Source organism: Urocitellus parryii, chromosome 10 (assembly GCF_045843805.1).
Source record: "Urocitellus parryii isolate mUroPar1 chromosome 10, mUroPar1.hap1, whole genome shotgun sequence".
In the NCBI taxonomy this organism is placed as follows: domain Eukaryota; kingdom Metazoa; phylum Chordata; class Mammalia; order Rodentia; family Sciuridae; genus Urocitellus; species Urocitellus parryii.
In genome coordinates this window covers 50,409,100-50,553,278 of record NC_135540.1, presented here as the reverse complement: position 1 = coordinate 50,553,278, position 144,179 = coordinate 50,409,100, and the positions used below count along the sequence as shown (strand labels likewise).

Below are 144,179 nucleotides of genomic sequence, written 5' to 3'. Positions count from 1 at the left end.
AACAATTTACGTTCCACAGCTGAATCATTGCATTTAGAGCAAACAGATTTATTCTTTAGAAGCAGTTGCATTAATTGGGAAAGTCATGTTTTTTCCTTCATACTTAATGGTCATATGAGAAGACGCAACTATACTTATTAAAGGAATACAAAAGCAAACCAGCCCATTCCCAGAAACATACTGAGCTCCTCCAGAGGATGGACGCCTTGTGCCATCCACCTCAGTAGGACCTTGCCTTTGCCTGAGTCAGGGGAGGGGCGCAGCCCATAACCAAGGAAGACAACCTGAATCCCCTGTGACTAAACTGAGGAGCCCAGCCACAATCCCCTCCTGAAGTAAAAGCACAGTCAGCAAACCTAATTCTGGGTTTAATTTTGTTTAATGGAAACAAAATCAATATCTTGACAAGACAATTGTACTCTCATGCACATTGCTGCTGTACAATAAATTGCCATTGACTAAGTGGCTTATAAAAGGTAGAAATTCATTTCTCACAGTTCTTAAGGCTGGAGTCCAAGATTAGAATTCCCTCATGGTGGAATTCTAGTGTTGGCTCTTTTGGCGTTCAAAATGCCAACTTCTCATTTTATCCTAATATGGTAAAGAGCCGAGAGAAGGCAAACTCTCTTCAGATTCATCTAAGAATTTCTCCTTTCATACGTGTCCCTAATGCCTAGTGGTTAATAAGGTAAATCAAAGAGCCTAAGATATGTGCAAATAACCCAAGATGAGTTGGAGGACAGGCTTTGTTTTTACATCAAACACTGAGCACTAACACTTGAACACACAAAATAAAGTTTTCAAGATAAATTATCAATTAACTCCAGTATCATCCAAATAATTACAATAGCTTGGTTGAAAAAAAGAAGTAGTATAATCAGGAAGCAAAGAAAATAACATTTATTCAATATCTGCTCTATGGCAAGAACATTTCAATAATTGTCTAAGATCCAATCCAGAGTTGTTGTTGTTTGTCTATTTATTTTGGTACCAGGAATTGAACCTAGGGGCACTTAACCACTGAGCCACATCAAAGCCCTTTTAATTCTTTATTTTGAGACATGGCCTCACTGAGTTGCTGAGGGCCTCGCTAAGTTGCTAAGGCTGGCTCTGAACTTATAATCTTCCTGCCTCACCCCCTACCACAAGCCAATGAGATCATAGGAATGAGCCACAAACCCAGTTTCAAGAGTTTTATAAATTATAAAAAATTTTAATTTACAGAGGTTAATTTGCTCAAGGTCATAGAGCTAATAAATGGTAGGGTAAAAATTAAACCCAACTGTTTCTGACTCCAAAACCCATTTTCTTTCCATTTTATCATATTTAAATATTATGCAACCCAGAGTTAAAAGAGATTATTTTTAAATTAAATTTTAATTATAAAATACTTCAAGTATACAAAAACAGAAAATAATTAAATGCACAATTGTAGGCTACAATCTATAGTGAACATTAAAATTGAATCCATGTCTTTACAAATAGATTTGAAGCTACCCACTATACTCATGTGTCTCCCTCTTTTTCCAAAAAAAAACCATGAAACCAAACTTGGTTTATAAACTTTCATCAAGGTGTTTTACTTCTAATGTTTAACATATAAGAATTATTTTCTGCTGATAGTACCAGAGATCTGAAATAATACTGGCTTGCTGAAAGAAAAAAAAACACTGCTTAATATCTGAAAATACAAAGTAACTGCATATTTGAATTTACTGCTTTCTTAAGTAATAGAAAACTATACTGATAATACACAATCTTTCTGAGCAGATCAGGGACTTGATCTTATACAGGTTTCTTTGGTAATGTGAAACTCAGGCATGGATGAATTCCCAAAACTCAGAGACTGAATTATATTTATGCCAACTCTAGAAGGATAATTACTCAGGTAAGAGTGGTGTATGTTGGTTGACATCCAGAGGAGTATTGTCAAGTGAATAAATGAATTTAGGAAGATGAAGTCCATTGCTGATTGGCTAATTTCTAGGAAGCAGATATTTTCACTGATTGATAGGTTGACTTAATAATTATTGTATTTTCACTGAGGCAGGTTTTCATTGACTGAAAGCCAGTGGAATTGATAGAATTAGTAGGTTTAAGATCATTTCCAATGGCTACTAGTTACCAGGGCTACAGATGTTATCAGGAATATGGGAACATCATTTTATTCTCATGTTTGAACTTTGGTTTAGTTTTTCTCACCTATTAAGGCATTTCATGATAGGGCAACCCAGAGCTTATATGGAGGCTGAATATTGCCATCTATCTTTCTGCCCTGCATATATTTAGTTGTTCTAAGAATTACAAAACTGACTGTTGAAACTCTGGTGATCACATCTTCACTTCAGAAAGAAAAAGGAGCAGAAGAAAGGGCAAAAGGACTTGTGTCTCCTGGATGGGTCAACTTCCTTTAAATAGTGTTCTCTCCAGCTTCATGTCAGAACTTGCACCTCTACCTTACTGGCCACCCTGTCTTCAAGGGATGTAGAACAGGGTGGTACTCCAAAGGTTACATTAGCTGGGTCTATCAGCAAGGAAGAATGGGAGAGTGAGTACTGAGACTAGGAACCTCTGCTACACTGTGTCGTTATAGTGAATCAATGTAATGTTTTTGTATATCTTAAGTTCTGGCTTATATCCTTATGTATCATGAGCGTCCTTTTCTTGGTTTGCCTTTTTAGTCATTACAAATATTTGAAACCAATACATGTTAATATGCTTATTTACTCATGAAGCAAATGTTTGTTAAGTGCCAGCTTGGTTATTTTAGTCAGTTTTTTTCACTGCTACAACTAAAAAAATCTGACCAGAACAATTTTAGGGGAGGAAAAGTTTATTTGAAGGCTCACGGTTTCAGAGGTCTCAGTCCACAGAAGTCCAGCACCGTTCCTCAGGGCTCCAGGTGAGGCTAAACATCACGGTGGGGAGGGAGAGTATGGCGGAGGGAAGTGGCTCACAGGATGATCAGGAAGCAGAGAGAGAGGTCTCCACTTGCCAGATACATGTCCCCAATGCCTGACCTCTTCCAGTCACCACTCATTTAATCCCATCAGGAGATTAAATCACTGATTGGGTTCAGGCTCTCACAACCCAGTCATTTCTTCTCTGAACTTTCTTGCATTCTCTCACACGTGAGGAGGGGGACACCTCACATCCAAACCATAACGTTGGTACAGGCACTATTCTAGTTACTAAAAACAATACAATGTCTCTGTCCCCATGAGACTCATATTTTACTAAAGGGGATGGATAGAAAATCAATAATTTTAGTTAATAATGACCAGCATTTTTTTGATGCTCTTTTACTATGTGTCCTGAATTATTCTGAGAGATTTTCATAAATTGAAATCCGCACAGTAACCCTTCAACCACTTGTTTTATTTTTGTCTCCATTTTATACATGAAGAAGCAATCATAGATTAAGTAAATTGACCAAGATCATACAATTAGAAAATGATGGAGCCAGATTTTTTACTCAGGTGGTGTGATTTCAGCATCTTTGTTCTTAAGCACTGCTATATGGTGTCTTAGTCTGTTCAAGCTGCTGTAAGAGTTGAGTAACTTATAAACACCAAAAATTTATTTCTTACAGTTCAGAAGACTGGCAAGACTAAAACCAAGGCATCCGAAGATCTGGTGTTTGGTGACAGTGCCTTTTCACTTGGTCCTCATGTGGTGGAAGGGGGAAAGCAATACCTCTAAGGCCTCTTGATGAGACACTAATCCCATGCCTCTTTTATAATGACCTAATCACCTCCCAAAGTGCCCACCTCCTATTACCATTACTTTGGGAATTTCAATATGTGAGCTTGGAAGGACACAAACATACAATATTTATAATAGAATAAGTGAATAAGTAATAAGTAATGATGGAAGAGGGAGGGATATTTTGTACAAGGTGTTCAGTCATGGTCTGCCTGAGAGGTTATATTTGAGAAAGGATGTGCATGAATTGAGAGTGTGAACCATGTAAATATCAAGGAGAATAGTGTTTGAGGAAGAAAGAATACCAAATGTGGTGGTTCACAGGAAATATTTGAGATACAGGAAAATAGAATAGAAGGGAAGTGAGGAAGAAAATGGTAGAACAAAATATGAGTGTGCCTGTGTGCTAGCTTGTGCCATGTATGAATGTGTGATTGTGAGTTAGAGAAAGATTTTAAGAAATTGACACATGATATTGTGAATGCTAACAAGTTGAAAATCTGCAGGGTAGTTCAGCAGGTTGGAGACCCAAAAAAGAATGAATGTTGATCTTTAGCTCAAAGGCAATCCTCCAGCAAAATTCTTCTTTCTTAGGGAAGTCAGTCTTTGTTCTTGAAGGCCTTCAACCACTTGAATGACGCCCCACTCACATTATTTACTCAATATCTACTAATTTGAATGTTAATCTCATCTAAAAATACCTTCACAGCAGCATCCAAACCAGTACTGGGCCAAATACCTGAGTACCATGGTCTAATCAAATTGACACAAGGAATTAGCCAGCACAAGTAGTAAGCAAGGGCCAGATTTACATACAACATTATAAAAATAGATCAGAATGTATTAATTTATCTCCCTGCTAATGAATTTTTTCAGTTATTTCACAATTTTTTTGATGATGACAAATTATATAATGAGCATCCATGTCTACATGTTTGTGGAAATTGAATTCTTGAATCATAAGGAATATGCATCTTCAACTTAGTTATTACCCTCTAAATTTGTCATGTCGATTTATACTCCTATTCAATACATTTCACATTTTTTAACATTCACTCATAAAAAATTCATGGATATCCTCGGTTTCAATTCTCAGTTCTCTGATTACTAATGAAAATAATTTTTATATGTTTATCAGACATTTCATTTTGCTTATGTTCACTTTGCCCATTTTTAAAATTAATTTTGTACAAAGGCATCCCATAGTTTATAGGCATAAAGTCAAGATCTGAAAGAGCAGCAAGGTCTATTAATAGTTATCTTGTCACAAACCAAAGAAAATTATTTTTTTCAATGTCATATAGAAAAAAAATTTCCTCAGCCACTATGTAAAAATATCTTCATGAGTCCATGCAATCATTTTTTTTTAAAGAGAGAGTGAGAGAGGAGAGAGAGAGAGAGAATTTTTTAATATTTATTTTTTAGTTCTCGGCGGACACAACATCTTTGTTGGTATGTGGTGCTGAGGATCGAACCCGGGCCGCACACATGCCAGGCGAGTGCGCTACCGCTTGAGCCACATCCCCAGCCCCCCATGCAATCATTTTATACAAACAGACCTATAAAACCTAGGCAACTCATCCTAGCCAGCATTCATATTGACATCTGTGATAAACTACCTTATTTAATATGACTTCAAACACAGGACTCAAGTCAAAACTGATTATGACCTGAATTTTGAATATCTGAAATTTAGGAGAATTACATTAAGCAAAATATTATTTATTGTACAGGCAGTACCCCACTTCTAATGGTTTGATTTATCATGTTGCAAAAATAATACACGTTTAGTAGAAATTGTACTTCAAATTTTTGAATTTTGATCTTCTCCCAGGCTGGCAATAAGCAGTATGGTACTCTCAGTATGCTAGGCAGCTGCAGCCAGTCACAGTTCCCAGGCAGCCATGTGATCATGAGGTAAACAATCATACTGCACAGTGTACTGTGTGGCTAAGCTATTATGTTTGGTAGGTTACCTGTATTTAATGCATTTTTATTGATAATATTTTCAATTTACAATAGTGAAATTTCATTTAATCTCAGTCATAGGACTGCTACAATTTGTGCCACTTAGGTAAGGATAATATAAACACAAATGCTCCTTGACTAACAGTGGGATTAAGTTCCAAATGTTTAAAAGTGTGAAATGAATTTAATAGGAGTATAAATTGACATGATGAATTTAGAGAGCAATATGGTAATAACTAAGTTGAAGATTCATATTCCTTATAATTCAGGAATTTGATTTCCACAAACATGTAGATAAGGATGCTCATTGTATCATTTCTCATCATCAAAAAAGTGAAACAGATACTAGAATACTAATAATCTTATATTGGAGAACATCACATCTATAGACAAAGGAACTTCCTAAATTTATTTGTAGGTTAAATAGAGTTATCCACTCAGTCAAAAGTAATATTGAGCCACTTCAGGCCTCCCCTAACTTGAAGACTACCCAGTAAAAGATCTGACATGAAATCTTAGAGTGGTTTTGATTTGCATTTCTCTAATTTCTAGCAATGATGAACACTTTTTCATATATTTTTGATTAATTGTATATCATTTTCTCTAAGATTTCATCTCACTCCAATCAGAATGGCAGCTATTATGAAGACAAACAGCAATCAGTGTTGGAGAGGATGTGGGGAAAATGGTACACTGTAGGGCATGGTGTAACATGTAGGGCATGTTGCATCAGAAAAGAGGAAACCTAACTTGCTGGCTGCTTCCTGCTTCCCAGTCCTGGGGCCACACGTGGCTAAGATAGCGCCTGGCGATCAGCCAGAAAGTGTTGCTGTGGGTTGTGACGAAAAATCCAACCACCTCTAGGATAGGCTCAGAACACTTCCATCCTCGTGGACAGCTCATGTCTCCCATTACTGCCTGTAGGATGGGTGTGTACGTGAACTCTCCCCACCCTGCTGACCTTTATCCTGATTGGCTCCTGTACATTATTTTAGCTGTGTGTGTTTTATCAATAAACGAGATCCTGCTTTGACTAGTCTCCCTGACACGTCTGATTGTCCTCTGGCGAGGGAGGGCGGCCCTCTCCTTTCTTGGCTCGTCCTGGTCGGGGCATGCTCTCCCCATCTCTCCCACAGGTCAGGAGGGAACGAGGGCTTAAAAACCCTGACAGTACACTCGTACACTTCTGGTGGGACTGCAAATTGGTGCAGCCAATATGGAAAGCAGTATGGAGATTCTTTGGAAAATTGGGAATAGAACCCCCATTTGACCCAGCTATTCCTCTCCTTGTTCTACACCCAAAGGACTTAAAAACAGCATACTACAGAAACACAGCCACATCAATGTTTATAGCAGCATAATTCACAATAGCTAAACTGTGGAACCAACCTAGATGCCCTTCAATAGATGGATGAATGGATTAAAAATGTGGTGTGTATATATACACAATGAAATATTACTCAGCAATAAAAGAGAATAAAATCATGGCATTTGCAGGTAAATGGATGGAGTTAGAGAAGATAATGCTAAGTGAAGTTAGCCAATCCCAAAAAAACCAAATGCCAAATGTTTCTCTGATACAAGGAGGCTGATTCATAATGGATAGGGAGAGGGAGCATAGGAAGAATAGATGAACTCTAGATAGGGCAGAAGGGTTGGAGGGAAAGGGAGGGGGCAGGGTGTTAGAAATGATGGTGGAATGTAATGATCATTATTATCTAAAGTACATGTATGAAGACATGAATTGGTGTGAATATACTTTGTATACAATCAAAGATATGAAAAATTGTGCTCTATATGTGTAATAAGAATGGTAATGCATTCTGCTGTCATGTATAAATAAAAAAATAAATTAATAAATAAAAAAGAAAAAATTCAATTAAAAAAAAAAGATCTGACATGAAGAAACTAAATAGAACACATGCTTCTTACAGGTAGATGACTCCCAAGATAAAGTGAGAGGAAAGGACTGAGATTCACACACAGAGATTTTTACCTACCCTCACCAATTACATAAGTCACTACCTCGCCTCCCTAAGAAACTGAATGAGGAATGGAGAAGTGTCAGATTATTACTCTACAAGATGTCCTATGGGGAATAATTTTGAATTAGAGTTCCAATCTCATAGTATCTTTCTCCCCCAACTGGGAAATAACTTTCGTTGGGATTCCACCAACTACATAATGGGATCCTCTTCCTTTGCAATTCAGTCTTTCCTAAGCGATTCCATCAATGCTTCCTTTTCCATAGACTAGAAGTGACCACGGCCAACCTTGGAGATGGTGTCAGTGAATTTAAGATAAATCATCTCCAGAACCCATCATGTGTTCTGTACCAGCAAGTTAACTGCAGGGTATGAACACTTACTTCTTGGTTTCCATCACACAAACTTTCAGAATGGCAAAATCATTGGTCACTTCACCACAGTGAACAAAGGCAACTAGTGTCTGCCCTTTCAGATAGATCATAATCTGTTCACAATCAGTTTGCTATCCTTAATAATCTTGTAAATCTTCTTGTTGATTCAGTACATGAGGATGGCCCTTCTTCCCATTCCATTCCATAGAGGAGGTCACATGGGCAGATTGCTGTGCTTCAATACAGGAAACCTTATTCAGCCCTCAGCAAACCTTACAAAGAATCATCTTGGTGCTCCAATGACTAGTGAACCCTTTTTGGCCTTTGTCCTTGGTCATCCCAATGGCATTGATCATTTATCTCGCCCAAACAGTTGGTTCATGCTCTCTCTGGCCCAGTCCAATTTCTTAGCCATAGTGCTTCCATCTACCTGGATCTCCACCAAGTTGGCCACCGTCTGGTGCAGAGGAAGCAGGAACTTTCTGGGTGTAGGCAATAATGTGAATGACCTAACATTCCTTCTTCATGCTTTCCTTCTCTAGCTGCTTCTTTCCAATGCCATCCTGCCATTCTTGCCATGTTTGTGAAAGTCTTCTTCTTATATCAATACCAGTTCTTATAGAAGCATATTTCGTAGCCAATACTGATATGTTCAGAAAAGGTGGTCCAGAGGCTTCAGGAGGTTTCTCCATAGCCAATAATGCCTACAACCTCTCCGGGCAGTATCTCTACAAAGATCACAGCTCCCATAACTTCATTCTTATTCACCTTGAATCCTGTCCTATCAACTCCTTGCACAATATGGTTCTTGCCAGGCTTATATTCCTGAAAGATGGATGTTAGATGGATGGACTTGGACGAGCCATCTGTGTGGAAGCTCTTCATCTTTGCATCATGTCTGCTATCATGCATCTAAAGCAAGAAGCCCAGGAATCCATGTCTGGGAGCAGAGAACTTCCTAGGAGACATTTCACTGTCAAAACCCAAGGGTAGAAATTCAACCTAATATTATCTTGATATGATGTCTTTTAAATTCAAATAATCAAGGTTTTAAAAATATAATTGATTTTTAATTCTTGAAGTCCTCTTGGGGCCAAAGGACAAAGCCATGTGGCTGTGGGTGGAAGCGGAGTTATTACTGAAGGGTATGGATTTTTTTCCCCAGATATGCCAGGAAAAGACAGATCCTAAGACTCAAGCTAATCCTAAACTAGGGTGGAAAAGATGTGTATTAGTGTATTAGAAACATGTGTGTGTGCGTGCATGGAGAGAGGGGGCGGGAGAGAGAAGAGATTTATTTTGGGAATCATCACATTATTATGAAGGATGAGAAGTCCCATGATATGGAACAGCTGGAGAACAGAGAACAGAAAAGCCAGTGATGGGATTAAGGCCAGGTCTAAATGCCTGAGAACCAGAGGAGCTGACTGGGTAACTCCCAGTCTAAGACCCCAGTGATCTGAGAACAAGGGACAAGAAGATGTTGGTAGAACTAAGAATCAGGGGGTCTGATGTCTGAGGGAAGGAGAAATAAACTCAACAAGATGTTAGAAAATTCACTCTTCCTCCACCTTTTTGGTCTACTCAGACTCTCGGTGTATTAAATGATGCCCACCTGCATTGGTGAGGGCAAATCACTACTCAGTCTACTGATTTAAATGCTATCTTTCCTAGAAACACTCTCTCTGGCATACCCAGAAATAATGCTTTAGCAACAATCTAGGAATCCCTTAGCCCAATTGGGCTGACATATAAAATTAACCATCATCCAGTTGTTAAAGAAAATTAAAAGAAAGGCCAGTTCTGTGAATTTGAGTAATAAAAAGGACAACAGCCTCCTTACCACACCCATCCAGGACAGAGTGGTGGTGGTGGCAGTATGGGCTCTCCCAGAGAATCACTGCACTCAGCCTTTCAGGAGGGCCAGAAGCCGCAGGGATGGTGGTAAGGCAACATGACCAAGATACAGTAGCAAATGATCCCTCTAAGAGAGACTAGGAAAAGCTAAGGACACCAACTTCCTAAGATAGCAGGAAGTATTCAAAGTCACTGGCATTAAACGGCCACTTGCCATGGTGAAGATTGGGCAAATTGTTACATCCCTATTGTAAATTCACCACATTATGTTACAGTTGCCTCTACTTGTGGCTTTTGTCTCCTCCTTCACTGCCCTGTTCATCATTGCACACTCAGTGCTTGTCACAGAACAAACACTCAGTAAACATTGATTGACTGACTACATAAAACTATGTACTTGTGATGCTTCTTAAATGCTTCTTAATTTGTCCCTTATAGAGAGGATGCTTCTCTTCCAATTTCTCCTTTATAAAAAGCTCAAAGAACAATGCAGGTTCAACATCATCCAATGCTCAGCTTTTTCAGTATTCATCCTTCTACCCATCCCCTCCCCCAACAATTCCCATCAAAGCTAAGTGGCTGCAAACTTGGTATAAGTCAGCCATAGCGTAATTTCTCCTGATAATAACAATAACAGTAATAATAACAGTCCTCATAGTATTCTTTAATTTCTATATCAGCCTTGTTGATATGAATGGCACTTGTAGTGTCAAGTCATTTAACAATTGTAATGGTTAATTCTGGGTATCAACATGGCTGGATGAGGTATAACTAAAGAATTGGTGAAGCACACTTCTAGGGGTTTCTGCAAGGATATGTCTAGAGAAGATTGGAGTGTAGGTCAGCTCAGCAAACAGTAAGAAGTCCAGCCCATTTGATTAGCTAGGCGCCCAATGGACAGAGAAGCAGAAAATGCGGAAAACTCGGATAGACAGATAGACAGATATATAGTTTATCTCTTTCTCACTTGCTTGCTCTTCCTCTCAATCTCTCTCACACTCTTTGGCCTTTGAACTCTGGAACTTATACAAATGGCCCTCCAGGGGTTCTCCATAACGGGGGGCTACCCCATTAGCTTCCCTGGTTCTGAGACTTATGGCTTCTTGAACTGAACCACACTGTAAGTTTACAGATATGACTTTCAGCCTCTGTGATTGTGTGAGATATATATATATATACACACACACACACACATATATACAAATATATGCAAATATATGCATATATACAATTACATGATTATATGAATGAATTATATGAATATATACATATATGTACATACATATAATTGCATGATTATATGAATATACTTACATATATGTGTGTATATTTGTGTGTATATGTTTTTTGTGTGTATATATACACATATTATTCTATTGGTTCTATTTCTCTGGAGAGCCTTGACTAATATAACTCCCTCACATATATTCATCTAGTCCAACAATTTAATCCTGTGTTATTTACTGATGTAACCCAAAGAATACAAAATAAGAGCATTGTGTATGAAATGAAACAAGGACTTTCAACCAATAGTTTACATTTATTTTATATATAATGGTATAGATACACCTTTATGCTTAGCATTCTAAGCAGAGAGAGAGAAAGAGAGAGAGAGAAGAAGAAGAACAGGAGGAGGAGGAGGAGGAGGAAGTCCTTTGGGGGTTTTGAGGTTTTACCTACAGCAGAGAAAGAGAAAAAAATATATATATATATACATATATATATATGAATCGAAACTTATTGCTAGGCACCAAGCAACTGTTGACATGCACAGTGATGATAATACTTGAGAAGAGATCCCTTCCATCAGGAAGAGGATGAAAAACAAACACCCCACATGCAAACAAACATAAATTCCTTAGATTTACCTATATATCCTTCCCTGTACATATACTTACACGCAACTAACAAACAATTTGGATCAAAATATGTACATACATACATATAAATGGCTGATGAAAATAGAAATTTTGAAAGATTTTCTTACAAAAACAACAGTAACAACAAAAGTAAGATAAATAGTTAATAATTCCAGAGGTTACTTGAGTATGACTTCCAAAAGAATAACCATTTACTGTCAATTTCTAAGGGTAAATTTTTTTAAAATCTCTCCTTTTAGATGAAAAGTCCCTAGGATCATAACATTTTGGCAATTTCCTTCTTTCTCTAACAGTCCAATTGATTTATCTTGAACATGTAATTCTGTGTATCTCTAGTTCAAGTGGATAGTTTTTATTTTTCATTCTGTGAAGCAATTAATTACGGACACGTTTTATACACAAAGTGTATTATATCTGTGCTTTCTCCCTACTAGTAAACGTGGCATGTTTTATAAATAGTCTCTCCTAACACCTTTCTCAGACATCAGTCCTCCTCTGAACCCAATCTATGTCGTCACTGCGTTACTTATTCCTTCCCTCTTTTAAGCAACATGTGTTAAGAAATAATAGGTGAGGAACATGATGGCAGGTATTGAAGAAAGGTTAGAGACTTACCAATCTCTTCTAACTCCACCTCAGGCTTAAGCTCTTTTTTCATTTTCAAAGTGCCTAAGAAGGGGTGTTTTTGTATTTGTTTGAAATTGTCCTACCACTTCACCCAGTGGCCCCTCAAACTCTGCCCACAGGAAATAATGGTATAGACTGTGATAATCTTATTGAAACAAGCTACACAAACTCTTTCACATGATCAGGGTGTAAATTAGGTCACATTTCTTTTGTTTTACAACTCAACTTAGAACCTAATCATGCCCACCTCTCTGTATGACTCTCTGAGCTGGGGAGTATCTCAGTCCCCAATTCAAATGCAACTATCCTTTCAGGTACCAACTGCCTATCTGTGCTGCACTAGAAGTAGTTCAGGTATGTGGCCCGAGAATGCCCAGAGCACTGTTCCCTTTCTATCGCCAAGCTCTCAATCCTAGGAGTCAAGCAATTTCTCTTTTTTAGACTTTCTAGATAATAGTTTTCTGCCTGATACCTTGCCCTCTAAAAAAGCTATTCTCCATGATTCCAGAGAAGATGCTTTTATAGTGCACACTTCTCAAATACTTCCAAGTATCATTTTAAGATGGTATAATTTAGGTTATGGTGGAAAAGTCCAAGAGGAAACCACCAGAACTGCCTCTAAGAAAATAGTAAATTGACAGCAATACTGCATTCCTGGAGGAATTGCATAAATAAATGCCATTACACAGAATTTTAAAGATGAAAGGTAGTGAGTTCCTCTATTATGTGACCTATGTAGAACACAGATGGATCTTACAGAATTACAAATTATAAGATTAATCAGGTAGTAACTCCAATTGTAGCTGCTGTGCCAGTTGTGGTTTCAATGCTTGAGAAAACTAATGAATATGTGCCCTGTGATCCGGTATATGGCTACTGATCTGCAAAGATATTTTTCTTGACACCTACTAGTAAGCATCACCAGAAGCAGTTTGCTTTCACAAATGCAATGTCCTATCTCAGGGATATACAAATTCTCCAGCCTTGTATGATAATTCAGTTCACCGGGATCTTGATTGCCTTCATTTTCCACAGGACATCACACTGGTCCATTACTTTTCATGACATTATGCTAATTGGACCTGATGGGCAAGAAGTAGCAACTACTCAAGACTAAGAGGTAAGACATTTACACATCAAAGGATGGGAAATAAATCTGACTAAAATTCATGGAACTTGAACCTTGGTGAAATTTCTAGTAGTTCCAGTGTTATGGGACATATTGAAATAGCCCTTTCTAAAGTGAAGGACAAGCTATTGCATCTAGCAATTCCTACCAGCAAAAAAAGAGACAGAATGCCTGTGGGCCCCTTTGCATTTTGGAAGCAAATTTTTGGCAGCAGAGATCACATGTGAGACCCTAATAAGGCACCATTCCACCAGCTACTGGTAGCAGATTGACTACCCTAATTTACATTAGACCACTTCCATCATCAAAGGACAATGTGTTGCTTTTATTAGAATTGACAATCTAAATATGAGCTTGCCTTCCGTACTTACAATGTTTCTGCCAAAACTACCATTCACTAACTTACAGAATGTCTTATCCACCATCATGATATTCTACAGAACATTGCTTCTGATCAAGGAACTCACTTCCCAGCAGAGGAAGTGGGGCAATAAGCCTAAGCTCATGAAATTCATTGATCTTTTTATGCTCCACCACTATCCTAAAGCAGCTTGTATGACAGTACGGTGGGATATTTTTTCAAAGCTTAAGTTGCAGTGCCAGCTAGGTGGCAATAATTGTCAGGCCTGTGGCAAGATCCTCCAGAACATACTCTGAATTAATATTAAACAGATGGCACTGTTTATTCCATAGCCAGAACTCACAGGTCCAAGAACCAAGAGGTGGCAAGGGAAGTGGCACCATTATCACCCCTGGTAGCCCACCAGAAACATGTTTGCTTTCAGCTCTATGATCTTATGCTCTGCTGGCCTAGAGGTCCTAGTCCCAAAGGGAAAAATTCTTCCATCAGGAGACACAATAATGATTCCACTGAATTGCAAGTTAAGAGTACCACCTGGCAACCTGCACTCCTCATACCTTTGAATCAACAAGCAAAGAATGAAGTTGCTATCTTGGCTGGGATGGATTGATGCTGATGGTTAACGAAAAAACTGGACTCCTCCATAGTGGAAGTAATGAAGAATGTCTGGAATACAGGATATCTCTTAGGGTATCTTTTAGTATTACCATGCCCTGTGATTGAGATCAATGGAAAAACTATAACAACTCATGACTACTTCAAGAAAGAAAGTTTGGGTCATGGTAATGGGGATACAATCCTGACTGGTTGAGGAAAAGGGGAGAATGGGTAGTGGTAAAAAAAAAATAGTTACATATACCAGATACAACCATATGACCAGTTGCAGAAATAAAAACTCTTAACTGAGGACTGGAGTTGTAGCTCAGTGGTAGAGAGCTTACCTTGCATGTGTTGAGGCACTGGGTTTGATCCTCAGCACCACATAAATATAAATAAACAAAACAACGGTATTATGTCCACCTACAACTAAAAGAAATATTTTTTTAAAACTCTTCACTGTCACAAATATTGTTATGAATGTGTGTGAGAGGGGGCGTGTGGGTATGGGTGTTAGCCAGGTCTTTATGGCCATGACCAAAATATCTGACAAGAACAATTTAGAGGAGTGTCACCCACGACCTGCATGGGCAGTGGAATTTGGGGTTCCTCTGTATGAAGCGGGCTGGCTGTGAAATAAAGCTAAGAAAAGAAAGTGGTGAAAAAAACACATGAAATAGAAAGTAATTTTAGAAAGTAAGGGCTGGCGGCTCTTCAACCTTAGGGGTAGACTTCCACACTGGAAAAAAGAGCAAGAGAGCCCTCATTTGCTTTATTATATATAGGGGAAAGTTCAAAGGTACTCCATAGAATGTTCTTCTGTCAAATAAGGTAGGAGGTGGGCTCTCCAGGCCCAGTGGGTCACGCCCAATTCCAGAGCTATGGCAGCCTTCCTAGCTGAGTGAAGAATGAAGTCACATGCATTGTGTAATCCACTCAATGGATTGTGGGAGGGGTGACAAAATAATGTTCAATGCCTTGTCTCAAGGCCAAGTGAAGAGGCTAAATAGCTCAGGAGTGATTTCCCACAGAGGAGGAAAAGTTTATTTTGGGCTCTTAGGTTCAGAAGTCTCAATCCATCATTGGCCAACTCCCTTGTTCTGTGCCTGAGGTGAGACAGAACATCATGGTGAAAGGATGCGGCAGAGGAAAGCTGTTTAGCTCATTGAAAGGAAAGTGAGAAAGCAAGAGACAGGCGAGCAAGAAATGAAGGACAGAGACCAGGTAGAGATCCACACAAAAGTTTGTCTAAGTTGACAAATAAAGGCCATCTCTCTATAGAGAGGAGAGAGGCCTTGAAATGTGAGGGTGTTGAGCTTTTGTGGGGTAGGGGTTTGGAGTTGTAGCTGTGGTGTTGTGGGATAGGCTGGGGGTGCTTGGGTCAGAGCTAGGCGGGTGGGAATAGCATGGGATTGGCTTAGGTTGATGGCACCATGGGGCTTTCCAGAGTCGAGAGGTTACATCCTTCAGGGATTGGCTTAGGGTTATGGTACCATGAATTAGGTCACTAATGGAGGTGGGTGGAGTTCAGGTAAGAGGAAGTACATGAAAGTGAAACTTATAAGATGGCGGTTAACATTTAAGATGGCTGCTCAGATGTTAAATCAATACCCTATACTCATGGCAGCCAGCAAAGGGAAAGGGACTAAGTAAATCTTTCTAGTACATGCTCCCAGTAACCTACTTCTTCCAACTAGGTCCCACTTCACAGTAGTCCATTCAGTTATCACAGACAAACTAGCAGGTTCCCACAAGGGGCAACGAGAGATTAGAAACATAAAGACTCACTTATGCAGATTTTTGAAGATAACAGCTGGGATTGGGTAGAGTGCTGGATGGAGAAGCAGGTCTAAAGAATTACACCAGCAATTTTTATTATATATTGTTGAACCACGACCCAAAGAAAAATACCACCAACTCCAACTTAAACCAAATTAAAGCAAGCTTATATTGTGTACAAAATATGACAACAAGAAAGTCATTCCCAAAGACCATCCAATAGATTTCCCCCCACATATCATTTGTCTAAATAAAAGTTTCTTAATCCCAGCACTATGAGCATTTTGGACTTAATACATTTTATCGTCTAGAGCCATTCTGTACACTGGATAATATCTGTAATGAGCAAGCAAGAAATATTAAAAATAGTTATATTAAAATATTAAAGTTATATTAATACTTTAATAAGGTATTCAATGAGATATTAAAATAAATTAATACTACAATTACACTTAACAGTGTTTTCATAGCAATATTGAAGCAGGTAGAGAGAACATAAGTTTATAAATGTATTTGCAAATTTCTTGACTAACATATACCATAAGCCAGATATAATATTGAAAATTTAAAATATTTCATAGAAACTGTATTTGAGCAAACTACTTGGTATATTGCAAATTAAATAGAATTCAGATTGGATACAATATAAATTTCTAAACCAAATAGTTTTTCCATGTAGATAACTGTAACAAGTCATTTTCTATCAGTAATAGAAAAACAAAAATCAAAGACATTCTTATTGTATATAAGATCTTACCTGTGTGAATGATGAACAAAGGTAAACAAGTTTTCTGTCTAAAATGACATAACATACCTAAGTATAAAAATAAATATTAAACTTTTAATATTATTTCTGGACTTATGCTTTTATGATTTTATTATTTCTGGTAGTATGTTTATAAAACATTTAGTGAATCAATAATAGTAATAATGTGCTAATCTATCATGCTTGCAGCCATAAATAAATTAGATGAGAGATTATGTAGAGTCTCTAAATCTGTCTGATCAGCTATCTTGAAAGTCAATAGTAATATTTATTACAGGTAGCTAAAGAGTTTACAAAAGAAGAATAAGGGGATCCTGAAACCGAGAATGAAAAAACTATAAGTAGCATAATCTCTGTACTAAATTTAAAGTTTAGAGAAATAAAAACAAACCACATAAAAGAAAATGATAGGAATAGATTAAGTCTCAACAAAAGGCAAAACTGATAAAATTCTAGAAAAACCAAGTATCGCCATCTAACCAAGCTGCGAACTAGCTGGGTTCACAAAATTTGATTACTTCAATAACTTAGGAAAACGGTGAAGAAAGCACACAAGCACACAAAAGTACCTTTTCAAAATCTGGGACGGCTCTGCAACCTTAGGGGTTCGTTTGAAAGAGAGAGAGCATGTCTCAGATCCTAGTTTTATTGGGGGAGACTGTTCAAAAGAACATTCCATCCATATAAGGCAGAGGGGTAATGTTATAATGGGCAGCCCACTCCTATTGGGTAATGCCCACTCCCAAAGCTTTTTTCCTCTGCTGAGCAGAGATAGGGATCCACCTGCTTCCAGGTCAGGGAAGCCAGTCTCCAAATTTCCATAACTCAAAGCTAGGGGGCGCTCAGCTCCTATGTGGCAGCTCCCGATGCCCAAGTGTTCCTTCTAACTATATAATATGTTCAAATATTCTTCAATATAAAAGTAAAATTTTCATTGAAAAACTAGTTCATGCTTACCTTTTATATATTATGTCATAATTATTACAGTTAAGACCATGTTTCTAGATTCATCTAGAATATGTTCTTTAAGTATCAATTCAAAATTGATGAAGTAGAAACAGAAAACTAGTATAACCAATATATAAATAAAATGCTAGCACTTGAACAAAAATTTTATTATAAGATAACAATAAAAAGAAAGAGCTTAAACTAAGATAAGAAATGATAAGGGCCAAATAATAATATAAATAAATTTGTAGACTTAAAGAACTACTTCACATAAGCATAAGCAAATTATTTTAAAATGAGTGAAATGGGAATTTTCTAGTAATTACAACTTAACACAAAAAAAGAAGAAATGTGAGACTCTAAACAGACCAATTTTTATCAAAGAAATAGAAAAATTAAATAAAAGAACTACTCAATAAAGAACACCAAACCAAAATATCTCTGGGGAGATTTTTTTATTAAATATTTTTGATCATACAACTTCCATTCTATTCAAGTTGTTTCAGAACATACACAAAGGGGGAAAAATAAATATGAATTCAATTTAAAGACGTAGGGGAAATGTTGATACCTAAATTTACAAAGTTTATACTACAAATTAATTTCACTTATGATTATCAATGTAAACATTCTAATTAATCTACTAGAAAATAGTATCCAGTTGCACATGAAAAGGAAAACACAGGATGACCAATTAAGTTTTATCCCAGGAATGTAAAAATACTTCCTTCAATATTACGAAGTCTATTAATAGCTTGAGGGAGAGGGAAAAAAATCATATGATTTTCTCCAGAGGTGCAGAAAAAGCATTCAGAAGTTCTGCATTTAAAAAAAAAAAAAAAGAGAGAGAGAAAGAGTTCATAAAACAAGACTCAATGGATGCTTCCTTAATATGATCTTATCCTAAATGGGGGAACATTAAATGAACTGTTGTACATTAAACGTAAGGTCATTTGCCTGTTATTACTATTATTATTTAATGTTTCAAAGAAATTAGATGCATTAGATTAGATATGCATTCCAAAAAACATCCACCAGCTATAATGAGGAGAACTAATTGCAGGCAGACATAGAATTTTAAAGGCCAAAAGGGGACTTAGAAAACTTGGAATAATCCAGGTATAAAAAGGCAAGTGAGTAAACTATGGTAGCCATATTGGTCTTGAAAATGAAGGTTGGGTCCTCATTCCCCTGGTGTTAAAAGGAGCCAGGGACTCAAAAGGAGTGGAGGTGTCTTGCATTTTTATAGACCCCCATCTCCTTTTTTCTCTGCTGACCTGCCCAAAAGGCAAGAAAGGGTGGCCCCAGGGGTTAAGGGCTTATGTTGGAAAGTGAAATCCTTCCCTTCCCCTGGAGTTATTAGCAACCAGTTGATGGGGAAGTGCCATCTACCCATTTCCCTTTCTTTGATAATCAGCTACCTGTCCTTTGCCCCATCTCAATAATTATATAGAAATGGAGGGTCACAAGTTTTAAATTTTTATGGGATATAACTCAATAAGACTTAATTGTATGAGAAGAGTTATGGAAAATAATAATCCTACAAAATAACCTCCAAAGGAAAGCATAGAGATGATGCAGCTTGGGAGGAGGGAGGAAAAACTAGCCAAGCATCAACCTTCCAGGAAACCCTTTCCTTATAACAATGGGCCCTGAAGGAAGGAGGTGAATACTGAAACTCTGGGAGACAATCAATTACAGAAAAAAGATATACCTACCCCTCAAAATCTGGATTCCTATCTCTGCAAAGTAATGATGAGCTTCAACCCTTTACAGCTGCCCTCCTGGGTTAAAAGTTTTAACCTACATAACTAGCCCCTGACTATCGAACAAGTTCCACAAGTTCCAATGATGAAACCACCCTAATTATACCCTATAAACCAAAATCCCCTCTGTAACTGATGGCCATTTTCACATCCAGAAAATGAACCCCAAGCAGCCGGAGTCCGCAAAGAACAATAAACAACTTCCCTGAATCTATTGAGGTCTGTACCCGTCCTTTTGAGCTTACAGTATGTAAAATAAAAGAGACAATCCAAGATTTCTGACTGCAATTATTGGCATATCATAGGGTTAGTTAATAAGATAGAAAAGACAAGAGGATGTTTGTATGAGAAAATGGCTTTAATTTTTGAAAACATGAGTTAGATGAAATAGTGAAAATCAAAGACAAACTCTACATTACATAGTTGGATTCATGGGTTCCAGACAAATTCTAAAACAAAAAGTCTGGATTTTTTTTTTTTCACCTTTCTGTTTAGCCCTCATGACAATGTCATGAGATCAGTATTATCGTCCTAACTTAATCGATCAAAAAACTATAAGCCAGGGCTGGGGATATAGCTCAGTTGGTAGAGTGCTTGCCCCACATGCATAAGGCCCTGGATTCAATTCTCAGCATAAAAAAAAATTTATAAACCAATCAGTAAATTATGAACAAAGTGAAAATTAAGGCTTGTAAAGCTATCTCAGGTTCTCAGGGAGAAGTTTGACCAAAAGAATGTAAACTCCTTCACAGATGGAAACAACCGGAGAAAGAAAATATAATTTAAAAATCATCATAGATTCAAGGGCTGATATGTCAATAGCAATATCACCAAAACAGTCCCATGTATACAAAACCTGTTTTCCAAGTACTTTTGCATGTATCATTTCATTTAATATTAACAAAAACTTCAGGAATTTTCATTTTCCACCTCACAGCATTAAAGAAGTTTAATTGCATAGTAATAAATTACTGTTTTAGTCAGCTTTCTTATTGCTGTGACCAAAAGACCTGAGCAGAACCATTTTAGAGGAGGAAAAATTTATTTGGGGTTTACAGTTCCAGAAGTCTCAGTACATAGATGGCTGACTCCATACCTCAAGGCTCAAGGCGAGGCAGAACATTCATGGCAGAATGGTGTGGCAGAAGAAAGCAACTGGGGGTATGGCTTCAGGAAGCAGACAAAAAGCTCTGCTCAACAAAGACAAAACACATACCCCAAAAGGGTACTCCCAGGGACCCATATCCTCCAGTTACACCTTACCTTCCTACAGTTACCATCCAGTTAGTCCTATCTGAGGATTCATGCGCTGATTAGGTTGAGATTTTCATTTCGCCTCTAAACTTTTTTGCATTGTCTTACACAGGAGCTTTTGGGGGACACCTCACATCAAATCATAAGTCATACAGCTGATAAATTTTAGAACCACAATGCCAGCATTTTGCTTTTCAATACTGGGAATTGAACCCAGGAGTATTTTACCATTGAGATACATCCCCAGCCCTTTTATTTATTTATTTATTTATTTTTTTATTTTTTTATTTTTTTTTTTTGAGACAGGGTCTTACTGGATTTCTCAGGCTGGACTTGAACTTGAGATATTCCTGCCTTAGCCTCCTAAGTAGCCCAGATTACAGGTATGTGATACTTTGCTCAGTTTCCAGCACTGATTTTTGAAATCCATTTTGGTGTTCATTTCAAACTAAAATATGTTCCCACTTCACAACAGTATTTGGGGTAAGCATTGTTAAAATATTTTAAAATCAACTCAAATTTTGACACAAGGAACTGAATGATTCCCATTAGTTATATCATAGAGATACTACAGAACAATAATTATTTTCAAGACTCTGATAAAGAAGACATAGTTCTGAAGTGGATTGGGCAAAATATACAATCCATACTGAGTGCCAACTTGTTTCTGCTGATTTAACTGTAATAAACATAGTCAACATAGTCACAATGTAGTAGAATTTAACTTGAACAACCTTGAAACCCTACTTTGGAAACTTAAAGGGTTTGGGGGCACAGGTGGTGCTTCTCCTTCTGCCTCTATTGAAGATCATGATTTCTGGAAATGAAAACTCAGTAGCGGCTGCATAGATTCATTAAAAAAAAAATGTGATTTACTGATTCATAAGCACTACTGTGCCAGTCTAGTGGAGAGCAGTTATAGAGAGAAAAAAGGGAAATAATGATGCCATTACAGAGTCCCACATACTAGACAGGAATGACACTCCCCTAATCCAGGGGACAAATTCAGCACAAAGGCAAGAGGTAGACGTGATGGAGAGAATCAATTATCAAAGTTCTAACAGAAGTCAAATCCTGCTTTTCAAAATATCAACTCTGCTTCATATAAATTATAGTCTCTGTTCCTTTTTATTTTTGTTGGTTGGTTGGATATTTTGTCACATTTCCCCTTTCCACTAATACCTTCATGAACAAAATTGAAGAAATATGTTTAACTAGTATTTTAACATGCTATTGTGGGCTAGTCTTCAAGGTAGGCATGATAAATTTTTAGACAGAAAATGACTTCATTTTAAAATAAATTGGTCAAACTACAGATTTAAGGTGTATTGAGAAGGAAAAGGAGATAAATATATTATGATTTTTAAATTTTAAACACAAACTTCACAGAAGTGACATTAAAATAGCTCTAGAAAGCCTTATGCCCAGAATTTGTTGAAATTATGGAAAAATCAACAAACAATTGGGAGATTTTATCTAACTTCAGAGAAGCAATAAATAAGGAGTATCCACTTATTTCCCTGCTAGAGATAGATAATGAAATGTTAATGGATTGTAAGGGAAAAGCAGAATGATTCATTAAGCAATTTTATTTTCATTTTCACCAAGAAGTACAATCTTTATGAATGTTACCCCTAAAGCGTGCCTGAAATGCTCGATAACAACTTCAAATTCCAAACAATTCTGGAAGACATATATTGCACTTGTATGACGGGTTGATCTGGTCACTTTTAATTTATACATTCCCTCTCCCTCTTTTTTCCCCTTGCAATTTTTTCAACAAACAAGATGACTATTTCTATGCAGTTTTCCCACACATTCTGGATTTTGCTGATTATATGCCTGTGGTGTTAGCATATTATTCTTTCTCCTCTAGGTCTGTAAATGGGTAGTTAGATATAGAGGCTTCACTAGATCCATATTTTTGCAATACTTTTTTTGTTTTATACACCTACTCACTTATGCTAGTTGGTTTTGTGTATTTCTATTTGGAAATATATAATGTCTGATTATGTCTTTCTCAGGGAATTTAGATGTTGTTGGTCTAATCCTTCCATTGAAATGTTTTTAGCAGCTAGCTATATTCTTGTATTAGGAATTTAAATTGATGATTATTAATTCTATGATTCCTTATTTATTAGCTAGAATAATCAAATAAAGAAAAGTATCTCCTTATCATCTATATAACTACCCTAAGGGACTTCTCAAATACTTAATACTTTCTCTTTATTTACCAAGATTCAGACTAAAGTGAACTGGTTCTGTAACATTCTCCAAAGATAATCAATGAGATTTTTTTAAGATTAAGTATCATTATGATGACATAAAGAAGTTTAACATACTTGGTCCAGTTCAGTTCTTTTTCTTTTTTGAAAAATGTTTCTTAATATATTAATATATATATTAATTGTAGTTGGACATAATCTTTATTTTATTTATTTACTTTTATGTGGTGCTGAAGATCAAACCCAGCTCCTCTCATGTGCCAGGCAAGTGCTCTACTTCTGAGCCACAGCCCCTCAGTTATTTTTCTTTGTCTGGTGGAGGCTCTTTAATTTAGCATTTGTGTCCAGAACCATAGTAGTATAAGAGAAGTCCTCTTCATGCTCTGAATATAGACTTTACTGCTCTGCCACTGCAGCTTAATTTTAAAACTGACTTTGTTGTTGTTGTTCCTTTCTCTTTTCCCTCTCACTCTCTTTAATCATGGAAAAAGCAAAATTAATCCTCTTTCCATCCTAGGGCCAGATATCTGTTCTTGAGCGCATGCACCACAGGAATGAAGGGCTCAGGCTTCAGGACTGGCCACAAGACCTAAGAAATGGCTCTCTCAAGACTACAAGTGAATATGACCCCTGACAGGGCACAGCTGGAATATAGCTTTTGAATCATCTCTTTTTGAAAGCCTTCTGTTCCCCCTAATAGAATCATAGCCTCTGAGACAGGACTCCCCTGTGTTTCTCCTTTACTAGCAAAGAAATGAAACTTCTTTTTCCTTTTTTCAAAATCTTGTCTTCATTATTGGATTGGCATCTGGGATAAGGATAGAGATTTCTATAGCAGTAGCACCTGGTATATCTATCTCTCTCTCTCTCTCTCTCTCTCTCTCTCTCTCTCTCTCTTTCCTAGTATGAAAAGATCTTGCAAGTTCTTTTATGCATTTTGTGCCCCAGACCTGGAAACACTTATTTATGCAAAGAAGCTGTAATTTCTTTTCATGGGAAAAAAAATTAGAGGCCATAGGTTGAGCATTATCTCAGGGCTTTTTCAGCAGAAAGAGCTAGGAATATTATGAGTTATTAATATTTCCAACCCAAATTTAGAATGAGTTGTTTTCACTTAATTTTTTGTTGTTGTTTTATACATCTACTTACTTATGTTAGAAATATTGGTTCCTAACAGCATTAAAGTAATTACTTACTTGCTTTTGTTTCTGAACAACAATATCAGTGTTATTACTAAAAACACCAATTCCCTTTAAAAGATTAATATTTCTTTGCAATTCTTTTCTCCTTAGGCAATATTCAGTAGGATTGTATAACCAAATCATTATTAAAGTAAATTGAAATACCTATTCTCTATGTGGCTAACCCAACTTAATTAGTTTCATTTTGTTTGCAATTTTTAGTAACTGTTTTTAAATTGAGGGGATTAATGTATTATGGAATAGGTAAAAACATTTACTTGGTTTCAAGATCAATCTACAAAAAAAAAAAGAAAGAAAGAAAGAAAAGAAAAGAAAAATACATGTCAAGAAGTCCAGCTTTTCCATTTCTTCCCCTCAACTCTGAAACCCTACCACTCTCTACATAGTTTTCAAATGAGGACAACAGTGCCCCCTTGGGACTATTTGGCAATACCTGGCAGTTACCACATGTGCTACTAGCAACTGAAGGTAAAGGCCAGGGATGCTGCTCACTATACTACAATGCACAAGACAAATCTACAACAAAAATGTATCCAATCCAAATATCAATTGTGCAACTGCTGAAAAAGTTCTGCTCTATAAACAACCCTTTTCCATTTGGTTTTAGGTCAACCTTTCATTTTTCTAATGCAAATTTTAAAAATTACTTCCTTAGATAAAAAGTAAGCATAATATACATAATTTTCTCCTTGACTGTTTTACTTAATAATCTAATCTGGAGCACATTTAAAAGCACTCTAAAGATATATTGATTAATTCTCTTCACTGCAGCACAGTACCTCATTCTGAAAATGTATATTTATAGAATGTATATTTACAGAAATGTTTATTCAGCTATTTCTTATATTGACTTTGGGGAGTCTTTTCCTACAGAAAATAGTTCTACAATAAAAAGCTTTGTGTATACATCCTTTAGTACTTTTACAATGAGTATATAAATCCCTCTATAGAGCTCAGAACTTTCTGCATTTCCACCCATCAACAGGGTGTATTGTCAATCTGTTTAATTGCTGCCACTCTGATGGTAGGGAAAATGGATGTATGCATAATTTTAATTTGTATTTCTCTTATCTGTGAGATCAAACAACTTTTTGTTTTATTAGGAGCAGTTAGCATTTCATTGTTATTTTGACCAGTTAAGTTCTGGCTACTTTACTGTAAATGTAATAACTGGCATTTTTCTACTGTGTTTGTACCTTAGAGATATTAATCTTTTGTGCTACAGTTTCAATACTTTTCCCAGTTTATATTTTTATTTTAATTTTTGTATGGTTTTTATTAAAAATTATCTTGTGAAAATTTATCATTTTTTTATTTCTTCTAGATCTTTAAATCTTTGCCAGGAAATGACTCTGACAAATTGAGAATTATGACATCATCTTTTAACCTTGAAATCTCTGTTGCACTTGGAATAATATCTATGAGGACTGGCACCCCAATTGTTTCTCCTTTTTAAGGATTTTCCTAGCTATTCTTGCTTGGTGTTCTTCCAAATTAAAATCTTAACCATCTGCAATAGCTCAAGAAAAAAAATGAGCATGTTATTTGGATAACTTTAAACCTATAATTAACTTAGGGAAGGTTATCATCTTTATGGTATTCAGTCTTGCTAGCTAAGAATATGGTACAACTTTCGATTTGTTCAAGTGTAATTTTGTGTACCTTGAGGTGACTCAGTTTTTGTGGCATAGGTTTTGAACATTTCTTATCAAGTTAATCCCTACTGTTCTATTTCAATTCATTTTTTTCTAAAATAAATTGAATTTTATGTCTTTTAATAGGTATTGTGTGTAAATGTGAATTCTAATGATTTTGGCCTTGATTATATAATTTATCATCTTACTAAATTTCTGATGAATTTGAGATTGACTGGCATCCACTTATAATGACTGAAAAAAATTCAGAGAAACACCACTTTATTCGGTTTGGGGGTTTCTGTTCGGGGCTTAGGTTGATGTGGCCTAAAGAAACACACAGATTATCATGAATCAGAAGAACGAAACAATTGTCATTAAGAAGGAATTAAATCCCAACCAGAAAAGGAGATAGCAAAATATCACCTGAGGGAGGCAATTTTCTGCCATGATGGAAACTCTGTCTTGATAGATTTAAGTCAATGACATGTATTCGTTAAGATTCATGAAGTTATGCACTTAACATTTTGAATGTCGTTGTATATAAATTTTACCTCAATAACCAGTAAAGAAAAAAAAAGTGCTAGGCAATTTTCTTTCTTGTATTTTATTCTGAATAAATAAGCATGCAATATTATTTATTTTAAGTAAATTTCCACTGAAATCCATCAAATCAATATATATATATATATATATATATATATATATATATATAGGCAGTTAAAATTTTGCACCCTCTCCTCAGAGGCCCCCATTTAACTCCGGTGCCAAAATTCCTGTTTATGTGATAGTATTCTCTCTCTCCCCATGTCCCCCTTCTCTCTCAGACAAAAATCTACACAGTACAGAGATTCTTAGAGGAAAAACATCCAACGATCATAGCTAATATCAAGTTCTTTTTTTTTTCTCCAACACAATAAATGGGAACAGAGTTTACAAAGAATTTCTTAAAATTCTTACTTCTCCATTAATTTCCAATACAAATGAAGGAGCTTTTAGTCAACTTCTGGGAAAGATTTTCAAAAAATCTTTTTCTCCTAATCCTGGATTACATTACCTTTCTCTTTTACCAAATTTCTTTTCCCACTTCAGTAATCCCTGTTGGAGTATTAGAGAAAAGAAAACCTGTGAGAGAGTTAGAAGCCACCAAAGGGTACAGAGAAAGCTAAGAGCAACATTATTTTTAGTGGCAGGCCTGAGGGATAATAAATACCCTACAAAGAGTCTAAGACTATTTTTACACATCCCAATAGTGACCATGTTGAGAAACACTGATTTACATCATTATTATGTTCATGGCATACTTTGAATACTGGATTTTTTCTGTACATTCAAAGAAATGCAATTGTAGCCACATGTAACTACAGAATTCCCTTGGATGACCTTCAGCACTATTTTGCTATTTGAGTAGAAGTGTTTACTGCCTTGACTTCTGTCCAATAAATTTACCAGGCCAAATTCTTACCTCTTCCAGTAAATTTAAATATTTCCTTGGTACCAACTTGGTGATATATGCCACTGTTTCAATCGTTTTACCTCTAAATTTCATTGACTCAAGCTTTTGGGGGACACTTCATATTAAATCATAACACTTGCCCTCTGATTCCTTTCCCTGATGGGGAACATCCATCTACCCCATGGCTCTGGGAAGCAGCATAGAGAGGATGGCATTAGGAAGTATCTGTACTGACACTTGCTCTATGGTTCCCTTAATCCAAGTAATGCTTCCACTTGCTATTTGCTTATGTCCCAAGGCCAACTGCTGCCTCAGCCACTGGCCTCCTGTGTTTCAATTTCTCCTCACACCAGGAGGATCTTTGGGAGCAGCTCCACTCAAAGAGGACGGATCTAACTCTCTTTTGGTGGTTCTATATCTATATCTAATGCAAGAACTAATGCACGGTTTGGGAGTTGGTAATTTATTTTTATAAGTGAAGTTTTCTTTTTGTTGAAATGCTACATGCACATAGAATATAAATCAAGTAGTGTTAAAAAGCTTAAAATAAAAACAGCCACCCCCACGCCTTATCTCCTATCCACTCCTACACTTCAGAGTTAGCCAAGTCTCTTAGCTCTGTATTGTGGGCAGTTAACTATTGTTAAATAAACAACACATTCATAATTTCCTATGGTATTGAGTTATTATTGTTTTTTTTTCTCCTTCATAAAAAAAAGCAAATGTTGGCAGTAAGATAAAGAAATGAGGCTTTTTTTTTTTTAGGGATTCCTTGAGATTTGCTTTCACTTTTAGTTTATTCTCCAATAGTTTCTCTCTCACACACACACACAAAAAAAAATCAAATTACACACTTGCTTAGAAGTAACTGGAAAAAAAAAAATAGAACAGTTCACCCAAATGAAAGCTTAATGTTTGGTTGTAGGGAATTTTAGTAGGTTTTCAAATAAACCAGTACCATTACTTTACTGTCGACCTAACAAATTTATGCTTTTTTCACAATATTTGCCAAAATATTGACAAAATAATTTTCAAAAACCAAATAATTTACACTTAAAACGTTTAGCAAAACAAAAGTAACAATAAAGTTAAACCAGGGTGTTTTACTGATGAGTAGATCTTACACTTCACCAAATTTAGTTAAATGTTTTGTTATAAAAATTTAGTGTATGTTCTTCTACGTTAAATGTGAAGTAGCTAAAAGCTAAACACATGGAGATGACAAACAAAATAGTCATTCTTACTGTTACCGCTGTTGACCGGTGAGGAGTCCTTGCTTCCCCAATGTTGAAGAATAACACCAGAGAAGCACACCGAGGCAAGGTCAGAGTAGAAATTAGAAGTTTATTAAAGGACAGCAGAAAAGACTTCTCCTGGAGGAAGAAGGGGACCCAAGAGGTGGAATCTGTGGAAGTGCCATTGTTTCCCCTTTTTATAGTTCTTTCAGTGATGGAATGTAAGTGGGAAGGCCGGAGGGGTGGGACACAGGTGGGCCAAAGAAATAATCTGGGCAGGAAGGACTTCTGAGTCAGCATCTTCAAGTTTGCTGGGGGCTGTTCATTAACACTTCTTTGGGATAGGCTACCTTCATGTTTGCTGGGGGCTGTTCATTAACACTTCTTTGGGATGGGCTCTGGCCTTGGGCTTTTTCCTGAACTTCATTAACATTCCATGAGTTGTCCTTCGTTTCTGGAATTCATTCTCAACATGGCCTCCATTTTAGATCTTACTCGATATTAGACCCGATTTACCTAACTACACTGACTACCTAACTTTAAATCTGGCTTCATTACCCAACCATAAAAAAAAAAAAAAAAATGTAAAGTAAATGTCCTAATTGTCAATTTGTTCTGCTAATTGCAAATACAAAGCCCTTCATGGGTCCTAAAATAAAATTATATGGTTTTCAATAATACTGGCACACATTTTTAGAGACTTCACATTACCCACATGCTTGGGACTTTAAAAAAATTACATATTAAGATGAATGAAAGGAAGTTTAATAGAGTAAAGGAAGGATAAGGGAAGGGCAGAAGGAAAAAGGGGGAGGGAATGGGGGATCATGAACTGAAATCAATATCCATTCATGTATGAGATTCTTGGGATGAACCCAACTATCATATATACCCATAAATCTCTAGAAAATGAGAATAAATAGATGAGAAAAATTTTTAATTACATATTAGAGTCCCTTCTGGTTACAGTAAATGACCATTTTGAGGAAGGCGGTTACTTCATGGGCATTTTCATCCACTTTTCCAGTATAGAAAAACTTCATTGGGGAACAATAATCAAGAAAAAAACAAGAGTCACTTATTTACAAGTATTCCATTTGTTATATTTCTTGTTAGGTCTTCAAGATGTTGAAGGCATTTTAACTGATGTTTCAGAAGTATATACATCAAATATTTTGATAATTTAACAAAATAAGATATAAGGAAAATGGAGTGCTACATTATGGCATCTGCATAATCCTGATTGAACAAGTTATCCAGAATCTCTTTGAGCCAGGAACTAAGTATTTGAGATGTACCTTTGAACAAAACAGATAAAAATATTTTTTCAAAGACCTCATTACTTATAAGAAAAACATGCACTGCTCAGAGTCATAAGTATTCTACTACATGTGGTGCCTCAGAAACTCAGAGGATAAAAAACCAGAGGCTTCTTGGAAAATGTGAACAGATTCTGGGGAAAAGATAGGAGCTATTACAAAAAATGAGGAAGCAATATATACATATATATACATACACGCACATATGTATATATGTGCGTGTATGTATATATGTGTGAAGAAAACCTTAAATAGCCGGTTGTTGATTGTTTATTTGTAGGTTTTGAGCAAGAACAGAAGTTAAAAATAACTTGCAATTTTTTTTATCTTAGGTAGCTGTATTGTTGAACCATAATTGAAAATTAGATCTAGAACTGATATAACAAAATTTTAAAATGAGACAAGTTTTAATTTTTTTGAGAAAACTGGGATGTTTTCATAATGGCCAGTAAAAAGTTAGACATATGTGCCTAAAATTTAGTGACATTTTGGATTAGAGATACAGATTTGGGAATTATCAACCTGAAAATGTTAACTAAAATTGCAAGGGAAAAGGGGGACAAAGAATAAAGAACGGAAGATTTTGAATGAAGTCATCAGGAACCTTTATGTGAAAGGTAAGGCTGACGTGAAGAGCTTACCAAGGAGACTAAAGAAGTGAGCAGAAAATAAGGAAACAGGGAAGATGCGCAACTAGAATGTAAGGAAGCAGAACTCACTGCCCAATACAGTATCTACTAGTCCCATGTGATGACTATTGAGGAAAGGAGTAATTATAAGTTATTGGGACAACTTGGGTAAAAGAAACTACTATTTTAGTGGTAAACTTTATCAATGTAAATATAAGGAAATAGCAAATTTTACAAAATCTAAAAAATAAAGAGTTTGGGGAAATTATAGAATTGTTCTGTATGTTGCTTATGATGTAGTTCCATGCATTTGTCAAGCCTCATAAAAACTTTATACCCAAAAAGTTGAATTTTATTATGGGGTCTACTGGACTAATTTGGTTGTTGAATCCATGCAGCAGTGACCAGGTCAGCTCACTAGGCTGCACTCAGTGGCAGCAGAGCTAGACTGGAAGGTCCAAGAGACTTCACTTATGCATTGGCATGTTGATGCTTCTCCACATGGCCTTTCCCTGTGATTATGCCAGACTTGTGACGTTAGCCCAATAGAATGCAGTGGGAATGACTCCAAGCCATCTCTGGGCCTAAACTTAAAAAAATCTGGAAGCTTTCATTGCAATGTGGGGAGACAGACATCATGTACAAGTCCATCCTCAGACTCCTGGCTGTGAGGAAGAACACCAAATTAAAGGGGTGAGAAGTAGAATGCATCTTTCTAGGGGAGGAGTGATGGATATACAACAGGGAGGGAAGGACAACATCAAGGCCTAACACTCAAACAAAGCCAGGAGAAAATGCCCAAAGTAATGAAAAAAAATATCTATTTTTCCCCACAATTTACTCATGGTGGCCCCCATAATGGAAATTCAATCAACATGGTAGGATGCTAAGTCAAGCAATAAATATCTGAAACTTGATTCGAAAATAAAGAAGTGAAGAAGGTAACTAGATACTGCTTTGTTGACCAAGAAGGAAATGGGATAGATGGAGGGTGACACAAGAGCAAGGAAAATTATGGAAGAGACCTGAGATATTTATAATATGAAAGGAGAGAGCCATTAAAGAGAGTTTTTAAAAATCATAGTAAATTTCCAAGGAATCTCCATACTGCTTTCCAAATTGGCTGCACCAATTTGCAGTTCCACCAGCAATGTATGAGTGTACCTTTTTAAATGTAAGAAATAAAATAAAAAAAAAGTTTTTAAAAAATGTAATATAACGTTTTTTAAAACCTCAAAGTAGAGAAAGATTTCCTAAATGGAAGAAAGTACAGAAACCAAAAAGAAATTACACATGTAAAAAATTTAAACTATAAATTTTTGACCAGATGTAAATATTTGCTAAATAATAACCCATAATACTTGAAGAATTCCAACACATCAGTAGGGAAAGATAAAAAATTCAGATGAAATAAATGAGTGAAGGATCAATCCAAATAGACAATTCAAAAGTAAGATATAGTGCTAAAAACATGCAATGGAGAAAGGATAGCATCTTCAATAAATGGTGCTGGGAGAACTGGAAATCCATATGCAACAAAAGGAAATTGAATCCCTTTCTCTCACCATGCACAAAAGTCAACTCAAAATGGATCAAGGAGCTAGGAATCAGACCAGAGACTCTGCATCTAATAGAAGATAAAGTTGGTCCTAATCTTCATCACGTGGGGGCAGGCCCCAAATTTCTTAATAAGACACCTATAGCACAAGAGTTAAAACCAAGAATCAACAAATGGGATGAATTCAAACTAAAAGTTTTTTCTCAGCAAGAGAAATAATATGTGAGGTGAATAGGGAGCCTACATCGTGGGAATAAATTTTTACCCCTCAAACATCAGATAGAGCTCTAATCTCTAGAGTATACAAAGAACTCAAAAAGTTAAACAACAAAAAAGAAAATAACCCAATCAACAAATGGGCCAAGGACTTGAACAGAAACTTCTCAGAAGAGGATATACAATCAATCAACAAATACATGAAAAAATGCTCACCATCTCTAGCAATCAGAGAAATGCAAATTAAAACTACTCTAAGATATCATCTCACTCCAATAAGAATGGCAGCCATTATGAAGTCAAACAACAATAAGTGCTGGTGAGGATGGGGGGGAAGGTACACTCATACATTGCTGGTGGGACTGCAAATTGGTGCAGCCAATTTGGAAAGCAGTATGGAGATTCCTTGGAAAGCTGGGAATGGAACCACCATTTGACCCATCTATTCCCCTTCTCGGACTATACCCAAAAGAACTAAAAAGAGCATACTACAGGGACACAGCCACATCAATGTTTTTAGCAGCACAATTCCCAATAGCTAGAATGTGGAACCAACCTAGATGCCCTTCAATAGATGAATGGATTAAAAAATGTGGCATTTATACACAATGGAATATTACTCAGCACTAAAATATAATAAGATCATGGCATTTGCAGGCAAATGGATGGCATTAGAGCAGATTATGCTAAGTGAAGTTAGCCAATCCCTAAAAAACAAATGCCGAATGTCTTCTCTGATATAAAGGGGGTGACTCAAAATGGGATAGGGAGGAAGAGCATGAGAAGAAGACTACCACTAAATAGGGAAGAGAGGTGGGAGGGAAAAAGAGGGAGAAGGGGAGTTGCACGGAAGATGGAAGGAGAACCTCATTGTTATACAGAATACATATGATATTGTAATGAGAAAAAGAAAAAAAAGTGTGTCACATTAGATTGGATAGAGAGAAAGGATGGGAGAGGAGGGGAGGAGAGGGGGGATAGGAAGGGCAGCAGAATAGAATAGACATTATGATAGATGTATGTACATTCCATGTATTATTATATGTCAAAATACATTCTGCTGTCATGTATCACTAAAAAAAATAAAAATAAATCATATGGTGAAAAAAAATAAGATATAAATACTACTAGTAAGGAATTAAGGGATGATCAAGCCTTCTAGTATTCAGGGATCTGCAAATAAAAGCAATAATAAAATCTCTTTTTTCTATAAAATTGGAAAAAAAATAGAAATATTGTATTGATAATATCCAATGATGTTAAAGAAATGGGAAAGTTTATATTCACTCTTCGTTGCAGCATGATAGGTACACATTATTGGGGAAGTAATTCAAACAAGGATATCATTTGAGTCAACATTTCAATTCTAGCAATCTAGTCCATGAAAATAAAATCATGAGGATATAAACATATATGAAGATGGATTTTTGTATTAGAAGAAATGCTGAAAATTGGAAACAATCCAAACACCCCAAAAAGAATGATTAAACTACAGGAATAATTGAATATTATGCAGTCAATAAAAAAGGCAGATCTACATACTTATGCAGTCAATAAAAAAAGTCAGATCTACATACTTATTCCCTAGTATAAAAGCAAATTTTTTCAGGGCTGGGGTTGTGGCTCAGCGGCAGAGCACTTGTCTAGACGTGCTAAGCACTGGGTTCGATCCTCAGCACTACATAAAAACAAATGAATAAATAAAATAAAGGTATTGTGTCCAACTACAACTAAAAAAATTAATATTTTTAAAAAATAAAATGCAAATTTTAGATCAACAAATCTAAAATGATTCTCTTCTTAACAATATAAAATTAAGTGGTAATCATACAGATTACTTACATTTATTAAAGAGTCAGAAAAATGTAACATTAAACACTTTAGGAAAGATATCATTTGTTGAAGAAACATACATAGGCAATTTTAGATTTTTTTTTTAATAGGCTGGGGATGTAGTCAGTGCATAGTGCTTGTCTAGTGTTATGGTCTGGATAAGTGGTATTCTCTCAAAAACTCCTGAGTTAACACAGTTCAGAGGAGAAATAATTGGATTGTGAGAGCTGTAACTTAACTAGTCCACCCTAATTTGAAAGAACTAACTGGGTGGTAACTATAGGTGGATGAGTTATTTGGGGACATGCCCTGGAAGGGTGCACTCCTCCACACACACCTGCTTCCTGGCTGTCAAGAACTGAGTAGCTTCCCTCTGCCACAATGTTCTGCCTCACCTCGGGCCTAGAGTGACAAACTCAGCCATGGACTAAACCTCTGAAACCATGAGCCAAAAATAAACTTTTCCTCCCCTAAGTTATTCTTGTCAGGAATTTTGGTCACAGCAACAAAAGCTAACACGCCAGCATGCCAAGGCTCTGGGTTCAATCCCAAACACCAGCAATATATACACCAAAAAAAGTGTCACCTAGATAATTCTTTCAGAATACTAAAATTATAGATTGCTATTTTTGCTGTTTTCTAGGGTTTTTTTTTTTGGGGGGGTGGAGGGGTGCAGGGAATTGAATTCAGAGATACTTAACCACTGAGCCGCATCCTCAGCCCTTTTTTTATATTTTATTTACAGAAAGGGTCTCCCTGAGTTGCTTAGGATCTCACTAAGTTGCTGAGGCTGGCTTTGAACTCACGATCCTCCTGCCTCAGCTTCCCGAGCCACTGGGATTACAGGCATGCACCGCCACACTCAGGTCTAGCTTGATCCTTTTTTATTTATTAATTTTTTATTTATATATGACAGCAGAATGCATTCCAATTCTTAATTACACATATAGAGCACAATTTTTTATATCTCTGGTTGTATACAAGGTATATTCACACCAATTTGTATCTTTATCCATGTACTTTGGATAATGATGTCCATCACATTCCACCATCACTTCTAACCTCACACCACCTCCTTTTCCCTCCCATCCCTCTGCCCTGTCTAGAGTTCATGGGTGAAACAGATGAACTCTAGCTTGTTCTTAAACGGAGTGAACAACTAGTGGAACAAGGTATTGGAGGAGAAGGGAGAGAAAGGAAGCAAAGACAAAAAAAAAAAAAAATGGAAGGACTCACCTCAGACATGACAGACACCTCCCTCTCTGGGAGTACAGGAAAAGCAAGAGGGGTCGGTGTGGAGACAGATCAGCTGGAGTGCAAGAGGTAGGGTGGGAAAACAGGGATTTGAGACATTCTGCCTGAAGGCCTTGGTTTCTCAATAAAGGTAGATATGACCTGAGATTGAGAAGAGCGCTCAAGATGTGGAATAGCAAATGCAGGAAAGAAGGAAGGATCATCAAGATGGACAGAGGAGGAAAAGGATACCTGTGCAGTTTTTATTATGCAGGCTTTCAAATGACATCCTCACTGCAAGACAAGATGGCAAGGTAGTAGTTTTGATTTCTAGCCAGAAACAGAAGAATGGATTTTGGTAGACTGCTATCAGTCTCTGCCATTTTACGACTGAGATTTTCTCTGTAACATGGATCAACTTTCCCATTCCCTCACACATCCATACTCAATTTCATACTCATCCATGTTCAATTTGAACATACTTCCTTTTAATTATTTAATTATTTTAATTGAATATATGTGTATGTGTGCTTATGTGTGTGTGTATATATATATGTATATGCATTGAGGAATGAGTAAAACAAGTTAATTAGCATACATATTACTTCACATACTTTTTGTAGTAAAAAATGCTTAAAAATCTACTGTCAATTCAAGTTGCTTTTTTCTAATGAAGACTTCATAGATTTATTGAAACTGAAATGAACCTTAGAAACCCTATCATCCAATTCCTTCATTTTAAGGATGACAAAACAGTGACTCACAGAGATAAAAGATTTTCTGGTATCGCATAGCTTATAAATGGTGGAGTTGGACTGACCCAGGTCAGAGCAGCTTTCATGATGCCACACAAATCCTCTTTAACCATGATTAAGAGGGAAGAGCTCCTATGCCTGTGATCATTATCTTCAAATTAAAAATAAGAATTGTACTTTGGATATTGAGCATTGTATCTATTAAACAAAAATCATTCCTATCAAAGGTGATCGAATTATATATATATATAGCAATTAATTTTATATATTATATATAAAATAGGCAAGGACAGATAAGTAATGGATATATATATTTTTAACATAAGGGCTTCTCCGGATGCAAAATTTGCACCACATTGAGATCTTCAAAGCACTATCCATGATTATGCCTTTCATTTTTGGAAGGATTACAGTGCCCTCTGCAGTTCCAGCATAAATAACAGGAGAAATAATTAAAACATCAATTAACATGCCTCAGAAATTCACTTTCCCCTCTTGAACTGATGAATATTTAGATAAAGATCACACTTTGAGCCATGTGAACCACAAATCCATAGCAGGTACCTGTTTATGTAAAAATTATAGAAAAAAATATATGTGCATATATCTACAGATTAGTTTGATGAGAACACATTAGGAGATAGCATAGTAACCTATAGGAAGGCAAACTGGTACCTTATGAGTCAAATGTGGCAAGATTTTTCACTGTGAATCTTCCTGTACTATTTGAATTTTTTACCATATGCATATATTAATTTTTTAGATACAAAAATGTTAATCAAAATTTTAAATTACTTATTAAAGAAATTATAGGCTTCTAAATTTTAAGTCTTTCTTTCTAGAAGTTCCATAACTTAAGACAAGTACAATTATAAACTTATAATTCAAATTAAATTAAAACATAACTTCTATTATTACATGCAGCCCAGCATTTTCCCACTTTAGTCGTGAAAAAGGAGTAGTTCATACAAGCTCAAGCTGGACAACAAAAACAAATCCTGAATAAATAGACTCTATTTTATGTACTTTTTAAATCTATTAACTCAAGTTTTTAACTTGAGAGAAACTAATCTTCATGTCTAGATATTAATAATAATGAAAAATATACAATGTAAGGTAAATCTATTTCCCAACTCAGTCCATCTCCACCAAAATATTCCATATTTTTTTCCAAAAATTACATTATAAGTATTTATAGAGTGACTGAATAAGCAATTTTTTTTAAATTGAGCATTTATAGCAAGCATCTTTCTGGGTGCAGGGGATAAGGAGTAAATAAAAACTACTTCAGTAACTTTGTGGAGTTGAAATTGTAGTGGGAGGAGACAGGTGTTATAAACACAAATTACTTTTCACATATTATTTCTGATAGTTATAAACAATATTTGAAAAGGGAGTTGCTATTTTACAGAAAGAGAGCAAGCTCTGAAAAGATGACAGATACCAGATCACAGGGAAGGAGGAAAACATGGATATCTGGGGTAAGAGTCTGCAGCCAAAAGAACGCCAGCACAAAGGACAAGAAAGCAGCCTGTCCAGGAGTCAAGAAGCTGCCAGGGGCCAGTGTAGCTAGAGCAGAGAGAGCAAAGGGGAGGGTGGTAGGACATAAAGCCGGGGGGAAACCAGGGACAAGGTTGGGGACTAAGGGTGTAGCTCAATGGTAGACAGGATGTTTAACATACAGGAGGCCCTGTGGTTGATCCCCAGCACCAGGAGGAAAGAAGAGAGGAGAGGACAAGAGGTGAGGGGAAGGGAACTAAGTGGAGTAACTTAGGAACTAAGGAAGGGAATTTAGTGGAGGGAAAAGGAGTAGAGGAGGCAGGGATCTTGAGAACCAAAAGAAAGACTTTGGGTTTTTTTTTGTGAGAGAAATTGGGTATGGGATGTGGAGGGGTGACACTGGGGATCTTGACAGAGGAGTGACCTGACTTATATTTTAAAGGATCCAATTGTTATGCTAAGAATAAACTGACAACAGGATGGGAAAGTACAGTAAGAAACCATGTATTTTAGACCAGGTAGATAGCAGACATGGAGATAAATGGCCATATTGTGGAGTATTCTCCAGGTAACCTCAAAAGAATTTTCCAATATGCTAAATATAGACTTTGAGAGAAAAGCAGAAGGTGAAGAGCACGGCAACATAGTTTGCAGCCTGGGTAACTAGAAGGATGAAATTGCCATCAGCTGAGAGTAACAACTGCTGATTGAGCAGGTGGTAAGGGGAAGATCATGAATTTGGTATTAGATACTTAAGTTTCAATGTCTATTACATATCCAAAATGGATAGGTGAAAAATAAGGTATATGTTTACTGAACAGACTTGTTTATTTGAGCAGGTGAAAATGATGTTGGAGGACATAAAGGAGCAACCAGGAAAGGACAGGATCTCTACACACATGATGAGACTATCAGAATGGAGAACAGACAGTTCATCCATTCACAACCAAAAGGACAGGTATGTGAGCACAGATGCAAATAGGCAGGTAGACGAATGCAAGTAGACAGGTTGACAGAACCTACAGCAATGTCTCCTCCAGAAGTTCCTATTTTCATAGTGAAATAAATCAATGAGTCCCTTTTACTGTTTTGCTTGAAATCCTCCAAAGGCTTCCCCTCACTATAAGAATAGAGTTCAAATATTTTATCACAGCCCACAGGACCCACAGGACCTACCCCCACCTCCTCTCTCCATTGCCACAAATACTTAAGCCATAAGGGCCTTCCTTCTGTGTCTCAGAAACACAATGGTTTGACAAGACTTGGATTCTCTAATTTAATTGTCCCTGTATCTGGTAAGCTCTGTCCCTTGCCATCCCAAGTCTGGCTAATTCTTTCCATATATGTCTCATTTCAAAGGTACTCTCCCTAAATCTTTCTTGAACATCCCATCTAAAATGACCCTTCCTTCTCTCAGTTATTTTACTTATACACTTATTCTGTGTTATCTGCATCTTCCTATAAGAGTGTTTTCTCCCTCCCTCTCCTCTTCCTGTCTGTCAGTATGCCTGTATATTTTTTCTCAGTATTCATCCCCACATGATATAGGTGTGTGTGTGTGTGTGTGTGTGTGTATGCACACATATATATGTGTGTAGGGTGTGTGTTTGTGTGTTTGTGTGTGTGTATGTGTGTGTGTGTGTAGACACAGAGATAAGGAAGGAAAGAGAGAGAGTGATAGATGCATTTTTTGTGCATTATTCATTTCCTCTAAAAGAATAGCTGCTCCATGACAACAGGTGCTTTATCTATTCTATTCACTCTTATGCCTCCTATTTGCCACACAGTAGTAGCTCAATGAACATTTCTTTTTTAAATTTTTATTTTTTAATATATTTTCATTTGTTCTAATTAGTTATACATGACAGTGGAATGCATTTTGACACATCATACATAAATGGAGCATAACTTCTCATTCATCTGGTTGTACATGACATAGAGTGACATAGGTTGTGTAATCATGTATGCACATAGGGTAATAATGTCTGGTTCATTCTACTATTATTCCTATCCCCGTATCCCCTCCCCTCTTTTCATTCCTCTCCTTTCACTCCCCTCTACCTAGTCCAAAATACCTCTATTTCTCCCTCCCTTATTGTGAATTAGCATCCGCATATCAGAGAAAATATTCAGCCTTTGGTTCTTTGGGATTGGCTTATTTCACTTCGAATAATAGTTCCATCCATTTACTGGCAAATGCCATAATTCCATTCTTCTTCAAGATTGAGATATATTCCATTGCGTATACATACCACATTTTCTTTATCCTCAATGAATATTTCTTGATGAACAAAATTGATAGGTCAAATGAAAATGGAGATGTAAAACATATATAAGCCTGGCATATAGTAAATGTCCAATAAATGTTGCCTGCTATTATGATGACCACAAAGACAGCCATGGAAACAGTCACAAGCACAGCTGAGAAAGGCTAATGCTTCCTCTCTGCTTGTGAATCAATCCCTTTTATCTCATCAGAGACTTTTATTAACTACATATTCCTTCTTCCTCTTCATAGACTCCTTCCCTTCCACAATACATGTGCTGCTGATTGAGCAGGTTGTGAGGGGAATATTATAGGTATTTGCCCATAATTTAAAAAAAAAAAACAACTTAAAACATATTTCTTTAACTTTGTGTTATATGTTAGTCAACTTTCCATTACTGTAACAAATATCTGAGATAAATCAACTTACAAAGAGGAAAGGCTTATTTTGGCTCACAGTTTTGGAGGTCTCAGTCCATAATAAGTTGGCCCATTGCTTTGGACCAGTGGCAGTACATGATGGTGGGAGTGAGTGGCAAAGGAAGCTCTCACTTCATAGTGGCAGGGAAGCAAAAGAGGTGGCGTGGAGGAGATGGGGGTGAGGGGATGAGGTCCCAAAGAAGGCATGCTTCCAGAGCATGCCCCCAGCCACCTAACTTTCTCCCAATAGGACCCACATCTTAAACCCATATCTACCACCTCCCAATGGTACCAAACTGGTGACCTTTAATACACAGGCCTTTGGGGGACATTTATCCCAATTCTAGGGTTTTGATTTTTGGCAGTACTGGGGATTCAACCCAGGGTACTTTATCACTGAACAACATCCCCAGCAATTTCAATGTTGAAATTAATAGGCTTTTGTATGTATATATCTAGATATAAATTCTTAATATAATTGCTGTCATAAAGAGTATTTGAATCTTCAGTTTTTACTAATATTGCCAAATGACTTCCCAAAATACTTCTATTGAAGTAGAGTTTTCAACTCTATAATGAACAATTATTAGTAACTGTAGGTCATGTTTTTAGTGAGGGAAAGTGTGGATAATTCTTGATGTTCCCTAAATCAATCAAGAAAAAGACTGAAACTTCTTCTAAAAAAAACCATGTTGGTACTTTTCTGTAACATATATTTAAAACAAAGGAAAATCAAGCACTTTGGGGGCAGGGCAGGTAATTAAAGCACTTTCTCTCTTCAGTTAATTTAAGTTTCAGCACCTATGGCTGGGGTTGTGGCTCAGTGGTAGAGTGCTTGCCTTGCACATGTGAGGCACTGCGTTTGATCCTCAGCATCACATAAAAATATATAAAGATATTGTGTCTATGTGTAGCTAAAAAAATATATTTTTTTAAAGAATTAGTTTCAACACATTACTAAATAAGTTCTTCCAGCCTTCAGTCATTCTTCTCCCTAAGCTCAGCAATTCACAGCCAATGAAAACGAAAGTTAAAGAAAAAGAAAAAAAACTAAAAGCAGAAATTCTACGGAGCACAAATGACTACTTCTGAATGGGACAGTGAATTTCAACCCTTGTCCTCTGAGGTATCTTTTAAAAGTAAGTGTGGTGGGAGGGCTGTTTTTTATTCTCGTTTTTTAAGATCGTGAATTCTCTTCTGTTAGGGAAAAACTACGTATCTTTGCCTAGTTTCTTCTACAGACTGCAAACTCTTTTTAAGAGAGGTATTTGTACCCCAAATACCTCTTTTAGAAAATAACAGCCTTTTCACCTATTACCAAGCAACAGCTTCCCAGACCCCGCCTCCAAGGTCCGCTCCTCTCTGCAACCAGACCTTTAAAGTCCCCCTCCACTAGAAAGCGGTGGGCGCGCCTCTCTCCTCCCCCCTGGCGCCGCGCTGCAAATGGAACAGTCCACGACGTCATGAGGCCGCGGCTCAATCAGATGCGGCGTTTGGGAATTTTTAAACTTAAAGGCGGGGCGGCCCTAGAGTCCAGGGTGTCGGCGCTGCGGTTCCCAGTTTCCTCACCATTTTCCTGGGACCTAGGCTGGCAGGATGGCAGAGGAAGGTGCTGTGGCAGTCTGCGTGCGAGTCCGGCCGCTCAGCAGCAGGTAGGTGGACGCGACCGTGGTCTGGTCGCCAGTGCGGCCTGGGGCGCGGCCCGGGTCGGAGGGTAGAGACCTTCCTTGGCTTTTCCTGGAGTTGCTACCTTCTGGCCCCGCTGCTTAGTAACTCCGCGGTTTGCCCGCTTTGTGCCGCTGTTCTCCCGTCTGTAAAGTGACCGGGAAGGATCAGAGAGCTAGAAGATACTTCCTGGCTGCGGGATTCGCTTAAATCTTTTTTTTTTTTTTTATTGGTCGTTCATAACATTACATAGTTCTTAATACATCATATTACACGGTTTGATTCAAGTGGATTATGAACTCCCGCTTTTACCCCGTATACAAATTGCTGTATCACATCAGTTACCCTTCCATTGATTGACATATTGCCTTTCTAGTGTCTGATGTATTCTGCTGTCTGTCCTATTGTCTACTATCCCACCTCCCCTCCCCTCCCCTTTTCTCTCTCTACCCCTTCTACTGTAAATCATGTCTTCCATTTGTATTCTCTTGACTTACCCCTCCTTACCTCTTATATGACATTTTGTATAACCCTGAGGATCGCCTTCCTTCACCCGTGCCCTGCACTTCCTTTCTGGCATCGGTGCCTCTCTGATCTCCTCACCCTGGAGAAGTCGTGTCATAGTTACTTGTTTTACACTTAACTAGCTGTCTGAACTCTCTGAGAGCAAGGACTTGCATTGCATTTAGTAGATGCTCAAGACCTTATCCATCCATTCATTCCACAAATTTTACTAATGATTTTTGTATTCACAAGTTCAAACACATAATAGCATCCTTGTCCTGTGGATCTTTCCTCCTAGTGTGAGGAAACAATACAGTAAACAGTGTTAAGTGGTGATATAGGAGTAGTAAATGCTATCAAAAGAAAAATCAAAAAGAGAAATTAAGATTGGTTTTTCTAGCCTCTGGCCTTCAACTCAAAATGCTATGCTAACACTTTTTCTATTTGAAAAATTGTTATTAAGCACTACGGTCTGTTTAACAAATGAGATTGTCAAGATTTTAAATTTTCTATTTTTAAGAAGCTCATTCTCTAACTGGGTGTAAAATAACTACATGAAGAAGCCATTACAATACATTATGATTGCCCAGTGGAGAATGTTTGCCAGAGGAGTCATTAGCCTATCAGAGATGACAGTTTGGGTGAGGCAGGCTGGTGGCTGTAAAGTTCTGACACTTCATGAATGGAAGAATATGTAAGTAACTTAATGGAAGGGAAGGACAATGGTAATCCAGGTATGGAGAGGTAAGCTAACATCATTTTAGGAACAGCTTCAGATTAGTTGATTTGTTTGACACTTAAGGTGTATGCAGGAATTTAGAGGAAAATGAGGTTGAAGAGAGAAGTGACATGGTCCATGTGTCCTGTACCATGCTAAGTATTTCATAAGTTTCTAGAAGGTTTTTAAGGTTTGAATCAATAGGACATAATCAGAGTTGTATTATTTTCTTCCAAATTTGAATGTCTTTACTTTTATATGTCTACTCACTGGATAGAGACAGTTTGGGTAGTATGCACACCTTTATCTAATTGGCAATTAAAATGACAACAAGACACACCTGACTCCAATGGAATTTATTGTTTTATGTTTATATGTCAGTCCTAATTATACTTAAGTCTTTCTGTTTGGGAAATATTAATTTCAAATTCGAAAAATCATAATGCTGTGAAAAAAACTGATCTTGGAGATCAGTTAATACAATTCTCTAATTTTACAGATGAGAAATTGAGGTTCATAGAAGATAAATGGCTCCTTGAAAACCACCCTAGTACCAGCTAAGACTTGAACTCTCATTTCCAAAGCCTCCTGCTTTTTCTCCTGACCAATCATACCTATATGTTTGGGTTCTAGTACCATGCTGTTTTTGTTACTATAGCTCTGTAGTATAATTTGAAGTCAAGTATTATGATGCCTCCTGCTTCACTTCTCTCACCACGAATTGCTTTAGCTATTTCAGGCCTCTTATTTTTCCAAATGAATTTCATGACTCCTTTTTCTGTTTCTATGAAGAAGGTCATTGAATCTGTGTAGCACTTTTAGTAGTATGGCCATTTTGACTATTTCTGCCTACCAAGAACATGGGAGGTCTTTCCATCTTTTAAGGTCTTCTTCAATCAATTTCTTTCTTTAGTGTTTGATAGTTTTCATTGTAGAGGTCCTTCACCTATTTTGTTAGGTTGATTTCCAAGTATTCTTTTTTTTTTGAGGCTATTGTGAATAGGATAGTTTTCCTAATTTCTTTTCTTTCTTTCTTTTTTTTTTTAAGGAAGGATGACAAGCAGAGCTGTATTTTGAATCTATCCTTTCAGCTGCCAGTACTGGGTGGGAAGTTGGAATTGAAGGGCTTCACAAGGAAACTCCCATAAGAGGACTGGTGTGGGAGGCCATCCTCGAAAGTGATTTGAGTTACCTCCCTGGCTCGGTAAAAAGGCTCTAACACAGTTATGTCTAAGCGCCTCTTACCCAGCCAAGGAGGTAACTCAAATCACTTTCGAGGATGGCCTCCCACAGACTGGAGATCACTAAACCCCTATTTAGAGAGTTGAACTCTGAAACTTCCAACATGGACTTTTCATCTTTTCCTTATATATGTGATAAAAGTTATAACCATCTTTTGTTGTTGTTTTTGGTTCTGGGAATTGAACCCAGGGACACTACCATTTTTTTATTTTGAGACAGGGTTTTGCCAAGTTGCTAAGGTTGGCCTCAAGCTTGTGATCCTCCTACCTTAGCCTCCTGAGTCTTTGGTGTTATAGGCATACAGTATCACACTTGGCTAGTTGTTACCATCTTTTAAAATGTTCTTTAGAACATGAAATCTTTTAAGTTATCCTTCCTATAACATGACTTCTATGATCAGTTATATTATACTAAAATGTAGTGTTTTTATTCTTTTAGAGAAGAAGAACTTGGAGAAGCTACACAAGTTTACTGGAAAACTGACAATAATGCTATTTATCAAGTTGATGGGAGTAAATCCTTCAATTTCGGTAAGCTTATAACAGCATCAAAAGTTAGCCTGGGCTGGGGTTGTGGCTCAGTTGCAGAGCTCTTGCCTCGCACATGTGAGGCACTGGGTTCGATCCTCAGCATCACATAAAAATACATAAACAAAATGAAGATATTGTGTCCATCTATAACTTAAAAAAAAAAAAAAGTTAGCCTGTTAAGCCTGTTATCCTTTTACTATTAAGAGTACTAAAGGCATATCAGTAACACTAGATTTGTCATTAAAGATTTGTAAACTGCTTCACTGGAACCAAAAAAATTATTTGTCCATCATGGATGAAAAGAAAGATAATAAATTGATGTTGAAAGCAGTTATAATTTTAGTACCTTATAGCTGAAACTAATGTTTTTCTCCTTTTGTTTATTTATTTATAGCATAAAACTCCATAAAACCAAAGTATATTGTACAGTATCAAGTCATCATTAAGATCTTTCAATTTAGTATACTCTTTTTGCAATTATTTTCAAACTCTTAATGAAGAACATGTTTCTTCTTTATCTGCTAAAATATATCAGGGACTCATCTCTGCTTTTGTGGACCTTATCTAAAGGCATTAAATTCATGATGAGATAAGCTTTGTGGGAATTTTTAGTGGAGGATCTAATTTAGTCCAATAATCCAAAAATGGTTCTGCTACAATGAAACACGAAGGCTAGCTATGCCAAAAGGACTTTGAGGCCTTAAAGATAACTAAATTGATTTCTTCATTGACTGAACATATATAATGTCCCAGCCATTGTTCTGAGCAGTTCATGTTAATATACTTGTTTAATCTTCCTGACAAATCTATGCAGTAGGTACTGTTGCTTTCCCATTTTAATGAGGGACCAAAATAGAGGGCTAGAGTCACACAATCAGCAAGTGGAAGAATTGGTCTCCAATCTGTTCTATTCATGCTAACAGAACTGCTTCCAAATCTGGACAGAAACAGGTCTGCTCAATAATCTTAAGAATGAATAAAAGTGTTGGTGTTAAACCACAAAACCAATAAGTAATGTTTTACAGCAGAGAAGTATAGAAGATGAAATGATTGTTGGTATTAGCATAATTTTTTAAAAAAATTTTGTAGTTATAGATAGACAACATGCCTTTATTATATTTGTTTATTTTTATGTAGTGCTGAGGATTGAACCCAGTGCCTCACACATGCTAGGCAAGTACTCTGCCTTGAGATAGGAAAGTTCCATGAGATAGAAAAAAAGCATAGCACAGGGTTCACTTTTATCCCTGGGTTACTACAATTTTACTACTGCTTTCTTTCAAATATCCACAACCACAGCCCCTTAGCATAACTTTTTTAGAAGGTAAAAACAGTCTGTTCCAGGCATTGTAAATCCAAATTAAGGGATACCCAAGCATTCGGACTCCTGTACTATAGGGGTTTAGTGGCTACGTATGATCATCAAAGATTTGGACTCCTCCATCTGCCTGAGGCATTAAAATTTGAGTCATCTACCAGTTCTCCTCATTCTGAAATCATGTCACCTGAGCAGCCTTCAGTTGGCACTTGGATTTCTCATATACTTCTGCCTGCAGGGCAGATATGTGGTCATGATAGAGCAGCATGATCACTGAATTTCTCACGGCAAATCAGTATGTTTCCCTCCCAATTTACACATCTATTTCCTGTGAGCCACCATTAAAACAAAGATCCATTTTTGTGTGTGTCCTAGCAAAAGCAAAGAAATCAAACCTTAGGAGGGCAAACTCATCAGTGCAAAAGCTACCCTTAATTCTAAGCACAGTAATGGTTCATATCTCCTAGGTATTAACCATATACTTACAATAATTCAATAACAATGATAATTTGTGCCCATTTTACACATTGGGGCACAGAGACAGTAACTCCCTTGGTCAGTGTCACACAGCTTTGATTCCAGAGCTCCATATGCACCACTATGCCTTACTGCCATTTGAAAACACAAAGGTTAGGTGACTTTTGTTTTTTCTGTATGGGTTCCAACACATTATCTTTGTGTATTTTCAGAAGACAAAAAGGTTGAAGAAAATACTTTCTTAAATATCTTGTCATCCTAGTCCCTGACAATTTTATTTCTTTGAGTGATTACTAATTCAGAGTGAGAACACAGTTGATTTGTTTGACATCTATGTTTTTCTTGTTTTCTTAGATCGAGTCTTTCATAGTAGTGAAACTACTAAGAATGTCTATGAGGAAATAGCAGTACCTATCATTGATTCTGCTATACAAGGCTACAATGGTTTGTATTCCTTTGATGCTATAGAAACATTTTAGTCTTGAGCATCTACTCAACAAGCATTGACAGTTTCACTCACTGTAGATTTATTTTTAATCCTTGCATGTGTGTATTTTGTTTTATAGGCACTATATTTGCCTATGGGCAGACTGCTTCAGGAAAAACACATACTATGATGGGTTCAGAAGATTGTTTGGGAGTTATACCCAGGGCAATTCATGACATTTTCCAAAAAATTAAGAAGGTAATAACTTAGCTAACTTCCTAGTAAAAATAGTAATAATTGGATAGCAGTCTTAGAGTTTTCTTTTATAATTATAAAAGGAGGCAAATTTACATTTATCTCTTGAGTTCCATGAGATAGAAAAAAAGGCATAGCACAGTTCACTTTTATCCCCATAGGTTACTACAATAAAGAGTAGATGTTGGTTTAAAAAAAAAAAAAAAAAAAAGAGAAGCAGAAGGTCAGAATACACAACTAGTTACAAGTTGGGTTTGAGTTATTGTTTTCATTAAAATAAGAGCATCTCTTGTTAGGGTTTTACTTTGAGTATGGAGAGTTGGATTGGGTGGTCTCCTCTTATTCATGATGGCACACTTTTCATTATTTCTAAAACAATGCTTTTGTATTTTTATGTTTGTTATGAACACAGAACCAGGGGTTTTATTTGTTTTACAAAGATTATTACCCTCCTTACCTCTTTAATAATAATGGTAAGCGTTCAGTATTAGATTTTCATAAATGGATGCTTTCTGATGCTTTCATACATTTTTTTTCCTCCTAGTTTCCTGAGAGAGAATTTCTCTTACGGGTGTCTTACATGGAGATATACAATGAAATCATCACAGATTTACTCTGTAACACTCAAAAAATGAAACCTTTAATAATTCGGGAAGACATCAATGTGAGTATTCGAGTTAGCTGGCTTTAAAACATATTCACTTATTGGAATTGCTCTGCATATTTTTTAAAAGTATTTCCTTTTTTTTTGTTTTCTTTCTATGGTTTTTTGTTTGTTGTTTTCAAGTGTTTATAGAGAGATCCATTTTTTCAGCAATCTGTGTAGTTTTAAAGTACTGATAGATTAAGTGCCTAAAAATAGCAAGATGGTAGGCTTTGATGTACACAGTGACTTGTGATTATTCATCAAGTTGTTTGCTATTTTTTTTTTTTACAGAATAATCAATCCATTTTTTTAACTTCCTCAAGTTCTGAAATAGTTTATACCATCTTTTTGAAAAGCAAACTTATAAATGACTTTTTTTCTAATCTTTCCATAATTACTGGTTTCAGAGGAATGTGTATGTTGCTGATCTCACAGAAGAAGTGGTTTATACCTCAGAAATGGCTTTGCAGTGGATCACAAAGGGAGAAAGTAAGACTGCTGTATTTCTTTAAAATGCTTACAAAAAATTCAATAATCCCATTTTTAATTGTTAAGCTAAAATAAAATAGGCTTCAAATCGCACTTAGGCTAAAATAAAATCAGTGTTTTTCTTGAACTTTAACATGTATGTAGCTGAAATATAACTCATTTTTACAGAGAACAGACATTATGGAATAACAAAAATGAATCAAAGAAGTAGTCGTTCTCACACTATTTTCAGGATGGTATGTAATTATTTCCCCAATATTTTATCTTTCAAAGTAAGAATACACTAATTTTCTACAAGTTGCCTTTTCTGTCTAGATTTTGGAAAGCAGAGAGAAAGGTGAACCTTCTAATTGTGAAGGATCTATCAAGGTGTCCCATTTGGTGAGTACTAATGAATCATAATAATGTACCATAGGAGCCAAAACAAAGTGTCATTAGCTGTTGGATGTTTGGTTTTATGAGAACTGTTAACTAAATAGGAAAATATATATATATATATATATATATATATATATATATATATATATAAATTGGCAGTTTAACTAGTCTTGTCACAAATATCAGATTACTAGCAGAAATATTGTAGGAAGAATTTAGAGAATATTTCTTTCTAATTTATCATGGCTCCCATCTCCTAACATTTAGATGTAAGGCTTACAGGAGTTGAAGTTTTTTCTAACCACCAAAGAAGTAAGATTGTTTTTTATGCATATCTAAGAGTTTAAGTAATCTTGGAATTTGGAGATTTTTTTTTCTTTAATTAAAACTCAGACTTGTGTGATCAACAACAACAACAAAAACTAGCTAGAATGGGTAAAACAAATTACATTATTCAGGTCTTTTTTTATTTTTTTAGAAACAATAAAAATATATGCTTTATATTATAAATGGTGGTTTGTGTTTGTTTGTTTTGGGGTTTTTTGCTGGGTGCTGCAGATCCAACCCAGGACATTGTGTGTGCTAGGCAAATGCTCTACCACTGAGCTTCACACCCAGGCCATAAACAAGGTTGTAGACTATAAATCCCTTGAAGAGAAGAGTGATGTCATGTTCATCTTTGTAGCCCCAACATATTGCATATTTATTGCAATAAATATTTACTGAACTTTAGCATTATGCAAACTTTCCCTTTTCTCCACATAAGTACATCATTACCTTCTTGCTACACTATACCATAGCTGTCTCTTGCTCCTTCCCTATCCTTTTTCATTATTGATCTGTTCTCCATCAAATTCTTTTTTCTTTTTTCCTGTGTGTGTGTGTGTGTGTGTGTGTGTGTGTGTGTGTGTAATCGGTTGTTTTTAGTTATACATGACAGTAGGATTCATTTTAACAATTATAAAAGCATGGAATATAATTTGTTCTAATTTAGTCTCCAGTGTTTCCCCTTTTTCTTCCCTCCTCCCTCTGCCTGTTTCCTTCCCTCTACTCCTTTTGCTATTTACTCATCGTTTTGTTGTTTAATTAGTATCTTACAGATGTATGTGATGGTAAGATTTACTGTGATATATTCACTTATGTACATAGGAAAGTTATGTAATATTCATTCTACTGTCTTTCCCTAGCCCATCTCTCCTCCCTTCCCTCTTTCCCCTTTGTTTATTCCACTGATCTTCCTTCTCTTCTTTTTTTTTTTTAATCCCCTCCTTTGTTTTGGATTAGCTACCACATATCAAAGAAAGCATTCTACCTTTGGCTTTTGGGGACTTACTTATTTCACTTGGCATGATAGTCTCCAGTTCAATCCATTTGCTGGCAAATGCCATAGTCATTCTTTTTTCTTTTCTTTTCTTTTCTTTTTTTTTGGCTGAGTAATACTCTGTTGTTTATATAATACTATATTTTCTTTATCCATTCATCTGTTGAAGGACATGTTGGTTGGCTCCATAGCTTGCCTATTGTGAATTGTGCTGCTAAAAACATTGAGGTGGCTACATCACTGTAGTATGCCGATTTTTAAATCCTTTGAATATATACTGAGGAGTGGGATAGCTTAGTTATATGGTTCCATTCCTAGTTTTTGGGGGGAATGTCCATACTGCTTTCCAGAGGGCTTGCAGTAATTTGCAATCCCACCAACATATATGAGTATACCTTTTTCCCACATCCTCACCAGCATTTACTATTGTTTGTATAATAGTATGATTGCAAATAGTATGATTGTATAATAGTATTGATGATTGCAATTCTGACTGGAGTAAGAGAAAATCTCAGTACACCATTAATTTTCATTTCTAATTGCTAGAGATATTGAATATTTTTTCATATATTTGTTAACCATTTGTACTTCGAGAAGTATCTGTTTCGTTTCTTTTCCCATTTATTGATTGGGTTATTGGGGGAGTGTCTTTGTTTTTTGGTTTGGTTTTGTTGGTGGTGGTGGTGGTGATATTTTTGGTGTTAAGTTTTTTGTGTTCTTTGTGTAGATATCAGTGCCCTAACCTAGGTATAAGTGACAAAGATTTTTTTTTCCCATTCTGTAGGTTCTCTTTACACTCTTAATTGTTTCCTTTTCTGTGAAGAAGCTTTTTAATTTGATGCCATCCCACTTACTTATTTTTAATTTTACTACTTCTTGGGCTTTTAGAGTCTTATTAAGGAAGTCAGTTCCTCAGCCAACATGTTGAAATGTTGGACCTACATTTTCTTCTTTTTTTTTTTTTTTCCTACATTTTCTTCTAACAGTTGCAGGGGTTCTGGTCTAACTCCTAGATCTTTGATCCACTTTGAATGAAGTTTTGTGTGGGATGAGAGATAGAGGTTAAGTTTCATTCTACTACATATGGATTTCCAGTTTTCCCAGCACAGTTTGTTAAAAAGGCTATCTTTGGTTTTGACACCTTTGTCTTCTATGAGATAACTGTGTTTATTGGGTATATCTTTGTGTCTTCTATTCCGTTGGTCTGCATGCCTGTTTTGGTGCCAATACCATGGTATTTTTGTTACTGTAGCTCTGTAGTATAATTTGTGATGTGGTATTGTGATACCTCCAGCTTCACTTTTCTAAGGATTGCTTTGCAAGGCCTAAATTCTTCAGCTTGATATGGGATGTGATTTAAGATTACCTTATTTGGTTAGAACAATGAATACTAACATACTTGTTTGGGCTGTTTTTAGTTTATTTTAAACAAAATTACTAGACTATAAGACTCAAGAACTTGTTACATGTTATTATTTGGTGTTCTGATAATAATTTAAAAGTAAAGACTTTGCCATATTAAAAAAAAAAGACTACCTTATTCGATTTGAAAACTATAGAGAAAAAATTAATCAACAGTATATTTATTTTCAGATTTCATGAAAGCAAATTCTTACTATTCCATTCAAACTTTATTTTAGTGTAAAAAGTGTATCTCTTATTTTAGTAGACTTTAATGTTGTTTGCATGTAACAACAACAAAAACAAACTAACCTCTTCCAACACTAGTGATTTTTTTTTTTCTTTTAAATACGCTTGATGTATTCAGTGCTCTATTTGGTGATTATCCTCACCTTCCTCAATGCTCAATCTGTGGTCCTTGGACATTATCTGGGACATCCCTTTGGCCTACCCACTTCCTGTAAGAATCTTCTTGGGAAGAATTCTTCTTGAAGAATCATCTTCTGGCTCTTTGGAGGTGACTCTTTCCTAATTGTTTCCTGGCCTTGTGGGGATGATAATATTTAGGTTCTCTCAGCTCTACTCCTCCATTCCCTTCTGTGTCTTCTTTTCTCCTGCCCTTCTAAAAAAACTCAGGAGTGTTCTGTGGCTTTTCTTACTTCAGATTCTTACACTCAGATATTCTTTCACCATTTCTGTATTGAAGATTGCTAAATATTTATTTTTATCTACAGTCTCTGAGATTGCTGGAATTATGCATGCTACTGTTTTCTCAAACTGCAGTATATATAAAATTAATTTCTTACAGCAGTAGTGACTATTCTGCTTTTTCCAGGAAAGCTTTGTCAATTTTAACTCTTTAATTCAATTAATCTTTGTTGGTATTTCTCTTTGTCCTGTTGTCTCATTTCTTATTTTGGTACATTCCTGTGGTATATTCATTTAGATCCTCGTTTCTCTTGAATTACTACATTGATCTCCTGAAACCTGGCCTTCATGACTCTGGTCTTCCTTTCTCCAGTCTATTATACAAATTTGAAATTTATCTAAGCACTGCTTTTGTTATGTCACTTCTTGGACAAGAAATGTACTTCCTCTGCTCCACATGATTTCCTCTCCTAGATGGGGCCTCTTGGAAGCTTTGGATAGGTGTCTTTGGTTAGGAGTACTTGTTCCCACTGTCATGACTTCACTCATGCTGCTTCACTCCTTAACCACTTTGCCTTTGATTATGAATCTGGATCATCTGTAGTGGACACTATGTAAGGACCATTAGACTTCTGATTATTTTAGAGAAGAAAGTATCTGAGATATAACTACAAAACTATAATTACTTTCCTACACCCTGAAAATCTCCACAGAGAAATAACTTAAAGCTCTTTCTTTTAATGTATTCTGAATATATAGAGAGAGTTTCTCATGCTCTGGGCACAATGCTGGGTTCTGAGATTAAAAGAATAAATGATACGTTCCTCTGTTACTTAATACACAGATAATTTCTACTGCTGCCTCTCCAGACCAAGCTGCCATCATCTCACCTGGATTCTGCACTAGTCTCCTACCTTGGCTGCCTGCTACCGCTCCTGTCCCTCTCTAATCCATTCTCTACTCAAGGGCACAGTTGATGCTTTAGAAAGTTGAATCTGATTGTATTAGTACTCCCCGGTATAAAACCCTCCAGTGGCTTCCCGTTGCATTTAGGAAACCTGGAATTCTTAGTCTTGCTTAAAAAACCCTGCATAATGTGTTCATTCCTTCTCTTACCCTGTCTTTTTCCTGCTTAAGTTCACCACTCTGCCCTTTCTACATTTTTTAACACACCAAGGGCACTCTGATTTGTGACCTGGTATGCTGGCTTACCTTCTGTCTAGACTGCCATTTCCCTTAATCTTTTCATAACTGCCTTTCTTAGCCTGATGACTGGCCTTCCCCTACCACCCCATCCAGAAGATGTGTTCTGCTCCTCCCTCTGCTCTCTTCCAGCTCTATTTGAATTATCCACTACATTTATCACAATATATTTCTCACATGTCTTTTTCTCTCTTAACAACCTCCTCCTCTTCTGTAGAATACAAGCTCTGTGAGAGCAGAGACCTCATTTGTCTGGTTCTCTGCTATTTCCCCAGCAACTAATGCACTGCCTAGAACATGATAGATATTCACTTTTTTTTTCCCCCACTATTATTTGTAAAATGAAAGAGGTCCATGCTTTTGAAGATGCTACAGGGTAGTCAAGGACTCAAATGACTAGTTCTACAGGAGTTAAACTATAAGAGTAAGTCATATCTAATAAAGTGTTCTGGGTACATAGTGGAAGTAACGTTTCAAAAAAAATTCAAAGTGTGGGGTAGGAAGAGTAAAGTTGGCACAGCTACACTAAGGAGGTAACATTTATCCTGGTTCTTGAATAAAGAGTAATAAGGGCACATTAGAATGTTAGAACCTACTGCTGCCACAAGTGCTGGGTTGCAAAGAATCATGTTCACCTTGGTAAAGTTTTGGACTATATAGGAAACAACCTACTGTGATCTGCAGCATGACAGAGTATATGTCATAAAGAAAGAAAAACGACACATAGAGACTACTTTGACTCAAGATGATATATTATCTCAAGAAGAAACACAAAAATTTAGATGGGACATTCAGATATGCCATGTATTAAAAATGTTCTTTCAATAGTTTGGACTTTATTATTTCTAATTATCCCTCCTGAAGGTTTATTTTCATTTGTCCTACAGAATTTGGTCGATCTTGCAGGCAGTGAAAGAGCTGCTCAAACAGGAGCTGAAGGTAATGAGAACTAGTAAAGTAAATTAGTCTTAGTGCCTTCTTTTATGGGATAAAAATGCTTCTAAGCATTTTTTTAAAACTGATAATAGTAATTTTCTGCTAAAAGTCCCTAACACAAAAATCGGCATCTATATATGACTAATTATTTTCTTTGAACTATTGTAGCATCTATTAAAAAGCTAAAGTTATGTAATTAATAGATTAGTATATCTGGGAAGCCCATGAGAATTCCACAAAAACTATTTAAATTTCTACAGTTAGTAAGGATATTAAGAAAGATAGCTGAGCCTAGTGGCACATGCCCATAATCCCAGTAGCTCAGGAAACTGAAGCAGGAGGCTTAAAAGTTCAAAGCCAACCTCAGCAACTTAGCAAGGCTCTAAACTTAGCAAGACTCTGTCTCAAAAAAAAAAAAAAAAAAGTACTGGGAGCTTAGCTTGGCAAAAAGGACTCCTGGGTTCAATCTCTAGTACAGAAAAGAAAAAAAGGAAGGTAGTAGGAAGTGTCTTTCCAGTACTAATATTCTGATTCTAGGATACATGGTAAGTATATACAGATTCTTTCATTACACCTTTGCCCTTTCAAAATTTATGTAGACTAATCTCCATTAGAACATGAGACGTGACCATGATTAGCATTGAAAAGAAAAGGATGCTTTTCTACTATGTGAAAAATGAAACTGCATATCATCCCTATGTATCTATCCTGGGAGAATCTTAACATTACAGCTAAATTTTAACTCTATAGGATCTAGTCTCTCATGGCAAAACTGGCTATTTTTTCCAGTTCTCCTTATATGTGTAATAAAACAAATGAAAATCCAAAGAAAGGTAGTGTGGTACAAATTTAATATATAGAAATTAATAACTCTTACAAACAAAACCAATTAGAATTTTATGTGGACAAAGGTTATTTACATTAATAATGTAAAAGATGTGGTACATCTTTTACATAGTGAAACTTGATATCTCAACTAGGAAACTCAACAGATTGCACAAAATCAATGTAAAGAAATCTTTAAATCAGACCTGAATTATGGAGAACTTTGTGAAAATGAAAAAGCATAATTAGATGAGAAGATTTGAAATCACAAAGATGCCAAGTTTCTCTGTGTTAATTTCTGGATTTAACACAATCCTAATAAAAACATCAAGAATGCATTTTTGTGTTGTTTAAATTAGGTATGGTTATTTTAAAGTGTGTATGGAATTTGTGACCTCCTGACTCATCCTCCCAAAGCAGTCTCTCTGATTCTTAGTAATGTTTTTCCTATTGCTGATACCTATTCTGAATCACTTAATTGGTGGAAGGAATAGGAAGAGAATGCCTACCAAAATTATAATACGGTGGGCTCAGGTCCAAACCAAAACGCACATCTTAGCAACTGATTCTTTGATGTCTAATTTCTCTTGTCATTTACTAATAAATAACTTAGTTACCTAGGTTGGGGGGGGCAGTTTTGATTTGTTTTTGTTTTTGTTTTTTTTTTAATCATAAATTTAGGTGTACGACTCAAGGAAGGCTGTAATATAAATCGAAGCTTATTTATTTTGGGACAAGTAATCAAGAAACTTAGTGATGGACAAATTGGGTAAGTTTATCCCATTACACACCTACACTTACTCAGGCCTCTCATTAGGTTGAAAATTATAACACTTCAGTAACACTGGAGTTTATTTACTTCCACATATTCAAAAGCTTTTGGGATTCTGTGAGCATAGCTTCTTATACATATAACTGATCTACTAAAAATACTTTTTATTGTAAGTATTTTTTATACAACTGCAGCACAGCTTTTCATTTCTCTGGTTGTACGTGATGTAGCTAGTGTCACACCATATGTGCAGTCAATACATGTACCTAGGGTAATAATGTCCATCTCATTTCACTATCTTTCCTGCCCCCCATTCCCCTTCTCTCCTCTCCCTTCCCTTTGCCCAATTAAAGTTCCTCTGTTTTGCCCATGCCCCCTCCCTCATTATAGATCAGTATCCACTTATCAGAGAGAACATTCTGCCTTTGGTTTTTGGGCATTGGCTCGCTTTGCTTAGCATGATATTCTCCGGCTCCATTTATTCACCTGCAAATGCCATAATTTCATTCTCTTTTAATGCTGAGTAATATTCCATTGTATGTATATATACCACAGTTTCTTTATCCATTCATCTATTGAAGGGCATCTATGTTGGGTCCACAGTTTAGCTTTTGTGAATTGAGCTGCTACAAACATTGATATGGCTGTGTTGCTGCATTTCTGTAGTATACTGATTTTAATAAAGAATTAATTTTTAAAACTAAATGTTCTGTATTAAAAGACAACCACTTTTATAATAAAAAATTTCTCAATCTTTTTCTTCCCAAACTCATTTCTTGTTAAGTGGTTTCATAAATTATCGAGATAGCAAATTAACACGAATTCTTCAGAATTCTTTGGGAGGAAATGCAAAAACACGTATTATCTGCACAATTACTCCAGTATCTTTTGATGAAACTCTTTCTACTCTTCAGGTGAGTTTGATTTTTTTTTATCTTAATATGGGGAAAGGTCAACTTTAAGAAGAAAAATTTACCTACTAAAATTTGGTATACTTTTTAAAATTGACGTAACACACTTGTTATGATAAAATTAATGTGTTATCCACTAAATACCATTCCTTAGTTTAACTTTCAAAACTTCAATCTTTTATATTCCACTTCCATAATTTTAGCCATAAATGTTATTTTGACTGAAATTGACTTGATATTTTCTTCAAATAACTTACTTTTTGTACTTAATTTGTGATAAAAGCAAATTTTATCAATCCTATGAATGGAAAACTAAGATTACTCACCACAAGTAGAAAGTAACCAAAACTATACACACACACACACACACACACACACACACACGCACGTATATATATGTATTTGCGTATGTGTATGTGTGTATAGGACAATATAAGTCTTGAATTCTATCTGTTGCCCACCTTGGTTTTGTGCTAAAGGCCAACATTTTCTGTTAAAAATGAAGGAAAGGAAAATGAAAAACATCAATGGAATAGCTTTCTCAATGAAGAATTCAGTATTATTTACTGGTCACCTTCATGTTCCCACTTAAAGTTACTTCTAGTACTCAAGCCATTGCTTTAAATAGCTATTGAGCACTGGATTAAGGTCCTGCCAGTAGAACAAAGAGAAAACATTCCTGACTTTACAGAATTTATGAGCAGATTAAAGATTTGTCTTCTGACATGATTGCCTTGGATTAGTATTTAAGTGGCTAATAGAGTTTAAAGAAAGGGGGGATAGTTTGGGCTCGAAGAGGAGCTTCAAAGTATAGGAAGCATTTGGGAGGGGTGGATGGTTTTGTAGGTTCTCTATTGCATCTGTCTTCAAGATGTTTTTCTAACTCTTCTGAAACTATTGGCCAGAGTAAGTCACAGAGCATGGTTAAAAGAACAATATAGAATGCTCCCTGTATTCAAAAATATTAAGCCAACTGGGAAAACTTTGCTTTGGTTTGTCTTCCAAGAAACTTGATTATAGGAAACCTAAATGTTGTTATGACTTCTTTTAGTATTAAAACATATTTTACTTCATTTTTTCCCAGTTTGCCAGCACTGCTAAATACATGAAGAATACTCCTTATGTTAATGAGGTATCAAGTGATGAAGCTCTCCTAAAGAGATATAGAAAGGAAATAGTGGATCTTAAAAAACAGTTAGAGGAGGTATGTATAAATCATTTATTTCAGTATATAGGGACCAATTTAGAATAATGGAGATCTGCCCCTCAAAATTCTAAATTCATGAATATCTGAGCTGCTACAGCTTAATTTTAAAATAAATAGTTTTAACTAAGAAGATATCAACTCATAAAAATTTAACTTTGTTTACTATAAATTGAAAGATTTGGTTTCTTGAAATTATTTTGAATTTTGTTTTTCATTTCCAAAGTTCAAGACTTAAGACTTTTTTTCAAATAAGCCAAGTAGAAATACTTTCTTAAAATGTTTTACAAGTACGTATTAATTCAGTTTAACAAGAAAGACCATGTATAGTTACTTAAAACCATCTTTTGTATTTTCACATTCTGCTGAATTCCTCTTCTAACCCTTAAGTAGTAGCCTAATAATATAGTATAATCAACCTATCATTGTAACTGGTTTATTTTAATCTTGGTCTCATAATTTGTAAGTCTTTAATTTTGGTGATCTCTGAAAAAATTGCCTAAGATATCAAATAATAGTCTTATAAGATGAAAGAGGAAATGTCTGTGTTTGCTATTGGTATACAGATTTCAGCTTCTTTGACTTTTCTGCCTGTTGTTTAGATATTCGTAGCAATTAATAGAACTGTTTTAACAGTATTCTTATCTTTTACATAGTATATAGAATAGAGACCTGAGAAGAAATGTGTAATTTGCTATATTACAAGTTTGAGAAATTATTGATTATAGTAACTGCACATTAGAGTTCTGCACTTAGGGTATATTTTATTTCAATACAATTAAATTCTCTGAGATCATATGCATATTTCATATTCTTTTTTTAAGCTACTTTCAAATTTTTAAAATCTAGCTACATCTATTATTAACATAACCCATTATTACATTCTGTAGGTCAGTATAAAGACTCGGGCCCAGGAAATGGAAAAAGACCAATTGGCCCAACTTTTGGATGAAAAAGATTTACTTCAAAAAGTACAGGATGAAAAAATTCAAAACTTAACACGAATGCTGGTGACTTCTTCTTCTCTTACAATGCAACAGGAATTAAAGGTAATAAAATAAAAGATTACAGCTTAAATATGGTAGAAAATAGGCACTTTTATATATTTATGATACAGTTAGGCGCTTCTTATTCTTTTATACAATATATTCAAGAAACCCAGACATTTTGTGTGTTTGCTTATACATCAACACTGCCTAAGAAGTTCATTAAAAATACCCTATCCCTAATTTCCACATGTAGCGCTTCTTATTCAAGAAGTCTAACATATAATTAAAGAATCTATTTGTAATATTGCAGATGATTAGGAACCACTGGTCACTAGGGGGATGTTTTTGTTTAAAGAAATAGAATTATTAATCTTAGAAACATTGATCTAGAATATAAATCAATGTGGTGATCAAGATTCTAGCTCGTTTGTGTTTTTTGTTGACATTTTAGGGTATAATATTATGAATAGAAGGAAGGACCCTGAATCTGGACTGGCTGAATTTGAATCCCAGATCCATCAATTCCTGACTCTTGGACATTGGGCAATTTCTTGAATCCCCTTCACTGTAATTTTTTTATTTGTGAAATAGCTGGATACATACCTCATGGGGTGTTGTGAGAATTAAGTAAGATAATACATAGAATGTGCCTAATACAATCCTTTCTACACAGCAAATTTAGTAAATATAAGCTATTAATAAATTATTATTAATAGGCACTATGTACAAGTCATCATACTAAATATAGAGGGGACATTCAAGAACTATTGGTTGACTGAGTGTGAATAGAAAGTGGCCCAATGGCACAGGGAAGAGACCTATATATGCAAAAGCCTGGGGCTATGAAAATACATGATGCATTCTTTGGACTTAAAATGTTCTAGTGGTCAGTCCATGTTAAACCATCATGTGATATTTGAATGTGACTTTATGTTAAGGAGATAATAAGAGACTGTGTGTGATGTCAGAATTGCAGAAAAAGCATGACTGCTATGCATATCGGAATAGTTGGGCCTCTATAAGAAATGTGGCTCTGGAGAGGGAGCAAATTGGATAAATTGGAGAGCTGTTTATGGGGTAAACTTAGTGATTGATTGGATGTCAGGAGCAGAGAAACGGAGAAAGAGGTATCCAGAGTGATGTGAAAGTCTTGCTTAGCCTCCTGGGAAGCTAGTAGCAGAATTTGTTAAGTAACAATGAAAAACAGTAGAAGTGCTTGGAATATCTTTTGAGATGTCAGGCAGGTGAAAACGCAAATATATGGAAACAGTGTGGAAGATGGGCAATGTAATCAGTTTGGGCACATGCTACTACAGATCTAAATTAAAATTATGGGAAGAGATGAGTTTGTTCTTTAAGCAAGTTGAGAATGAAAAGCTTAGAATGACAAGGAAAAAACCCCAAGAAACATTTTAGGTAAAGGTAGAAAAAGAAGACTCCATAAAGGGGCCCAGGTTCAGCTCTAGGGTGAAGAAGGATGAATGTGGTAGCTGGGAAGAGAATATTTCAGGGAAGTTGTGATCAGTGGTGTCATGTTTTGCCAAGGAGTTAAGTAAGGTTAAAATAGACAAAAACTATTTGCATTGAGGAACAAGGAGCACATTTGCAAAAACAAATTTAGTTATATGGTGAGGATGAAAGCTGCCTAACAGTGAGTTGAGATAGACCAAAGGGATGGACTCTTGAATATAATAGAAGGAGCTAGCCCTGGATAGGAGACCAATTTATTAGATTTCAACAAACACAAGGGAAAGGATAGATATCAGTGCAAGTTGTACTTTTGTAAGTTTAGTTTTATATTTTCTTTGTGAAACAGATTCAGTTTTTCTGGTGTGATGGCAGTTGTAGATAGAGTCACAAGTTTACAGATATACCAAGCATTCAAAATAATCTGGCCCTTATTGAGAATGGAAAAGAAACCTGACAAGGGAGAGAAAAGTCCTGCCAGGCAGCATAAAGGATCTGATTCATGTCTGTCTGTGTGACTCAGCGGTGCTCAAGAGGCTAATACAGGCTCAGAAGGCAGTATAATTCATCTGAACGTGCGTTGTGTGGAGTAGGTGTGAAGGACAGAGATTTCTGAGGATATTAACCTCCAATGTCAAACATAATTGAAGTGATGACCTATGGACTCAAAGATGATGATATGAGAATCAAAGAGGGAGCTGTCAGGAAGACAGTGGTATAACAAAGACAAAGAAAAAGTCCCTATTAAGCTAACCAGTCAAAATGGGATTGAATAAATGAGGTAGAAGTATAGCAACTATGGCGAGAGTGGCAGATCTAGGTTTATGAGTTCAGATAATGACAAGATTCAAGTGTGGCTTAGTGAGCCAATGGAATTAAGCTGAGGGTCATTGGAAATGAGGCTTTATATATGACTCGGCTTTTGCAATGTGGGCTATGGAAAAAGTTACCCATTTTAAGTAGAACGGGTAGTATACAGTGAGACAGAAGTAAGCAGTGTATCCTGGGGAAGAGAGTTACTCTTCAGAGGCTACATAGTGCAGTGGTTACCTAGATAGGCTCTAAAGTTACAGATATGGGCTCAGCTACCAATTGATTGTACAGCCTTACAACTTCCCCAAATTTGGGGGTGACTATAAAAAGGATGCAATAAAAGATCCACTCATAGGATCATTGAGAGAATTGAATGTGATGAGATGGTACTTATACCTAGGAAGAGACAAGGAAGAATGTTGGCTGTGAAACCTGGAAAACATACGAGGCAGGCAGAGCAAAAGATCTAAAATCAGCACACTACAGCAGCACAGCCACCTCGATGTTTTTAGCAGCACAATTCACAGTAGCCAAGTTATAGAATCAACCCAGATGCCCATCAATAAATGAATGGATTAAGAATATATGCAAACATACACACACGTATATACTCACAGTGGAGTTCTACTTAGCCATAAAAAAGAATGAAATTATGGCATTTGCCAGTAAATGGATAGAAATGGAGAATATCATGCTAAGTGAAGTAAATCAAACTCAGAAACTCTAAGGTTAAATGTTTTCTCTTACATGCAAAAGCTAGAGTAAAATAAAGGAAAGGGTGGAGGGAAGCATAGGATAACATAAAGATCATATTATGTGCATATATAAATATACAACAGGGAACTTCACCTTTATGCCTAGGTAGAAAGAACCAATCAAATATAAATAAATACATGAGCAAAAGGAAATCTAGTAGGGGAAGGAGAATAGGAGAGGGGAGGGAGGATCTGGGTGAGAGTCATGACATGAAATTGAGTTCCATGAATGTATGAGTTTGTCAGGATGAAAACAACTACTATGTTTAACTATAAAAAGAGGCAGGCAGAGGAAGAGAATGCAGAAAACAGTGGTAAGGACTACAGGGTGGGTAGCATAAGAAACCGGAGATGGAGGTCCCTGAAGGATTGAGAAAGAGGACAAAGTAAGAGCAGAGGTAAGTAACCAGTCAAGAGGTTTAAAAAAAAAAAAAAAAAAAAAAAAGTAAAAGCAAACAGGCTTGAGTATTTGTGAAGTTGAGAGCAGAAAGCCAGTGGAAATGACAAATGCCCAGATAACAGAAGGAGTATAATCCCAAAGAAAAAGAATATAAAAGTCAGCAGTAGTTTTATTCACTTTGTAATGGATTGAAACACTGATTTGAAAATTTTGAGTATATTTTCTTACTTTAGAATGTGCTCAGACAAGTAAAATATTAAACTAAACCTAAAAATTCTACCAAATCAATAATTTTTAAAAATAAGAGCTAGTTCCCTTGTTTTATGATGTCTGAACATAGATCTGTGTAAAGTAATTTTGATTTTTTTCCTTTAGGCTAAAAGAAAACGAAGAGTTACTTGGTGCTTTGGCAAAATTAACAAAATGAAGGACTCAAACTATGTAAATGAATTTAATATGCCAGCAAATGTAACAACAAGAAGACACAAGACTGATGGCGCTGTGTTAGGAGAAATTGATGAGTGTGAGTGCCTGTTTTGCCTACATTTATAACTCTGTGTGATAAACACATTGAAGTAAAAATGTATGTATTTTAGATATGAATGCAATGGAAATTATTATAAGAATTTGTGATTTTGAAAAAGTAAACATGAAACTCTTCTAAAATTCTTAAGAATTTTGTAGTTGAATCATGAGTCAGGTTGTTTTGTTTTTTTCCTTCTAATTGCTCAATTAAATTTGTACAGTATTCATAACATCTGCCTTAAACTTGCCAATTTTCAAAGGGCAGCACTTACATAGGAATCTTTCAAAATTGTATCTCTGGTAATATAATCTATTTTTTAGGGGCATTTATAAATCTACTTACAGTGATCAGATCTCATATTTAGAATCTGTCTTTTTTACCTGTATTGTATTAAGGATCCTACATTTTGTCACCAATTCTAACGAGCTATTTTAATTCACAAAACAATATAAATATCACATCTGTTTTTAATGTTATCTTGGCATTCATACTCTAAGGACATATTAGCTAATATGAACTTATTACCTTTGGTCAGTGTTTTGTTGTTGTTTTTGTTTGTAATCTTTAATTTGACTATTAGGGAATGTTATGTATAAGTTCATAGAAAAATTTTTCCTTTTCCCCAAATTTTAGCTCTCTATTTAGAGTCTGATGTCTTCAGTAATACTCTTGATTCATTAACTGAGATAGAATGGAATTCAGCAACAAAGCTACTAAGCCAGGTAACCTAATATATTTTACAGAATATGATCTTTTTACTCTTTTTAAATTTGTTTGTTATTGGACTTTGTTGTTGTAGCACATTATCAGTTCTGACTTAATACCAAAGATAGTTTAGGCTCTAACAAAGATTTCCCTCACTTTTATATTTTGGTTGATAATGATGAGACATCTAGGGGAAGTCTAAAAATTTTATGAAGCTGGTACGTGCTCAGAGGTAGACATTGCTTCTAGTTCTTTACCAGCAAATCTTAGTATCTATAATGTTTTTAGAATTTCTGTTTTGATTTGGAAAACTGCATGGGGGTAAAAGACTAACTAGAAGTTAAGTGGCTTAGGCAAAGGGAAATGAAGGAAAGGGAGGAAGGACAGGAATAGGAAAGACAGTGGAATGAATCAGAAATAACTTTCCTAAGAACATATACAAATATGACACAGGGAATCTTCACATCATGTACAACCACAAGACTGGGATCTTAATTAGAATAAGATATATTTCATGTTTGTCTAAATATGTCAAAATATACTGATATGAATAAATAAAAAGAATAAATTTTTTAAAAAATTTGAAGTGTCAAAATTCTCAGACATTCAATAAAACAATACAACAGAGTAGGATAGTTTTGCTAGATAATACAGAAAAATAAAAGTACAAGTTTTTCCTCCTTATCCATTGGATGGGTTCTAGTACCTCCACTGATACCAAAGCCCATAGATGCTGAAATCTGTTAGAGGAAAAGGCCTTAATAATTTCATATAACCTATGCCTATCTTCCCATATAGTTTAAAATCATCTCTATATTACTTGTAATCGCTAATACAATATAAATGCTGTGTAAGTAGTTGTTATGCTGTATTTAGGGAATAATGATAAGGAAAGAAGTCTACATTTTAAGTATTGAGACAACCATTGTAGGCCTAACTATATTTTCAGTCTGAGGCTAATTGAATCTTTGAATGAGGAATTCATAGTTACAGAAGGCCAATACTGTATAGTTTTATTAAAACTAAGCAGTAAAGAATACTGTAGTGAATAAGTCAATAAGTTTAGATTCCAAGCTACTTTCTAGATTGTCCATGTTCAAAGACATATAGTTGTATAATGTATTAAAATTTCATTTTAATTTTGGAATACAATTATGGTGCCAATAATTATTGTTATCATTAGTTTATGTCTATAAAGTATTATAGGCAAAGTGCCTTTGTGTCCTTGAGACTTAACCTAGGAGTTAGTTTTTAAAGGAAAGAAAAAAAAATGCCTTAGTTTTCTGTTGTTGTTTTAAACTCATACTTTTATCTCTTTCTCATAATAGTATGGAAAGGAAAAATATGCTTCTTTAAGTATGGTAAAACATAGCCACCATTAGAGATTTAGAAGTCATTAGTAAGATCTCTATTTCTGTTTCCTGAATTCAGAGTCATCTGAGAAATAGAAGTCAGACCAATTAGTAGTTAAATAATGAGCTTTATTGTGGTGAAATGGATTTCCTAACAATTACTCTGCCTTTGCAGTTGGACTTTCTTTATCAGGCATAGGCAGACTTATATTTATTTACATGATTTTTGTTTATTCCTTTTTAAATAGAGTAAGTTACTCTGAATTAGATAGTTTACCAAAATATAGGCCGTCATAAAGACATGAAGAAGAGAATAGCCTAAACCATCAAATGACTCAAAGTCAAATTATATTCAGCTAATCCAAATTTTAATTGAGGAAGTAAAGAATATGTGATCTGAACTCCATCTGAGTAGAATTGTTTGTTTTTGTTTGTTTGTTTACATTAGGAAAACTTAGAAAGTGAATTGAACTCACTCCGTGCTAAGTATGATAATTTGGTATTAGACTGTGAACAACTGAGAAGAGAAAATGAAGAAATGGGATTGAAATTAAAAGAGAAAAATGATTTGGATGAATTTGAGGCTCTAGAAAGAAAAGCTGAGAAAGATCAAGAGGTAAGATAGAGAAATATGAAACTTTAAAAGAACTATCATTTCCTTAAGGATATTTCTTTCTAATACTGAGATATTATGGATCAGCTGTTTTACACACACACACACACACACACACACTCACAATTTAGAGAATTTAAGAAATGTTTAGGGGCTGGGGATATAGTTCAGTTGGTAGAGTGCTTGCCTTGCATGCACAAGGCCCTGGGTTAAATCCCCAGCACCACAAAAAAAAAGAAAAAGAAATATTTCATTTACAATGTTATAAAAATATTATATTATATTTAGTTCCATCCATATTATTCCAGGCAGGGGAATCTATCTCTTATGGAAATAAATATCATATAATTATTTTTAAATAATAGAATGAGATTTTAAAAACATCAGAGGGAACCTTTCATGGATCTATCTATTGATGGATTTGTCTTGAGGAAATAGTTTTCTTATAGTTGCTATATTACACACACACACACACACACACACACACACACACACACATACACACATATATATTAGTGTGCTATAAGTTTTATCTATAGCAGATAGCATAGCTATTTCCTGAGACCAATAGTAATATTAAGATCTAGTTGACTGTCTTATATATGCATACTAAGTACTAATGAATTTTTCTTTAAAATGTATATTCCTAAATAGTTGGAACATTATTAGAATGTTCCATTAGTTCCATTAGTTGAAGAAGCTGATTAATGAAATTTTTGGAAACAAAACAAACACTTAAATTTTCTAAGCATATGATATTATGCTATGTGTAAAGAGAACCTAGTCCAGAAATCATCAGACTCAAGGCACTTAAAAATTGTTCTAATGCTACCAAAGGTCTTACTATCAGTTCTTGTGTCTTCACAAGAGAAAATTTAAAGTAAGACCATGAGGTGTAGTAAAAGTATAGCAGAGTTGTTTGTAACAGAAGGAAGAAATGGAGGGCAACACCCTCTGGGGAGAGAGTATGTCCTCTCAGAAATGAGAGAACTCTCTTCCTTGTGTCCCAGTTTTATTGGGGTTAAGGGACAGTTTATGGAGAATCCCGCCCAAGCCCCACTCCTAGCTGTTTATTGACAGTTGGATTATATCATGTTTCTAGATCTCTGCTGCATATATCTTACTTCTGAATATATAAATGAAACCCACAGGAGTGAAAATTTATAATTCCAGTGAGATTAAATAGTGTGCCAAGGACCTAAAGGCAACTTTTAGTCATCTTGGCCCACACCAGACAATTTTATCTGGAACTTGATTTTATAGACCTTGAGACTATTGAGCTCACCAGCCTCCAGGCGAGGAATCTGTCTTTTATCAAAGGATCAATCTCAGAAATATATTTCTCAGCACTGAGAATAATATGCTATTTGTTTGGGGACTATTATCTTAGATCAGGGCCAGGATGACTTTGTATAAGTTGCTTCTCTAAAACATATTGAGTGGGGCTGGGGATGTGACTCAAGCAGTAGCGCGCTCGCCTGGCATGCGTGCGGCCCAGGTTCAATCCTTGGCACCACATACAATTGTGTTTGCTGAAAACTAAAAAATAAATATTAAAATCTCTCTCTCTCTCTCTCTCTCTCTCTCTCTCTGCCCCCTCTCTCACTCTCTCTTTAAAAAAAAGAAAAAAGATAAAAGATGGAGCTATTGTTTAAAGCAAAACCAATACAAATATCTAAGGCTGTGTTGTACACTAGGATAGCTATATGTGATAATCGAGCATTTAAAACTGGGCCAGTATGGGGCTGGTTTGTGTCTCAGGTGGAGCACTTGCCTACCATGTGTGAGACACTGAGTTCGAGCCTCAGCACTACATAAAAATAAAGATATTGTGTCCAACTATAACTAAAAAGTAAATAAATAAATGAATGAATGAATAAAAATTGGGTCAGTCTGAATTCACTTTAAAAAAAAAGAATAACAAATAGAAGGTAAAATATTTCAATATTTTTATATTCATTACATGGAGAAATAATTTTTGACATGTTAAGTGAAATATTAAAGTTAATTATACCTGTTTCTTTTTGTGTTTTTTAATGTACCTATTAAAAAGTTTTAAATTACATGTGTGGCTCCATTATGTTTCTGTTAGCTCACATTGTTTCACTGACCTAAGAAATGTCTACTCTGCTACATTCCAAAACCTAAAACTAGTCAAGACTGAATTAAGCATCCAGAAAATATCACTTAAAACAAGATGCATTTTCTTAAATTCCATCAGAATTTTATTGTATTCTTTAAGAGCTTATTCAATTATAAAGATTAAGTAATTTCAAGAGAAAATGTTTCTTCAGTCACTTGCCATTTGCTTTATTTGTATACAAAACTTTCTGGTACTCAAATATTTTCTGCTACAGATATTTTGATACAAAGGAAAATTTGATAAAAAATACTTTTACTTTTATACTTTATATGATCAATATAAAGCAATAGCATCTTCTTTCCACTGTTTCCTATAAAACAAAACAAAATGATGTACTTCATAATCCCAAACTTCTATATTGAACAGTAATAATATTGTAAAGTCATTACATGAAATGACCCTAATCTAAACCTAATTCCAAATCACAACTCATTGAAAAGTATGTCAGTGTGGAACCACAAGGATAATTCATGGTAAGTAAAAAAAATTGAATTAATAGATTTGTGTGCATGTCTTATACAAAGCAAAAATCAATTAAAAGTGTATTTAGTAAAATTTTGATTACCACTTTACTACTTACTAATTTGCTAATGACATTACTTTAGCTTTATTAACAGAAAATATAATTATTATTGAAGTCATGCTGAGATTTTTTTCTTGTTTTATTTGGGTGGTATTCTTATATTTTTAAATAATGAGGTGCTCTTGCAAGTAGCTTAAACAATTGATCTCTCAATCTCTTCCAACTGTGTTGGGTGATGTCAATTCTGAAGCAGTGAATCAATGCTATCTTTTTTTTTTTTTTTTTGCTTTATTAACTATTGGTTTGCTCTGTTGCCTGTTCACATACTCTTACAGATGCAACTAATTCATGAAATTTCCAACTTAAAGAATTTAGTTAAACATGCAGAAGTATATAATCAAGATCTTGAGGTGAGCATTCATGTGGGTATTTCTATTAATAAATAACTAGAACTATAAAATATATATCATATAAATTGAACATGATTACAGAAAATAGAGGAATTATATTTAAGTAGAGGAATTGTATTTTTAAATATTAATAACTGAATTTTTTGTTGATTGAAATTATATGTTCTTTTTAATACTTTCAAAATCAAATTGTTAACTTCTGTTTCACTCTTATTTGATGCTTTTAGAATGAACTAAATTCGAAAGTAAAGCTGCTTGAAGAAAAAGAAGACCAGATTAAGAATCTACAAAAATACATAGACACTCGGAAGTCAGAAAATATAAAAATGGATTTGTCATACTCATTGGTAAAAATAAGGTTTATTTTGTTGTGTGACTATCTAGATTTTTCTAGCGTACCATCATCATCTCCACAGTAAATGCTCATACTGGGCTAGCTACTGGGCATGGTTTTAATCAACTTAATTTCTCTATAACTTTGAGAAATGGACATTTTACAGATAAAGAAGCATTCATACAAAGTCCAGCATATCAATCGTTCAATGAATGTAAATTAGGGACAGTCTTCCATAAAAAGTCAATGATTCAAAAATTTTGAATTTTTTCAGTTGTTTAATAGAAATTCTGAAGAACTATATAATCATGATCATAAGATAAGCACTTAAGTTGGAATTGATAAGTAACTAAAATATAGTTGAGCATGACTTCATAAACTTTATTTCAAATAGCTATCTATGTATTCTCATTAGAATTTAAGTAACTATTTTAATAGTTTGTTAAACCTTTTATTAAACAGTAGCCAATTTGTTAAATTATCGTACTTAAAGTATTTTTCTTATCTACCAAAATTAGATCTCACTGAATCCTTTTTATACTTTGTCTAGGAAAACACTGAAGATCTAAAACAAATGCAACAGACTCTGTTTGATGCTGAAACTGTAGCTCTTGATGCCAAAAAACAATCAGCCTTTCTTAGAAGTGAAAATCTGGAGCTGAAAGAGAAGATGGTAAATAATTTGTGAAAAATGTAGAAATGTAAAAAAAACCAGTTCTAATGGTCAGTACATTTTTGTGAATTTTCAATGTTTTTCCTCAATAGAAAGAACTTGAAAGCACTTGCAAGCAAATGGAAAATGACATTCAGTTATATCAAAGCCAATTGGAAGCAAAAAAGAAGATGCAAGTGGACCTGGACAAAGAATTACAATCTGCTTTTAATGAAATAACAACACTTAACTCCCTTATAGATGGCAGAGTTCCAAAAGGTATTTTATAATTTCTGGCTTCTCCTTACAAATCTGACTTCCTCTAGAAATGTACTTAATTCATTTGACAACTATATTTCGATGATTAAAAATCCACCAGACTGATTTTTTTTAGTAACTTCACATTCATTTTTAATACTCTTTGATGTTAAGAATTTACAAAGTTTCCATTTTCAATGGGAAATTTTCCATTTTCAAATCACAAGGGTTTAAAAATTACTTTTCAAATATACTGGATCTGACCTTGAAAAAGGTTGGTTAAAGAACTTTGAAAATTAGATTACCTATTTGACAACATTGGCCCTCTAATTCACCAAAAACTTCCTAGATTTGCTCTGTAATTTGGAATTGGAAAGAAGGATTACTGATCTACAGAAAGAACTGAATAGAGAATCTAAAGAGAATGAAGCTCTTCGAAAAGAAGTTGATTTACTCTCAGAGTTGAAATCTTTACCCCATGAAATGGAAATGCTGAGGAAAGAGGTAAACAGATTTTTGACTAATTATTCCTTGTTTTGAAATAAGAACCTTTACAAAGAGTGCCTGAAATATTTTTATCTAGTTTATTTTTGAGTAGCAGGCAAGAGACATTCAATTTGTTAGCAATGGTACTGAATATATTCCATCTTCTAATTTATTCTTATGCTACTAGATAGAAAAAAATTTACTTTTGAAATATATTTAACAGCATACTTGGTAACATAATCCATGTCGCAGCCATTTTTATAATCATCAAATGTCACATTTAGAAAATTTCATCTCCTATCCTTAGTCTTCACCTTTTTGGAGGGTTTTGTTTCATTTTATTGAGTAAAAGAAAGCAATACCTTCCTGTGCTCATGTATGAATACACAACCAGTATAACTCCACATCATTTACAACCACAAGAATGGAAATTTATACTTCATGTATGCATAATATGTCAAAATACACTCTATTTTCATATATATCTAAAAAGAACAAAATTAAATTTTTAAAAATAAATAAATAGATTTGCATATCTATTTAAACAGAAAAGCAATGAGATAAAGGTGCACCACTAATAAAGCTTTATGAATCAGTATAAATCTTTTAGACTAGGAAATGATTCTTAAGTCCAGAGCCCACCAACTTTTCCCTTTTTACTTTTCTAAAACATAATAATAATAACAAGAGGTGGGATTGTGACTCATGCCTTGCATGCGTGAGGCAATGGGTTCAATCCTTAGCACCACAAATAAATAAGTAAACTAAAGGTTCATTGACAACTAAAAAACAATTTAAAATAACAAGAATTTGAGTGGTTACTTTATGGCAAGCTTCATAATAAAGAACTTAGAAACATTTTCTTTAGTTATTCTATAAGCTTTCAAAAAGTAGTCACTACCACTTCTCAACCTTTTGGTGAAGAAGAACAAAAGACGGTGCTACTTTTCATCCAAAAAAAATAGTTCTCAAACTAATAGTTGAGTGACAGAAATCTGCCATGAATGTAGCCACCATGCTATATTACCTTCTTTCCTTTGTTTCTCCTTTAGTCTCCTTCCACCTTCTCATCTCCTTCCTAGCATATTTTCACAATTATTAAAGTATCCATGAACTGGATGTGGGTTACTTAATTATTTTAATAATGCATTTTAGATAATTCTAATAATAAAACATCATTTAAATTATAAATAGATTGAATTTTTAGAAATCTGAGCTGCATTCAAAACCTTTTTTTTAAAAGAGGTCAAATTCTGAGAAAAAAACATAAAATGCCTGCTGCCACATAATACTTTAGAATGACAGCTAAGGACATAAAGACACACCCTACTTGTTTCTACTAGTTGACCTTCTCCATGCAATCCTTACTAGAACCCAAAGACGTTAGAGAACAAAACATTAAAGGTAAAGTTAAACAGGCCAGGGTAGAGAAATAACAGTAAGAATATTGCCTTTCCCCAGTCAAATTTTTGCTTGATTTAAATGATCCCCTCCCCCAGAGGAAAACTTGTTTTCCTGAAAATTGATTCAGCAGATCATACATTGCTAACCTCCCTAAATTTTTTCCATAGATCCATGAAAAATCTGAAGAGCTCTCTATAGTAACATCAGAAAAAGACAAATTGTTTTCTGAAGTAGCTCATAAGGAGAGTAGAATTCAAGGTTTACTGGAAGAAATTGAAAAAACTAAAGATGACCTAACAACTACCCAGTTGAATTATAAAAGCACTGAGCAAGAATTTCAAGATTTTAAAACCCTTCATTTAGAATGTGAGCAAAAATATAAAATGGTCCTTGAAAAGAATGAGAGAATGAATCAGGAAATAGGAAATCTTTCTAAAGAAGCAGAGAATCTTGGTTTAAGTTTGGATGCTTTGAAGACTGAGGTTAGTACAAAATGATATCCAAAGACATGATCTTCAGTCTTCTTGAGTTTGATTTCTATCTTCTACAGCAAACTCTGCTTTTACTATGTCATATTTACTTTTTCTTATTTTAAAGCTTTCTCACAAAACTCAAGAGCTTCAGCAGAAAACAACTGAGGGTCAAGAAAGGTTAAATGAAATGGAACAACTGAAGGAACAATTAGAAAGCAGAGATTCTAGGCTGCAAGCTGTAGAAAAGGAGACAACACTGATCACTGAGAAACTTCAGAAAGCCTTAGAAGAAGTGAAAACCTTAACCCAAGAAAAAGATGACCTAAAACAACTCCAGGAGAGCCTGCAGATTGAGAGAGACCAACTCAAAAGTGATATTCAAGACACTATAAATCAGGTAAGGCTTTGAATGATTAAACTTTACAAATATTGGAGCCTCTTCAAACATGGTACAGGAGCCGTCATTGATAAGACTGCTTATCTATGATTAAACTGTCACTATAAAATGGAAATTGTTTTCTGTTTCTTCAACAAGAACATAGATTCACAAGAACAGTTACGAAGTGCTCTCGAGTCTTTGAAACAATACCAAGAAACAATTAATACACTAAAAATGAAAAAATCTGAGGAAACTTCTGGGAACTCACTTTTAGAAGAAAATCTAGGAAAAACTAAAGATGAATTTCAGCAAAAGGTACAGGTTATTTAATTTCAGATTTTTCTCTTTGACCTCCCAACATCTAATATGTAATGGTAATTTCAATTTTATTTGTTATTCACAATGGTAATAACTCACAGTTTTATAAGACTCTACTCTCTCTTTGAAATAACTTCCCTTACAATTTGAAAAGCAAAGGGCAAAAAAAGTATTGGTTCAAACTTTGAAGAGCTGATGTTTTCTGAGATTTGATGTATTTTAAATATCTTTAAAAGAACTTCTGAACACTAAGGGGGAGGATTGACTATTATAACTGAAATAGTTTATCTCAGAATTCTCTATACTATACTTGCTTAGAGTTCAGTTCAATCTGTTACCGAAAGGATTGCCTATAATTTTATACAAGGGTTTTATTTACTTTAGATTTCTACTTTCCTCATAATACCTTTCAGATATATATTATCAACAGAAATTTGTAATAATCTTTCATTATTATATTTCATTCTTTTATTTTTTAAATTTGTTCTAGTTAGTTATGAATGATACTAGATTGCACTTTGACACATCATACATAAATGGATTTCTCATTCTCTGGTTGAACATGATGTAGAATCACACCAGTCATGTAAAAATCATGTATGTACATAGTATAATACTGTCTGATTCATTCTATTATCCTTCCTACTCCCATACCTACTCCCCTCTACCTAATCTAAAGTAACTCTGTACCCCTGCTTATTGAGAATTAGTATGTGCATATCAGAGAAAACATTTAGCCTTTGGTTTGGGGGGATTGGCTTATTCCACTTAGCAACCAACATATTAAATACTGCAGTCTTAAAGTGTTCTTTGTAAAAGTTCTTATTTCTACAGAAAGAACTGAATAGAGAATCTAAAGAGAATGAAGCTCTACGAAAAGAAGTTGATTTACTCTCAGAATTCAAATCTTTATCCCCTGAAATGGAAATGCTGAGGAAAGAGGTAAAAGGATTTTTGACTAATTATTCCTTGTTTTGAAATAAGAACCTTTACAAAGAGTGCCTGAAATATTTTTATCTAGTTTATTTTTGAGTAGCAGGCAAGAGACATTCAACTTGTTAGCAATGGTACTGAATATATTCCATCTTCTAATTTATTCTTATGCTACTAGATAGAAAAAAATTTACTTTTGAAATATATTTAACAGCATACTTGGTAACATAATCCATGTCACAGCCATTTTTATAATCATCAAATGTCACATTTAGAAAATTTCATCTCCTATCCTTAGTCTTCACCTTTTTGGAGGGTTTTGTTTCATTTTATTGAGTAAAAGAAAGCAATACCTTCCTGTGCTCATGTATGAATACACAACCAGTATAACTCCACATCATTTACAACCACAAGAATGGGAATTTAGGGCTGGGGATGTGGCTCAAGCGGTAGCGCGCTCGCCTGCCATGCGTGCGGCCCGGGTTCGATCCTCAGCACCACATACCAACGAAGATGTTGTGTCCACCGAGAACTAAAAAATAAATATTAAAAATTCTCTCTCTCTCTCTCTCTCTCTCTCCTCTCTCACTCTCTCTTAAAAAAAAAAAAAGAATGGGAATTTATACTTCATGTATGCATAATATGTCAAAACACACTCTATTTTCATATATATCTAAAAAGAACAAAATTAAATTTTTAAAAATAAATAAATAAATAGATTTGCATATCTAAAAGCAATGAGATAAAGGCGCACCACTAATAAAGCTTTATGAATCAGTATAAATCTTTTAGACTAGGAAATGATTCTTAAGTCCAGAGCCTACCAACTTTTCCCTTTCTACTTTTCTAAAAAATAATAATAATAATAATAATAATAATAACAAGGGCTGGGATTCTGGCTCAGTGGTAGACCGATTGCCTTGCATGCGTGAGGCACTGGGTTCAATCCTTAACACCACAAATAGATAAGTAGAGTAAAGGTTCATTGACAACTAAAAAACAATTTAAAATAACAAGAATTTGAGTGGTTACTTTATGGCAAACTTCACACTAAAGAACCTTAGGAACATTTTCTTTTATTTATTTTTTTAATTAATTAATTTATTTTTTCAAAACCAAAAATAAATAACTTTATTTGAAAATCTAATACTCTAATTAACATTGAGATTGTTTGGTTTCTTGACCCCAAAAAGTGTTGAGAATTGCCCCCAAGGACAGATTTTTTTTTTTAATGAAATTTTTTTTATTCATTTTTTTTAGTCATACATGACAGTAGAATGCATTTTTATATATAATACATACATGGAATGTACATGCCTCAATCATATTGTTTATTCTGCTGCCCTTCCTATCCTCCCTACTCCTTCCCTCCTCTCCCATCCTTTCTCTCTATCCAATCTAATGTGACACACTTTTTTTTTTTCTTTTTCTCATTACAATATCATATATGTATTCTGTATAACAATGAGGTTCTCCTTTCATCTTCCATGCAATTCCCCTTCTCCCTCTTTTTCCCTCCCACCTCTCTTCTCTAATATTTAGTGGTAATCATCTTCTTATGCTCTTCCTCCCTATTCCATTTTGAGTCATGCTGCAAACTGCCCGGCCCCGGGCCGGCTGAGTCCCGCTCCTGCTGCCGAGCACTGCCTGCGGCACCCCTGCTGAGCGATTCCCTGCTGAGCTATCAGTGTATGCGGGCTTGCAATCTTGCAACCCGGTTGGGCACAAAAACACAAGCCAGTCAAACTGAGACAAAGTTTTATTTAGAGAGAGGCCGTGTGCGTCCCCTAACAGGTGGGTCCGCCACGTGTGTGTTCTACCTGAGCCGGGGGGTTTCCCCTTCCCCCGGAACACCCTCCTACCATCCTTTCCCAACCAATGGGAACTCTCCCATTACAAGAGTGACATGAGTAACCTGAGTCCTGAAAATGGGCCCAGCTAGACAGCATGAGTCCAATTACCATATGAATGTGAATTGCTGGCTGGCAGTCATAAAATCCAAAGGTGCCTGTATCAATATTTTTGCTGTGGCTCCTAACAGAGTCACCCCCCCTTATATCAGAGAAGACATTTGGCATTTGTTTTTTAGGGATTGGCTAACTTCACTTAGCATAATCTGAGCGAATGCCATCCATTTGCCTGCAAATGCCATGATTTTATTATTTTTTAGTGCTGAGAATTATTCCATTGTGTATAAATGCCACATTTTTTTTAATACATTCATCTATTAAAGGGCATCTAGGTTGGTTCCACATTCTAGCTATTGTGAATAGTGCTGCTATAAACATTGATGTGGCTGTGTCCCTGTAGGTCTTTTGGGTATAGTCCGAGAAGGGGAATAGCTGGGTCAATTGGTGGTTCCATTCCCAGCTTTCCAAGGAATCTCCATACTGCTTTCCAAATTGGCTGCACTAATTTGCAGTCCCACCAGCAATGTATAAGTGTACCTTTTTCCCCGCATCCTCGACAGCACTTATTGTTGTTTGACTTAATAATGGCTGCCATTCTTATTGGACTGAGATTGCATCTTAGAGTACTCTGTTTTAATTTGCATTTCTCTGATTGCTAGAGATGGTGAGCATTTTTTCATGTATTTGTTGATTGATGTATATCCTCTTCTGAGAAGTTTCTGTTCAAGTCCTTGGCCCATTTGTTGATTGGGTTATTTTCTTTTTTGTTGTTTAACTTTTTGAGTTCTTTGTATACTCTAGAGATTAGAGCTGTATCTGGTGTTTGAGGGGTAAAAATTTGTTCCCAGGATGTAGGCTCCCTATTCACCTCACATATTATTTCTCTTGCTGAGAAAAAGCTTTTTAGCTTGAATTCGTCCCATTTGTTGATTCTTGGTTTTAACTCTTGTGCTATAGGTGCCTTATTAAGAAATTTGGGGCCTGTCCCCACGTGATGAAGATTAGGGCCAACTTTATCTTCTATTAGATGCAGAGTCTCTGGTCTGATTCCTAGCTCCTTGATCCATTTTGAGTTGACTTTTGTGCATGGTGAGAGAAAGGGATTCAATTTCCTTTTGTTGCATATGGATTTCCAGTTCTCCCAGCACCATTTGTTGAAGATGCTATCCTTTCTCCATTGCATGGTTTTAGCCCCTTTGTCTAATATAGGGTAGTTGTAATTTTGTGGATTGGTCTCTGTGTCCTCTATTTTGTACCATTGGTCTACCAGCCTGTTTTGGTGCCAGTACTATGCTGTTTTTGTTACTATTGCTCTATAGTATGGTTTAAAATCTGGAATCACGATACCACCAGTTTCATTCTTCCTGCTTAGAATTACTTTAGCTATTTTGGGTCTCTTGTTTTTCCAGATGAAATTCATGATTGCTTTTTCTTTTTCTGCAAGGAATGTCATTGGGATTTTGATGGGAATTGCATTGAATGTGTATAGTGCTTTTGGTAGTATGGCCATCTTAATAATATTAATTCTACCAATCCATGAGCAAGGTATATCCTTCCATCTTCTAAGGTCTTCTTCTATTTCTTTCTTCAGGGTTCTGTAGTTTTTTTTTTGTATAGCTCTTTCATCTCTTTTGTTAAGTTGATTCCCAGGTATATTATTTTTTTTGAGGATATTGTGAATGGAGTAGTTGTCCTCATTTCCATTTCAGTGAATTTGTCACGGATATACAGGAATGCTTTTGATTTATTGGTATTGATTTTATATCCTGCCACTTTGCTGAATTCATTTACTAGTTCTAGAAGTTTCTTGGTTGAATTTTTTGGGTCTGCTAGGTATAGGATCATGTCATCGGCAAATAGTGCTAATGTAAGTTCTTCTTTTACTATATTCATGCCTTTAATCTCTTTTGTCTAATTGCTCTGGCTAGTGTTTCAATAGCTATGTTGAATAGAAGTGGTGAGAGACGGCAGCCCTGTCTTGTTCCAGATTTTAAAGGGAATGCCTTCAATTTTTTTCCATTTAGAATGGTGCTGGCCTGAGGCTTAGCATATACAGCTTTTACCATTTTCAGGTAATTTCCTGTTATCCCTAATTTTTCTAGAGTTTTGAACATAAAGGGATGCTGTATTTTGTCGAATGCTTTTTCAGCATCTATCGAGATGATCATATGGTTCTTATCTTTAAGTCTATTGATGTAGTGAATAACATTTATTGATTTCTGTATATTGAACCAGCCTTGCATCCCAGGGATGAATCCCACTTGGTCATGGTGCACGATCTTTTTGGTATATTTTTGTATCCGATTTGCCAGAATTTTATTGAGGATTTTGACATCTAAATTCATTAGGGATATTGGTCTATAGTTTTCTTTCTTTGAGGTGTCTTTATCTGGTTTGGGAATCAGGGTGATATTGGCCTCATAGAATGAATTTGGAAGTACTCCCTCTTTTTCTGTTTCCTGAAATAGATTGTACAGTATTGGTATTAGTTCTTCTTTAAAGCTCTTGTAAAACTCTGCTGTATATCTGTCTGGACCTGGGCTTTTCTTGGTTGGTAGTCTTTTGATGGCTTCTTCTATTTCCTCACTTAATATTGGTCTCTTTAGGTTGTTTATATCATCCTGACTCAATCTGGGTAGCTCATATGCCTGAAGGAATTTATTGATGCCTTCACTATCCTCTATTTTATTAGAGTAATAGGGTTTCAAAATAATTTCTAATTATTTTCTGTATTTCTGTATTGTCTGTTGTGTTGTTGCCTTTTTCATCCCGTAAGCTAGTAATTTGGGTTCTCTCTCTTCTTCTCTTTGTTAGCATGGCTAGTGGTCTATCATCTTTATTTTTTCAAAGAACCAACTTTTAGTTTTGTCAATTTTTTCGATTGTTTCTTTTGTTTCGATTTTATTGATTTCAGCTCTGATTTTAATTATTTCTTGCCTTCTACTATATTTGGTGCTGATTTGTTCTTCTTTTTCTAAGGCTTCGAGGTGTAGTGTGAGGTCATTTATTTTTTGGCTTTTCCTTCTTTTAAGGAATGAACTCCATGAAATGAATTTTCCTCTTAGTACTGCTTTCATAGTGTCCCAGAGATTTCGATATGTTGTGTCTGAGTTTTCATTTATCTCTAATCATTTTTTAATTTCCTCTTTGATGTCTTCTGTAACCCTTTGTTCGTCAGTAGCATATTGTTTATTCTCCTTGTGGTGTAGGATTTTTTCTTTCTTATTTTCTTATTGATTTCCAATTTCATTCCATTATGATCAGATAAAATGCATGGTAGTATCTCCTTTGTAATTGCTAAGATTTGCCCTGTGACATAATATATAGTCTGTTTTTGAGAAGGATCCATGTGCTGCTGAGAAGAAAGTGTATCCGCTTGATGTTGGGTGGTATATTCTGTATATAAGTTATTAATTGTATTATTGAGCTCTATGGTTTCTTTATTCAACTTTTGTTTGGAAGATCTGTCCAGTGGTGAGAGAGGTGTGTTAAAATCTCCCGTGATTATTGTGTTGTGGTCTATTTGACTCTTGAACTTGAGAAAAGTTTGTTTGATGAAAGTAGCTGCACCATTGTTTGGGGCATATATATTAATGATCGTTAAGTCTTGGTGTCTGGTTCCCTTGAGCAGTATGTAGTGTCCTTGTTTATCCCTTTTGATTAACTTTGGCTTGAAGTCTATTTTATTTCATACCAGTATGGATAACCCTGCTTGCTTCTGGGGTCCATGTGAGTGATGTGATTTTTCCCAACCTTTCACCTTCAGTTTGTGTATGTCTTTTCCTATCAGATGAGTCTCCTGTAGGCAGCATATTGTTGGATCTTTCTTTTTAATCCAATCTACTAGCCTGTGTCTTTTGATTGGTGCATTTAAGCCATTAATATTTAGGGTTACTATTGAGATATGGTTTGTACTTCCAGCCATATTTGATTATGTATGTTACTTAACATGATTTGTTTTTTTCTCTGATTAGTTTTTCTTTTACTATACTACCTCCTGCTGTTGGTTATCAATGTTATTTTTCATTTTCTCTTTCTGTAATGTTTTGCCAAGGATGTTTTGAAGAGCTGGTTTTCTAGCTGCAAGTTCGATAAAATCTTCCACGATAAACAAAAGTTTATTTCATCTTCAATCCTGAAGCTTAATTTCGCTGGATACATGATTCTTGGTTGGAACCATTTTTCTTTCAGCATTTGAAATATGTTGTTCTAGGATCTTCTAGCTTTTAGAGTCTGTGTTGAAAGATCAGCCGTTATCCTGATTGGTTTACCCCTAAATGTAATCTGCTTCCTCTCTCTTGTGGCTTTTAAGATTCTCCCCTTATTCTGTGTGTTGGGCATCTTTATTATTATGTGTCTTGGTGTGGATCTCTTATGATTTTGTACATTCGGTGTCCTGTAGGCTTCTAGTATTTGGATTTCTTTTTCATTCTTTAAGTCTGGGAAGTTTTCTACTATTATTTCATTGAATAGATTGCTCATTCCTTTGGATTGGACCTCTATACCCTCTTGTATCCCAATAACTCTTAAGTTTGGTTTCTTTATGTTATCCCATAATTCCTGGATGTTCTGCTCATGATTTCTTAACATTCTCGCTGAGCTGTCTATGTTCTTTTGAAGTTGAAAAACTTCTGAAGTTCTATCTTCTAAGTGTTCTACTCTGTTGGTAATACTCTCATTTGAGTTTTTAATTTGGTTTATTGTTTCCTGCATTTCCAGGATTTCTGTTTGTTTGTTTTTTTATATCCTCTATCTCCCTATAAAGTTGATCTTTTGCTTCGTGGATTTGTTTATGTAATTTATTGTCAAAGTGATCTTTCATTGTCTGAATTTGCCATATAATGTCTTCCTTGAGACTCCAAATCACTGAAGCATGTATATCCTGAACTCTTTATCTGACATTATATCAGCTGCAGATATTACCTCATCTAATGTTGAATTGACCTGTGTTGTTTGTGGTCCTTTCTTTCCTTGTATTTTCATACTGCTTATGTTTCTTTCTAGCTTTGTGAAACTGTTGTGTTAATGGTTTTCCCCTTATATATTTATATTGTTCTTGTATACCTCCAAAATCCCTCTTTTGCGGAGACAATAACAGTTCTCAATATCAACAGTACATCATCTAAGCACAAGTTTTCTTTATCAATACATTTATAGTTAGATTCTAAGTCTACAGATATTGGTTTCAATTATTTTTTTATTTTATTTTTTTTTAATTTTAATATTTATTTTTTAGTTATTGGCGGACACAACATCTTTGTTTGTATGTGGTGCTGAGGTTTCAATTATTATTTAAGAATATAGTCACTAGTTTCATAAAAGGCCTACCATATCTGGTGGCATATAGAAAACTTACTTTCAGACGAAGGATGTTATACTTAGAGGGAAAGGAGTGAGAGTATGAGGTTAAACTAACTTAGCAACTTTGGAAAACTCTAACCAATAGACTGGTAATTTATGAAAGAATGTAGAGACTCAACCTCCTATCTGTATTTAGATAGTTACCCTGTGTATAGATAGCAAAAGTTAGGAGGTTGAAAGTGGGATAGAAGGAATACGAATGAATAAAAGAAAAAAAAATAACAAGGAAGAGAAATAAGAGAGAAGGAAAAAGAAAGTAAGATAGAAATAAAGAAAAAAATGGGGGGAAGGTGGGGTAAATGTAATTCCTCTATATTATGTTATTTTGGTGATTCAGTTGTTCATGCACAGTTCTTGGTTTCACATATATTCAGGTTGTGAAAGAGAAGAAAAGAGAGAAAGAAAAAAAAAAAAACGTTTCTCAGAACACTGTTTTCCTTGCTTCCAGGAGGTGGCATTGTCTGTTCCTAGCTTTAGCCTCTGTATTCAGGGTGGTGGATATAGCCAGTGTGAAAGAAAATGAGCTTCCACCTGTATCTTCCCTACTCTAGTCTCTGAGGTGGAAACCAGGTGCCTGTGCAGTTGTTGTTTTGCTTTGATAGCTACAATCCCCAAAAGCTTGTGGGAAATATTTTGAGTTATCCCAGCTAAGGGTGGGGGAGTTGGAAACCGGGTACCTGGATAAGCCGCAGAACTGTGCTGGTAGCCACACCCCTTTTGATGGGTTTTAAGGGTTGAGGGTGCTACTTTTCATCCAAAAAAAAATAGTTCTCAAACTAATAGTTGAGTGACAGAAATCTGCCATGAATGTAGCCACCATGCTATATTACCTTCTTTCCTTTGTTTCTCCTTTAGTCTCCTTCCACCTTCTCATCTCCTTCCTAGCTTATTTTCACAATTATTAAAGTATCCATGAACTGGATGTGGGTTACTTAATTATTTTAATAATGCATTTTAGATAATTCTAATAATAAAACATCATTTAAATTATAAATAGATTGAATTTTTAGAAATCTGAGCTGCATTCAAAACCTTTTTTTTAAAAGAGGTCAAATTCTGAGAAAAAAACATAAAATGCCTGCTGCCACATAATACTTTAGAATGACAGCTAAGGACATAAAGACACACCCTACTTGTTTCTACTAGTTGACCTTCTCCATGCAATCCTTACTAGAACCCAAAGACGTTAGAGAACAAAACATTAAAGGTAAAGTTAAACAGGCCAGGGTAGAGAAATAACAGTAAGAATATTGCCTTTCCCCAGTCAAATTTTTGCTTGATTTAAATGATCCCCTCCCCCAGAGGAAAACTTGTTTTCCTGAAAATTGATTCAGCAGATCATACATTGCTAACCTCCCTAAATTTTTTCCATAGATCCATGAAAAATCTGAAGAGCTCTCTATAGTAACATCAGAAAAAGACAAATTGTTTTCTGAAGTAGCTCATAAGGAGAGTAGAATTCAAGGTTTACTGGAAGAAATTGAAAAAACTAAAGATGACCTAACAACTACCCAGTTGAATTATAAAAGCACTGAGCAAGAATTTCAAGATTTTAAAACCCTTCATTTAGAATGTGAGCAAAAATATAAAATGGTCCTTGAAAAGAATGAGAGAATGAATCAGGAAATAGGAAATCTTTCTAAAGAAGCAGAGAATCTTGGTTTAAGTTTGGATGCTTTGAAGACTGAGGTTAGTACAAAATGATATCCAAAGACATGATCTTCAGTCTTCTTGAGTTTGATTTCTATCTTCTACAGCAAACTCTGCTTTTACTATGTCATATTTACTTTTTCTTATTTTAAAGCTTTCTCACAAAACTCAAGAGCTTCAGCAGAAAACAACTGAGGGTCAAGAAAGGTTAAATGAAATGGAACAACTGAAGGAACAATTAGAAAGCAGAGATTCTAGGCTGCAAGCTGTAGAAAAGGAGACAACACTGATCACTGAGAAACTTCAGAAAGCCTTAGAAGAAGTGAAAACCTTAACCCAAGAAAAAGATGACCTAAAACAACTCCAGGAGAGCCTGCAGATTGAGAGAGACCAACTCAAAAGTGATATTCAAGACACTATAAATCAGGTAAGGCTTTGAATGATTAAACTTTACAAATATTGGAGCCTCTTCAAACATGGTACAGGAGCCATCATTGATAAGACTGCTTATCTATGATTAAACTGTCACTATAAAATGGAAATTGTTTTCTGTTTCTTCAACAAGAACATAGATTCACAAGAACAGTTACGAAGTGCTCTCGAGTCTTTGAAACAATACCAAGAAACAATTAATACACTAAAAATGAAAAAATCTGAGGAAACTTCTGGGAACTCACTTTTAGAAGAAAATCTAGGAAAAACTAAAGATGAATTTCAGCAAAAGGTACAGGTTATTTAATTTCAGATTTTTCTCTTTGACCTCCCAACATCTAATATGTAATGGTAATTTCAATTTTATTTGTTATTCACAATGGTAATAACTCACAGTTTTATAAGACTCTACTCTCTCTTTGAAATAACTTCCCTTACAATTTGAAGAGCAAAGGGCAAAAAAAGTATTGGTTCAAACTTTGAAGAGCTGATGTTTTCTGAGATTTGATGTATTTTAAATATCTTTAAAAGAACTTCTGAACGCTAAGAAGGAGGATTGACTATTATAATTGAAATAGTTTACCTCAGAATTCTCTATACTAAACTTGCTTAGAGTTCAGTTCAATCTGTTACCGAAAGGATTACCTACAATTTTATACAAGGGTAATATTTACTTTAGATTTCTACTTTCCTCATAATACCTTTCAGATATATATTATCAACAGAAATTTGTAATAATCTTTCATTATTATATTTTATTCTTTTATTTTTTAAATTTGTTCTAATTAGTTATGAATGATACTAGAGTGCACTGTGACACATCATACATAAATAAATTTCTCATTCTCTGGTTGAACATGATGTAGGATCACACCAGTCATGTAATCATGTATGTACATAGTGTAATACTGTCTGATTCATTCTATTATCCTTCCTATTCCCATACCTACTCCCCTCTACCTAATCTAAAGTAACTCTGTTCCCCTGCTTATTGAGAATTAGTATCTGCATATCCTGAAAAACATTTCATCTTTGGTTTTGTGGGATTGGCTTATTCCATTTAGCAACCAAAATATTTTTTTTTTCCAGAGGGAAGACAAGAAATAAATTTTATTAATTAACAGCATATACTCTATCAATGTAGAAGATTGGACTTAAGACAGCTGACAATAAAATTACAGACGTAGGGCTCACATAGGGCAGTATAAAATGATCAAGAGCAAAATCAGCAGCCATTAGAAGGAAAAGGGGAACAAAGGCTGAGATAATTTCCAAAATCAAATATTTTTTTTCCAATAAAATAATATTTTATTTTATTTTTTTTTTATTTTTTATTGGTTGTTGAAAACATTACAATACTCTTAACATATCATATTTTATACATTTGATTCAAGTGGGTTATGAATTCCCATTTTTACCCTGTGTACAGATGGCAGGATCACATTGGTTACACATCCACGTTTATACATACTGCCATTCTAGTGTCTGTTGTATTTTACTACCTTTCCTATCCCCTTCCTATCCTCCCTCTTGTCCCCTCACTTCCCATCTTCTCTCTCTACCCCATCTACTGTAATTCATTTCTCTCCTTTCCCTTCTCGGACTATTCCCCAAAGACCTAAAAAGAGCGTACTATAGGGGTACAGCTACATGGATGTTCATAGCAGCATAATTGACAATAGCTAGACTGTGGAACCAACCTAGATGCCCTTCAGTAGATGAATAGATTTTAAAAAATGTGGCATTTATACACAATGGAATATTACTCAGCACTAAAAAATAACAAAATCATGGCATTTGCAGGAAAATGGATAGCATTAGAGCAGATTATGCTAAGTGAAACTAGCCAATCCCTAAAAAACAAATACCGAATGTCTTCTTTGATATAAGGAGGGCAACTCAAAACAGAGCACAGAGGAAGAGCATGAGAAGTAGATTACCATTAAACAGGGACGAGAGGTAGGAGGGAAAGGGAGAGAGAAGGGGAATTACATGGAAATGGAAGGATACCCTGATTGTTATACAAAATTACATATAAGAGGATGTGAGGGAAAAGGGGGGGAAAAAGTAAGCAAAATATTAACTACTGCAGTCTTCAAGTGTTCTTTGTAAAAGTTCTTATTTCAACCAGTATTCTATTCTCAAGTAGATTTTTAATTTTGATGTACTCAAATTTATCTATTTTAACTTTTGCTTCCTGTGCTTTATGGTATCATGTTCATGTTGGAATTAACAATATAATAATGAGTAGGTCTGGGGATTCCTAGGGGCACTCTGTTTACCTGGGAACCAGAAGGCTGCTGTGATAGATCTATCCTAAATCCACTTAAAGGAGTCATTTTCAATCCTGTTTGTGTCTCTTTCTGGAAATCTAGCTTTCTTTAGTTGATCTCAATAGAAATTTTAAATTTTGCAATTAGTGAACTTCATCTCATATAAATGACATTTTTTTAAATAATTAGGTCTATTAGATTGTACTTACAACCAACCATAGTAGCTGAAATACTTTCTAGAGTGGGTTCAGATTTGAAATGTACTTTGAGTATCATTACAAAGACTATTTCAGTCTGCTTTGTATTCTTTTACAGACCGTATGAATTAAACGTAATAGCTATGTGATTAGAGATATTATAGAAACTTGTAGAGTGTGGTCAATATGAAGCTGAATGGTTCCATAATTTCATACAAACAATTGTAGTGTCAGTCTTTGTTTTCCTTTACCAAAAAGTTCATTAGGTTACATTTGGTTATGACTTATTTATGCATTAATAAATTATTATAACATGCATAATGTAAAAACACATTGAGAAAAGATGTATTACACTTTTACAAAAAGAGATGAGCTTCTATCAAAATTTTATTCTCTGCTTATAATAAAACTTATGATTTTTGTACGTAAACAGTTCTGAACAATGAAGCTTTACTAGAAGTAGGAGCTAGAGATGACTCAGATGGGGAAAAATAAAGAGATTAAGTTTAGAGTTGCTTCTTCCTTCTTTAGAAGAAAAAATACTTCTAGTGTGAAAGTTATGCAATATTTATGGAAGATATATAGAAAGGAAAGGGATTTGTCTTTTAATTTTATAATTGGTTTGAAGTAAATGAATATACATAAATCAGGTTAAAATATCATACGTGAAAATAATTATAATATTTATAGTTGTCCAGATAGTTCTCATCAGTGAACAGGTCAAAATTCACAAGCTCTGGAGCCAGACCCTTGAGTCTGGCTATTCCTCTTTCTGTATCACCTTGAGTAAGTGACTTTACCCCTCTATAATCCAACTTTCTCATCAGTCAAATGCAGATATTAATAATATCTACCTCAAAGTTGTAGTAAAAGTTAAATGTGTTAAAATATGAGAGAAATGCCTGGTACATAATATACATGATAGTTAGGTGTTTGTTTAATGTTAAAGTGATTGTTATTGACTACTTAAGAAATTCTTCTTTAAAACTGTGGTATATAGGGGCTGGGTTTGTGGCTCAGTGTTAGAGCACTCGCCTACCATGTGCAAGTCTCTGGGTTCAATCCTCAGCACAACGTAAAAATAAATAAATAAAATAAAGGTTTAAAAAACCTATGGTATATATACACAATGTAATATTATTCAACCTTAAAGAAAAATGAAATTATGGCATTTGCTGCTAAATGGATGGAACTGGAGAATATTATGCTAAGCCAAATAAGTCAATCCAAAGAACCAAGAGCCAAATGTTTTCTCTGATATGTGGATGCTAATTCACAATGGGGAGAGGAGGGGGATAGAGATATTTTGGACCAGAAAGAGGGGAGTGAAGGGAGGGGAAGAGGCATGGGGGTAAAAATGATAATAGAATGAATGGGGCATTAATACATATATGATTACACGACCTGTATAACTATATCATGTACAACCAGACAAATGAGAAGTTATGCTCCATTTATGTATGATTTGTCAAAATACCTTCTACTTGGGCTGGGGATGTGGCTCAAGCAGTAGCACGCTTGCCTGGCATGCTTGCGGCCCGGGTTCGATCCTCAGCACCACATACCAACAAAGATGTTGTGTCCGCCGAGAACTAAAAAATAAATATTAAAAATTCTCTCTCTCCTCTCTCACTCTCTCTTTAAAAAAAAAAAAAAATACCTTCTACTGGGCTGAGGATGTGACTCAAGTGGTAGCCCGCTCGCCTGGCATGCGTGCGGCCCGGGTTCGATCCTCAGCACCACATACAAAGATGTTGTGTCCGCCAAAAACTAAACAATAAATATTAAAATTCTCTCTCTCTCTCTCTCCTAAAAAAAAAAAATACATTCTACTGTCATGTATAACTAATTAGAACAAATTAAAAAAATCTTTAATGTATTTCTATTTTAGGTAGGAGACATAAATAAGAAACAGAATTTGGAAGCTAAAACAAGCCAGGCATTAATTGGAGACCTTAAGGATAGTGATGTGACTGAGCAACAGAAAATGATCTGTTCTTTAATACAGGAAAAAAATGAACTCCAACAAATGTTGGAAAGTATTACAGCAGAAAAGGAACAACTAAAGACTGACCTAAAGGAAAATATTGAAATGGTAAGATTTAGCACTATAAACTTGGTGATAACATTTTTGTCTTTGTTTTAGATTTTTATCAATTTTATTGAGATATATTCTACAAGCGCTATATGTATCTCATGGAAGTTTAAAGCGCTATATGTATCTCATGGAAGTATACAGTTCGGTGACTTTTGACAAATGTTTCTGCCTGTGTACTCACTAAATGGAGTTTCTGGGACATAGGGAAATGTATATTAGCTTAATTAGAATTTGCTAGACTGATTTCCAGATGAGTTTTACCATTTTACGTTCATATCAGCAAATTGAGAAAATTCTGGTGGCTCCACATCCTTCCTCACCAACACTTCATATTTACTGGTGCTTTTAATTTTAGCCACTCTAATGAATACATGTCGTGTTGTTTTGATTTGCTTTTCCCTAATGACTAAAGATGCTGAACACTTTTTCATATACTAACTGGCTTTTAGATGTCTTCTATAATTTATCTATCTCTCAATACAGTGTTACAGGTTTTTAGTCTACAATCCTTTTACTTATTTTATTAAATTTGATCCTAAGTATTTCTCTTACTGTTGTAATTTTTTACTTTATTTTTAATTGTTGGCATTTGCCAATATCTTCACACCTAGTTTAGTTTTTGTATCTTTGTTTGGAGGAAGTATAATCTGTACAGGTTGAATTGATAATTGGAGAAATTCTCTATAGATCGCAGTAGGGATCTGTGTTTTCTAATTTTTCATGTTTCTTGGAAAAGTCTGCTCTGTCAAAATTGCTAAATATAAATAAGCATAAATTAAATAAACAAAAATTACATTCTAACTCTGGCATGTTGTTTTGTGGTCTTGATACATGAGAATGCCACTGTGCAAGCTTAATGACAAGTTAGCCTTCATAGTGCTACAAAGGGCAGCTACCATTTTGAGTTTGCTGATGATAGTGCTCAAAACCAAAGCTAATGCTTCATGTGAAAAACTCAGTCAGTGAACACTTAGCAGTCTTTTTGAGTTTAGGCACAGAAAATGAGCTAAACTTTCTTGATTGAATGGTAAATCCAATTCTAATTCTCATAGGAATATAAACTGAGCAATAATAATTGAACATAAAAAGCAGATTCTCTATGATTAAAGATTTACATGATTAAAGATTCACTTTCTTTTAAATTCATTTTTACTATATAGTTTTACTATATAGTTTCTTCATTTATAGTCTGAGGTAAATGCCGATTTTTACCTGGTTTCATAAATATAAGCTAATATTATTTGTTTTAATCCCAACTTCTTGTTTTATTCTAGACCATTAAAAACCAGGAAGAATTAAGAATTCTTGAAGATGAACTTAAAAAGCAACAAGAGATAGTTGTACAAGAAAAGAACCACATCATGAAGAAAGACAAAGAGCTTTCTAAGACCTGTGAGAGACTGGCAGAACTTGAAGAAAAGCTAAAGGAAAAGGTAAATTTTTTTTAAGTTATCTTCCTAGCCATTTTTCTTGATTAAACATTTTTGGTAATAGTTTTTGATTCCCATAGCCTAAATGCAAGAATAGCACATTATATTTGCAAAAGAACAGATCTTCATTCCGGTATTTTGAAGTTTCAATTCACAGAATCTTAACTAACATTTCTTGTCAGGTTACATTATTCCAGAGTCTTTAGGTGAGAAGGGACCTTGATCTTTTAAACTAATCATCTGATGTAGTCATCAGTCAAATACTTGTTGAACACTATATGGGCCAGGCATCATCCTAGGCACTTACGAGACATTAGTCAACAAAACAAAGATCCTCCCCATATGAAGATATATTTGTTGTTCTTTAAAATGAAAGGCTTAATACTATCACCATCACTAAGATGTTTGTAGTTTCCCAAATCACTCCTTTCGTGGAGGTAGGATGGTGCAATGCATGTATAAAACCCAAGGCTCCTGTAACAACCATACTGTCCAAGTGATTCTTAAATACAACCACAGAGGTCTATTTAAGTGCCACTTGCATTATAGATAATATGCTGTGGTTTCTGTTCTATTGTGTAGTATTTTTTTCCTAATCTGTATTTTCTTTTAAGCCAAATCCCTTTCCCTTTCCCTATCTCTGTAGTATTTTTTTCCTAATCTATATTTTCTTTTAAGCCAAATCCCTCTCCCTTTCCCTGTCTCTGTAGTATTTTTTTCCTAATCTATATTTTCTTTTAAGCCAAATCCCTTTCCCTTTCCCTATGTCGTCTGATTGAATCTGTTAAAAAACCTTATGTCTAATTTACTCCTCCTAAGGAAGTGAAGTCAACAGCCTTGGAAGTTAATGCCTCTGAATTTGTTTTAGGCCACTCCTTCTTACTTAAAATTGAAAATAAGGTGCTGAGGTTGTGATTCAGTGGCTTGCCTAGCATGTGTAAGGTACTGGGTTTGATTCTCAGCACCACATATAAATAAATAAATAAAATAAAAGTCCATTGACAGCTAAAAATTTAAATGAAAATAAATTTTAAAAGTTTTTTAAGATAAAGGAGAATTATTTATTTGGTGCCTATATTTAAATGCTTAGTATCTGTGCCTTTCAACTTTATTTTTACATTTTTACTTTATCGTCTTGATCAGCCTATATCAGTTTCCTAGGGATGGCATATGAAATTACCATAACCTTGGTGGCTTACAGCAACAGAAATTTATTCTATTGTAGAATATATCCAGAGCAAGTGTTGACATTCTGAAGTAGCTTAAAGGGTGAAGACTGGGAAGCCTTATAAAGGTTAAGGAGGACTTTTACTTCTTTCCTTCTATCTTACTATAGCATTTTAATTGTGTTACTCTTGATATTTTTTCTTCCTCTAATAATAAAGGACTTAGAGAAACAAGAGGAACTAAGAATCGCTCACTTGGATCTGAAAGAGCACCAAGAAACTATTGATAAACTCCAAAGAACTGTTTCTGAAAAAAGTGATGAAATATTAAATATGCAAATGAACTTAGAAAATGCAAAGACTGCCATAAAAGCACAGGTATTTTCTTTTAAGTTGTTATTTGAGTAACTAGGAGTTCAAATCAGGTCTTTTGTATAATGAAACAGGACATGAATTAGCCTAAAATTGAAGACAAGATTTATCTACTCAACTTTGAAGCTATTATTTGGGTTTTTATTTATATCTTCAATATCCTAACTTATTGCCTGATTATCTCAAGATCCAAGAACTTCGAGAGAAAGAACATCAACTTCTTAAAGTAAAAAATGACCTGAAGGAAAATGTGTATGAAACAGAGCAACTGAAGAAACAACTGGAAGCTCAGAACTCAGCTCTGGAGAGTTTAGAATTAGAGAAGTTAATGTTGACTCAGAAAATAACTGAGAGCCTTGAAAAACTGAAACTTTTTACTGAGGAAAATGATGGCCTAAGAATTGTGGAGGAAACTCTCAAAGTGGAACGAGACAAGCTGAGGGAAAACCTTAGAGAAACAGAAGCAAAAGTAAGTTACACTCATTCTTCTTGCTAGCAAATAAATGTTTTCTTAGAGCAATGAACCTTCTTTGAAACAAGTGGTATTGTTGGCAAGAGCGACATGATAATCTTTTAAGCAGATAATTTTGTATTCTTTTTCTTAAAAACTTTAAGTTATATAACCAGCATTTTCTTCATAGATTTTATCCTACATGTATACTGACTCAATTACTTAAATAAATATATACACACAAACATACGTACACATATGTACACCACAACACCACAAGGTTGTTCATTGTAGTAGTTTGTAATAAAAGTGGGAAACAATTTAAATGTTCCTCCTAAGGAAACTGGGTAAATATGAGCCATATATCAAAATCCTGTTCAGCCCTACAAAAAGTAAAACGGATTTTAACATCCTATTTGGAAGTCCAAGATAACCCTGAAGTGGAGGAATCCAGCTGTTAAGTAGTATGTGTAATGTGTTTACTTCTAAAAGAGGAGTAGAGTGTGGAGGGATAAGGACAGTAAGAGAAAGTCTTTAACTTTTGTAACAACAACGATGTAAATTAAGAAGTAAATGCATTATTATTTTTACTAAGAAAATATATCACTTCACTAAAAAAAAAAAAAAAAAGTAGTTAACAATAAGATATGACCTTGTTCTTAAAAGATCTGAAAAAGCAAGAAGAACTAAGAATTGCTCACATGGATCTGAACGAGCACCAAGAAACTATTAATAAACTCAGAGGAATTGTTTCTGAGAAGACAGATGAAATGACAAATATGAAAATAGATTTAGAAAATTCAAATGCCAGATTATAAGAAAAGATATTTTGTGGGGGTTTTGATTGAATATCTGATTTGTTGTGTTTGAAATCTTCAGAATATGAGATGGATGGGCCATATTCAGAAACAGCTTGTCAGTATTTACTAAATGCCATAAGACCCATATTAGGTTATGTACCTAATAGAAAAGACTAAATAACATCTCTAAAAAGATATTTACAAGAATGTCTGTAGCAGCTTTATCCAAAATGGTGGGGAACTTGAAAACAAATACCTATTATCAGGAGAATACACTCTTAGGAAGGTTCAAAAGTAGGTAAAACTGATCAAGTATGATAAAGATCCCAATAGCAATTACCTCTAGGGAAGGGGTTCACAGGCTCTTTAGGGAATGCCAGAAATATTCTCTGACTTGATATGGATTGTAGTTTTATAGGTGTATGCATGTGTCAAGAATAAATGGAACTACAAACATGATTATAGGGTACTTTTTGTATATTGTACCTCAAAAGAAAATTAATTTTGTGTGGGTTTATGCAGGGTGTTAATGATTATAAAAAGGGGGGCTATAGTCTTAATTAACTTAGAGACTATTCCTTGTCCTTCCCTAAAAATCTGTAACCTAACATTATATTATGATTATCTTAAGATTCAAAAGCTTAAGGGAAATGAACAGAAACTTTTTAAATTAAAAGAAGATGTCAGTGAGATACAGAAACAACTCAAGGATCAAGGTTTAACTCTGGGTAATTTGGCTCAGAATCTTCAAGATAACTTCGAAGAAATGAAATCTGTAATGAAAGAGAGAGATAATATAAGACGATCAGAGGAGATGCTCAAGCTGGAGAGAGACCAACTCAAGGAAAACCTGCAGGATACCATTGCTAAAGTGAGTTGTGCACATTCTTCCTGTCCAGTAAGCATATCCGTAAGGCAGAACCTCCCTTCTTTGAAGATAGATGATACTGTTGGTGAGAAGGTTATAATCTTTTAACTTTTTGAAATTTTATCATTATAAACATTGATATAGCAATTCCACTTATATAGATTTATCATGTCAACATATTCACACATTGGAATAAAAATATAACAGCATTCACTGCAGCATGGTTTGGGGTGATCAAAATCTAAAGGCAATTCAAGTGTTCACCCATAAGGCACTGGCTGAGGGGTTCGTCTTATAATGAAATACTAAGCCTAGGAAAGAGCACCTTTTGTGTGATACTGATTAGAAAGTATGTTATACTGTTTGGATAATAGGAAAGGAGAAAAGCAAGTGGTACAGGTCAGCAAGGAATAGGACTAAGGTGAGGGAGGTTAGAGACAGGAATTTGTACCTTAAATCTTTCTGTATACTTCGAATTTGGGGGATGGCAGATTGGTTGTTTTTAACTAAGTATGCATTTTTTTCAAATTTCATTTAATGATTAAGAAAAGATAATGTTTCTTTATGTCATCACATTTCTCTTTTTTCTAATAAAGGATCTGGAGACACAACAGGAACTAAAACTTATTCATATGTATTTGAAAGAACAACAACAAACTATTGAGAAATTCAGAGAGAAAGTTTCAGTAAAGACAACTCAAATTATAAATATTCAAAAAGATTTAGATAAATCAAAAGATGAATTACAGAAAAAGGTATGTTTTTTGTGGGGTTTTTTAGGAAGTAACTGTATCCAAAATTACTTGAGAAATGAGAAAATATATAGATATATTGAGCATCCCTAATCCAAAAATCTGAAATCCAGAATGCTCTGAAATCTATACTTTGAGCACTGATATAAGCCTCAAAGTTTTCAGATTTTGAATTTTCAAATTAGGGATTCTCAACTGGTAGCAACTATGCAAATATTTCAAAATCAGAAACACTTCAGATGAGGGATACATAACTTGTATAAATGTACAAATGTAACAAGTAGATACTATTTTCCTTCCATGAAGGAATTCTGTTTGCATTCTAACTTATTTTGTAATTATCTCAAGATCCAAGAACTTCAGGAAAAAGACCTTCAACTTCTTAAAATGAATAAAGATGTCAATAAAAGTGATAAAAAAATGAATGAAATGGAACATTTGAAGAGTCAAATTGAGGCCCAAAATGTATCTGTGAAAACTGTGGATATGGATAACTTGTGCTCTACTAAGAAACTTCATGAAAATCTTGAAGAAATAAGAACTGTAGCTAAAGAAAGCAATGAGCTAAGGAGGAAAAAGGAGTGTCTCAAAATGGAAAGAGACCAGTTCAGAGAAATCATAAGAAAAATGATAGCTAGAGTGAGTTCTAGTAACTGTAAGAATCAAGCTTTATAAAGGGGTGCCAATATGGGTGTTTTTTCCTTAGAATTTTCTTATTTTTGATACTGGGGATTTTGAACTTAGAGGCACTAGACCACTGAGCCACATCCCCAGCTCTATTTTGTATTTTGAGACAGAGTCTCACGGAGTTGTTCAGTGCCTCACTGAGGTGCTGAGGCTGGCTTTGAATTCATAATCCTCTTGCCTCAGCCTTCCCAGCTGCTGGGATTATAGACGTGTGCCACCGTGCCTGGCTTTTTCTTAGAATTTTCAATGAATACTAAAGATAGTGGGAAAACTTACTATAATTTTCATATCAGTAGGAAACACATTTTTAAAGGGGGCCAAATTTTTTTTCAGGAAAACATCACTTTTCATTTTTAAGAAAAAGTTTGTTACAGCAAAATATTCTTAGTAATATAATTTCTAAAGTTTTGTTTAATAAAAAATAGTATTATTCTAAATAGAGAAATATCTGAAGGGATAGATTTAGAAAAGATTAAATATTCCACTTCTGTACCTCTTAATAGGAATCTTGAAATGGTCCATAACTGCTGGTTAGAAGGAAAAAAGAGAAGATGAACATTACAAATGATTATTTGTAGATATATATAATATAATTTTAAAAGCCCAACTGAATGCTCTACAAAATAAAGTAGAAAAAATATCATTTGCAATCTTAGCAGAAATATCAGATGCTTAGGAATCATCTATATATGAGCCATAACTAAATTTATAGAATTTTAATCCGTTACACAAATACTTATTCAACAGGTAGTCATGCTTCTGGGTACTGTAATGATAACAATAAACAAGTAGGCAAAAAATAATTTTTTGTTTTGTACTTTTTAATGAGAAATGTGGAATGTAAATAAGATCTGAATTTTCAGTTCCCAGTTACGAGAAAGAATATGTGAATAGTGTTTGCGACACTTTGGATAGTGGCTTTGCTAGTATGTTTAGTTGGCAGCAATAATTTTAAATACAGAGATTCAGTTTAAGGAACCAAAAGAAATTCTAAAACCTCATTTTCAACTATGAATAACAAATCCCATCTCCAAATAATAAGTATATGATTATACATTATATGTGAATAGTTATGTCTGATTGTTTCTCTGTACCAGGATCATCAGAACCACAAAGAGATCATAAAATATGAAAGAAGTTCACTGTGTGATGGAGAAGAGCACAATACAGAAAGCCTGAGAGAAAAGTGCTTCAGGATAAAAGTAAGTGTTCCCTACACATGCATGTCGGTACTCTTCCAAAGGCTTCCTGAAGCCTAAGATGGAATTTAGATACTTGTGTAGGATGAGTAGGTAATGCCTGGTACTTTTCTAAACATTATAACCTAGTATAGGTATGCATATGTACACCCACCTATGTACATATATAAACAAAACAATCGGAGTTTGTGGTTTTTTTTAAGGCCTCAAGTGTATACGTGAAAGAGGCCAAGGATTAAATTGTGCAGGTATTTGAGACAAGCACGAAGTAGATGGAGGGAATAATGAACAAAGCTCCTGAGGCAGCCAGCCTGTCTGGTGGGTTCGAGTAACACCAAGAATGAGAAAAGCTAGTGAGAAGTAAGGTCAGAATTGATGGGGTTTGAGTTCACTCAAATTTCTCTTCAGACTTTCCCAGTACTCGTTCAAATCATGAATATTCAAAAGACTAAATGAGAATGCATCAAAATTAAAACAGTGGTTATTTCCGGGTTTGTTATATTGGCCAACTTGTAAAAAATTTTCATTATAATCATATATTATTTCTATAATCCCAAATCAATAATGTTTCCATTTGTTTAAATGTCTTGATTTATTTCTTTCTTGTAGAAAGTGTTAAAATATAAGTGTTCTTACAGTTTTACTAGTGGGACTATTTATTGTTAAATCAAATGAATTTTAATTTCAGGAGCTGCTGCAGAGATACTCAGAGATGGATAATCATTATGAGTACTTGAATAAATTGTCTTTTGACTTAGAGAAGGAAATTGAAACCCAAAAAGATCTTTCAATTAGAGTAAAAGCAAACCTCTTACTTCCATACCCACAAACAAAACAGATCCAAAAACTTTTTGCTGCAAACCAGAGATGTTCCATGGAATTCCATAGAGTCATAAAGAAACTAAAGGTACCAGTATCTTATTAATACTACTCTAAATTTCAGTTACAAATTTTAATGTACTTAAGTACTATTTTAGGAGTTGTCATATTTGCTATTTAGTTTACTTATTAAATTTAAATATTGTATAGGTCTGAGAACAGTAAGTTTAGGATTTTTAGTGTTTCTAGTATCTACTCATTCAATAAAAACTGAGCTTTGGAAAAAAAAATGAGCTTTGCCTTTGTGCCTAGATACTGTCCAGGTACTCAGAAGACAGATGAGTCATATCAAAGATCTCTTAATCTGGTAAGGCAGACATATAAAAAGGTAATGAGTGCAGTGATAGAGGTATATGCAGGTTGTATGACATGTCACATGTAAGAATTTACAGAAGATTAGACTATAGTGGAAGCCAAATTCAAGCAATAAATTTTGGAGTTTGTTTTGTAGAAGACAGACAGCCAAAAGACAGTTAAAGTAGCAGTAGTAACAGATGAGATTAACATTTAGGTACTTCATTGCAGAAAAAAAAAAAGCATGAATTTGAGGGAGATAAGCTTAGAAGAAGAGAGAAATAAGGGGCAATTACAATGGTCCAGATGAGATAATATGTGTTACTATACTACTAGGGAAAGTTAAATAGGGACTGAGAAGAGATTGAAGAAGCATTTAGCAGCTTGAAATGGTATGTCCAGGTGATTTATAATGGAAATAGGGAGAGAAGTTTGGATGGAGTTCCAAGATTTGTGATTATCCATGTGTGTAAGATAGGATTAACTGAGAAAAGGAAGAGAATCAGGTATGTGATGCTGGAGAGATCAGGTGTTTAGTTTAGATGTTTCAAGGTTAGAATACCTATGAGACATCTAAGAAGAGAAACCATGTAGGCATTTAACTGTCAGTCTGAGGTTTGGCAGGATAAAAGTCAGGAGATTTGGGACTCATCAGCATATAGGTGACAAGAAGTACAGAAAGGTCATCTAGAGAGCATTAAAAAATCACCTAGACATAACCATTTCAAGCTGCTAAATGCTTCTTCAATCTCTTCTCAGAAGAATAAAAGCTTTGGAAGAAGACAAGAACCCAGAAAAAGATAAATGTCCAAAAGAGACAGTAATAAAAGGGTGTAACATGTATGTTCAGGTATGAAAAAAATCAAAAATTCAGGAGAGAAGCAAACAAAAGTGCTGTCCCTCAAGTCAGTGGAGTGGAGCTCCTCAAAGATAAAGTGGCCAAGAGTGGCAGATATTTATGAAACAAAGGTGTCCCCTCAATTCAATGATAATAGATTTCTTGGTGACCATTGCCAGAGTAATTTTAGTCAAGCGGTTAGGGAAGACACCAGATTATGAGAGGTTAAGGAATTAACAAGTAGGTATCTTTCCTGCCTAGTTAGATGTCTGCCCCTTTAGGTTCTGAAAATCCTTCCACAAATCTTGACAAACAGATATCTAGAACTTATTTGTATGACCCATGAATATATGATATTGAAGCTTAAATGTCTAATGATTCTCAACAAGGAAATCTTGAGGCTTAAAAGACCTTTTTATTGGTTATCCAAGCAAGGTGGGCAGAAGAGGATTTACTTAGATGTTAACTGGGAATCCTTGGTGATTGGCAATTTAACTAACCAAAAAAGGGGCAACAGAAAAAGCAAGATATATACATAAAGAGACCATGTAACATTCTAAATATTTAATTTAAGGTATTTATAAGACACCCTTAGTAGGGTGTCAAAAATATGGAAGTAGAGGTCTGGAAGTTACTCTCCCATGATTCTAAAAAGAGAAATTTGGAGATAGAAGATGGCTCCTCCCTTATTTACTTATCAGAGAATATAAATAAACAAGGTACACCTTCTCACCTCAGTCTCTAAACATGAAAAAAATTAATTTTCTGATTTATTTCATTTTTTTTCTACAAGTATGTGTTAAGCTATATTACAAAGATGAAAGAAGAACAACATGAATCCATCAATAAATTTGAAATAGCTTTTATTGATGAAGTGGAAAAGCAAAATGAACTCCAAATTAAAATACAACACCTTCAACAGGATTATGACATACCATCCAAAGAATTAAGGCACTCCAAACTGAACCAGAGTTTGGATCTACATATTGAGGTATAATTTATTTTAAATAGATTTAATTAGCCTTGTTATCATGTAGAAAAGTACTTTTGCATGTGCTTAAAACTATTTATTTTTATTTACCAGAAATTAAAAATAGGTTGAAGAATAATAACTAGCCAAACATAAAAACTGCCAAATAATGGACTAGCCTCCTTTCAGACCTCCATAGGCACAGAAAAACAGATTTAACTTTAGTAAATGGGAATCCATGGAATCCTAGAATAGAATAAAGTTTTTGGTTAGAATTATATTTCTTAGATTACTTTTTTGTTGTTGTTGTTCTTTTCTTTCTTTTTCTTTTGGTACCTGGGATGGAGCCCAGAGGCACTTAACCACTCAGCCACATTCCCAGCTCCTTTATTTTTTATTTTGAGATAGGATCTCACTAAATTGCTGAGGATCTAGCTAAGTTGCTGAAGCTGGCTTTGAGCCTCCCAAGTTGCTGGGACTGCAGGTGTGCACCACAACACCCAGCCTTAGATTACTTTAAAATATTAAGAAGAATCCATGTTTTCCCTTTTTATAATATTCTTATATTTCATATGATATTTGGATAAAATTTTCCTAATGTTCAGGTGCTAAAGTGCATGTTTCTCACACAGGAAATTCTCAAAGATTTCTCAGAAAATGACTTCCCCAGCATAAAGACTGAATTACAAGTATTTAGTAACAGGAAAAAAATGACTCAGGTTTTGGAAGAGTGGTTAAATACTCCTTTTAATATAGAAGAACTTAAAAATAGCATCCAGAAAGAAAATGATAGCATTTGTCAAGTGAATTACTTCTACCATAATAAAATAACTGTAAGTATTAATTTTTATTATGCTACCTCATTCTGTTTGCTTTTTCTAACTCATTTCTCAGAGGGCTTAGAGTAAATTAATTTTAAGTATGTTTTCTTTAATTTATTTGCATACATTATGAAAAAAGTTGATTTTGTAAAATGTGTTCTTCCTCTAACATATTATGCTTCTTAAGATAATTAAATGTCAATTTATACTTATAAAGGTAACCCAACCTGTGTATAATGTTCAGTTTTCACTCCTGAAATTTGGACTCCACAGCTTTTCTACTCTTCTCTCCCCTTCTCTTTCTCACTTTCAGTAGGAATTGAACCTTTCTCCAAGTAGCTTCAGCCGAGGTGAGGCCTGAGTCAGTTTCAGGGCTGCAGGCAGCTGTTGTGGTAAAGCCATAGACTAGTTGGCTGGCTGCTTCAGCAGGGCCTCGGGACTTCATGAACTTTACTCCTGCTTGTCTCAGAATTATACATGCTGATTCTGAACTTTGAGGATCAAAAATGTGTCTATTTTTTGTATTAATAAACTTTATTTTTTTAGGCTGGTTTTAATTTTATAACAAAATGAAGCAGAAATTCCTGGGAGTTTTTAATGTTAAAGAGTTAGCTTGTTAGTTATTTCTTTCAGAGATCATGACTTTGAAGTTGTTTCTAAAAGGTTATCACTAAGCTCAAGGTTATCAAGGTTTCTCCCATGTTGTCTTCTGGGATTTTAAAGTTTCATACTTTATATTTAATTCTGTATTCCATTGTGAGTTAACTTTTTATAAAGCTTGTAAGGTCTGTGTCTAGATTCACTTTCTTGCTTGTGGATGTCCCTTTGCTCCAGCACCATTTATTGAAAAGACCATATTTGCTCTATTTATGGCTTTTGCTCTTTTGTCAAAAATGAGTTGACTATAGGTCTATTTCTGTGACCTAACTGCATTGATAGATCTAGTCAGAGTTTTGATTTTTCAGTTCTGCTTTCTGTTTGTTATGATGGACTGGTAACTTCTGAATTCTTGACGTGCTGGACCAGAATCTGCAAAATCGAGATTTTTATCTTTGTTCCCTTCATGATCAGTCCCAATGTACTGATTCATAAGAACCAACAACAGGTTGTTAATTTGTTTTACTTTTCAGTGATTATTATATTCATAGTGCTCATTGGTATAATCTCTTCCTTACATAATTGGTAAGATATATAGTATCAAAAGCACTTCTTGTATGTGTGAAATTAGAGCAAAAAGAATAGATTAATATGGTAGCTTCCAAGATTGGTTTTGTGTTTCATATGTTTGAATAGTTCTTTTTTGATACTTTAATTTCATCTGGAGACTATATTTAAAATCACATTGAAAGAAGGGATGAAAAAATGTTTTCCACGGGTAGTTCCTCCTATTTGTAGAATAACCAGAACGAACAAAACAGTAATAGGCTATTTCAAACATACTTGATCACAATCAATGGAGAAAGGCACAAAACAAAATAATCTCTCTATAATTCAAAGCTTTTCTTATAATATTGAGGTATCAGCTGTAAGTAGCTTAGAAAGTAGGGATTGCTGCTGTGTCAGCATGAATATGGCTTCTTTTAGCACCCTGAGGGTAGGAGTCAATAACTTTGTACGATGCAAAGTCAGTAAACCAGAGCCAAAGAGTCCAGGATATCAGAAAGAACACAACTAACTTAAGATCCCGTCCTAGCAGAATGACCATAAAACCACAAAGAAGTTATAGAGGAGACCAATAAGACATTCTTCATAAGAGCAAAAAGTATATCCCATAGGAATTAGGAAGTGTTTATTATATGATTAATTTTAGAATTAGCCTTCATTGTAAAAAAGAGTATTGATGACATGTTATTCTCTGCACAGAAATGAAAGATATCCATATTAATTACCAACGACCAGTTATTTTCCCTAAAAATATTGAAGTTTAAAATGAAGCAGGAAAATAGATAACTGTTAAGTTTATTAGGAGTGTTCTGCTGTTAGATGGCACTTAATAGCTCGTCATCAACCATAACATCTATAATGATTTTAATCTGCATAATTGGTAAGATATATAGTATCAAAAGACTTCTTGTATGTGTGAAATTAGAGCAAAAAAAAAAACTAGATTAATATTGTAGCTTCTCTTCATGTGCTAGTACAGATCCAATAAAGCTGGGATTATCTTACTCTCATAATCAACATCCAATATCTATAATTTCAAAAAATTTGTGCAAATCACAAAGAATGTTCATTCTTTAAAAGCATTGTTCTAGGGTGTTGGGCCTTCTAAATAATGAATTTCAGCATATGCATTGTACTAGAATTCTAGTGCTTGAATATATAAATCATTTTAGAGCTGTAATGTTTTACTGTTCAATAGGGTATAATAAATGAATCAACAGAGTTCGAGGAAAGAAGTGTAACCCGATCAAAAGAATGGGAACATGACCTGAAATCAATAATAGAGAAAAATAAAAAACTGTTTGAAGACTACCAAACTTTGACAGTCTCCCCAATATCTGGTGCCCAGGCTAATCCTATTGTACAAGACAATAAAAATCCTCATGTTACATCAAGAGCTGTACAACTAACAGAGGTATGCAATTTCTTATAAGATATTCTTTAATTTTTAGCTTCATCCTGGAGTCTAGAGCAAAATCATAGTATTGACTACATTTATTAAGGAATGTGAACACAATATTTTGTGTGTGTGATGAGCTAGATATTTATATATAGTTCTGGATATCACTCAGCTAAATAATTTTAAGTCTAGAAATTATAAAGATTTACCCTTTGTATCATAAAACAGAGGTAAATCAAAGCTTAATTTGAATACTAAATTCATATACTATAATTTAAGTGATTACCCATTTAAATTTTTATTACTATATATTATAAACTTCCTAAATCATCTGACTTTATACTAAACTATAATCTGTCTATATGCAAAACCAATATAAGCTTAGAGAAAAATAACAATTTTAGCTTTTTTCTAATTATCATTTCTTTTAATATTGGTTAATATTTCAGTCACAATAAAAAGGGAAGAGGCTAAAATTATAACAGAATAATTATACATATCAACTTGTGTCTAAGAGTCAGTAGATTATTTGAATAATCTGTTACATTATTACTTAACCTTAGGAGTTGTTAAACATTAGAAAATATGCTACCTTATTTTATTAACACACAAATGATTTAGTGGGGATTCTACGAGTAAATTACAATTTATCATTTTTACTTGTAATGAAATGTCAGCCACTACTTTAATAATTAATTACCAGTGGAAACTAGAAGATCACTAGTTTGCAGTTTTTTGATTTGGTGATCTTAAGAGAACTATCATCTGATAGACTTAGAATAGAGCAAAGATGAAACCCATTTACCAAAGCAATAATTTAAAGAAGCAGAAAGAAATTCTGTCTTTGGTGACCCAAGAAAACACTCTAATGGATAAGAAAACATATGCTATTATAATTAGACTACTTTGACAATTATGCAGGAATATACAAGTATAGCGGTGGAACAGAACTGAGTTCAGAAGCCCATTCCATTAAGCCTTAAGAATTTTATATATATATATATACACACACACACACACACACACACACAATTATGGTAATGTTCAACTCTACAGGGAAAAATTGTTTACTTATAATTTGAAACAACGAACTAGTCATCTGGAAAAGAAATAAGACTCACTAAACAAAAAATAAATTCTAGGTGGACCATAAAGCAACAGACATTTCACAGACAGAAAAAAATGTGTGTACATGTGAATAATCTGATAAACATGAAAAAAAATTCAGGTATTTAAGTTTATCCTAAGATAATTTATACTTGTGAGAAACTGGAAATAACCTCAATCTTCATTTGTGGTGACTGAATAAATAATTTATGATATTTCCATGAAATCGGATGCTATGTATCCATAAAAACAAAAATGGAAGACATTTATATATATATTGATAATAGAAAGATCAAAAAAATACTGGTTTAAAAACAGAACTTTATGTTTAGTATATAGTGTATGAGTAACTATTTTTATAAACTATATTCACATGTGCTTAGATACTTAGAGAAAATTCCTGGGAAAGTACACTTGAAAAGTTTAGCAGTCATTGCCTCAGAATCAACTGGGATCTGAGGGGGAAACTACCTTTTCATCATGTACCTTTAAATTTTCCCCGTGTTTACCTTTTTCAATTTCAAAACTAATTAACAAAAGTAAAGGAAAAGGTATTATGTACATTACTTAGAAAATCAGTTAACAAATATATTTCTGATAGTGTTAATTTAAAATGAGTGCTTCTTTAATGTGCTTAGCACTCAACTAACCAGTAAATAACATCAACACTGTGCTGTTTTCACATTCATGGTTTAAGTATTTGTTGACAGATTATATGATTTAAATTTTTGTCATTTTTAAATCCAAAAATCAGTTACTTCCAAATGAAAGCAATACATGTCTATAGATTGAGTGATATTTGGCCTCTCTTCTGGGGATGTGGCTCTGTGGTTAAGCACCCCTGGGTTCAATCCCTGGTACAAAAAAAAAAAACAAAAAACTAATGAATATATGCTTTCTCTAACAGAGAATTCAGGAACTGGAAAATTCCTTACGTGAAGCTAAAGAAAGTGCTGTACATAAGGAAAGCAAGATAATAAAGATGCAGAAAGAACTTGAAATGACCAATAACATTATAGCAAAACTTCAAGCCAAAATTAATGAATCAAATAAATGTCTTGAAAAAACAAAAGAAAAGATGCAAGCACTTCAGGTAACTTAACCTCATTTTATTAGTAAATGCTATCATTTTACTTTAACTGTTAAATTTGACAAATAATTTGATGCTCTGTTCTCCCAGTCTCACCACAACTTCCTATGACATATATATGTCTGAAGCTCATTATTCAATCTTTAAAAGAAGGAACAACTTAGAAATGAAATGCAAGAGTATCTTTTTATTGTTGTTCTTTTTAGATATACATGACAGTAGAGTGTATTTTGACATATTGTACATACATGGAGTATAATTTATTCTAATTAGGATCCCGTTCTTGTGGTTGCACATGGTGTGGAGTTACACTGGCCATTTATTCCTATATGAACATAGGAAACTTATGTATAATTCATTCCACTGTCTTTCCTATTCCCATCTCCACTCCCTTCCCTTCATTCCCCTTTGTCTGATCCAACAAACTTCTATTCTTTCCTCCTCTGCTTATTGTGTTAGCATCTGCATATCTTTTTTTTTTTTTAAGAGAGAGAAATTTTTAATATTTATTTTTTAGTTTTTGGCGGACACAACATCTTTGTATGTGGTGCTGAGGATCGAACCCGGGCCGCACGCATGCCAGGCGAGCGCGCTACCACTTGAGCCACATCCCCAGCCCAGCATCTGCATGTCTGAGAGAACAATTGGCCTTTATTTTTTTGGGGATTGGCTTATTTCACTTAACATGACAGTCTCTAGTTCCATCCATTTACCAGCAAATGTCAGAATAATTTCATTCTTCCTTATGACTGAGTAATATTCCATTGTGTGTATATGCCACATTTTCTTTATCTATTCGTCTGTTGAAGGGCACCTAGGTTGGTACCACAGTTTAGTTATTATGAATTGAGCTTCTATAAACATTGATTTGGCCACATCATTGTAATACACTTTTTTAATCCCTTGGGTATACAATGGTTCCATTCCAAGTGTTTTTAGGAATAGGAGTATATTTTCATGTAAAATATTGGTTAATTTTGTCATGCTAGAAAAGCAATTTTTTAAGATATGTCAACATTGTTTATACTTGAAAATGTGCATTTTTTATTTTTCAAAAATAGTGTGCTTCTTATCTAAATATATAACACCATAATAAATGTATAAACACCAGTAGATTAAGTATGTTTTTATTTTTTTCTACTTGCTGTTCTTATTACTGAGACCCACTTGGTGTCCTGTGGGCTAAATCAGGCCAATTTTCTTTGGAAAGAATGGTGGTTTAAATGTTTTTGAATTTCAGTATCCTTGAAGTCACACCTCTATTCATCGTTTCCTTATCACTCCCTTTTGTTTTGCTCCAACCACTTTTCATAATTCTTTTCCTCAAGTCTGAAACTGATAATATAGAAGTGTGTTTCTGCTTCAGTGTCTCTTCAGCCCACTAAAATTAAGAACAAGTCAAAAATGCCTTCTCTTTTCATGGTTAGCATTCTTCTAAAAAGTCTGATCCATTCATTGAGACATGAGCAGATAAACTAGAGAAAAAAGTTTGAGAGTAAATTTTTAATATTACAAATTAAACAATCACATTTTATTTATTCAATAAGTATTTGCTGAGCACCAACTATGTGGCAACAGAGGAGTCCAGAATATAAGTCAAAGAACTTGCTTTCTGGTATGAGGAGACAGAAAATTAATTGATTTTAAAATGTAAATATATGATACAAAAATGGACTGATGTGGCTTAGTGGTTAAGCACCCATGGGTTCAATCCCTGGTACCACAAAATAAAAGGGAACAACTTGAATGTTTGCCAACAGAGAAAACGTTAGATTATAATATACTCTCATACTAGGATACATTAGGTAGGTGGAGGGAAACAGTGAGTTAGACTGTTGGCCTGAGAAGTAGGTAAAGCCCACCACTGCATGCAGAGAGCAGTCTGATGAGTAAAAGGTAACAAGTAGGAAAAAGGTCTGTGAACCGTTTATTGGTGTGATGTACCCAAAGACAGAAGGCTATATGCTTTTCTCACAGTGGGCAGGAGGGAGAAAAAAAAAAATTTAAATCCCTGGATTGTTTGTTACAACAAATACATTTTGCTCTTATAAAGGGGAAAAAATATATAAATATATGATAAAAAGTATAATAGAAAAAGAAATGAGTCAGACAAGGAGTATGTGGGTTCTGGGTAATGGAGGGCATGTGCAAGCAAAGAGATGATTTTTATAGAGAGAGAGTTAAGAAAAGTCAACAATAAGATGATCTAAAAGAAGTGCTGGGGCAAACTGACTAGAGAAGAGTCTTCCAGGCAAAGGAAATAGCACATGCACAGACCCAGAATCAAATATTCTAGACAGGTTTGAGAAACAAGAAAGTCACTATATTCAGAGTAGAGTGAAGACAGGGGTGGAAAATAAGGCAAGAAGCTGCAGTGAAACAGATCATAAAGGGTCTTGAGGGCCATTGGAGAATTTTGTCAAAAACAGTGTTACATTCTGACTTAATTTCTTTAAAGACTTCTCTTTGAAAAATAGACTTTAGGAAATGGTGATTTTAATTAATTAGGTACCACTACACTCTTTTTAGAACGGCCAAAATCCAAAACATTGACAAACACCAAATCCCAGCAAGGATGTAGAGCACAGGAGCTCTCACTCATTGTGGGAATGTGAAGTGATCTAGCCACTTTGAAATACAGTTTGGCAGTTTCTTAGTAATTAAATGTTTTCTTACAATATTGATGTCAGTGTTGAGAATCAGGTTCTAGTCCTGTTCCCCCAGTTTTGAAGATTAAACATCTGAGAAACTCCAAGACAAGAGCAAAAAGCTTTATTTAAAGGATAGAACAGAGAAAGGGACAGGGGCTCCTCCGCAAAAGAGGGGACCCAAGTTGGTGCCTAAGGGAGTGGGGGTGTCCTTGTCCCTTTTATAGATTTTAGATTTCCTTTGTTCTCATGCCCACTCCTGTTCTCATCCTGCCTGTGGCCAATGACCAAAAACCAGGAGAGGAGTTGCCCAGAAAGGCAGGAAGAGAGTCACCCAAGGGCTACTAATTAACACCTCCTTGCAGGGAGGAACAATTCCCTAGAAGCAGGTAACCTTGGCAACAGGATGGAGGAGGGGAAGTGTCCTGAAGATATTAACATTTTATTTCCTCTTGAATCAGCCCCCATCTTCCTGTCCCAGTCTTTCATTATCTACATTGACTGTCCTTTTGCCCCCCAGCCTCAATATGATCAAGCAGTTGTCCTCCTTGATATTTACTCATTGCACAAAAAGCTATGCATGTGCATTTATAGCAGCTGTATCATCATTGCCCAAACTTAGAAACAATCAAGACCTCTTTTAAGAGGTGAATGGATAAATACATCATAATTATGTTGATACAAAGGAATATCATTTATCAGATAAAAGAAATGAGCTATGAAGCTATGCAGTCATGAAAAGACATGGTAGACATGCATATTGCTAAGTGAAAGTATCCAATCTGAAAAGGCTGCCTAGTATACAATTTCAAATATGTGACGTTAGAGTTGGTGGGGAGGCATACCAGGATGAACAGGTAGAGCATAGGAAATCTAAGAAATTCTAAAGTAAATACAGACTTTAATTAATTAATAACATATTGGTATCAGTTCATTGGTTGTAACAAATGTACCATACTAATAATGCATGAATGTAATAATAGGAAAGAAGGTATGGGACACTGTATACATGGGAACTCTCCATGTTTTCCATTCAATTTTTCTGTATAAAATAATCTATTCAATTTTTTTTTAAGATTTACTAATGCACATGAGTATGTATATGTTCTCTGAATGGAAAGCAGATATATTTGTATCACTGATTGAGCTATCTTTCTGTATAAAAATATTCCCAATAATGTGTTGTTGCTTGAATTTGAGTTCCACTTAATGTTTACATTTCTGCTCCAGCATCTTTTGTTTCCTTTTCCTGCTTCATCTTTGTCCGCCCATTTCATTATTTTCAATCTATCTGTTTCATTTTGTACATAGATCACTTTTTTCATTGCAAAATAGTACTTGTTTTAAGACATAAAAATCATATGTCTATATATATTAGCTTCAAATATACCTTACATCAAATGTTTAGTTACTATTCAACTAGAATTAATGCCTTTCTTGTTTTTCTTATACTTGAAGTGGTTTGCTATTTTAAAATATGTCTACTAGAATAAAGGCAGCTAACTTTTCTTTAAAACCAGAGATATAGGACTACTGTAATCATTATTTTACTTTTCTTTTTTCTGTAACTATTAGGACCAAGTTGCTTTAGGAGCCAAACCCTATAAAGAAGAAATTGAAGATCTCAAAACAAAGCTGGTGAAAATAGACTTAGAGAAGATGAAAACTGCCAAGGAATTTGAGAAGGAGTATGTTATAGCTTTAATTGAACATGGCTTTAATAGCTTTTCTTTCTAAACTACATAAATATCTTTGTATTAGTTAACTTTTTAAAAAGAAACTTATGAAAATATTAGTGCTTTAAAAAAAATACAAACCCACAAATTTTTAAATTTACTAAACTGTCATATAAAGTTTTTTATGTTAATGACAGTTCTGATCAATTAACATACTTTTTTGAATGCTTCCTTCTCAATTGGGTATAAACAACTTAAAATGGCCTTTTCATGCTTAGAAGTGAACATTAAGAACTTATACATGTCTCTGTGTGAGTCTCTGTGTGTGCATATATAAGAGTGTATTTTCTTTTCATTTATAGGTACCTAGGACCCCAGAGCATATTCTTTTTATTAATACACACACACACACACACACACACACACACACACACACTTATAAGAGCATGCTTCTATCTATAATAATGAAAAGAACACTAAACAGAGAGTCAGGGAAACTGAATTAGAAGTGCTGCTCACTTATTAATGCATTACCTTAAACAAGCTCTTTAACCTGTCAGATCCTTCCATTCACAATCAATAAAAGGAGAGGGTTATTATAGGATGTCTTAAGAGGTCTTCTAGATCCTAGCATTCTTCATTCTTCCTAATCTTGAATAAATATCTAATAATCTCTAATTCTGCTCAAAATGTAGCACTCTGTAAGTCTTTGTGCTGCCTAGCTACCTTCCACTATTAGGTCCTTAATTATTTTTTAAGAAAAAAGCTTTTACTTATAGAATCAAAATACTTTTATAGTTTTTGAGAAAGACAGAAAGTCTTAAAATTTATTATTGCCTATTAATATCTAAACCAACAATTCATAAAATGTCTTTCTACTGGGAAACAATGATCAGAATTTGACCTTTGACTCTTTCACCTTAGACCAGACCTGCAATCAGGCTTTGCTTTCCTGACAGTGTAGAAATGAAACTGCTTTTCTCTTTCTTGCTCTGGTAATTGTACCTTCAAGACCATTCTGTGACTCCATGATAGCAGCCCAACTGTTTGTTTTATAGCATCTCCAAATATAACTTGGCTTAATAGCCAATTAATAGCTATCGAGCTTTCAGAAATTTTAGAACTGGTTTCTCAATATTAAGAAAATTGGAGTGTTCCTATAACAAAATACTTGGAATTTGCTGGCATTATAGCCATAATGGGCATCATATAAAGAGAGATTATGCAGGATGATCTACCACTACTTATGGGTACTATGCTAATACAATGCATCATATTACAAAATTCTTGACAAAGATTCTGTTTATTCTTCCATAGAAAATTAGTTGCTATATTTTTATTATTGTTCTTGTTAGAATTCATTCTACAAAAGCCACTATAGACTATCAAAAAGAAGTGATAAGAGTATTAAGAGAAAATCTGAGAAGAAGTCAACAGGCCCAAGATGCTTCAAGTAAGTAGAAACTACACATATTTTCAGATCTTTCCAATATTATTTCTCAACACACAGACTTTGAAAATGCCTATTATCCATATGACATTCAATAACCTAAGTTAATCAATCAATAATTTATTTTTAAAATAAATATATATCTTGTAGTATCTCTTTAGATTACTATAGTCAACTGTTTATCCATTGTAGATTCTATATGAATTTTACTTTTGCATTATTAGATCTTTACCTATACTGAAGATACCTTTGCTGTTATAAAAGAATGACTTTTATGGTCAAGGTAGAACCACCCTTCCCAATAAAAGCCAAATACATTCCTTAGTACATTTTAAACTATATGCAACTAATAAATGAGGATTGGTACACAGTAAAAATAAGTAAATATTAACCTATTTGCTCTTAAAAGTAAAAAATATCAAGGTGATATTTACTTGAAAAGCTTTTTAAAATATATCTCAGCTACATTTTAAGATTTAATGGTTAAATTTCTATATATGCACTTCCTAAACTATCTTTTTTTCACATTTTTGTCTCATGTTTTACTTGAGAAGAGAGAATTCTGGCTAGTACTTAGGCAGCTTTATGTAATAGAAAATGCACTGAGCTAAAAATCGGGGGAAGTTCTCTAGACTGACTGCCCTCACTAATGGCCACATGATATCACAGGTCCAGCACCTGACCTTTCTCACCTTATATGCACTTGTTAAGAAGAGCAAACCAAAAGTTGTATGTGAAAGCACATTGAAAATTCTAAATGCCAAGCAAAATATAATATTTTATCATAAAATATAATAATAATAAATGTTGTTATCCACTCAGTGTGTGTTGAAGACATACCTAATGTAGATTAAACTTCCTGAGTGTCTATTGCAATATGCTCTTAGCAACTGTCTAGAAAACTTGACAAGATGAAAATAAAAGTGAAGATTCTTTGTTACAGAAAGGTCAGGATCGTTCCTCCTGATGTGTAGGTGGCTTTCAGGTATGTACAGGTAGAGTGATCCTTACCCTAAATGCTTAGACCCAGAAACTTTGGGGGTTTGGATTTTTTTAGATTTTGAAATATTTGCATAATATACATAAATGATATAACATGGGGATAGGGCCCAAGTCTAAACATAAATTGATTTATGTTTTCATACACATCTTTAGTACACAGCCTGAAGGTAACTTTTTATAATATTTTTAATGATTTTGTGCAGAAAGCAAAGGCTCTCCCTGCCACCCACGTGGATAATATGAATACTAAATAAGCATCTCACAATTTTATGCAATTGAATACAGTTTTACATATATAGTGTGAAATACTGACTAACATGCTTTAATAACATTCTAAGGTATATTTAGTAACAGTTTACGTTGAGTACTTACAATGCCCTGAATGACTGAGGCAGTCCTCATACTTTCTCTGTATTAACAAGCCCTCCAGCTGAGCACTAATTTTGAGCAGCTCTAACTGGAGAGGGTAGCCATTGCTGCAGTTAGGATGAAAGATCTTAGCCATATTTGGTAGAGGTTGATGTAAATTCTAAAGACATTTAGAATTGATGATCAGCCAAGTGTGGTTGGTGCTCACCTGTAATCCCAGCTATTTGAGAAACTAAGACGGGGATCTCAAGTTCAAAGCAATCTGAGCAACTTAGTAAAATACTATCTTAAAATAAATAAATTAAAAGGCCTAGGGATATCTCTCAGTGATAGAGCCTTGCCTATAGCATGCACAAGGCCCTAGGTTCAATCCCCAGTATTGCCCTCCTGAAAAAAAAATTAATTTAATTTAAAAATAGAACTGGTGGGGCTGGGGATGTGGCTCAAGCGGTAGCGCGCTTGCCTGGCATGCGTGTGGCCCGGGTTCGATCCTCAGCACCACATACCAACAAAGATGTTGTGTCCGCCAAGAACTAAAATAAATAAGTAAATAAATAAATTCTCTCTCTCTCTCTCTCTCTCTCTCTCTCTCTCTCTCTCTCTCTCTCTCTCTCTCTCCCTCTCTCCCCCTCTCCCCCCCTCCCTCCCCCCCTCTCCTCTCTCTTTAAAAAAAAAATAGAACTGGTGATCAAACAGGCTGGATAGGTAGGTGAGGTAAAAGGACAAGTCTACAATGACTTCCACGGTAATGGTGGAAATGTTTGGATTTTTATAGTTTTTCTTATTTATTTTAAATCTTGGAGATAATCAAAATTACACTATATTAAAAAAATACCACCTATTTATGTTTTTGCTTTCCACAGTGATATCAGAACATACTGATTCTCAGCCTTCAAATAAGCCCATAACCTGTGGTGGTGGCAGTGGCATCATACAAAGCACAAAAGCACTTATTTTGAAAAGTGAATACATAAGGCTAGAAAAGGAAATTTCTAAGTTAAAGCAGCAAAATGAGCAACTAATAAAGCAAAAGAATGACCTGCTGAGGTAAGATTTGATTGTGTGATACAGATAATGTGCTTATGGCTGTTACATCGGTTGGGTGGGGAGATTGTATTTTGTATAGTTGACAGCCCTTCATATGTTATGAGGAAAGTAAATTTTAGAGTTTATATAGTAGATGCCTTTAAAAAAAGAATATACTACCACCAACCCAGATGTTTTCATCAACTAACCTGTTTTTAACTAAGTCAAGAAAGTAAACAAAGACTTTTGAGGGGACAGGAGAGATATACCACAAGTCAATGAAGCTATACTCAACAGAGAACCCTTTAATTCTGTTACCATAGCCTATTTACTTTTACTTTATAAACAAAGCTAACAAGTGTAAAAGATCATTATGAAAGAGCAAATCTAGGTGTTGGAGAGAGAATGTGGTGATAAAAAACTTAAACTCTAAGAATAGATCTAAAAAATGAACAGAAATTAGGTCAGATGAAACAAATGTAATTTTTTAAAATTTTTTTATTCTAATTTGTTACATGACAGTAGAATGCATTGTAATTCATATTGCACATATAAATCATAATTTTTCATATCTCTGGTTGTATATAAAGTATATTCACACCATTAATGTCTTCATACATGTTCTTAGGGTAATTATATCCATCTCATGACACCCTCATTTCTACCCCCATGCCCTCTCCTTTCCCCTCCGACCCCTTTGAGTTCTAATCTTCCCATGCTCCCCCTCCCAACCCTACTATTAATCAGCCTCCTTATATCAGAGAAAACATCTGATATTTGGTTTTTTGGGATTGGCTAACTTCACTTAGCATTATATTCTCCAACTGCATTAATTTACCTGCAAATGTCATGACTATATTCTCTTTTATTGCTGAGTAATATTCTATTGTGTATATATACCACATTTTATTTATCCATTCATCTACTGAAGGGAATCTAGTTTGGTTCCACAGTTTAGCTATTGTGAATTGTGCTGCTATAAACATTTATGTGGCTGTGTCTCTGTAGTATGCTGTTTTTAAGTCCTTTGAGTATAGACCAAGGAGTAGGATAGCTGGGTCAAATGGTGATTTCATTCACAGTTTTCCAAGGAACCTCCTGCTTTCCATAATGGCTGCACCAATTTGCAGTCCCACAAAATGTATGAGTGTGCTTTTTTGTTGTTGTTGTTTGTATTTTTAATAGCTGCCATTCTGACTGGAGTGAGATGAAATCTTAAGAGTAGTTTTGATTTGCATTTCTCCAATTGTTAGAAATGATGAACATTTTTCATATATTTGTTTATTGTATATCATCTTCTGAGAAGTGTCTGTTCAGGTCCTTGGCCCATTTATTGATTGTGTTATTTGGTTTTCTGGTGTTTAGTTTTTTGTGTTCTTTTTATATCCTGGAGATTACTGCTCTTTCTGATGTGTAAGGGGTAAAAATTTGTTCCCAAGATGTAGGCTATTTTCCTCACTGATTGTTTCTTCTGCTGAGAAAAATTTTTTTAGTCTGAAATCATCCCATTTATTGATGCTTGATTTTAATTCTTCCGCTATAGGAGTCTTATTAAGTCTTCCTTTAGTCGGGACCTAATCCCACATGATGAAGATTAGGGCCTATTTTTTCTTCTATTAGAACAGGGTTTCTGGTTTAATTCGTAGGTCCTTGATCCACTTTGAATTGGGTTTTATGCATGGTGAAAAGGTAGGGGTTTGATTTCATTTTGTTGCATATGGATATCTAGTTTTCCCAGCATCATTTGTTGAAGAAGCTATCTTTTCTCTGATGCGTGTTTTTGGCACATTTGTCTAATATAAGATAATTCTAATTTTCTGGGTTAGTCTCTGGATCCTCTATTCTGTACCATTGGTCTACTAGTCTGTTTTGGTGCCAATATCCACCGTTTTGGTTACTATCACTCAATAGTAGGGTTTAAGTTCTGGTATAGTGATGCCACCTGCTTCACTCTTCCTTCTAAGGATTGCTTCAGCTATTCTGGGTCTCTTTATTTTTCCAGATGAATTTCATGACTGCTTTTTCTATTTCTATGAGGAATGCCATTGTGATTTTGAGTGGAATTGCATTAAATCTGTATAGTGCTTTTGGTAGTATAGTCATTTTGATAATATTAATTCTGCCTATCGAAGAGCAGCGTAGATCTTTCCATCTTCTAAGGTCTTCTTTGATTTCTTTTTTTAGGGTTCTGTAGTTTTCATTGTATAGGTCTTTCACCTCTTTTGTTAAGTTGATTCCCAAGTATTTTATTTTATTTTATTTTAGGCTATTGTAAATGGGGTAGTTTTCCTCACTTCCCTTTCAGAAGATTTGTCACTGATATACAGAAATGCCTTTGATTTATGGGTGTTGATTTTATATCCTGCTACTTTGCTGAATTCATTTACTAGTTCTAAAAGTATTCTTGTGGAACTTTTGGGGTCTTCTGGGTATTGAATCATATCATCAACAAATAGTGCTAATTTGAGTTCTTCTTTTCCTATTTGTATCCCTCTAATTTCTTTCATCTGTGTAATTGCTCTGGCCAGTGTTTCAAGAACTATATTATGTTTTTAGAAGGTCTTTTTTCTCCACTTAGAATGATGTTGACCTGGGGCTTAGCATAGATAGCCTTTATGATGTGAGAAATGTCCTTGGTATCCCTCATTTTTCTAGTGTTTTGAACATGAAGGGGTGCTGATTTTGTCGAATGCCTTTTCTGCATTTATTGAGATGGACATATGATTCTTTAAGTCTATTTATGTGATGAATTGCATTTATTGATTTCAGTATGTTGAACCAAGCTTTCATCCCTGGGATGAATCTCATTTGATCATGGTGCACAATCTTTTTGATATGTTTTGTGTTTGATTTGCCAGAATTTTATTGAGAATTTTTGCATCTATGTTCGTTAGAGAGATTGGTCTGAAGTTTTCCTTTTTTGATGTGTCTTTGCCTGGTTTTGGAATCAGGATGAGATTGTCCTCATAGAATGAGTTTGGAAGTACTCCCTCTTTTTCTATTTTGTGAAATAAATTGAAGAGTATTGGTTTTAGTTCTTCTTTAAAGGTCTTGTAGAACTCAGCTGTGTATCCAAACTGTCCTGGGCTTTTCTTGGTTACTAGGCTTCTGATGGTGTCTTCTATTACATCGCTTGATATTGGTCTATTTAAATTGTGGATATAATCCTGATTCAATTTGGGCAAATCATATGACTTAAGAAATTTGTCTATGCCTTTGGTATTTTCTATTTTATTGGAGTACAAGTTTTCAAAATAATTTCTAATTATCTTCTGTATTTCTGTAGTGTCTATTGTGATACTACCTTTTTCATCACGTATATTAGTAGTTTGAGTTTTCTCTCTCCTTCTCTTCATTAGCATAGCTAAAGGTCTATCAATTTTATTTATTTTTTCAAAGAACCAGCTTTTTGTTTTGTCAATTTTTTCAATTGTTCCTTTTGTTTCAATTTCATTGATTTCAGCTCTGATTTTAATTATTTCTTGCCTTCTACTGCTTTTGGTGTTGATTTGTTCTTTTTTTAGGGTTTTGAGATGTAATGTTAGGTCATTTATTTGTTGGCTTTTTTTTCTTTTAAGGAATGAGCTTCATGCAATGAACTTTCCTCTTAGTACTGCCTTCATAGTGTCCCAGAGATTTCGATATATTGTGTCTGTGTTCTCATTTACCTCTAAGAATTTTTAATCTCCTCCTTGATGTCTTCTCCAACCCATTGTTTATTCAGTAGCATATTATTTAGTCTCCAGGTATTGGAGTAATTTTTATTTTTTATTGGTCATTGATTTCTAATTTGATTTTATTAAGATCTGATAAAATGCAGGGTAGTATCTCTACTTTTTTATATTTGCTAAGAGTTGCTTTGTGTCATAGTATATGGTCCATTTTACAGAAGGATCCATGTGCTGCTGAGAAAAAAGAGTATTCACTTGTTAAAGGGTGAAATGATCTATATATGTCAGTTAAGTCTAAGTTATTGATTGTATTATTGAGTTATATAGTTTCTTTGTTCAGCTTTTGTTTGGAAGATCTATCCAGTGGTGAGAGAGATGTGTTAAAGTCACCCGAGATTATTGTGTTGTGGTCAGTTTGACTCTTGAACTTGAGAAGAATTTGTTTGATGATCAAAGATGCTACATTGTTTTGATTGTTATGGCGTGGTGTATGGTTACCTTGCACAGTATGAAATGTCCTTCTTTATTCCTTTTGATTAACTTTAGCTTGAAGTCTCCTTTATTTGATACGAGGATGAAAACCCCTGCTTGTTTCTGCAGTCCATGTGGGTGGTATGATTTTCCCAACCTTTCACCTTCAGTCTGTATATGTCTTTTCCTATCAGATGAGTCTCCTGGAGGCAGCATATTGTTGGGTCTTTTTTTTTTTTTTTTAAATCCATTTTTTGATGGGTGAGTTTAGGCCATTAACATTCAGAGTTATTATTGAGACATTATTTGTATTCCTAGCCACTATTGCTTATTTTTGGTATTTAACTTCACTTGGTTTCTCCTTTGATTGGTTTTTCCTTTAGGGTACTACCTCCCTCTGATGATTTTCATTGTTTTTCGTTTCCTCTTCATGGAATATTTTACCAAGGATGTTCTGTAGGGCTGGTTTTCTAACTGTACATTTTTTTAACTTTTGTTCATCATGGAAGGTTTTTATTTCATCATCAAATCTAAAGCTTAATTTTGCTAGATATAAGATTCTTGGTTGGCATCTATTATCTCAGAGCTTGAGATACATTGTTCCAGGATCTTCTAGCTTTCAGAGTCTGGGTTGAAAAATCTGCAGTTACCCTAATTGGTTTTCCCCTATATGTAATCTGATTCCTTTCTCTCATGGCTTTTTAATATTCTGTCCTTATTCTGCTTGTTGGGCATTTTCATTATAATGTGCCTTGGTATGGATCTGTTGTGATTTGGTGTCCTGTAAGCTTCTTGAATTTGGTTTTCCAATTCATTCTTCAGTTTTCTGATTTTATTTCATTGAATAGATTGTTCATTCCTTGGTTTGAAATTCTATGCTTTCCTCTATCCCAAGCACTCTTAAATTTGGACTTTTTATGATATCCCATATTTCTTGAATGTTCTGCTCATGGTTTCTTACCATTTTCACTGTGTGGTCTACATTTTTTCATTTTGTCTTTATTGTCTGAGGTCCTGTCTTCCAAGTGGTCTACTCTGTTGGTGATGCTTTCTGTTGAACTTTTAATTTGGTTTATTGTTTCTTTCATTTCAAGGATTTGTTTGTTTTTGTTTTTGTTTTTTTAGAACCTCTATCTCCCTGTTGAAGTAATCTTTTGCTTCCTGTATCTGTTTATGTAGCTCGTTGTGGAAATGATCTTTTGCTGCCTATATTTGCTCTCTTATACCATCCTTTAATTCACAGACCATTGTAACCATGTACATCCTAAACTCCTTCTCTGTCATTTCTTCTGCTGTGGCTGCTAATGATTCTAATAATGTGGTATCTTGATTTGTTTGGGGCACTTTTCTCCCTTTTGCTTGTGTATCTTTCTTTTCAGCTCTGTGGGTCCAGGGTGTTATTGTTTTTACCCTATAAGCTTATGGTGTTCCTGTAGGGTTCCAATATATCTCCTTTGTGGGGAAGGACAATGTTAACAGATCCCAATATAAACAATATACCACCTATAAACAATTCATTGCTATTAAGACCTATACAGTTTGGTCACAATGTACAGAAATGTTGAATTTGATTATTATCTATAATGTAATCAGTAGGTTTGTAAAAGGGTTTACAGTTTCTGACAGTGTACAATGAACTGGGAATGAAGTGTAGGATGATATGCTGAGGAGGCAGGATGTGAGAATATAGTTAGTATATCTTAGGAAGTGTGAAAGAGAAATAATGAAGAGCGTTAGTAGCAGGAGAATAGATAGGAAGTAGTTTGGGGTAGATAAGTATGTGAGAAGACAGTAGAGTACATAAAACAAATACATATGTATTATGAAAAATAAAGGATATTAAAATAGTAAAAATTGGAGGAAAAAAAGGCATATTCAACACCAGTATAATATACTATTCAGACGTTCCAGTCCTCAAAATCCTAGTTGATACAAAGTACTTGTTTTCACATATGTTGAGGATGGGAGGGTAGGAGGATAGAGGGGGAGAAGAAAAAGAGAAAAAAAGTTAAAAAAATAAATAATAATAATAATGAAAAAAAAATTTTTAAATCTCAAAGAAAGAAACTAGGATTGTTAATTGTTTTGGTTGGAGATGAGTCTCTTTCCTGCTTCCCGTTCCCTTCAGTAGGTGGGTTTGTTGTTAGATGGTATCTCCACCCTCATGATAGTGAAGGTAACCAGGGTGGGAATGCTGGTTCTGGGACAGGGCACCTGGATGTGAGGTGTGGCACCCGCCAGTCCCTGTAGGGAGACTGCACTTCAAAGGTCTCTTTTTGGTTCTGCTCCTATGACTTGAGCACCTGGTCCTATCTCCCTATCTTGCCTGAAGGTTTCCCAGTTCCTGGTCTCTCTATTAGCCTCCACACTGTCTTACCTTCTCCTTCTAGGGACCTCTCCCACTGGGGCTCACTTGGGCGGTGCCCTGGTCGCACTGCACACCCATCCCACTGAGAGCTGTTTTATGTTTGGTAGTTACTGTTCTGGGTTACTGGCCACTGGGAAGAGGCCGGAGTTGGAAACTGGGTACCTGGTCAGTGGAAGTTCCGATCTGGGAGCTGCCCCCACCAAACATAGTGATGAAGGTATCCCAAGATGGAGGCAGGCCTAGTCGGTAGAGGAAGCCTGGCAATAGTGTGTGATGTGTTCAGAGATGAGCTCTGTGGCGTGCAGCCTTCGGGCTTTTGGCTGTCTTCAGAGCCCGTGAGATGTCCCTGGATGCAGGTAGATTACCGCATAGGGGAATATGGCAGTAGCTGCAGAGTCAGTCACAAGATGGAGACGACTTGGGGAGTCTCACATTGGTAGATGGGGTCTACAGGGGAGTGGCGGCGGAGTTCCTATGGGTGGGAAGTGACTGATTGTACTGTGTTGGTGTGGAGCAGCATCTGGGAGTTCTGTACCTGTGCTGATGCAGTGATCCTGCTAATACACTCGGGAACTCTGTGTGGGCTAATGCTTCGGGGCTAGTATTTGGGTGGGGGGAGACAGGAGCCTGGAGTCCTGCTCCAACACTGAGCCCCAGAGCCCTGCGCAGGCACAGTACTGGTGATTTCTGTGCAAGAGCAGCTGTTTAGGGGTTCCCTATCACTCTCAGAGAAGCAGTATTCCCACTTGGTGAGACCTGGGTCACAGAGCAACTCAGAATGCTGCCTCCCTCTGGCTCGCCATCTTGGATTCCCCCAAGAAATGTAATTTTTTAAATAAAGCTTCATCAAACAAGATTTGTCTGTCCAGAAAGACTAATTTATCACATCAAAGACTAAATTATTACATCAAAATATCAATAGACAAACCAATCCAGATGATATCAGTTAATTTGAAAACCTAGTATTATACTTGGAATTTCTAAACTCTATGATGACAAAGTTTTACTGAAATTATTCAATTTATATAGACCCATTTCACTTTTTGAACTGTGGAAATAGTCCAAACAAAAAGCATTAGGTTGAAATTAAAATATTAATGTGGTAAAATGGTAAATTTTATGTTAAGTATATTTCACCACAGTTTTTTATCGATTTTTTTTTATGTGGATACGTTTTAAGAACTGAACAGTCTAGCAAACTTCCTTTTTATTTATTTATGTATCTTTCTTACCTACACTTAAGCAATAATCAGCATCTTTCCAATGAGGTCAAAACTTGGAAGGAAAGAACCCTTAAAAGAGAGGTTTGCAAAGAAGTAACTTGTGAGAATTCTCCAAAATCTCCCAAAGTGACTGAAACAGATTCTAAAAAGATACAAAATATACCATCTCAATACAAGGAACAAAATGTACAAAATCCAGTACCAAAGGAATCTCCAAAATCTTGGTTTTTTGATAACCGATCCAAGTCTTTACCAGCACCTCGTCCAGTTCGTTATTTTGATAACTCAAGTCTCGGCCTTTGCCCAGGTAAGTAAATATAAAGGTTAATTGGAAGCCAGGGGATAACATTTGGAACTTGTCTTTAATATTTGGCCCCAAATGTCAAGTTTAGATAAGAAATTTGGTTAAGCAAGCTTCAGTGCACAGACTTTGTTTGCTGACCCTCTGTAAGAAAGTCAGTTTTTCTCCAAAGCACAGTGACATGTAGTCACTCTTACACCAACTGAAGTCTTTATTCTGCCTCTACAGTTTTCTCCAAAGACAGACAAGCAACAAATTAAGGACATAAAGAAACTACCCTATAAACAAAACTGCTACTAAAAAGGCTTTCAAGTCAATTTAAGTGGGCCTGTCATTTCATTGACATGTTCATTTTACACAAGCCAGATGATGGATTACGATATGTACTTATTCATTTAATGAGAAAAATCTTTTGAATCCCCACTCTAAGGATACATTGATAAATAAACCAGACAATAATCAAGTACAGACAATAATCAAGTACAGATGTTTCCCTAATATATTACTACAGTATGTATCATAGTATGGGTAGTACAGTATTTCCCTGCTATGTTAACCACAGGATCTTTTGACTTTGCAGTGGTGTGAAAGCATACCCATGTAAGTATTATGATTTTCAGTTTTGGACAGTATTCCAAAAAATTACACAGGGTATTCAATATTCACCAGTAGGCTTTGTGTTAGATTGTTTTGTCTAGCTGTAGGCTAATGTCATTGGTCTGAGCATATTTAAGGTAGGTTAGATAAGTAAGCTATGACATTCTATAGATGAAGGTATTAAATGCATTTTTTACTTCAGCTATCTCTACTTGAAATGCACTTATTAGGATGTAACTCAATCATAAATCAGGGGAAAATTATATTTTTTAAGTAAAGTTTTAGAAATACAAAAGTCTATGAGACATATAATAGGTACTTTTGTTGTTATTGTTGTTTAGGAATATTGAGGAAGTCTTCCTCCAGGAAGGGAACTGAGATATAAAAGACTAATGTGAATTAGCTTAACAAAGTGGGGGAGGGAAAGAAATTTCAGGCAGATGAAACAGTGACAGCCTCAGTGTAGGAGAGACCACGACCAGGGGTAGAGAAATGTGGTGTCACCACTGAACAGTCTAGCAATCATGTGGATAAAGCCAGGCCAAAGAGAGAAAGAGGTAAGTCAGATGTGCAGAACTTCCATAAATTACATAAAGGAATTTTTAGTTACCCTGAGAGTAGGTGGAAGTAGTCTTTGAAATATTTTAAGCAATTGAGGGCCATTGTTAAGTAAAATAAGGGTTACTTGAACACAGACGCTGCAATACTGCTACAGTCCATCTGGTAACTGAGATGGCTGCCAGGTGACTGGAGTGTGGTAGAACATGCATACAGCATGGATACACCAGGGTGGGATGGAGTGGAACAATGAATTTCATCACCACTCAATGTGGCATGCTATTTAAAAGTTCTGAATTTTTTATTTTTAGAATTTTCTATTTAGTATTTTTGTACCATGATAGATCACAGATAACTGATATCTCTTTAACAGGATTAATTTTGGCTTTTATTTTCTTTGTCAGAGGAACAAACCATAGGAGCAGAATGTGTGGATCCTAAGCCAGGTCCTTGGTACACCTCCGGAAAAGATGCACCCCAGTGCAAAACTCAGTAGGCTCCCCTCTGTCACTTTTCTGGAGGCCTTGCATTCCATGTTTGGAAATGATGCTGTTACTATGTGTGTCTATTCATGGCAGTGATGTCACAATCCAACTTAACTTCAATTTATTTTTCACTTTGCCACTAGAATTAGAAAATAAAGGAACAACAAATTAATTTATTCCAGTAATTTAGAATAATGACAGCTATACCTTCTTCTTGCATGTGGTAACACTTTTTTAAAAAGTTTAATTGTATTATTTATTTATATATATTGCAAAGAATAAAATTATTGAAGGAAATTTCCTCTCATAAATTGTATGTTTTTATTAATGTAAACTTATTCACTTTTGACTTTATTAAAAATTATAAATTATTTACATTTATTAAAAATTAAAAACTTTTTTATCTAATACCTTGAACATTCATTAAATGTTTAATTAGTATTTCTGAATCACAACTCCATGTACTATTAAAGATTTCTTAGTGAGATTCTCTCTTCGTGCTGTCTTTCAGGATTTTGCTATGAAATTATACACATATTTTCTTAAATTCTTAAAGGATAGCAGAAGCTCTTTCCTCTTAACTTGTGGTCATAATCTTCTTATGCTTTAATAACTACAAAACTTCTTTCTGACTTTTCTGTTAACCAGCTCATCCCATTCCCCATGCAAGTATTCCAAATAGGTTAGTATATTATTAGACTTTGTTCTTCATTGCACTTCAGTGGAAGAACTTCATAGATCATTTATCCTACCTCTTCAATTTAGGCATGAGGAAACAGTACTCAAGTTGTGTGAACCTGAGGTTCCCACAGATATATTAGGCATATATGGATGGGTTTTAAACAAGCTGTAAAACTTCTGAAATTTTAGGCAAACGTTTGTATGTGGATTTTTTTTCTAGGGTCCATACTTTATGTTTTTAAAGAATATCTAATATTTTATATCATGATTTTGAAAAACCACTTAAAATAGCAACTTCCTAGGGTTATAGGACAGAGTTAATGTGATTTTCCCTTAACATAGAGGAGCTCAGTGGCAGAATACTTGCCTAGCATGTGTGAGGCACTGGGTTTGATCCTTAGCACCACATAAAAAAATAAATAAAATGAAGGCATGATGTCCATCTACAACTACAAAAAAAATTTTTTTTAATATATTGTCATAGGAATTTATTAGTGTTAAGGGGAAATTGTCCCTTTTTATAACCTTTTCTCCTCAGACCTGACCCATATAAAACAGAGCTGCAGGTTTGATTCTCCTCCTACCCTTCCCACCCCTACCCAGGATTGGAGATTGAATTCAGGGCCTCACACATACTAGGAAAGCACTCTACCACTGAGCTTTATCCCCAGCCCTTTTTATTTTTTGAGACAGGGTCTCACTGAGTTGTCCTTGAACTCTTGATTTTCCTGCCTCCACCTCCTGAGTCATTGGGATTATAAATGTATACCACTGCACCCAGGTTAAATATTTTTCATGTTTATTTCTTCACTGAACAAAAATAACTTTAAGTAGTGGATAAATTTAAATCCTTTAAAAATATAGTCAGCTATCCAGTTTAGGATACTGTTGTTTAATTCCTGAATTTGGGGGGTTTGGGATCATACTTTCCTCAAATAAGCTCTCTTATTTCTTCTTCTTTTGGAGAAGATGTGTGTCTGTGTATTGGACCTCTTTATGATGTTCCACAGTCCCTTAGGATTATCTTCAAGCTTTCTGAATCTTCTACTTGCTCAAGTTTGGTGTTGAACTCCCCTAGTGAATTGTTCAATTTAGTGATATATTCTTCAGTTTCAGGGTTGCTTTTTTATAGTTTCTCTTTGTTGATAATCTTGTTTTTTTCATGCATTGTTTTCCTAATTTAATTGTACATTTTCCCTTATAGATCACTGAATGTCTTTAAGGTGATTGTTTTGAATTCTTTGTTAGGTAATTCATAGATGCCATTTCTTTGGGGATTTATGTTTGCCCTTTGGGCCATGTTTCTGTTTCTTCATGTACCTTTTTTTTTTTTTCTTCCTTCTGAGATTTGTGCATTAAAAACCATAAACCAGGTGAGGTGGCACATGCTATAGTCCTAGGAAACTGGATTAAGGCAGGAGTATTACTCAAGTCCAGGAATTTGAGGCAAGCCCAAACAACATTAAGACCCCATCTCAAACTAAACAAAATGAAATATTTTAAATTAAAAAAAAAAAAAAAGAGAGAGAGAGAAAGAAAAACCAGCCACCTCTCTGTCTTTGTGAATTGATTTTGACAGGAAATCTTAACTAATCAGTGTAAATAGGAGTTCTGGGGGCCTTGTTGTATCAACTTCTATGGGTTTATGCTTGTAATTTCTCATATAGAAAGGTTTGAAATTTTATTTTTCAGGAGTTTAAAACTCTGGTCCTCCCTGATGTCTCTGTTCAGTACTGCAGGTTCTCTTGCTGTAGTAGCTAGTCACCGACTCTCCTTTGTTCTCCCTTGAGAACAAAGGGGGAACCAGAGTTTCCAGGGGTCCAAACTATGACATTCCCCATAAGAACTCCACATTATACAAGACAGATACAAATCCCTCAACAAGCAGCTTTCTGGAGATCTACATAGATACATACTCCACTTTTCTCCCTCCATTCCCAAAATGAAGCTTCAAGTTAGGCAGTTTCTCCTAATTGTTATTGTGCTGAGCTGTGCAGACCTCTGCAGCTCTGCAGGTCCTCTGGTGCCACAGAAAGCCACCCCCTCTTTCTTGCTTTATGTCAGCTACCAGATTTCGAACCTATGTTATTGTGTCAGCACTCCAAGTCAGGAGCCAGAAACCAGCCCCTGAGTAACCAGAATATTAGACACATTCCACTCTCCCTGCCCAGGGTGAAGTTGCAGATGGGTGCTGAGCTATGATGACTTGAGGGAGGAGCAATCACAGGTAAAGTGGAACCATTCTTACCCATTTCATTGCAGACCTTCTCTGTTTTGCACTCAACCTGAGGCACTACAGCTTCTTAACTGGTTTCCCAAGTTCTCATAAGGGGATTTTAGTCTGTATATTGTTAACTCTGGGGAACAAGGGCTGGGGCTTCCTATTCCACAATCTTGCTGATGTCTCCTTCAGAATATTGTTTGATTCTTTCAAGTCTAAGTTTCAATATCCTGATGAGTGATTGTGAATCAACAATGATGAAAAACAGAATTGAAAAACTTTAAGAGTGTTAAAAAAGCAGTCATGTAGTCAGACGACATTAAAATGCTCTGAATGCAGATGTAGTTAAGAACATGTTAGAAAGGTCCTCCGTGGCCACACCAACTTTATGCATTCCACCCAGATCTCAGGGTATGAAAAACAAAGCCACATGAGAACCAAAACCAGACTCAGCAGTAAACCTGCAAATGCCAAGTTGAATTCTATTTCCTTTTCCTTCAATGAATTACAAGGCTCCTAAACAAGCTTCATTCAGTTCCCTTTCGATTCTCCGTTCCACCTAAATGGGAAGAGAGGAGACTCCAGGGGCAGGCTGAGGGTCCTCGGGAGGCTAGGGACCCAAGGATGGGGACTACAACCCCCATAAACTGAGTACAGCCCTCGATGTACAATGTAGTCCACAGAAGTCAGGAAGGACCAAGAATCAAAGGCCAAATCAGGGATTCTCCAAATGTAATACAGTGCACCCATGACCATGGGTATACACTCAAGAGAAAGGAAAGCAGGGACCTCAACAGCTACTTGTACACAGCCAAAGGTAGAAGTAACTCAAGGGTCCCTCAAAGGTTGAATGGATAAACAAAATGTGGTATGTATATGCAGCAGAATAGTATTTGGCCTTAAGAATCTGGAGGATATTACACCAAGTGAAATAAGCCAGAAACACAAAAAACAAATACTGTAAATACTGCATGATTCCACTCAGAGGAAGAAAGCGTAGGACCCAAATTCATAAGGACAGAAAATGAAACAGCAGCTGGCAGGGCTGAGGTAGAGGGGAGTGCCCTATTTAATGGATACAGAGTTTCAATGTGGGAAGATAAAATTCTGAAGATAGTTGGTAATGATGGCTGCCCAATATTATGATAGTACTTGATGTACTCTGGACACGTACACTATAGTTAAGATGGTAAATATAAAAGTATTGCAAAATATTTTTATATCTGTTACACAAACTATCTCACACACACATATGAGTTTCATCAGAGGCCAGCCCAGAACAAGAGCAGTGAGATGTTCCAGAAGGTTCACACTGGCTGGGGGCCATGTCTCAGGACTCCTTTATCTTGCTACAAAGGGCTCACCTAAGCGACAAGCCAGTGAGACAGTCTGTGCCTCTGACAGGTCACAAAGTTCCTCCTGGGCCTTTGTTTTCTCATCTGTATGAAAAAAAGGTTGACTCCCAGCTCCAAGGAGTACCCTGCCATGACCCTGGGGGCACAGCCTCCAGGAGCCCCGGCAGAGGGCTGGGTGCCATCCTTGTGATCAGGAGCTTCGACCCCACAGCTGCTGGGGTTATTTTTAAGTAGGGAAATAAATTCACTTCATTCCAGTCCCCTGGCCTCCAGAAGGCTGCATGGCTGCTGCACAAAAGGGAGCAAGATCAGGAGAGGCCTGGAAGATCAGCCAGAGCCGGCTGTGCCAGTTCTCCACAGGGCGTAGCGGGCCAAGCCCACAGGACAGGTGTCTGCACCCAAGCCAAGCTGCACATAGATGCCCATGGGCTCAGTCTCTGGTAAGGGGATCTCCAGGAGGAGAAGCTGCTTATTCCAACTCTCGTGGCTGGACACAGAGTTTGCAGCTATTACACCAAAAGTAAGCAAGAACTTCAAAGACGGAGCTCAGAGCACTAATGCCCTTGACTAGATATTTCCATTTTCAAGGGCAAAGCCAACCAAAAACTATAATAAAGGTACAAAAAATGTTTCAAACTTGTATCATTAAAATGATGCCCAGTTGGCATATTTAAGGGGATTTGCAGTGCAAACTTAATCCCTGCCCTAGATTAATTCCTTACATCAGCATCAAGTTCCAAGAGGACAGAACTTTTTACTTTTATATCCAGGAAAAGCACTAGGCACAGAGGCACATGATAAATAACCTCCTGAATGATCCTTCCCGAGATGTTCATTCTCTTAAAACTTGAACTGCTTGCCGAACACAATTAAGGCCTACTCTTTTACATACAGATGCACATGATGTTAAGAACCATATTCAACTATAATCCCAGCAGCTTGGGAGGTGAGGCAGGAGGACGGCAAGTTCAAGCCAGCCTCAGCAACTTAGTGAGCCTCTAAGCAACTTAGCAAGACTCTGTCTCAAAAAATACAAAGGGCTGGGGATATGGTCCAGTGGTTGAACACCCGAGTTAAATCCCTGGTTTAAAAACATAAATAAATAAATAAAACATTAAAGTTGTTTATCATCCAGAGGACAATGGACAAGGTACTGAAACAGACTAAAACACAGCCTGTGCAGGACTCCTGTGTAGCTCTTTTAAAATCAGGCTTGTTTTGGCCAGGTATGGTGGCACATGCCTGTAATCTCAGGCTTAGGAGGCTGAGGCAGAAGGATCTATAGAGTTCAAAGCCAGCCTCAGCAAAAGTGAGGTGCTAAGCAACTCAGTGAGACCCTGTCTCTAAACAAAAAATAGGGCTGGGGACATGGCTCAGTGGTCGAGTGCCCCTGATTTCAGTCCCTGGAACCAAAAAAAAAAAAAAAAAAACTAATTTCAATGAGAAAAGCAGAAAGCAGCTAGTTACTAACTCACGATAAATGATAAACATTTTTCTTATAGAAATTTCCTGATTTTTTTTTTTTTTTTTGGTACTGGGGATTGAACCCAAGGCCTCTTAACCACAGAGCCACATCCCAGCCCTTTTTTTTTTTTTTTTTTTTTTTTGAGATAGGTCTCACTAAATTGCTTAGGCTGGCTTTCAACTTGCAACCCCCCTGCCTCAGCCTCCCAACCCTCTGGGATTACACCACATCAATCTTAACATTTTTTCAATACCACTAAATATTTTATATTTTGTTAACAGGCTAATAAATACCTCAAAGTGAGTGAGGGCTTCCAGGTTCACACTTTTACTTAACTTTTTGGAAAAAATTCAAACTTAAAACTATAAAAACTAAAGCAGGACAGAGAACACTCGTATACCTTTTACCAACATTCAAATCCAGCCATTGTTAAGTGTACCCCTTTTGCTATATTTCCCTTTCACATACATGCAATCTTTCTGCAGAGAAGAAAGCTATTCCTACAAGCAGGAATATTCTTACACAATAGCAGCAGTGATCAACCACAGTGAACTTAGTACAATTGATACTTTATCTACCATTCACATGCCAATGTTGCCAATAGGCCCAGGGATGTCCTTTCTAGCATGTCCCTTCCAGTACAGTATCCCTGTTAGGGTTGAGGACTACCTGCAGTCACCAGGCCTCTAATCTCCTTTAACAGGAACAGTCCCCACAGCCTTTGTCTTTCAAGATCTTGATGTCTTTGAAGACTGACATCCCCATTCCTTCCCTTTTGACAGTTTTGATCAACCAAATTCTTATTTTAGTTTGTAAATTTTTTAAGCTTTATATTCAAATTGACTTTTCTACAAATTTATAATAAGATGCCTTGTACTTAAAGTGTACTTTTCAGGGCTGGAGTTTAGCTCAGTAGTGTTTGCCTGGCATGCACCAGGCCTTGGGTTCAATCACCACCACCACCACCACAAAAAAAAAAAAAAAAAAAAAAAAAAAAGCCCTCTCTGAAGTTGTAAGTTATGGGAAAACTAATTTATACAATTTTATCAATGTTACATAGAGTATATCAGATTGTGTATTGTCACACACCTTGGGGATTATTATCTTTTTTGAGTCCATCAGCCACTCAAGTCTCAGATTTATTCTTTCAAACACAATTTGTACAGAGTTCTCTGGTATAATTAGATACTCACCCATAGGGAGTCTAGTACTGAGCCTTAGTAAGATTTCAGGTATCAACGCAATCAGATCTTTGGCTTTGCCTGTAATTAGAGTTTCAACAAATTTTAATTCAAAGTAAATAAGATTACTATTACATGATTTGTTTAAAAAAAATTCCTCAGACCATTAAATTTAGTAGAGTTGGGGCTGGTGGATGGGGCATGGCTCAGTGGTAGAATGCTTGCCTAGACCCTGGGTTCAGTCCCTAGTACCACAAAATAAGTAAATTTAACACAGTTGGCATGAGTAAAGCAAGACAAAAAATAATTCGCCAATCAGACAGCTTCCAGAACCACAGAAGGTTCCAAGAATTCCAATTAATAACATGATCCGACGGCATTTACAGGAAAACAGAGGTGAGGCACGAAACCCATCTGATTGGCTACAGCGGTCAGTTGACGACAGCTTAGTTAACTGGCTACAGGACCTCTGCAACCAGAGCTCAACTGCTTCATTAAACTCCATATTGGTTTTGTCCACTGGGGCCCAATGCATGTGCCCAGTCTAAATCCACCATCTCACACAAGTTTTATTTAACAAAATATCATCGGCACCCATCTCAGTCACTATCATCCTAGGTTTCCAGTCTCAGTGCAAGATCTGTAGGTTACAGTATCCTTGTGATCATGCATTTGAGTTCTTTTTCCAGTCAGAGACCATTTAACATTCAGCTGATGGCATTACAGAGACACAGAAGAGAAGATTACCAGAGAGACCACTATGGCTTTGGGAATAATACCAGGAGTTTGCAGAATGCTCCTTAGACAAGGTCTCCATGAATCAAACCAGCCAAAATAGATCAAAGAACTACCCAGATGAAGCATCTATCCACTTTAACCAAAAAGCCCATTCGTTTTCTCATAACCGAGTTGCTACAATACTATTTTATCCATATGCAACAAAAAGTATTAGCAACTACAGACTCTGCCCTGTTCTGCCAAAATACCAAGATGTACCCTTCGCAGAATCAGCTCATGGTCAAACATCTGAGACCAGGACTGTGTCTGCAAATAGGTGGCAATAAAAATGACTGACAAGGAGTTTGATTCTACTATTCTTCTATTTGCAGGGAGTGGACACTCTTAAAAGTACTTAGTTACTAATCTTCTGTATTTTCTTACTTATATTATATACATGTATCTGTTTCTTGGAGAGACCTAGACCTATTCGTAGCCATGCCCTTCCAACATAATGTTCTGCTGCACCTTGGGCCAGATCAAGCCAATGTTTTGGTTTGGATATATACAGGTATCCCCAAAAAGCTCCTGTGTCAATGTAGGAACATTCAGAGGTGAAATGACTGAGAGCTGTACCCTAATCAGGTGAGGCATGGCTGGAAGAGGTGGGCCAAAGGCGGGCATGCCCTGGAAGGGTGCACCATCCCCGGTGCCCCTTCCCGCCTTTCTCTCTGCATTCTGTCTGCAAGGTAACTAACTACCTTTCCTCTGTGTGCCCTTCCGACATCATGTTCTGCTGCACCTTGGGCCCAGATCAAGAGAGTCAAGTCATCTTTGGACTGAGACCTCTGAAACTGAGCCCCTAATAAACATTTCCTCCCCTAATTAGTTCTTGTCAGGTATATTGGTCACAGCAATAGAAAAGTTACCTAAAACAGCTGATAAGTAGTCTAGCATCCAGTAACTAGATTAAAGAAGGGAAAACAAGTGTCTAGGTTTCTCATAGAAGAAATATACAGACGCATGTATATAATGTAAATAAGAAAATACAGAAGAATTACGTACTTTTAAGAGTGTCCACTCCCTGCAAATAGATGAATGTTAGAATCAAACTCCTTGTTGGCCATTTTTATTGCCACCTAGTAGTAAGACACAGTGCTGCTCTCAGATTAATGTTTGAGCAGATTCTGAGAAGGGTACATATTGTTTTGTTTTGTTTTGTTTTTGCAGCTTAGAAAAACAAGGTATATTGAAAAGAGTTGCTTTATGAACAAGCCTGTTCCTAAAGGTTGTGAGATCGTGCCATCGCTGTTCATCTGCACTGATACTGGAGTGGGCAAGATGGCAGATATTATGGGAAGATACTGGTACGGTGACAGATCTAAAATTGCTAAAATGATTTATGGCTGTTGGTTGGTTTCCCAGTCCTGGGAAGACCAACTTCCAATGCTACAATTCTGCTACCTGAAAGACCACTTGAATATTTACAGAAGAATTTCACTCAATCCCTACCTTTGTTGGGACATGAATGTGTTCTTGAAATCCTCTGTGTTCTCCAGTGATATAGAAGCTTTCCAAGTAGGAAGGCTGATAATAGTAGACAAAAGGTTATTCACAACTGTCTATATATGATGCATTTTGAAGAGAACTCCAGGTACAGAGAAACCCATTTTCCTGGGTAAACTATGACAGAACTAACCCAGGTGTTTCTCACCACCAGAAATGCAGTGAGGTTTCAGGGTCTCAAACCTTGGGTACCCATTTTACCACTTCTAGGAGCTCCCCGGAGTCCTGGAACTGTGCATCTCTTGGAGACTTTCAGAGAAAGCTTCCTCAGAAGTGGGCAACAGCTAGACATGAAGAACTCTCCCCAAGATGGCATAGCAAGGTTCCCATCATAATGAAGCTCTTCTGTGCCTCCTTCCTACTTCTTGCACTTGACAGGATGATGCTATAATATTAAAACTCTGAGACCCACACAGAGTGGCAATAAAAATGGCTGACGAGGAGTCCAGCTCCACCATCCATCCATTTGCAGGGAGTAGACAGCCTTTTTTTTCACAGCACTTAACACAATTACCAATCTTCTGTGTTTTCTTGTACTATTCACATGCATCTGCTTCCCCTACGACTCCCAGGAGGGACAGGATTACATCTGCCTTGTAACTCTTTCCCTTGCGCCTTAGTAGACCGTGGTACACAGAGATGGTCAAACATCTGGTAAATGCCATACAGTATCAGCTTCCAACATATCATGGCACCACTCCATGTTTTCCAATTAGTCAGAACACATTCCGCACTTTCCCACTGAAAGCAGTGAACAGCTGTTCTCTCTTTAGAACAACCTCCAGTAGCCTACCCCAGTCATTAAAGATAATTGGGAAATCTCCCAATAGTCAGTCACATTGATTCTGTAATAAGTTTTGGTATTTTAGCTTAAAAATGACTCGGACATGTCACATCCCTCAATTCAACACAAATAACTCATAGACCTCAAAAAATTCCTGAAAACATGACAGGTTTATCTATCAACTTTCATCCACTTACATTCACCTAACATGTTTGTTCTTATGTTTGTAAATATGCTCGAGTTACTCATTTTAAAAAGTTAGCATTTGGGTGGCAAGGGGGGTAGTACTGGGTATTAAACCTCTACCACTGAGCTATGTCCCTAAACATTGTTGTTTTGAGACAGGGTCTTGCTACATTGCATAGGCTGGCTTTGAATTTGCAATCCTTCTGTCTCAGCCTCCCGAGTACCTGGGATTACAGGTGTGCACCACCACTCCTGGCTACAAAGATAGCTGTTGAGCATTCAGAAAATACCACTCCAAATACAAGGCTTCAGTATAGTCATACCGACTAAAGCCCAAGGCACTTGGAGAAAAAAGTCTGCAGAATACCTGGGTGAGTGCCCATCCATTTATAGAGAACCAGAGCCTCCAAAGGACTCCGTTGTCGCCAGTCCTCTAAAGATTAACTCATCACAGGAGATTCCACCACGCCCAGACAGACCTTGTTACAAAACATCCTCCAATTTCCTTCTCAAATAACATTCTGAGGATATTTTCAACTCTTAACCATTTCACTCACTTTGGCAATAGGGATGAATCAAGGAATGTGTGCTCCTTCCTCGGCTGACTTGCCTCATTGCTTCTTACAGTCAGATCTCAGGTTTGAACACAACCAAGGCCAAGAGCAGAGACAAAAATGGCCGGAGGTGACACTTGTACAGATACCTGTCCTTGCCTTCATTACAAAAGCTTCCAGTGATTTAATCTTCCCTCCTCCAGGTGCACAAATGCAGATCTCCTCTAGGTATACAAATTTTCTTAAGATTGGTCTCTAACACAAACAGGAAGCTTCCCAGATCAGCTGGTTCTTTCAGCGAAATTAATAAGTCCAGGGTGGGGTCCATTAGAAAATTGGGACAGAAGCAGCACTTTCCATGCTAGACCAGGGCACCTAGACCTTTCCTTACTGGAGGGGGAAGCAGACCCCATTGATCTATGGGCTTAGCTTCTACAAACAGCTCTTTCCCCCACTCCTGTAGTTGTTTTTAAAGCTTCTGTGGGCTAATTAAGAAACACCTCACCAGAAACCATGGTGCATGCCTGTAATCCCAGCAGCTAGGGAGGCTGAGGCAGGAGGATTTCGAGTTCAAAGCCAGCCTTAGCAACTTAGCAAGGCCCTCAGGAACTCAGCAGGACCATTTCTACATAAAATATAAAAAAGGGCTGGGGACATGGCTCAGTGGTTAAGTGCCCCTGGGTTCAAGCCCTGGTACCAAAAATAAAATTCAGTTGGGGTTTTTAATCTTCCTCTTCTAATGTATCTAATAAATAAATGATTTTATCCAAGCTAAAACTATCATTGTGGTCACTGTAATTTGCAGTTATTTCTGGTAAGGATCACCCATTTGACTTAAAAAAAAAAAAAAAGTCCAGGTTCTGGGAATTCATATACATAAAGTTGGCTGGGGCTCCAAATGGAGATGTTCGAAACGTTAGACCTAGCCCAGTTTCTGTCTTACCCAGGCAGCCACCACAAACCCCAAAAAGGTCATATGCCCTCTCATAGCACAAACTGATCCTTGGTACCACCCCAAGGTTATGGGCCCTCTTGTAGCATAAACTAACCCTGATGGACTTCCAAAAGGAATGATACTAAACTCCAGGATAGCTGAACCACAATTCCCTATCTTCCAGTAGGTTTATCTGCCTATGAACCCAGATCAGGAATCCAGGGGGAGGAAGGGCCAGTGGGGTATGGTGTGTCTAACCAATCAGACCCTGAGACCTCTGCACAGGACCCAGTCCTGTTCCTATAGATCAGTTTGTCTGACCTACTCAGACACCCAAGACTTCCTTACAGGACCCAGTGCTGATTGTCACAACTTCCAAACCCAGTTCATACCAAAAAACATGCTCAAACTCCATTCAAAACACAAATCTGTGGAGCAAGAACCTGGCCAGGATCTTACCCAGCATCCCCAGGTGCAGCAAGCAGACCCCAAACACAGCATGCTCTGTGGGCAACTACGGCTGGTTCCCCGAGAGAAAGGAGAGGGTCGTTGGCTCTCTGCTTCATGGCCTACCAACTGCTCCAAAACCATTAAAAGGAAAATTCCTAGACCAACTAATCTACATCAAAAGTGTTAAAATTCCTAGAAGAATTTAATTTGCTAGAGTTTACTTGACTAAACACAAAACAAAAAGTTAGCAAACCAGGCAGCGCCTGTAGCCAGAGCAAGTTCTGAGAAGACCAAACAACAACCTGATCTGACGCATTTATGGAAAACAGCCATGACTGGCTTCCACCTAGTCAACCACCCAGTCACCTGGTTACAACATGCTTAACAGGCTCCTGGTCTCCTGCAATCACCCAAACCTCCCTTACTGCCACTAAGCTCTTCATTTGGCTGGGTCTGTGGGGCCAGGGTAGGTGCCAGTCCAAATCCACTGATGCCTACAAATTTTAACAGATTCTAACTTAAATCTTGCTTTTTTAATATAGAATGTTCCAATCTGGCCTTTCAGGTGGCAGAGAAAGTAAAAAGCAAACAAGAAAAGCAGCTTGTACCATAAGACGCACATTCTCGCAGAGAGAACCTTCCAGTGTGGCACAGGGCTCTGCAAGGGTGCTTCTCCTAAAATCTGTTTTCTTTGGATAAATGGAAGACCAGCAAAAGCCTGAAAGGCAAACAGCATCTCTTAGACCTTTTGCCTGCAGGCCATCTGAGCAGAGATCAATACCGTGGCTCTAGTAGAAACACCACCATCAACTTCACCTGATAGCAATTCCCCCAATCAATACACCAAAGTGTAGGTGTGATCATGACGGATGGCCCCTTGTTGAGGAGCTGCCTCGGGCACTTACTTCAACTAGTCATTGGTAGCAGAGTGGCCGTGGGCAGCTCACATTTGAATTATCAAATTCAACATTACGCACCGGACAACACACCAAGAGGAAGACCATTAGCATGGACAGTCCATTAGTCATCATGGGGGATGTGGGGCAGGGCAGACCCTCCTTGTTCCATAGGGACCCTCACCTCTCAGGGACTCCTTAAAACATGAGCAAATTACCAAGACAGGTGCCTGCTGATTTTAAGAGTTGTTTTTACCTTAAATAGTTTTTGCCTTTTATGTTGATTTTGGAATTTAATCCTCACATTAACAGGCAGCTCCATTACTGTGGGATTAAACGGGGCCCACTCTGATACAGAGATCTAGCCTGACCCTTCTCTCCAGCCAAATCCTTGCTGTTACAATCCTTAAGAGATGGGTGGTGACAGCTATATATTCTGAGAGCAATCTTAATGCTTTTGAGTCTCCATTTATTTTTAATAGCATCAAGCCAGCAATGTAACAAGAACCCCAAACCCACCTTAGCTTTCTGTACTCTCAGGGCAGCGGAAAAAACTAAATTTCTCTGTGGTTGAGCGAAGGCTGTTTATGCCTTTTAAAAACATTTCTACTATGCAAATACCCTAGAGGACAAAGTCCAGAAGATCCTTTCAAACTGTTTCTCGCCAGGCAAATCCCATCTTAAGAATGCACAGCCTTTTGTTGTTTTCTTTTGTAAGAGATTGAACCCAGGGGTCCTTCACCACTGAACCACATCCCCAGCCCTTTTTATTTTTTAATTTTGAGACAGGGTCCAGCTAAATTGCTTAGGGCCTTGCTAAATTGCAGAGACTGGCTTTGAACTTGCAATCCTTCTGCCTCAGCCTCCAGAGCTGCTGGGATTGTAGGCGTGTGCCACCACACGGGGCTTGTCCTTCATTATAACTTCCCTATAGCCCAACCAATGTGCTGCAGACTTCATTAGAGCCACATTAGGGGTGGGGGCAGAGTTCAGTGGTAGGGCACATGCCAAGCATGCAAGAGGCCCGGGATTCAAGTCCCAGCGCCCCATAATAAAAAGTGAAAACCTTGGTAAATGGATTTGATGTTCAGACCCACACCTCCTGGCCAACCTACGTAATCCACAGAAATGATATTTAACCTATGTTTTCCTTCTAGAAGTAAATTATATTTTTTGAATCTTGATTATTATTCATAACACAAAACTATGTACGTGTATGAAACAAAGTCCAAGCAAAACACTCCGTGAAGATTCCTACTAGCATCTACCCAAACGCTACCAGACAAGGGGCCTGCTCACACAGATGACAGGTGACACTAAATGCCAGCCAAGTAAAATAATCCAGATTTTCATTTTTTTTTTTCCTTTTATGGTGCTGACATTGAACCCAGAGCCGCACATAATCTCTCACTGAGCTTTACACTCCCAGCTGACCTTACTCAATCTTTAAAGTGCCATTTTCTTCTCAAAAAATCACTGGGCAGTTCTAAGCCGACATCCTTGAGCTCCACTAAATTAAAGTTTTTGATGATGAGAAAACAGTTTTGCTCTGCGACTCACCACATTTCTAACACCCAATGTGTGTTGCTTCCTCCCACACCAAATGATTCTCCAAAGCTGCACATGCATACTGGGTGTCCTAAAAGTCAATCAGAACACTGGATACCTGGAAATGGAGCGGACCCTGGGGGAAAGGGCACAGGCCCACAAGACTGCTCCACTGCAATCACAAGACCCAGGTTGCCACCTGTACTTCTAACCAACTATCTGTAAGTTAGGGATTCCCATGACACCCTCCTCATGTCCAACAGTTATAGAAATAACTCAACAGAACTCAGGCAGACACTATGTTTACCAGTTAGTTTTGCTTTTATCTATATGTGGGGTTTTTTGTTATTATGTTTGTTTGAGGTGCTGGGGATTGAACCCAGGAGTCCTCTACCACTGGACTATATCCCCAGCCCTTTTTATTTTGTATCTTGAGACAGGATCTTGCTAAGTTGCTGAGGCCAGCCTCACACTTATGATCCTCCTGCCTCAGCCTCCCAAGTAGCTGATATTACAGGGGTGCACTACTGCTCACCAGTTCATTATAAAGAACATAGGTGAAGAATCAAATAAAGCACATAGGGCGGGGACTAGAAAGGTCCTGAGCTCACAAGCTTCTGTCCCTGTGCAGCTGGACAACACCACCCTCCTGGCAATGTTCACCAACCTGGAAGTTTCTAGAATCCATAGTTTAGGGATTACTATGGGGGCTTCATCATGTAGGCATGATCATTTATTCTCAATTTAAGGCCCCTTTCTCCTCCTCAGAGGATGGGGGTGGGGCAGAAAGCTCCAGGCTTCCAACTGTGGCTCATCTTTCCGGTGCTGGCCACCACCCAGGAGCCCATGGAGGGTCACCTCATTGCAAGAAAAGACACTTCTATCACCAGGAAATTCTAAGGGTGCTTTGTGTCAGGACTGGATTCAAAGGCCAAATATCAGAACAAAAGATGTTCCTAACACCCCTGTCACTCCGGAAATCATAAATTCTAGAGTGCCAGGAACTAGGGGCAGAAACCAAATATGTATTTCTTATCATGTCATCGGAAGTCACTGACAGATTCCTTGGGGCAAGTCTTTCTTTTCAGTTCAGACTACTTTACCTCTTTCTAAAACAAAATTCCTTGGGAAATGACTCCCAGAGTCCCCTCACCTGGACCCCTTAACACCCCCTTGACTCTCCAGTCCCAGCCCTGGCCCGTCTCAAGGCCCAGCAGCTCTCCACCAAGTCCAGCACATGTCCCAAGGGCCATCCTCACGTGCCATCCCTACCTCCTCCCCACTCATTGGTCTTCAGTCTGTTCCTACATGACATCTCCCTGCACCCCAACTGCTTTCACTGAGGCCCCCAGGGTCTGACCAGCCTTTTCCATATAGTAATGCACAGTGGACCCCTCCCTCCTTCCTTCTTGGCTTCAAGGAAAATATGTTCTACTGTTTACCTTTGTCCACTGGCCCCTCCTTGGTCCCCACTGCAGTTTCCTCTGCTACAGGGCTGACTAGACAACTCCCAGGCATCTCAAAATCAACCTGTCCAAAACAGACTCTCAGTGGCCTCAGGGCCTTTGCACAGGTCATTTCCTCTACTCAAAGGTTCTTTCCTCAACTTTCACCCAGCTAACATCATTCTACAAGCTTCAGCAGAGCTCACAGGTCCTCACAGGCACACTTCCTGGTGCTCAGTCTAAATTAGTTACTGTTATTCTCTCGTGTCCCCTGCACTCACTATGTAGCTGGACAGCACTACCCTCCTTGCAATGTTCACCAACTTGGTAGTTTCTAAGAATCAATAGATTCAGTATTCATAATTTAATATCACCACTGGTGCCATTGTACCATCTCTCTCTCTCCAGAGCATGAGTGTGGTCAGAGTACAGGCCTTAGCACTGTGAAATAAAATGCTCTTTGGGAATTTTTCTTAATTATAAATAATTAAATCAATTTCCCTGACATCGCCGGGAAATAAAACAGTTTGAAGCATGAAATCTTCCACAAAACCAAAACAGTCTGGGTTCTTTTTATAGGATTTGTTGCTGTTGTTTTATAGGTTAAGAAACTTAGATCTGGGGAGGAGTGGGTTACAGTGACACAATCACATCTGAGATGGGATGAGACAAAGATCATGAACTTATCATTCCAAACCAATTTCCTCTTAAGAGAGAAAAAAAAATCCAAGATACCGTTGAATTTCAAATGAAAGCACCTGAGTAGTTCAGATGAACTTCTGAGATAGTTGTAAGTCTGTGTGAAAGGACACACCCCACACATGCTAGACATTCCCAAGGCTAAATATAGCTCACGGAGAGGACAAAGCTGACACACAGCTATCCAGGGGACTCACAGTCCACGGGGTAATGACACGACATTGCTCAATGCCTTCCTGGTACCCACTGCCCATGAGGAGCTGTTAGCTAGCCAAAAATAATGCCAAGCTCCCGCAAATGTTAGATCTGTCCATAGTTCATCAAAGCCATAGCTGCATATAAGCAGCATAGAATCATATGAGGCTTCTCATGAGAACCACAGCAGCACTCTCCCCTCTCACGCCCCTCTCCCCCAGCCCCCAAGGGACAACCTCTTCCAGTTGTTTATTTGGTTGCTTTTGGTATCAGGGATTGAACCCAAGGGCATTTAACCACTGAGCCCCATCCCCAGCCCTTTTTTTATACTTTATGTAGAGACAGGGTCTCACTGAGTTGCTTAGTGCCTTGCCATTTCTGAGGCTGGCTTTGAACTTGCGATCCTCCTGCCTCAGCCTCCCAAGCAGCTCATGACAGGCATGTGCCACCGTGCCAGGCACTCTTCCAGTTCTTTTTATTCTTTTTAAATTTTTTTTTTTAGTTGTAATAGACCAATACCTTCATTTTATTTCTTTATTTTTATGTGGTGCTGAGGATCGAGCTCAGTGCCTCATGCATGCTAGGCAAGCGCTCTGCCCCAGAGCTACAGCCCCAGCCTTCCTTTAATTTTTCATGTAGGCCTTAACAGTCAGCTTTCAGAAGTGGAGGTGGCTTCCTTTGGTTGACCACCACTGCCACCCTCCCCTCATGCCCCAATGGTGCAGTAAGTTTTTGCTACATTGCCTGTCAATCCTTACATCATTACAACCACATGAACATTAGAGAGCTCAGGCTGGGATGCAGCCCAGTGGCAAAGCATTTGCCTCGCATTTATTAAAGCCCTAGGTTCAATCCCCAGGTCCAAAAACAAAGGACAAAAAAAAAAAAAAAAAGATTAAAAAAAAATTTAGCAAGCTGAGGTTTCTAGCAAAACTGCAAAAGTTTTTCTGTCCTGTGTGACTTTTCGTTTTCCTGGAGTTCATAACTCCACAGGCTCTCTGGCTACTGAGCCTTCTGCGTAGCATGGCGTGGTCTCCCCAGGTGCAGATCTTCTTTTGATGTGTGCAAAAATACTGCATGGCTGTATACCTTGTCTTCCAGAAGTTTTCCTGCCGTCATTTGCCCTCCTCCAATCTGGACTTAGAGGAAGGACCAGAGTGGGACTTCCACTGTCATCTCAGGATCTCCCTGCACCATGGAGGGGCTCAGAGCACAATGCCCCCAAATAGGACACTTTGGCATGCTGAGCACTTTGAAATAAAGAAGACCAGAGAGAACTCAGCAAACAAGGTCTTCCTGACCTTCTCCCATTCTCCTGTCTCCTGCCCGTTTTTTCCTCCAAAGAGAGTCATGCAAGCCAGGATTCCTCTTCCCAAGGCAAATCACAGACATTAAGCCCCTCTCCCTCAAAGCAAGCTATGAACTTTCAAAAGATCACTCTCTCCCTTCCCCCTTAGGAATTCATTCCAGAGGAGCTCTGCCCCATAACCCAGAAAGAACACTGTGCAGAGAGGCTGGGGGCATCCCCACATGCATCTCCACACACCTCTCCACGTTTCATGGAACCTACGCACAAAATATCTTTCCTTAGGTCTTTGAGGTTTCATTTCTGAAGGCTCCTACATCATGTAAAACTTTGATTAAATAAACTTACTATTTTTTTTCTCTTATCCACCCATCTTTTGCTATAGGATTGTTGGCTCTGATCACACACCATCACCTTCTCAAACAAATAACAAAAAACACAAATTCCTAAGGAAAATAATTGATATGCCAGACTGCATGGAAATCAAAAATTAAAAGTGTTGGTTCTTCCAAAGACCCATGACAAAATACATTTAATTGAAGAATTCAGAACGAACACACACACACACACACACACACACACACACCCTCCTTAAAATAAAATTAGAGCTAACTCAATAGGAAACACAAGCAAAAGACAGATACTTCTCAGAAGGAAAAACATATTTACTACACATACACACACACACACACACACACACATTTTTACATTTCTATTAAAAGAGAAATATTATTCTAGGGGTTCTGAGATACTATTCTGATATTGTATATTGTCATTAACAAAAAGCATCTCTGGCAGTAATATCAGGCAAGGATCTACACTGTGGGAAGTTTTGATGCCCTGCTTCCAGAAATGTAAATTTACACAAGCATTTGGGAAAACCATTTAGAATTATCTTGAAAGGTCTGAAAATTCAGAACCCTCCCTCCTAGTCTTGGGATTGCTGGCCAATGCTCCAGTTCTCCCTCCCTCCAGGCATATGGCAGAATGGTGTGTCCTCAGGTCTCTGAGGTTACAGGTGGCCATGTGACCTGCTGTGGCCAGCGGAACTTTTGTTAAGCAGAAGGGGTGTGTTGCTTCAGGGGGAAGTGTAACAGCCAGATTCCCCAAGTTGCCTTTCCCTGGAAGCTCTGGAAGTGAAGCCTTTACTGGCCCATCTTTGAGAGCCGAACATACCAGGAGACTCGTGCTGACCTTACAGGATGCACAGCAAGAAGGAAGTCCCTGTGTTGGGGTGTTTCCAGCCCTTCTTGACTGACACACCCCCAGTGAGGTCACCCATGGACGTATTCTCTAGAGAAACCTTTACAAGTCTGAATACTACCTGGATGTTCACAGCACCATCATGCGTAAGAGCAAAGCCAATAACAACTAGAACCCAAACACCCCCTGACAGGAGGATGAATGATTACATCACAGAATATTCAGTCAGTGGACTGCACAGTGATGGAAATGAGTGAATCACAGCTTCATGTGTCGCCATGGTGCCACGTCAGAGGGGGGAGGCTCACCAAGCTACCGGAAAGTACAGGAAGTATGAAGTAAGAGCCCCCTTATATAAAGTTACAAGACGGGATACCTACAAGTGTGTTAAAACATGAAGAAAAGCAAGGTGGCCACACTGGAATCCCAGCAGCTCAGGAGGCTGAGACAGGAGGATCGTGAGTTCAAAGTCAGCCTCAGCAAACCGAGGCAGTAAGCAACTCAGTGAGACCCTGTCTCTAATAACAAACAAAATAGGGCTGGGGATGGCCAAGGGCCCCTGAGTTCAATCCCCATTTCAAAAAAAAAAAAAAAAAGCAAGGCAGTATAATTCAGGAGCATGGTTCCCACAAGGCAGGGATGGGAAACATGATCAGAGAAACAGAAGGGGTCTCTCAGGCATGGAGAATTCTGTTTTGTTTTGTGTTTTTGGTAACAGGTGGCGGGCATATCGTGTTCATTCTGTTATTTACGCTTTACATTCATAGCACATACTCTTATGCACATGGAAGATTTCATATTAGAAACCAGCCACAAAATGCCATACCTGTCATAAGGAAATCTTATTAGGGGACTGTGTATTCTTTTGTTGACTCCCCCAACACACACCTTTTTTTTTTTTTTAAGTAGAGAGAAGGAGGCAGGAAAAAAATAATAATAAAATCCAGCAGAACAAATGACCCACCAAATGCTCAGGGATACAAATGACTCAAATTGGCAAAGCTGTTAATTGGCTGCTGATGTACGGGGGGATGATTCTGGCTCTGATGGAATCGTTGACAGGAAGGGTACCGACGACGAGTATTTCTAACAGCTGGGCTGGATCAGCCAAGAAGCTACCGCTGGTCCTTATAGCGCTGGCCTGAGAAAGTGAAGAACAGCCTGTGTTACTTCTTCCTGTGTTCTGCATGATTCCATTTCTAGGCTGGGGTCCAACATCTCGACTGCACAGGCTCCCGTCTCTCCATTCCACTTAGATACCTGTGTGTTCAACAAATATTTATCAAGAACCATTATTCTGGTGCTAGAGGCAGAGCAGAAAGGACAAAGACCTGGGACCTCTCTCCTAGAGCTCCTGCTCTGGTTCTCTCTAATCAGATAAAGCTACCAAAAGCTGCCACCAGACAAAGAGTGGCAGGTGCTATAAAACAAAGTGGAAGGCAGTACAAGAGGATCAGGTGACCAGGCTTCAGAGCAAGGGAAGGGGCAGGTTTCCAGGAAGTGGAGCTCAGGCTGAGATCCAAGGGTAACGAGAAGTTGCTGGGCAGCCGGGGAGACAAGGACATTGACGCAGAGGGGACAGCTGGTGAAAGTCCCAGCAGAGAAAACTGCCTGCCACTGGAGGGTCCATACCTAAGAGCAGAAGGTGGAGGAGAAGCAGCCTGAGACCCAGGCAGGGTGAGCTCCTGCAACTCCAGGAGCATGACAATATGTTCATGGCTGCTTTTTATTACAACCGAGAAGAGTTTTCAAAACTAGGGAAAATGTGCTGGAATACTGTCAGGTTTATTACAATAATTTTCAACGAATTCCTCCTTCACCCAATGCCACCAGAATGTGGAGTCACAATCATAACACCCTTGCTCCTTTGCTGCTAGGAAATAAATTCTTTAAAAGATACCACAAAGGGTTAACCCAAGGTTTCCACTCTTCTCAAGGAGTCCCAATCAGACTGAAAGAACTAGCCTTGCTACCCACATAAGAGGTACACAATCTGTACCGCTTATGATGTCCTGGAGTGACACAGTGTATGCCTCCTTTGATTATCTAATTACAGATACGGGGCCTCTATTATGCTCTCATTAACTACAATTCTTGGAAACCTCAAAGTGTTTATTAAAGGTTTATCAGTCCTTAAAGATGTATCACTTATTTTGCCCATTGCATTCTTCAGTTTTGTGCATCTAAATTCAAACTACTTCCTTTATTTGTGATTTCTTCCTTATGGTGCTTTGGGGAAACAAGACCAAAGCATGGAAGACTTTAGAGCCAACACCTGGGACTCCTGCACAAGGCCCCCGGCTGTGGTGCTGAGCCAAAGACTGGTTGAAATAAAAGGCACCAACAAATTCAGCTACCTGAGCAGGATTCCAGTCCTGCTAGAGGTTGGAACCCCTGTTAGTTTTATTAGCTGCACGCTGGGCTCCACCAGTTTCCAGCATTTTGACAGAGTCATCCTGA

General features: G+C 36.1%; 1 protein-coding gene, 1 long non-coding RNA gene and 1 pseudogene across 2 annotated transcripts; 1 reads left to right on the top strand and 2 right to left on the bottom strand.

Annotated features, from left to right (window-relative positions):
* Nucleotides 1–6,706: 6,706 nt before the first annotated feature.
* LOC113193863 (large ribosomal subunit protein uL3 pseudogene) lies at nucleotides 6,707–9,001 on the bottom strand (annotated as a pseudogene).
* A 33,067-nt stretch (nucleotides 9,002–42,068) lies between these two features.
* Nucleotides 42,069–120,776, top strand: Cenpe (centromere protein E). The gene is given in 40 exon segments (XM_077803421.1): nucleotides 42,069–42,129; nucleotides 45,045–45,136; nucleotides 47,286–47,375; nucleotides 47,498–47,616; nucleotides 48,158–48,277; nucleotides 48,667–48,748; nucleotides 48,917–48,984; nucleotides 49,064–49,129; nucleotides 54,587–54,638; nucleotides 56,142–56,229; nucleotides 57,017–57,146; nucleotides 58,228–58,347; nucleotides 59,238–59,396; nucleotides 63,147–63,294; nucleotides 63,931–64,019; nucleotides 65,803–65,970; nucleotides 68,969–69,043; nucleotides 69,271–69,390; nucleotides 69,928–70,050; nucleotides 70,143–70,308; nucleotides 70,637–70,791; nucleotides 72,345–72,659; nucleotides 72,775–73,047; nucleotides 73,186–73,344; nucleotides 87,995–88,198; nucleotides 89,476–89,634; nucleotides 91,017–91,175; nucleotides 91,357–91,642; nucleotides 92,287–92,441; nucleotides 93,049–93,291; nucleotides 95,825–95,929; nucleotides 96,615–96,833; nucleotides 98,731–98,928; nucleotides 99,540–99,740; nucleotides 102,091–102,306; nucleotides 104,346–104,348; nucleotides 108,712–108,824; nucleotides 110,168–110,265; nucleotides 112,497–112,680; nucleotides 120,413–120,776. Coding segments are annotated over 40 exon segments (5,871 nt in total). The 5' UTR covers nucleotides 42,069–42,073; the 3' UTR covers nucleotides 120,708–120,776.
* A 1,433-nt stretch (nucleotides 120,777–122,209) lies between these two features.
* On the bottom strand, nucleotides 122,210–129,318 carry LOC144257269 (uncharacterized). The gene is made up of 2 exons (XR_013344413.1): nucleotides 129,249–129,318; nucleotides 122,210–122,472 (listed from the first exon to the last, which is right to left on the bottom strand). It is a non-coding gene; the product is annotated as an uncharacterized LOC144257269 (long non-coding RNA).
* Nucleotides 129,319–144,179: the final 14,861 nt, after the last annotated feature.